We start from the raw sequence: 144,179 nt of genomic DNA, 5'->3' as shown, positions 1-144,179 counted from the left end.
ACCTTGTTGATGGGTTCTTGGAAACTGCGACTTTAGGCAAAACGACGTAGAACAAAACCAACTTTACCACAGGCTGATTGATATAAACACGAGTTAAGTTCCTATAGACCAGTTCACAAAATACCACCAAATTTCCAAATAAAGACCCAAAATGCTTCGGATAAAGATCGAAATGAATGCAAGCCATACATACATTTAAGAGAGATCAAGAAAAGCAAGTGAGATCACTCTCTTCTTACCTGCTTGTTCCAGGTCAGGGTGGCAGGTGGCCGGAGCCTTCCTTCAGGTGACGCAGGGTGCAGGGCGGAACCCACGCTGGACAGGGCGCCCCTCCATCACAGGGCCACCCACACCCACAGGCCCCCATATGGGGACAATGCAGACATGGCCACTCACCTCATCTGCACACCTTCGGGGTAGGGGGCGGAGATCAGAGGCCCCGGAGAAAACCCACGCAGATGTGGGGAGAACCTGCCGATGCCACGCAGACGGGGGCCCCGCCTGGGAATCCAACATTCTTTCTCATCAACATTATAACAAAATTATGTCATTCGAGGAGATGATGTAACAATGGCAGTACCCTGTATTGCCAACTCTGCATCTTGCTTTCAGTTTCCAAAAACAGGTACTAATGCAAATCTTTCATAAAGGCAAAGCAATGCAACACAAACATTCGAAAAGCAGTGGAAACTCGTATACAGAGACAGAGAGAGACAGAGAGAGAGAGAGGTACAGATATATTTTTTCTCAGCCATGGGCAATTCTGCCCCTCACTCAGGGGACATTTGGTAACAACTGGAGATATTTTGGGGCATCCCACTGGCAGTCAGAGATGCTACTAACCACCCTACCACCCTGCGCAGTCCCCATTATCTAACCCCAAACGTGCCTGGTGCTGAGTGGGAGACACCACAACCCATGTGGACGTGCAGTGAATGGTCAATACACACAAACGCATGCGCAAAGCACAGTGTCGGGTGCGGTTCCCTTTCCCGGAGTCCTTAGAGAAAGTGTGGCTGCCCTGAGCCCAAGTCTGTCTGCCGTGTGGTCACAGACCCGCCCCTTTGAAAGATACAGCTCCAGCTGGGTACCTCCTCTTGTGACGCCCTTCAAACATATGACTTTATCTTCCAAGGTCACAATCTCCCCAAGCCAAGCAACCCCCCATTTCTGTCCATGCTCCCCCACACGTCAAAGTTTCCAATACCCGCGTGATGGTTTTGGTAGGCAAATAACAGAAGCCACTTAAGAAGGTTAAGGAAAAAGTCAGGAGCAGGGGCAGTGGGACGACAGGGAGTTTGTTGGAGGGACGATCGTGTATCTCAGAGTCCGAGGGATGCCCCACTGCCCGGCCTTCGGAGGGAGGACAGGGTCAGGCCGTGGTCTCGAAGACAGGCCAGGTTTGCCTTCCTGATCATCGAATCCTCAAGGTCCAACACAGTGACTGGAACAGTATAGGCACTCCATAGTCACGTGTTGGAGGAAAAGAAGGAAGGAAAGAAAGAAGGGAGGAAGGAAGAGGAAAATAACATAAGAAGAGAATTTCCATAAAAAGGGAGTGAGGAGCAACAGCCAACTTCCAGGGACATCCTTTGTCCCTCTTCCGAGCCACTACTCCATGAAAAACAAGGACACGGTCAGCAAAATGAGCCCCCGGCACATGTGAGCAGCGCCAACTCCTACCCTTTAAAGGGCTCTGAGCTCGGAGTCTCTGACTTCTGCTTGCGGTGCTCAATTTCCTGCTGCCTCTTTAAGCTTACAGCATGTTTTGGGGTTTTGCAACATGCAAGTCTGTTATTAGAGATTCTGTTGAATTATTCAGGGCTAAATCAAGACGCGAAGACACCTTTTCTGAGACAGAAAATTGGCAAACACTCTCTAAGATGCCTTACAGCTAAAAAAAAAAAAAAAGAAACATCCCACAAATTCTTCTGCAGCTGTTGTGTTTACCATAAAATTGATCATGATAAAAAAAATGTTACCTGCGTGACAATGACACGTGCTCCTCGGGTCTTTTGTCTCCAGCGCCAGTATCGGCTTTCGACAGCCAAGTCCCACGGGAGACGTGCGTGATGTGCGACCCAGGCGGGGGCAGGGGCGCCGGGGGGAGGCGGTAATTCCATCCCCAGAGAGTCCTGACAATAAATGGAATAATGCACCATCAGCATTAAAAAGCAACATTTCAGGAAAGATTCCCTCCTCTCTGACTGGCATTATGGGTCCGGGGATATTGAAAACCATGGTGACTCGGGGGATGGTGTCAAAACACACTTGATACACCTCAGAAAGAGTCACGTCAGCGAGGCAGAAACAATCAATGATCGTCCTTTCCAAAAGGCTGACCCAGAAGCTGCAGGCTTCTGCAGGGTGCAGGGGAGAGTCCTGGAAAGCTCCGAATGCAGCCCTTGGTGGAAACCATGTGGCAATGTAAATGGTCCTAAAAGGGAAGGAAGGGAGGGAGGGAGGGAGAGTGGGGGGTGGGAAGGAAGGAGAAAAAACCTTTCTGGCAATGCTCAGTAGCCAAGGTTGTTCCAGACACCCACCCACTAAGTCAGAAGGTAGGAGAAGGAGACCAAGCAGAGAGCAGAGAGCCAGCAACACCCAAGGGCTACTGCCCCCCAGCACCGCCCTTGGCTGGTGAGTGTGTAGGTGTCGGGCGCTGAAGCCAACACTCCGATTGCTAATTGCTGGTGTAACTTAGTGTCAACGAGGAACCCACGTGTGCCTCCAGAACGGCATCCGCACGTCAGTCAAAGGGGTTGGTCCCCTTTCCATCACCGATCCCAAGTTTCTTACTATTTTTTCCGCAACGATGGGGTCCGAAATAGGAAATACCTGCCCTCCCCAGGTGGAAGTAGAAGTCGGATAGAAAGAATATTCCTGCCCATTAACTAACAAGGCTGTGATACAGACCAACCATTGAGGGGGAAAAGAGAGGTTTTCAGTCTATATCAGCAGAAGGTAAAGCATTTATTGGGTTTCCCCAGAATGAACACTTATTTTTTCCTATGTACTTACTAAGAAGTGAAACAGAGTCCGAAATAAAGTGCCAAGTTCAATCCTAAAAACCTAACGTGTCAGAGGGACGCTCTCCTTTCCTAAGCATCCCCCTTTGGATGAATGTCCTTCCAGGAGCCTTCAACCTCATTTCACATTTCACCTGTGTCGAGCAGCCTCCCCTCCCCCACCGTACAGGGCTGTGAGCCGTGTGTTTGAGTCCTGGGAACTGAGAACCCTGCCCACAGCCCATTCGCCAGCAGGTGCCCGCAGCCGTCAGGAGACCGGTGGGCTTCCCCGGCAGCTGAGCCAGAAGGCAAGGCTCTAAGACATGGCTGAGGTCTTCGTGGAGAAGAGTGAGATGCTATTTCTGAAATGGGTAGGATAACTTGCTGCTGTGGTCACGGCTCCTTTATCACCCCACCCCCAACACGCACATGCACACGCACATGCACCACGTTCAAGTTACTGGTGCCCCCGGATGGGCAGCACGGTGATGGTCAGAAACGCCGGTCAGCACGGGGGCGCTTCAGTAACTCAGACTGAGTCCGGGACTGTGCCCTCATCTGCCCTGGAAAACAGGGCTTCGTGCAGGAAGTCTCCAGGACTGAGGAGACACCTGCCCCGCGGCCGCCCATCTGGATTGGCTGCACCGGACCCCCAGAGTCGGTAAGCGACTCGGTGGTCACAACGCATCTCTAACATAAGGCTGGGGCTGGGCGGCCGGCCGGGCGCCAAGCTTTCCCCCCTCGGCGGTGGGGGCATCACGGAGGGCAGAGCTACACAGAGCGGGTGACACGGTGATCGTTTGAGAGTGGCTGTGTCTACTTTCCCTTTGAAGACTTTGCAAATAAGTATTGAGCTCTAAATTTTCACCCGTGGCTCTGTGGTCATGATACTATTTACGTTTAGTCCATCACTATTTCCTTGGGTTGCATGGCACAGAAAGTCTATTGTTATCAGCATAAATGGTATGACGTTTAGTTGTTGACGTGACAAGAATTTCAGAGGTAGGCGGGGGCCAGGGCCGGGACCCGGACGGACAGTGTCATCAGGGGTGGCCAGGCGCCTTGGCTCCTTGTTCCCATTCAGAGCCCGGCTTCTACCCTCGTGCTCACAGCAGCTCCAGGAGCTGCAGCGGCGCTTCAGGTGGGAAGGAAATGAAGGGGCCAGGGGTTCCAGAGGCAAAGGGGCTGCCTGTTCTTTTGAGAAAGGGCGCTGTCTCCAACGACTTCCACCCATGTCTGATTGGCCAGGGTTTTGTCACATGGCCACCTCCAGCGACAAGGGAAGCAGGAGAAGTGAGATTTCCTTTCTCTTTCTTTCTCTTTCTTTTTTTTTCTTTCTTTCTTTCTTTCTTTCTTTCTTTCTTTCTTTCTTTCTTTCTTTCTTTCTTTCTTTCTCTTTCTTTCTTTCTTTCTTTCTTTCTTTCTTTCTTTCCCTTCCTTCCTTCCTTCCTTCCTTCCTTCCTTCCTTCCTTCCTTCCTTCCTCTCTCTTTCTCTCTCTCTCTCTTTCTGGGACATGGCCACTCTGAACAGAAAAGGGGACTCTAACAGTGAAAAGGAAATGGGGGTGGCTATGAAGGAACTAGCATCGGCGACAATATTTTATTTTGATGATCTGCTTAGTCACTAATAGTCCCTATGGAAAGCTCTGTGAGTAACAGGACCACGCCTGTCTTACTCATCACTGCGTTCCTCGTGCCCTTCACAGGGTGTGGCAGGATGCACGCTGAAAGAGAGGAAGGACAGAAGGACAAAGGAAGGGAGGGAGAAAGACAGAGAGGGAAGAGGTGGGGGGGACAGGAGGGAGAAAAGGAAGGAAGGAAGTTAGGGGAGGAAGAGTAAGGAAAGAATAAAAGGTGACCACAAGAGGGAAAATGAACGACTCAGGTGAGTGAGCAAACCGCAGCTGTCCGGGACGTCCTGGGGGCACCGGCTCCGGGACCCCCGCTGACATTAATAATCGGACAGACGCTCAAGTCCCCTCTGTAAAACGGCACAGCGTTTGCAGGGGACTGTGCGCACCCTCCTATATACTTCAAATCATCTCCAGGCAACACACTATCTAATAAAATGTAAATGCTACGTGAACAGCAAGGTCCCGCGGCTGCGTGCGTCCTGGCCACTTTTCTGGGAAGACTGGAGGTCTCCCAGCTTACGGGGCCCCAGAGAGCTCCTGGGTCGGGGGGCTGTTGCCACGGCCCAGGCTCCCTTCTTCCCGCCGAGCTGGAGAGTGGGGGAGACTGGGCAGGCTCCAGGCCCCGCCCCAGGCACCCGAAGCTTAAACGACCTTTCCCCTCCCTCCAGGGTTTACAGGACGGTCGCCCTGCCCCAGTGGAGACATTCCCACAGACTGGGCCCCAGACTCGGCCCCTTCCCCTCCTTGGCATGTCCACAAAACCAAGGCCGGAACCTTACTTCCCTTCCCAGTTTCTGTAAATGTGGGCGACTTCTCCTTCGGGAACAGATGGTGAGAAGAAACGTGGGCGTCGCCGCCTATGGAACCTGAAAGTCTGCCTTCCCTGTGCCCCATGTCACCGACCCCCCACCCCTCCCCAAAGGGCAAAGGCCACTCCGAGCCAAATGCCAAACCGGCTTTTCATAAATAAACCCGTGGCCAAACTGCGGCTGTAAAACTTTGAAGACCACTCTGATTGAGACGTTTGGACTAATTACCAGGGGGCGGTGACGGCGGGGCCCTCCCCTAATGCTGTTTATTACATTCCCCCGTTCTCCGGGCTCCCTGGGGTTGGTTTCTGAAATAAAGATTTAATTTGAGGGTAAATCAGAACAACAAAAAATGTAGCTCATTGTAAACAATGGTGTCCCCGGCCCAGCTGAGCCCATCGGAATAAAAACAGAAGTCCTCTTTGCCCCTCCCCGTACTGTAAACACGTGAGAGGCTATTTATTGTGACTACATGTGTGTGGCCCGGCCTGAGTGCAACGGGGCGCATTTGCGTGACTGAGAGACATAAACAGCCAGCGCGGCTTCCATCATCCTCCCAGTTTTAAAGTTATAAAATCTAAATATTAATTTTAATAGAAAGGTTAGGAAACCAGACACGGCAACACCCAGCAGAGTCGTCAGGGGAACACACAGCTCACGCGGGGCGCCCGGCGCTCCGAGGGGACGCGGGAGGCAGGTGGGCTCCAGACGTGTTCCATGAAATATGACGTGTCATAAACAGAGGCTTAGGTCCCGTGGCTCCGCTCCGACCCCGAGTCCTGCCCGGCGTGCTGCTTTTTTTTTTTTTTGACTCAAGGCAGGACGTACACAGACAGGAAGAGCGAGAAGGGGGCAGCAGTGAATACTTGCTGCCTGTCAGAGAGTCCGTTTGGCCATCTTTGATGTGAGGTCTGGAAAAGGGACGGTGTGACTGTCATTGGCCCCGCACCCATGACCGCTGATCCCCACAGCAGGCTAAGAGGCTAAGACAGGCCCACTGCAGGGATGCAATGACTCTGGCTGCTGGAGGTCACTCAGCCCGGATTTGAGATAGAACCAGAAAGCACTCGTCCCCGGCTCCCCACCTGCAGGCTCCGATTCATGCGGTCCTCCCGCTTAGGACTAAGGACTAGCTCCTCCTCCTGTCCTCTCACCTCCGGCTGCAAAGGACACCAGCGGTGGCAGAAACCACCTATCTGAGGGTCACTGCCACGGTGGAGGAAATAGCCTGGCCCCAGGCCAGCGTCAGAAATCCTAGGTTCTGGCCTGCATGGTGCAGCTAAGTCTAAGCGGGCCCTTCCGCAAGGTGCCTTGCAATGTGTCCCACTGGGCTCACCCGCCTCACGGATTTGCCTGGCGGGCTGGCCCTCGAGGTACAGACTGCATGGTGTGCTGAGGACGAATTAGGACCATGGTCCTCGCCTGCAGGTGATTTTGCTCCCACGCCACCAAGCAGAGTGAGGGGGAACAGTATAAAACCTTTTCAGACTTAAAGTTTGCACAAAACCACCCCCGCCCTGTAAGTCAATCCGGTTAGAATTCCAAACATCTGTTTTCTGGGCTGTGTAGGGCTTCAAAGTCCCTTCGAAGAAAAAGCAGGGACCCGGGGCCTGCCCAGAGCAGGGACTTGGCCTGTCCTGGTTGGTGGAGCCTCACTGCCATGGTAGGGCCAGGCCCCGGGCCCGCTATGAGCGGAGCGGCCACCCTCTGTGCAGAGCCCGGCAGGTGCACGCAGAACGCACAGGCGTGGGACCCGGCCCAGGGCTGACCCTTGATAAATGTTTCCTGGCTGTAGAATGGGTGTGTCCAAATTCATCTGGAGACTGAATATTCTGTTTACCTAGAGAACATTATGTTTCGGAAAGTAGCTTGGAAAACCCTGGGCGATGTTATTTCCATCTTGGCAAGTGGCTGCTTTACCCGGCTTTCAAAGGACGGGCCCCGAAGAAGACCCAGAGGCGGGGCGTTGATCAGAAGGTTCTCGGTCACGGGTCCAACTCCCCCCACCCTTCCCTGGCATTATCAGGAACGGCGAGGCTAAGTTTTTACAGAGGCATCTGAGCTGGTAAGGAAATACCCACTCAAAGCCGTTGACCATATTTTTAACTTTGGAGCTAAAACAAAATGCATCCTTTTAAAATGCAGATTACTAAATAAATAAAAAATACAAGGACCGACCCACATGTTTGGAGAAGGGGTCCCCTATGTGCAGTTTGCTTTTAATCCAGGTTCTTTGGACTGATGTGTCAGTTTATGGACATTCCGTTTTCAAGTTCGGCTCCTCCTGGGGGTCTACTGCAGGTGAATGCAGGGGGACACCGTGTACTGACCACGTCGCATACCTGAGCCGTGGCCACCCTGAGGGACGTGCAAGTTATATGCGTGACCAGCTGCCCGCTAACTCCATCCATGACAGCACTCGCCTAAGCGCACCGCTTCAGAAGGACGCAGTCACTCGGAGCGGGTGAGGGCCAGCTAGAACTGGGAACAGCAGAAGAGGCTTCCAGAAGGAAGCGGAAACTCAGGTGACCTTGACCACTGCAGAGAAGCAGGGAAGATCTGGGATCATTGTCACAAATAGAAAAAGGGGGAGACAAAGCAAGGGTAGGGTAGGATCCCTGATTTTGGACAGACCAACTGTATTCCCCCGCTCCAGGCGAGGGGCAGGACTCTGAACCCCTCATGGGTCCCTCACCGGGTGCGGGCTGCTCCTTGAAGGGAGGGGCTCACTTCACAAACAAGGCAGCTCTGCAGCCGAGGACAGGTGTGCTGGCCAGGTAAAGGGGGTCTGGGGGGGTGGGAGGGGGTGGGTACCACTAGCATCTGTTACAAACAGCAAAGACAAAAATGTGTAAGGGAATATAAGATTTTCATGGAACGGAAAGAAGGCAGTCTGAGTATAGGAAAAGACCTGCAACATAGTATCGAGTCGGGCCCGTGTACAGGCTGAAAGGAAGGGTACGTGGACATTTCGGAAGCCTTTTGTTGGAGTCAAACATTCGCCCCAAGGTAGGGCCCTCGCCCCCACCGGGATCCTGATACAATATATTTTGAATGTGACCTATTCGGTGATTTGATTGCCTTTTCCCCTACATCTGATTTTATTGCTGCCATCCATCTACACTAACAGAACCTTTTTAGGGAGCTGAGGCTTCAAATAAAAAGCTACATGTGCAATTTGCTTTTCCCTCTCTGGCATCTGGCTGGCCTTGGGGTATGGTTTTGCCTCTGGAGCTCTTCTTGTGGATGAACGAAATGACAGCCCCCGGGGACACAGAGATGACGACCAATATGGGATATGATGAGGTCCGATATTTGCAGGCCTCGAGAGGAAATGAGTCATTTGAATAATATAAGCAATAACTCAGCCGAATATGACTAGAAAGTTAAAAATAAGGTATGTTTACAAGTGAATAAACTTCCTGGTCACGCTGCTTCTCTCCAGAGAGATGGGAAGGGAACACACGAAGGGCCTTGGCAGCCCCCACATTTTGGTCCGTTTTCCAATACCCCATGAGGGGTGTTGGTCCTGGCGGCCCCTCATGGCCTGCAGGCGTGAACCTGCGAGTTCTGTGTGTATTACACGACTGCCTCATCTTTGGGGTCCTTTGCTATTGCTTTCCTGCAGGTCCCGAAAGTAAAGCATAGGATTCACTCTTTCTTGAGAAAAAAGGCTTCATTTATATTCATTATCATTTAATTCTCCTCTCCCAGCCCTTCCCCTGGCTTCCTATTTCCTTCCAGCAATACCTTACTCAGCAGGCCCTGATAATTGATGAACACACATTGGTAGAAGTATTTTGAACTTGGGCGTTAATGTCTTATAATGGCTAAACATCTCTTCTACCCAGAAGATGCTGGTAAGTTATCAAGGGCCCTTTGGTCCTGAACCTCACCGCTGTGGACTTTATGGGAGACGATATTGGAGAAAACACTTGCGACACTGGAACTGTACCCTCACAGACACCCAGCTCCTGTGAGCAGATAAAACACATACATATTCTAATGCGAAAATCTCTGGAAAAGACCAGGGCCAAATCTCACCCTGGCAGCACTTTAAAATTTCTCAATACCAAGAACAGTACTGCACAAGTTCAAGCAGAAAACTCATGATTTCTTTGGAGGAACACAATCAGGCTTCTGCTGAACTCCTTGGAAACTTTGAAAGTTTGAAGACAACATTACAAATTCTGCAGATGCTGGGGAAGGAAAGGGAACAATATCCTAATATTTCTCTACCCACCGAAGATTTTCCGCTTCATGGAAAACAGCAGGAGGACACTCTTAGGTCCAGGAGAGTTCAGAAAACAAGCCACCGCCGTGCTTTTCTCAAGAACACTCTTTGGGGGTGTACTGAAGGCAGCCATGGAACACGTCAAAATAAAGACGGACCAGATATCAGGAGACAGTTCACGGCAGAAAGGGGCCGGCAGACCTCTCTGTGCGGCAGCGTCGGGCATAACACACAAACATCTGGATTTCTCTGGCGAGTGCCACCTCCCACACCACTCTCGTCTGAACTTAACACGCTCATGGACTTCCAAGAACCCGGTGGTCTTGGTGCCTCCTCTCATAATGTCACAAGGCTAAAACCTAAAATAAAATCAATCCTTCTTTACAGAGCTTTCTGGAGATATAATCCACTTGCCATACAAGTCACCCTTTAAAGTGTGCGACTTAGTGAGTGGCTGGTAGTGTATTCACAGGTCTGTGCAACCGTCACCGCGGTCAAGTTCAGAATACTTCCACCTCCCCCAAAGCAGCCCTGCACCCTTTACTTCCCAACCCCAGAGTCCCTCCCTCCACCCCCCATCCTCAGCAACTGCTAGTCTGCTTTCTATGTGTTTAAATCCCTCTATTCTGGACTTTTCATAGGAATGCAATCACAGAATATGCAGCTTTTGATGCTTGGCTTCTTCCACTTAGCATAATGTTTTCAAGGTTTACCCGTATTTTAACACGAATCCACACTTCATTCCTTTTTTGTGGCTGAATAATATTCCATTGTGTGGATATGCCATTTTGTTTATCCATCAGCTGGCGACCGTTTGGGTTGTTTCTACCTAAAATGATACTAAATCTTGAAGAATTAGTGCCAGTTATCATGGAAACTGCTATACTTGAAGGCAATAGGTCCCTTTGGCAAACGCTTTTAGGCAAAATTAATTACATATACATAAAAATTTTTTAAATCTTTTATTTATTTTTAGAGAGAGGGGAAAGGAAGGAGAAAGAGTGGGAGAGAAACATCAGTGTGTGGTTGCCTCTCATGTGTCCCCTACTGGGGACCTGGCCTGCAACCCAGGCATGTGCCCTGACTAGGAATCGAACCTGCGACCCTTTGCTTCACAGGCCTGTGCTCAATCCACAGAGCTACACCAGCCAGGGCCATACAATTCTTAAAAATATAAAAAGATGCAAAAGATCACTGTGGTGGTCTTGGGATTCAAGGTATCACCTATTTTCTGTTTTTATGTATCTTCAACACACATAAAAAGGAGGTACACTATGTTAAAGTTTACGAGTGAAAACTTCTCATATATACAGACAGTCCTGCTATAGCCTATTTTTCAAAAACAGAAGAGTTTCTCCCAGTGTAATTGATCTGTTAGGGAACAATTTGACCATCATCTGAATGATGCTCATGTATCTCTTTTTCAAGAAACACCAGTGAACACAGAAACCTGCCCCCTGCTGGGAGCCCCGTGGAAATGCACCAAACACACGCATGCAGACAGCTCAGATGCCCGCCAGCTACGGGTCCACCTTGTGTCGTGAGGGCCACCCACATGGCGTGTGGACTGTCCGTCAGGTTTCATGTGACCCTCCGTCCACGGAGCCATAGAAACCCATGAGCTACAGTCCTTCCCGCACCAGGTCTATGAGCAGCTCCAGGCCTTCTGGGAGGTCCAGGCCACCCTCACTGCCGTGTTCATGAATTTCTTCACCACTTAAGACGTGTGCCACCGTGCCACCGTGGTTACTAGCTTCTCATGGTGGTTAATTTCTTTAGAACACGTTACGGATGTTCCTGAGTGTTGTGTCCCTACCCCGACTGCCCCACCAGGCCTGTGGCAAGAGCTCACCTGCTGGATCAGAGCAGGTCTGACGGTTTCTTCACGGCCTCAGGGAGACGCCCGGAAGTCAGCAATGGGTGGGGGGGTGGGGGGGGGGCGACTCACTTTCCACCGTATTGTCTTATGTAATGTGTTTTCAAAAAAGAAAAATATTCGAGAAATAAAGTAACGTGAAGCCAATGCTATAACAAAAGAACCCAGATCTGAAACTTCTGATTTGCGTGGAAATCGAGCTCTGAGGAGCCTTTGCAGCACAACGGGACAGGGGAGCAGAAGGGGTCCACCGTGCACACTGCAAACTAGCATTCACAAGGTTCTCGGTCAAGGGCCCTTCCTGTGAGATAAGACGGTGCAAAGGGCTTCGTAGGGCACTTGGCACCTAGACAATGCTCAACAGAAGCTAAACGCAGGCGTGAGAATGGAATAGGTGAGCAGATGCATGGGTGCGCATGATATTTAGGGCAAAGGCTCCTTACAAAGACCCCCCCCTCGGTGGTCTCGATGCAGACCTTAGGTGAACGCCAGCACTTCAGCCCCAACAAGCAAAGGCAGAGCTGAGAGCTGACCGGGAGGGCCCGGGAAGACCTCAGGCCCTCTCTCCCGTGGGGGCACCCGGGCCTGCTCATCACCGCGGCCGTCTCCCGGGCTGAGAAACAGTTTCTCGGTTGCGCCATTTTGCAGCACTTTGTCTAAAGCTCTTCACTGTCATAAACGCGTCCAACTGCCTGCCGGTGCGGAATAATAAACAATTATTATGTGAGTGACTGATTTGCTTTGAAAAAACACGAAAGGCCTTCGCACCCGGAGTGTCCTGCCCCACATGATGCGCAGGGAAGAAATGAGCATCAGTAATCATTGTCAACGGGCTCTTGTAACGAAGAATTGAATCATTTATCTGGGCAGCACGTGCAAATTATCATCATCCTCGACGCCACGGGAAGGCCTAACGGCAATTTATGTTATAAAAATAATAAGATAGGAGGGTTTAATAGAAATCACTTCTTGTTGTTCTACTTCGTGAACACCAGGCTCAGGCACCAGCCGGAACCGCCGGCCCCACAGATTCGTACTGTGCAGCTGCTTCCAGTGGACTTCCTTATTGCTGTCCTTACTCTTACCTCCTCTCACCAGATCAGGGGCCGAGAGCTTGCTTGTTGTATCGACGGGATGGCCTCTCCTTATCCGCTTCAAGGAGACTCACCTTTACGACTGACGAAGATAATGCCAGGGGGCAAGGGAGTCCTCCGCTCGGAGTGGTTATAAATGTGCTGCCTCCTTTGAAAATATTATCAGGCTGAGAGTTGCTACTTATCCATCATGTCTTCTCTGCACGAGTTTTTGCTTGTCATAATTTTGGGTTTTGTTTTTTTTTTTTTTTTTTTTTGCTAACCTAGGCTGATTTTAACTTTGAAGGTTCAACAGTCCTTGGAGTGTGCCAGTTCTTTGATTCGCCTTGACCTTGAGGATGGGTAGGCTCCCATGGATACGTGGGTAGGTTTGAGGGTGCTTCCGTGTGCGGAGCGAGTTCCCTGTGTCCTTTGTGGTGTGCCTTCCAGGCCTCAAACCCTGGAGGCAGCGTCCATTCTGTGCAGAGGACAAAATGTGGTCGTGTTCACTGCTTAGTGAGAGTGATCTCAGAATGACTGTGCCAGGGCAGTTCCCAGAATAGGCTCAGTCCTATCAGACTCCAAGTACACGTGCATGGACTAACAGGGTCATAGAGTGGGGTAAACTGCATTGACTGAACTTGGAGGCTGGAGTCCGCCCTGCGACCCTGTGAGGGACACCAGCTGGTAATGACCAGCACCTCCCCGTCTTGACGGCCATCGCATCGCAGTGCATCTTAAAATCAGACCCCGTGAGCCCTCCAAATCTGACTCTTCTAGTTCCTTTATTTTTGCTTGTCAGTTTTGGAATCAGCGCATATACGTCTATGCAGACGCTTGCTGGGATGTTGAGTGGGATTGGGTGAGGTCTGTCAGTCAATTTGGGGAGCGATGGTGCGTTATCAACATTTGCCTCTGCTGCCCCTGCGGACAGAGCGCCTCTGTTTCTTTGGCTCTTCTTTGATATCACTCGTCAGCATTATGCACTTCTGCTATTTGAGCCCATACATATTTTGTTGGATTTACATCTCTGACTTCAGTTTTGAGAGTTGTCGTAAATGGCGCTGTCTTCGAATGTTTTATTTACGGTTGTTTGTTCATTGCTGGCGTAGAGAGGTACGACTGATGTCCATATAATGGTCTTTTATTCTGCTGCTTTGCTATAAACTCATGTTCCAGAAAAGGGGCTTTTTTCTGTGTATTCCCTATAGTTTTTTTAATGTAGAAAATCATATTTTCTGTGAATAGGGAAAGCTCTATTTTCCTTTCCAGTGGGAGTGTCTTTTATTTCCTTTTCTAGATTTACTGAATTTGCTAGGACTTCTAGTACGATGTGGAATAGGAGAGAACAGGAGTAGACATCCCCGATGGGTCCCTGATCCCTCACGGGGAAAACATCCAATGTGACGTTGGCTGTAGCTGGTCTTTATCAAGTTCCCTTCTTCCAGTTTTCTGAAAACACCGATCATGAGTGGTGTCTAGACACCACTGTCTGAATATAGACTGTGTGAATAAAGTCGAGGCAATATGGACTTTGTCTAGATATGTATACTAGAGAAATGAAAACTTCATTTGTACAAACACTGTACGCGCCTGCCTATAGCAGCATTATTCGTAGCTGCTGACAACTTAAAAAAGCGCCAACACGCGTCAGTGGGGGAAGGGATAAACTCACGGTGGTGTGTCCATTTGATGGGACACTATTCGGGGACAGAAGGCAGCCAGTTGCTGACCCACACAGCGTGGCTGAATCTCAAATGCATTTTGTTCGGCAGAAGAATTGTGTCGCAGGTTCTAGCACTGTGTAAGTTCACCTGCACAGCATCCTGGATGAGGCGAACCTGTGGGAACACAGCATCTCAGTGGTTGTCTGGGCTCAGGAGCAGGCGTGAGGCTGAGGGACAAGGGAGGAGCAGGAAGCAGGATGGAATTCTTTCAGGTAATGGACTTACTCTGTACTGTGTGCAGAAGGTACGAGAATTCATGCATGTGTCAAAACTCATACGAAAAGAGTGAATTGTACTATATGTAAATTTAAAACACTAATACTTTTTATTTTTATATTTTTTCCATTATCATTTATCCCCTCACACCCCTTTTTCTCTTCTAATCACCCCCCATCCCTGCAATCACCCCACTGTTGTGCATACGCCCTTTTTCTTTTCTGCTCAATTCCCCCACCACTTACCCTCCCTCCAAGGCTGACAACAAATTATTGTTACAATAAAGTGGAAAAAAGCTGCATCAAACTAAACAAAAGAGACCCTTTGGAGGCCAAATGAAACTCGTCTGCAGGCTGAATCCTGCCTGAGCCTCCAGTGGTCAGACCCAGACTCACACAGACAGTCTGTTCGGGACAGAAGGCCCGGAGACCTCACTCGACCTGATTTCTGCAGAGGAGGCCCAGAGAAGGGCAGGCAGCGGTCCCAGCCACTCAGCCAGTCCACGCGATCCCAGCGTGGAGGCCCACTGCCTTGCTCCTGCTCCCGCATGGGCCAGGTTGTGTGCGGAGAGGTGCACCTACGGGAAGGACATCCTGAAGTATAACCTGACTCTCCAACACAGATTTTTGAGAAAAAAGAGCAGGCACAAGAAATCAACCGCCTGAGAAAAGGGGCAAAGTCCATCAGGATCAGCACGTACGAGAAGTATATTAAAAATGAAGACCTCGACCCGCAATTCTAGTGAAAGTGTGGGGACAAGAAACAGAACGATGTAACCGTTGAAATAATTCTGTCAAAAGAATTAGCGGCGTTATGGGGAGGGCTGTGGGCGCTGCAGGGCCCCCGGCCACCCGGCCTCCGTGCAGGGCCGCTATTGATCCCGCAGCAATCTCGCCCATGATAAATGAGAATGTGCTTAGGAGAGGGTTCCGTCACGAGAGCCCTCCGATCAATCAGCTTGTCAACGGGCAGGCGGAATTCAATTTTTATTCCTAGTAAACTCTTATTTGGTGGCGGACCATCGTTTCTCTGGGAATTGCTTCACAGGGGCCGAAGGGCAAGCGTGAGAACATGGAGGAAGATAATCTTTTCAAAGCATGTGAAAAGGGAGGATTTGGGGGTTCTGGCGGGGAGCGAGGCAGTGCGGGGAGGGGCCGTGGCCAGCGCAGTGCGTCCTCTGTGCCCACAAGGACCAGTTAGAGCCGGCTGTGCGTGTCCTGCATGGAATGCATCTTCTTCCCCGTCGTCTGGCCCCAGCTCCCTGGATGGAAACCCACGTAGGGCGGGACCCCGGGCTTTGTAGAGGAAACTCGAAGAGCCCATGCGGCGGTGAAAGGGGCTTCTAAGGAGATCTTTCATTCAATTAGTTTAAGCCACCTGAAATTGCCGCTTGAGTGGGTTAAAAAAAAAAAAAGTCAAATATCAGCAATTTTATATGGTTAAACCAAAACACTCCTCTCCTTTACGTTCCTTTGCTATAATATTAGGAATTTGGGGTCACCTTCTATTCTAATAACCTTTTTAAAGTCACCCCCCAAAATTAACATCAGGGCTAAGGCTAGGGTACAGGAGGCAAACACAAGGCCCGCGGGCCGAATCCGGCCTCCACCTCGTTTTATCCGGCCGGGCACCTTGTTTCTACCCAGTGGCAGCGCCGAGCTCTCGCTTCACTGTTAAAGAGCAGTTACATGTACACAGTCCTAAAGTTATATTTGGCCCTTTGAAGGCCACCTTGAGGCTGATGGGGCCCCTGGTGATAATGAGTTTGACAGCCCAGAAGGCCTAGGATTCTCGACTTCCAGACCAAAGGGCTTTCCACCCGCTCTCCCCCTCCAGAGGGACGTTTGCCTGTCAGTGCTTCTCTGTGGAGCATCTAGCCCATGCCAGGCCCTGGCAGTGAGGCAGGGAACACCCACGTTGGTTTCACTACATCATTCTCACGGTCTGGAGGGCAGTGGAAACACAACAAGGGCACACAGTGCCACGAAGTCAATGTTCAAGGGGACTGTGCGAGGAGCAGAGCACAGAGGACCAGTGATGGGGAGAAGCAAAAGCATCCTTGTGTAGGTTGCTCCTGAATTCAGACCTGAGGGAGGGGAGGGGGTGAGAAGGCAGAGGTGAGGTGAGAGAGGGAGGCCAGCGTTGCCTAGAGAGATCATTCCAGAGAAAGGTGTCTGTGCATGGATGCAGGGGAGGGACACAGAGGTGGGCTCGCAGGCCCAGGAGGCGCAAGTGAGGGGCAGTGTCATACGACGTGGCTGCCGAGGAAGGCAGTCGAGACCACGCAGGGCCCTTGTCACGCCCACAGGTCCTGTCTCTGTGAACTGAAAAGTGTGGGCAAGGACCCTCCTGAGCTTTCTATCCCCTTCAGACCCATAAAACCAGAAAAGTGGGGGCAGGGGGGTGGTGAGTAACTTTCTGCGACTCCCAGGCCTCCGTAAGAGAGGATCCGGCCCAGAGAGTCTATCAGGAGGGTTTCTCACATCTTCCTGCTTCAGAACAATCAAACCCCAACCATCCAGAGGCAGCTGCTCCACAGGCTGGTGGACCCGACACTAACCCAAGAAGTTGACCGAGTTTTCTTCACCATGTGGAGGTGGAAGGCGCTGGAAAATAAATGTTGATGCTGAACCAACAAAGAGGCTATGTCTTCCTTCAGATCACAAGAGAAGAGGCTTAGATGGGATTCCTGGCACTGGGGGAACAGCCAATGGAACCCCACCATCATGGACTTGCAGAAGGAGCTGCTGACACCAACCACGGGCACTCGCGTGACTTCCTGGGGCCCCACGGCCAGGGCAGGGGAGCCCCATCGATGGGCACGCGGCTGACTTGCCTGAGGAGGAGGCCCCTGGACTGCAGCCCCGGGAAGGGATCTTTCTGACACAGGTTAAAATTCACACTGGCCTGTCCAAAGGCCCTGTAATATTTTCATCCAGCCAATGGTACCGTATGTGCACATGGGGGCTTCTGTTACTCGTCCTGTGAGCTATACTACGATGTCTCTTTTCTGAGTTTCTGTTCTTTCCAATGAAGCAAAACCTCATATCCTCCCAGCCTAAGAAAAGCAAAGAATCACATCTATCCTGGTTGGGTCTCTTTCTAGAAAGGGTGATGAAGAAATGACCTGCTTTATTGGGTGACACGATGATTTTTAGAATCACCTGTTTTGTGGGAGCTTTTCTGGCTAAAACACTCACTCACATGACGGGTTTCACCATGCAGAGACCTGCAATTTCACCCTCATGCTTGGCCGTCCTGTGTTGGCGCGTCTGCAACCCGGCAGTTCACGAATGTTTATGGCGGCTTCATCGCATGGACATGCTCTCTTACTCCACCCCCAGTCCCTGCCCGCTCCCCCTCCCCCTCCCCAGAGTACGGTCAGTGGGGCTGAGAGTCCCAAGCTTCTAATCATAGATTGGTCTTTCTGGTGACCAGCCTCTCTCCTGAAGCCACCCATGGGCCACCAAAAGGCATCTCACTCATCACAACAACAGACACTCGGCCCTTTCTCCAGGAAATTCGAAGGGACCTATAAGGCTCCGAGTCAGGCACTGCAGCCAAACACCAAAGATTAGAATCCATATCTTACATCGCAACAGCTGAATGGTGAAATGCTCTCTGAAAATCCATCCAGGCTCCCAATTACATTGGCTTCAGGGAAGAGATCACCCTGTGACGGCTTGAAGTGTGTGAGTTAGGAGTGTGAGAGGTCAGAGAGGCAGCTGTTACCCAGCGCCAGCGGAATTCTCCATGAGGAGCTACCTGGAGATGGGTCCAATAATTGTGTGTCCGTTGCTTTTAGAAAACACCTTGTAGAATTCAGTGGCATGCATGAAGTGCATGCATACAGTGGCATACCTGAAATGCATGCACACAGTGGCATACATGAAATGCATACATGCAGTGGCATGCATGAAATGCATACACACAGTGGCATGTATGTATGAAATACCACCCAAAGTATCCAGAGCCCCTGCAGATAAACAAGAGACTCTCAACTATGCAGGTGCCTCGAATAAATGACTCCACGCCTCACAGAGAGTTCTGTCCCTCCACCCACGACTCCAGGAGCCCTCCCCACTTCTGCTCTTCCCTCAAGCAAAAAAAAAAAAAAAAGAGCGGAGGCGAAGCATGAACAGCACAAAGACTAAAACGACGCAGGAAACCCTGGACAAACGAAGGGCTTGGGGGAAACAGTGCATCCTGCCGCTTCGGCTCTGAAGGAAATGGGAGAAGTATTTCATTCCAGGGCCTTGTTTTAACATGAAAAATGACCCGTGCTCTTTTTCCATTAAACTATTAGTGCACCCCAGCATCGTGGGTCTTAATAACATTTCCTTAAATAGCCGTGAAAGCCTAGTGGCTTTGTTTCTTCCAGGAAAAAAATAAATAAAAAGAGGATAATATAACACACTGGACAAAGGGATCAAGCTAATTAAAATTGTAAATGCCAATGATGATATCTGACATTTCTTTTCAACGATAACCAATTATTGTAAGCGCTCCCCCAATAGGTATTAAATCTCTCTCTCCAAACCTCATTCATTCGCATTTGGAGTAACTAACACACATCATTTGTCCTGGCCCCTTCCATTAGTCTGTGCATAAATATATATTCGGGTTGAGGTATGGCTTATGTTTTGTCTAATTAGAGGGTCACATTCCATGTTGAAAGCCATATTAAGTTACATTTAGGAAAGCAGGAATATTATATGTTAAAAACCCCAATAAAGCTGCGCAGTTGGTATATTTTTTGGTATATTTTCGTTGCAGGGTGTGTAATATCTCCCTCCTTCCCAAACTCTGTCTAGGGGGCACCGGAATGAACAACTTTAGGAAACGTTTTCTTTCTGTTGCAACTTGAGGCTGAAACAGAGAGCCTGGTGAACGGAGTAAAAATGGGTGTGAGAAATCAGTAGCCATTGGGATTGGAAATCGGAGCCCAGGGAAGAAATGGCTGTGTCTGAAGGAGGTGAGAGGCACCCCTTGGGGCACGTGGGCCCTGGAGGAGTTTACCGAAAATCTGGGCCCGGGAGAGCAGCCGGCAGCACATGCAGGGCGGAGGCAAAGGAACCAGCCAGAAGCTGTGGCCAGAGTACCGGCGGCAAGGGCTTTGCAACAGAAGCGGGGAGCAAGCGTCCCTCCACGACCTTTTGACTGGGACGTACAGTCAGCAGGTAGACAAAGGTTCCCCTTGGGTGAGGGAAATACAAACTGCATCCTGGATTGTGTGAAAACACCTAATAAATCAGGGGGTGGCCATTCCACTGAGCAGAACCATTTCCCTCTTTGTCATCAAATGGTACTTGAAGAAGGGAAGGAGACAAGGGGGCGGGCTTGTGAGTCCAGATTTAACTATAATCTAGAGATAAATGGTTTATTCATACAGGAACCTTGTGTGAAAGAGTCACTGGTTAAGTCCATCGGGTTGATGAGGGAATCCAGGCTTCGAGAAGTCTATGAAATCCACCCAAGAAAATACGGTTCGTAAATGGCAGGGAGGGGTTTCGGGCAGGTCCCTGCCCACCCTGACACTCATTTCCTGTCAACCCCTGCATGATGATGGCGCTGCAGCCACAGGCTTCTTTCTGTGCCCAGATGTGCCCCGGCCCTTCGCTCTGTAGGGGCTTTTCACTGATGTCCCCTCTGCCGGAAAGGAGGGGTCGTTTCATGCATCTGACTCCACATCAGAGTCCTTCTCCGTCACGCCTTGCTAAAGTAATGTCCCCAACCCTTGGCCCCCCCATCCGGCCACACTGTACCTGCCTCCTGGTCAACCCCCTTCCCAGTACTTCTCTCTGAACTCTCTTCTTCATGTCTGTGCTTGCTGGTGCAGAGATGCACAGCCTGACCAGAATGCACATCAGCGAGTGTCCCCAAGACCTGAGAAAGGGCCTGGCACACTGTGGGGACTCCCTTGTCAATTGTTCAGTCAGTGGGTGAAGGAAGGAGTGAGTGAGGTTTCCAGCTTGGGTCTCCGAATCTGAAACCCCAGCTTCGCCTGCTCAAGCACCAGCTTCGCCTGCTCAAGCAGGCCTCTCCTCAGAATTCAGGGGCCTTGGAACAGGGGTGTACTCAGGTGACCACTGTGACAGCGTTCTGGGAGGTGGGTGAGCACTGTTAGTGCTCTTTCCTTGCCCAGAATTCTGTGAGTACCAAGCAGTCACAAGGGTCCACTCTGAAAATTCAGGGAAATGCAGGGAAATTGGCACTTAGGAAACATGCTACTTAAAAAACAAATCCCTTTAGGGAAAAAAAAAAAGTAAAGCGAAATAAGAAAGGCCTGAATTTTGTCTCCATTCAGGTCAGGCAAATAACGGCTAATAACATTTGTCTCAATTTGCCGGGTAATTGCCATGGGCCAGATGCAACTCTGAGACCTTTGTGTGCGCGGCACGAGAGTATCACAGCACGAGGAAGCTGCCGCCATCAGCAACGGAAGCTCGAAGACATTACGCAGCGCGCCCGAGGTCCCGGTTTCTGAGCCACTCGCTGAGACTCCGGTACAGGTGTATTGCCTTTGGCGACTACGACGGTCACAACTCCAAGTATTGAAGCTACTGCAGACGCGTTCCGGTGAGGAGGGGAGAACAAAGAGGAGTAGCAAGAGCAGATACCCCAAGAAGAAGACTGTCGTGGACAACCTTCCAGGCTAACCAGGGTCCTGTTGGCACGAGTACTACCGCGTTCTGGACCACACCCCTCAGCCGTGTCTCAACCCCCGGTGTGGAAGTTGTCCACACACTCAAACAAGAGACCAGAAGCAACCGTGAGATTATCTGGTTAGCTCCTTCTTAACTGACTGCCTCCCACATGGTGGATCCCAACCCAGCTTTCCTGGCCATCAACCAACCAACCAATCATTTTGCTTCGGGCCATTAAAATGACTCTTCAGTGGCTCCTAAAAATGAAGTGGCAGTCCCCAGGTTGAATGGATTTCTAGATCTCTGTCTGAACAGGGTTGATGTTTATTGTGTTCTCCCCACGTGCGTCTGGAGGGATGGTTTTCCCAGAAGCCCACGGAACCTGGCACGATGGCCAGTCCTCACACTATCCCTGTGCCTTTGACGGTCCCCTGAAAAAGGCATATTCATCTCATTCATTCTCTACCCCATACCCCTGTGGCCCTACCAGGTGCAGGAACATCACTCATAAGAAATATTAACATTAGTGGTTTATCACGGAGCTTGCAAAACAGAAAAGCAATAAAAGCGTAGGCATGCTCACTCAATTACCACTGAAACAGATATCGCAAGAATTCTTCAGTGTCACAAATCTAATTTTGTATGATATTTCTATGTATTTTCACTGCTAATTTTTCTTCCCTCCAGTATTAGTGAATTAATATGCTTTAAATGCCCCTCTAGCTACCCTGGGGAAAAAAAATACTACTTATTTAGTTGAGCTACCCAAATCCATTAGACAAACTTCCTTTACAGCAAAGCATTGATGAATGAAATGTCTCATGCTAATGTAAGAATAATCAATTTAGAATGCTTATGACAATTAACAAAGCTGGAGATATGCCTTGAAGGCTCTATGCTTTGTCAGCCCTGATTTGGATTAAACTTGCACTAATGGGATCATTTTTCTTCCAAAAGGTATTCTTTTTAGGCAGACCTATCAATTAATATGAATTATGCATGTATAAAAGTACTAATGTCATTAATTAGACAAATTAATTTTTATGATGCAGTGGATAGACTCACGCTAGATTATATGTGATAACTTCCCCCACGGCGCCCGGCGATTGGAAACAAATGAATAGTTTGTATTCGCGTGTTTTCCTCAGACTCAATGGGGATTAATCAGGCCGGTCTGCGGGCGGGAGATGGTTGAGATGCCGAATATTCCTGATGGTCTTTCCAGCCAGTGAGGTCCCTTCCAAGACCGCAGAGCCCAGAGGTCAACAGGAAGAAGCTGCAGAATCACGCTGCATAGGATCACGGGGGAAGTTCAAGTTATCTAAACTATTTTTTTCCTTGGTAAGTTTTTATTGATTTTTTTCTTCCCCAATTTACATGCTGTTGTCCAAGTGGGCTGAGAAACAAATAAAACTCAGGAGAGAAAGAATGAGGAAAAGGGCGTTTTCCTGCTGTTGCATTGGCAGATATAACTCATTAACCCTGGTCGAATTTCACTGGCATAGTATTTACCTTCCGACCAACATCCAGCATTAGCTGCATTCATTCTCAAATCCCTGGAAATGTTGATGGTTCTCTAAGCCTCGCGTGTTCCCTAAGTGATGACGATGAGGACCGTGTGTGGTCCAGGATTTGGAACATTAACCGTCACCTTCCCCATTCATCTTGCCACAGGCTCCTGATGACACAAAAGTGACCACTGCTAAGAGAGCAAAGCTGACATTCTTTCACTGCGTTTCACCATTTTAGTCTTTGTTTTATAGGACCTTGAAACGTGGACCTGTTTTGTGGTTCGGAACTGAGATGATGGATGACTGAACCCCGCCGTGTCCCAGCAGGGCAAGGCTGGCGGGAATAAAGCAAGCGGCTGTGACCCCGGGGATGTCTCAGGATTGGTCAACCAGAGGCCAACCACGAGTCTCCTCCAAAGTTCCTCGGAGCATGGAAAATCTCCAATAAGTGTGGATGGACAGAATGTGTAAAAACATTCATTTACCTGAGGTCCTAACACCGATTCTAAAAACAGGAGACCACCGCGGGGGTGCAGAGGACACTGTCTCTCCATTTTCCGTCACAACGGTGACAGGGGTGGAAGGAAGAGCAAGGCCTTTGAGGGCAGAGAGGACCAAAAAAGTACATTTTGTGTGTGTCCATTTATTATTTATTTATTTATATTTATTTTTAAAGATTTTATTTATTTATCTTTAGAGGGGAAGAGAAGGAGAGAGGGAGAGAAATATCCATGTATGGTTGCCTCTCGTGTGTCCCCTGCTGGGAACTGGCCTGCAACCCAGGCATGTGCCCTGACTGGGAATCGAACCACAAACCACGGGGTTTGCAGGCCCGTGTGCAATCCACTGCCAGGGCCAGCCAGGGCCATTTTTTTTTTTAATTCAAAACTGTGCTTCATCCACAGGATCACCCACGTGGCAGCGGTCGTTCGCTCTCCAGCGATGTGAAGTATCTCACTGTAGGGGGAAGAACAGCTCACTTCCCATCTCACTGTGGGTGGATGTTCAGGTTATTTCCGGCTTCGGCTGTGAGGGGCGCTCTGCAGGCCCCTGACACCCCCCGTGTGTGTGTGCACGCACCCCTGTGAGGCGCACGCCTGGCACTGAAACTTCTAAATCACAAACGCACATGCCGCTTCAGCAGAGACGACCCCACGGTTTCTAAAAGTGGTTGTGCCGACACACACACGAATCCCGAAGCAGGAAAACACGCTCTCCTCCATGTGTCCAGCACATGGAGTATTTTTAGGTTTTTAGACAATTTTACCCGCTGAAAACCATGGGTGTTTTCCAGGAGCCCTTCTCTCCCCGGAGGCTCCAAACCCCCATTTCGTCTCCCGGGTGCCAGGAGACTGTCAGCAGCTCTGCCTGGGTCTTTGCCTCCCGGGCTGCTGCCTGTGACTGTCAAATGTCCCCACTGAAAGTGTCACATGGAACACGGAGCTGGTCCCCTGCACTTTCCTCTCCTGGACTTGGCTCTCTCGTAGCCTGGCTACTCTGCAAATTCTAAATGCCAAGGTTTACCTCCCTAAGCAAAAACGTTTGCTCGGGTTCTTCACGTGGCTGCTATTTTCTGCCTCCTGTTGCCTGTGAAGCAGCAGGTGCCTCGATTAGAAAGGTGCCCGGACTTGCAGGGACACCCCCAGGCATTCACCTTTTCCCCGGCACCACGGTCCTTGAGACCCCGGGAGCTTCACTGGCCCTCCAGGGTCTCCAGATGGACTTCCAGAACCTTCGTCCACCTCTGCTGGCTGCTTTCAGGGCACGGGGTAGTATGATACAAAGTGAGCTCAAGAGAAAGTTGGTTATCATAATAACCCCCTGTCATAAAAGCCTGTAATCTTATCGCAAGTATTACAAACACAAATTACAACAGAGATCAGACGGGTCATATGAATTTGGAAAGGATGCTAGTTAAGAGCTACCAAAGCACACACCACACACCCTGTCTGAACGTGGAAGTGCTGGGTGCTTTTGCTCTTTGGATTTAACTAGCAGAAGCCAGAATGTAGAGATTTACGTATCATATTATGAGCTTTCAATATTGTCAACTTAAAAAACACTTTTTTTGACCTGGTCCTGGAAAGGTATCTCCAGACTATAGGTACCCATAAACTGATAGTTAACAATCTCCTTTCATTTTAATTTCATTTTTGAAAATCTGTTACTTACTAGACCACATCTCCATTTTAATTCATTCAAAGACTATTTTGAAATACGATTTATAAAAATCGGTGCTAGGGCTAACAAGAGACTTAGGATTCACAGTTGTTTTTTTTTTAACCCCTTGAAACTCACCAATAAGTCATGACAAATAAACATAATTCTGGGAAAAACTGGGAAGTACTCTGCCTGCAGCACAGGCAACCCATGCAATGGAGAAAGTATGGGGAGACCCCTTTCAGCCACGTGTGCCGTGAAGTCGCTGGGACTGAAGGCCATTTGGGACCATTTTGATGGCACATCAGAGAGGAGTGAATTGGGCAACGGTGCAAGTTGGGAGGGAGCGGGCTGCTTGGGAGAGTGAGGGAGGAAGGGCAGGCCGGGACAGGGACAAACAAAGCTGGATGTGGCCTCGCAGGCCAGCGTAAGTCGGCCAAGGCCTGACTCCTCAAAGGAGCCGCCCGAGTCTGGACCGGAGGAAGCCGCCAGAGCTGGGTCCGTTTCCCAGCTTCGTAAACAAGCTCCTGTGGACGCGATTACAGCTAATATATGGGAGGATCAGACAGGGAGGAGCAGATGTTGCCGCTGAAGGCAGACACAGAAAACACAACCGTGCAGCATAAAAACCGGAGTTTATGTGGAGCAGCTGGCCGCGCGGCGTCCTCCTCTAATTTTTTTTTTGTTAATTTACAAGGTGTGGCATCTGGCCTTCTATTGTCAAACCTCGGTTTCATTTGCCGCTAATTTTCTCTTGATACAAAGGGGCTCTTGGCGATGCTGCTGAGGGACCTAAGTAAAAATCTCCCCTGAGAAAGAGGGTCCCACACATCAGAAGAAGGGTCCCCTGGAGAGCCCGTCAGGGCCACACGGTCTGAATTTCATTTGTCTACACTCCAAATCCGCGCTTCGTGAGTCTCAGAGCTGCTGAGAAAGCCAAGGTCGCTTCTGCCCGTGTCCACGTGATGCTGGCCAGGCGGGCGGATGGATTTTCCCCTCCGAGGCGCCCACCGGAGAGGTGCTATATTGGAACCTAAGCAGGAAGTCGCAAGGAGTTAAGAAAATCTATGTCATTAACGGGAGGAGGATCTGACTTGAATATGCCCTCAACTCACTGTAAATGAGCCTGTTGGATCGGGCCTTCCTTGATCAGTAGTTTTCGGGCCACCGCGGTGAATCCGCGGTTACTGAACCCAACATTGGAGATTCGGGAGGCGGTCGCCAAGGGTCACGGCTCCTGCTCTCCCGTGTCGATTTTGGTTTTACGGTACCTCGTTTTTAAAGCAGGTTCCAGTGGGAAACCCACTCAACTTTCTTTAGTCCCGGCTCGTGCCAGGTTTCGGCAACCAGCTCGCGCGGCAGTGAAGTAGTTGGGTTCGAGCATAAGGCTAAGTAGCTACATTGAAGTGGCTTCGGTTCCAGTTTCCTACCAAGCTGTGTCAATGGAGAACATTGTTTTAACTTCTCCGAAGCTCATTTTTTCCATCCACGCCAGGGAATACAATTACCAGGACTGCTGATCTAATTGGAACAATGTACAGGAAGGAGGCGCTTGGCATGGGGGCCTGGGACACAGTGAGTTTTACAAAATACCTACTATTTTTAATCCTCTTCTCCTCTATGTATCAGCTCTGACTGAGTTTAGCTGTGAGCTTGCTTACGGACCTTATTTGTCAAGTTCACTCTTCTTTGAATAAAATTTTTCTCTTCTCAGCCCCCTCCTGCAGCTTCCGAACTCACAGTGTTGCCCTGCCAGACAAGCTCTCCTTGAATCTTGCCCCCCCCCCCCCCCGAGTTCATCACCACGTCCCGTGGCTCACACGGAGCAGGTGTGTCACGCACGGGTGCCCTCGATCACAACTCCCCGTCTTGAAACTATGAGTGTATGTGCGCGTCCGCCTCTCTCCTGACATGAAGCTCCTCTGTCCATCCGCCCCTTGCTATGGAACTCCCTGCCTCCTGAGCTGTGTCCAGGGCGAGGTCAAGGCCTGGTGGTGCTGTGACGCAGGCGTGGAGGGGAACAGGGACCTCTCCGTGAAGGGGGAAAGGCCACTAGCTACTCCTCGCACTCCGGGCAGAGTCTGAGCTGCTCACCACCAACCCCGTCCATCCCCTTAGCTACAACTCCTCAGTAGCCTTCCAAATTCGGGACAGGGGCTGGCGCGGGCTGAACCTGCCACGGGTCCCCACCCCACCAGTGCGCGGCCTCCGGTGTGGGGCCTCCACAGCTGCCCGCAGTGTGAAGGAGCTGGACCTCCTGACTAGGAATACGCCTTCTCCACAAAGAAAATACTTTCCCAATCAATTAGAAGCTTCTGTGACCCACAGCAATTTGGGAAATTAGCATATGCTCCTCATTCCTCCCACAGACTACATTTTATTATTAGATTAATGTGCAAAAAGCCCCTATTTTGTCCCAGCAAATATTTACTTTGGAGAAGTTTGCTGGTTTTATCGTGGATTTGTCTTGTACCGTCAACAAATTACTGCAGTGTGCATAATGAAGTTTGGACGTAAAGAAAATATACACAGGGCTAGGTTTGCTGGGAAGCCTTTTTTTTCCCTTTCTTTTCTTTTAGGGAGGGGATCAGTGAAGAATTAACATCCGGTCCTGGCTATATCTTCAACCCTGTTGCATAAATCATGCAGAAATTTTCATTTTTATTTTCAGCATGTGGTCCGCTTTAGGAGTGTGGCCCCGAGTTCCAGTTCGGGACTAAGTTCTGTAGCACAGAGCACGGCTCCTCTGCGCAGCCAGGGGAGAGGCCAGAGGGAGCGGCTGGCCAGTGGCTGGGAGCACCCTGTGACTCTACTCAGAAGTATGTTTCCACACACGCGGTGAGGTCGATTCTCCATTATGGGAGAAAAACTTAAAGCACCAAAGTGCGGCACTTGCTTAGTTCTCATGTTGAGCCCTCCAGGTGGCCTGGGGGAAGAGGAAACGTCCCCCGTCCCTACTACCTGGACATTTGCGACTTCCTTGCCCCCTGCATGTTTCCACCCCGACATGGGCATGTGACAACTGTCCACTTGTCCGCCCCTCACGGCAGCCTCCTTCCGGGGGTACAGTGGCTCATGTGCTTTCTATCCTGCCTCTGGCGCCCCCCCCCATGCAAACCTAGTTCACCTGCCCTTCCCATGAAGGCGCCGACCCTTCACCAGGCCTCCCAGAGCTCGTACACCAATCCCACTGTCTCTCGATGTCCACCACCCTGGTCCTTTCCTCTTTCAGACTCCAGAACGCCTCCTCCTCCTTCCCGCTGTGAAGCTCTTGCCCGCGCTGTGCCTACTGCCCACAGCGCCTTTCTGTCCACGCCCCTGGACCGGGGGCATTCACCCCCCATCAGACCGGGTCAGACTCAGCTTCGTGGCACTTCACCCCACTCACCCATGTGGAATTTTCCGTGTGCACTGCCTTCCTTTCCTTGGTGTGTGTGCCTCTGCCCCCACAGCCAGAGCCCAGCAAGGACGGGGACTTCACGGCCCCCTCCTTCTCATCACTGCGTCACCAGAGCAAAGCACAGCACCTGCCACGTAGTCACAGCTGGAGGGACCCGTGTGGGAGAGCACACATGACCCCCCCGAGGCGAAGCTGTGGAATAAAAGCAGGCTGCCTTCATTTAAAAGCCAACTTATACACAGAAAAAGAACAAACAACCGTGGTTTCTAACACCAATGTTCTTCCAAGGCAATTCTAGGACAGAGTGGTGGGTTCTGGTCGGGGGGCTACCCATTGCTTTGGGCAGCTCGGAGCTGGAGACTCGATAGAAACCCGTGAACGGGAAGGCTCCGTTCTCTAGAACCTTCTGTGTGACAATCACAATGGCAAGGGTTTAGGACTGCCGGGTTCCGAGCAGAGCTCCTGAGGTGCATCTGGAGGAAGCCGGGCTGTGGTGCTCACTTGCCCAGTGAGGTGTCCTTAGGGATGCACAGTGACACCAACATCCTAGCTCTCATCGCTGGGGCACAAGAGATTGGCTGTGACCACATAACTCCTTTGGGCTAAAAAAACAGAAGCGTGCCGTGTGTGGCGGAAGCTTAAAGAGCCGGAGCATGATTCTTCCACTGTCTAGCACGGAGGCTCATGTGAACTGGACTTCCGTCCGCCTGGTCCCTGAGTTGGAGTTTCCCCGAGAACCTGCGCTGATTAAACGTAAGCTGTGACTGCACTGAGCCTCTGGGACTTGGAGACCTAGAGGACGCCGAGTGGCCACCCTCTCAGTCCTGCTCTCATGACTGCTGAGGGAAGAAGCAGAAGAGTGAGGCTGTGAGAATGGGCGCCGAGTGGAGGGTGGAGCACCCACCTGAAGGAGCTGTGCAGAGTGGACCCAGGAAAGAGCTCACACTCGAAACCGAGGAAGCGGGGTGAGAACTTGGCCTCCATGCAGCGGCATGGAGTGGGCCAAGGGCAGGGCTGGAGGGAGCTTCATCCACGGCTAAAAAATGAAACACAAGGATCACCAAAACATACACACACACAAGGGCACACACCCACTTCCTGATGCCCTGCTATCCCTCTGTCTCCTGTGCACTGGCCACAGCAGTCACACGAGTGCCCAGCCTGTCTCTGCAGAGTGAGCTTCCCGAAACACCTCTCCAACCTCAAACCCTTAACTCTCTCCTTCCTGCTCCTCCCTCCGCCTCACATGCTCAGTTATGAAATAAATACCCTGATTTTTGAAGGAAGGAAACTACTTTATTAAGAGTGACGGGTGTTTAAAAACATCCCTGACTGGCCACTTGCTACATTTTCCAAGTTTTCTCTAATGAACGCTTTCATAGTCCAAAACCAAAACCAAACGAACATCACCCGCTTAAAAATACACATAAGCTGACTTGTCTGATATTCAGCGGCCATGGTCACCTTAGGACATAAAACCAGCGATGGCAACAACAAAAACCACGTGATAGCTAAGAAGAGCCAAACTCTTGCCCGTAATACCTGTCGGGATTAAGGACATGTCCACCAAGAGAAAACCAGGGGACAAGTTTACGATAGTTTTTAACGGTGCTGAGTTAGTCAATATTTTGTTCATTTCTCTCCACTCTCTCCCATGCATCCACTGAATGGAAGCTGTTAATATTGGGGAAGAATAAAGGCTGAAAATACTAGGCCAATCCAACCCCCACTACAGAGCGGATCATTTTTAGGTATTTCTTCAGCTCACAGGGCTTGGATCAGACTGATGTAATAACAGTTGCCTGGGGGGACCTTTCATTGTCTGCGAATTGTATCGGGCACACAGACCCGGCTGCCTATTCGCGAGAACACCATTCTGTATTTTGAAACTGATACGTCCAGAAACTTGGCTGCAGGACACTGATCAAATGAGGATTTCTCTCTACCCAGCAGTGTCCATGGTCTGCTGTGTTCTCCTCCCTGCATGCACCTGCACCCTCCGTCTTGCCCGTTAACCGCATCAGCATCAGTTCATAAGTAAGGTGAGGACGTTTCGTGATTTACAGGTGAGAAGCCTGGGGTGGGAGGGGTTTAATGGTGCATCCAAATGAGAGGGACAAGTGACGACGATGGAGACTGAGGCCCAAGGTCAGCAGTGACCCTGCTGCTCTCATCACGATCTCAGGGACGCACACTGGGCCCCAGTCAGACACTCTGCTCGGCTCGTCCCTTTCATACCCACAGTCACCACAAGGAGAAATGCTCTTCTCCAAGGCAGCATGGGTAAACTGAGGCTGGTGTGGGTTGGAGAAGTGCAGTCTCCGATACCCAGCAAGCGAATCTCAAGAGCAGACCCATCCAACTTTGAGGTCCATGCTGTTCCCATTGCCCAGGCTCCCACTGGGGAGCCCACGCATGTTGGCTGTGGGTGCTGATGTGGTACAGGTGAGCTGCAGGAATTTTCATACCCTCCCGATCGCTCCCACAGATTAAACCCCAAGGACCAAAAAAACAAAAACACAAAAAACAGTGTCACTTATTAAGGTGACATAGGAAAGGATCAAAGATGCAGGACTCCTCCTTAGCCAGCAATTATTTTGCCTCGGTTTTATTTAACTTGTTTATTTCAAGGAAATCTCCTGTTTTGTGTACAAGGAAAGGCTAGAAAAGAGAAACTTTGGGTCAATTTGGAAGGAAAAAATGGTAAATGGATGTCATAGATATGGTGTTTGGGGTGGGTGTTGCCCTCCAGGCGTGGAAAATATAAAGAAAGCTGATGTAATTAGAAAAAAAGATGAAATATTACCATTTGTGTCAACATGGACAGAGCTTGAGGGTGTTATGCTAAGTGAAATAAGTCAAATGAGAAAAGACAAATAGCATATGATTTCACTCATCCTGGCACATGAAACAAACAGAAAAGCGAAACAAAACAAACCCAGACATGGGCAACGGACTGGGGGGTGCCAGGGGAGAGGGGGTGGGGAGGGCAACATAGGCGAGGGGTCCAACACGCGACGCCAGGCGGGAGCCAGACCCAGCGGTGAGCGCGCAGCAGCGCGCAAAGACGCGGATCACAGTGCCGCGCACCCGGAACGCACACGATGCTATGAGCCGCTGCTATCTCGGTAAAATAATCAACCAAGTTACACATCAGCGGCGGCCAGCGCACCGCATGTGGAGGCGGTAGTCCCGCGGGATGGGGAGGGGAGAGGGTCCCGCGGAGGGGCAAGGGCTACCAGACCGAGGCCCGGCGTTTGGGTTGATTCTAGAACCCTGTGCACTGGATAGACCGGATGTTTATGAACAATCCTGTGGACCACAGACTTTATTGAGAAAAAGTAACTCTCGTGAACCAAATCGCAAGTACCTGAGAACACCTCTTCATCAAGAACTCTATCCTGCTTTTGACCTAACACACGCGATTGGTGCTGTGTCCATTTAGTCGGACGGATGCTTCGCTCTCACAGTCTCTATGGCCCTGTTCTCATGCCACATAGGACTAAAGACCATGGAGGAACAGAGAGGCCAGGCTGCCTTCAGAGTTTCATTAGTTGCCTTTAAAAAAAACCCCCCAAAACAGCAGTCTGAACCTCAAACTACCCTAAGGTTTATTTAACTTAATGTCGGTCTAGAATATACCTATTTTGTCAATCACTTTCTTTACAACATTTATCAAAACCAGAATCATAAAATCTGTCTCTTAAACACATATAAAGACATACAGTAATAAGTACAAAGAAATCAAAATTACGCATCTATTTTCATAGCCATGCCAATATCTCTGTGTTTTCTCACACCATTTATTCTCTCTCCTCCCACCCCTTTTCTCACTCCCCCCTCCCCCACCTCAAATTTTGTGGTCTCCTTATGGTTTTGAAAAGAAGACTACAAATTTGTTTCAAGTTCCTGGGCCACAAAATAATTGAAACAGTAACCATTTAAAATTCACATTTGCAAGGCGAACATCTGGATGCATTCAAAACAGGGAGAAATTCTGAAATGAGAACGTTATGAATAGCGAGCATACTGCAAGACATGAATCAGTGGACAGCCGGGCCCCAGCTTCTCCCTGGGAATACTAATGTTTGAAAGGAAAATGCGCGGGACTGCAGCCCACGCTACTCCCCGGGAAGGAAACGCGATTCACAGCATCACCTCTCGGAGGTAAACTTTTCTCCCTTTGTTTCAAATACTGCTGACGTCTGCACTCTCGGCTCCCTCCTACCTGGCTTAGTGTTGCTGAGGAAAGATCGTCAGCTCCAGAGGAGTTTTTTTCTTCACCAGCAAGGTGGGATTTTCACACTTGGGCTTTGCAGTGTAGCAAGTCTCAGTCCCCAGTTTATTTTTGCAATAATTAATAAACTATCACAGGTCCTGGCTTCCCTGCCCAGAGAATGGCACGCTGCCACCTTCCAGGGGGCTGCTGTAGGGAACAGAGTTGTCATGTGAGGACCCGGCTTGGGAAGGAGAACGTGAGAAAGTTCTTGTGTCCAGAGTGAGTGCTTCCTCAGTGACAGGTCCCTGGAAGGTGACTCCAGTGGACTTTCATGTGTGTGGCAGGGACAGAGACCAGCATTTATAAGGCCTGGTGGTGACACATTCACACAAAATGGGTCTCTTTTTCTAGGAGACAAATACTCCTATTACTTTTCTTTTAGATGTAAGGAAAAGGAGCTCACTCGGTTGCAATGAATCTGGCAGATGTGTCTCCAATTCACTAGAAGGGACAGAGGATTCACTGTTGGGAGAAGGGTCATTCGTACATTCCGCAGACAGGTAGGGAGTGCCCACCGGGTTCCAGGCACTACTGTCGGCGATGGTGACGTGGCTGTGAGCCAGACAGACATGCCCTACAGAGAGGTGACAAGATGCAAAGGCAGGTTGGGGAGAGATCTTTGTCATCCTAGGACCCAGTCACGTCGTGAACACCCAAAGCTGAGAACCAGGCTCAAACTCTCTGCACCCTGCCTCCCTCCCTCACCGCCCCCACCATCATCCTCTTCAGCAACAAACAAAACGGGGAAGTTGTCCTGAACGCTCCCTGTGGACCAGACATCACACTCATTGCTCTGTGCACTTGACCCCTGGGCACCTCTGGGCAGCTCGTGGGTTGGGTGGCTCTGTTATCTCCACCTACAAGCAAGGCTGCTGAGGGAGAGATGGGCGAACAACAGCTTTGCCCAGAGCATGCAGCCCATCAGCGGGAAGCCCAGGATGAGGACGCAGGCAGCTGGGCTCCTGAGTCCACAGCCAAGCTGCCGTTTGTCTTGTTCCATGTCCCCAGTGCTCAAGGCCCATGAATTTCCGGGGACTCCTGCACTTCCAAGTCTCTGCACGGTGCTCCATGCTGTTCCCTTCCCCAGGCCCCGGAAAACACTGCCTATCAGGATAACAGAAAAATTGCCGACTGGACCCAGGGTCGAGGATGCATATGGGGCTGCAGATGCCCAGGGTCCTCTGGTCACCCCACCTTAGTCTGCGACACAGACCTTCAAACGGCCCCACACCCTTTCCCGCGCGGCATCTAAGGAATGACCAGATCCTGAGTCTGAAGGCGACCTTAAAAGTGAGAGAAGGTTGTGCCGCAAACTTGGAAGGACAAAAGGAAATACGCAGCGTTCCATCTGAGTTAACTTAAATATTTGTTTGGTCCACGGTGCCTGGGAACCCACAGTGCCAGGCCAAGCAGCTTTCAAGTTTAAAGAGAGAAGACAGACAACGACGAGAACAGGGCCTCTGCCATCTTGGATTTAACATGCCATTCCCCGTGTTTTCAAAATCATCATTTCGTTTGACATCCAAACACCTGGGAAGTAGGAAGGATGGCAACAATCATCATCGCCCCTGGATGCGCGGGGGAAACTGAGGAAGGAGGCAGGGAAAGTGAAGCGCCAAAGACACTCAGGTAGGTAGGTTCCTGACGCGTGTTTCATCCAGACGGTGGCTCAGCGACGTGTCCGAGGGAACAGGGCCCTTCTGCAGCCAGGCTTCCACAGCACCTTGCGCCTGGGCTGCAGGCGGCGCTGGAGCCACGAGGTCCCAGGGGCGCTTCTTCCGCGCTTTCCGCAGTAGGGCTGGGAAGCCCGGAGTCACGCATCCTGGCAACAGCGTGCACCGTGCGTGCACCACTGCACCGCCCTGCGCCTGAAGGCACCGCGCAAGTTTTGGCAGCTCGGGCAGCCGGACTTTTATCATTTGTGCACGTTAATGTACTTGGCAATCACACAGAAGGGCTTTTAAATCTAATGGCTGAGACAATAACATAGCAGAATTACATGAGCATTTTCCAAATGACGGGGCTGTGACCCTTTTAGGTACGTCATGCCGCCGTGTCCCGGGGACGTGCTGCCGTTGCCGCGCGTGACACCCCAATCCACTCCAGCACTGCACGCACCTGTGTGTGAGCGAGTGTGCATGCACAAATTTCCCTGGCCAAAATTGGGGTGAGAGGGGCCACCTGCAACACAGGTACTCAGGTTAACCAGGACTAAACTTCACACTGTGAATCAAACCAGAAACGCCTTGTAGGGTCTTCCTTTGCACCCCCATTCTCTTCTCGGAGGGCTCCAAAACCTCTCTCACTCTGCATTTCCAGCTATCAAAGTAATTTCCTAGACCGAAAATTTACTTAGATTTTAGGCAACTGAGTTTGTAAAGCAAATCAAGAGTTTATCAAATTTGAGTGTTAGAAGATTGTTTTTATCTTTTTAATGAAAGTACAGACTGTCTATCACACAGAGAATTAATGATATACTTGCAGGTTCTCCGTATTTATAAGGGCATTTTTTTCTTCAGCGACTTGCAGACTGCATTTCCAGGTGATGCCATCTTTGGTGCCCTTATCACTGTCAATAATTCCATTTGGCAGGCGGCATCTAATCCTTTTCATGTGCTAATGATTAATCAGACAAGCCTATTTACTAATGTAGCAGAATGCATTAGAAACATAAGGTAATGGCGGACAGAACGTCAATTCAGATATAAATGAACCACATTTACATCGGACGCCTATTGACTTGTGCCACAGAACGAAGCAGAAAATGCAATTTCCTTGTACACCATTAAAATGAATGGACATGGAATTTCAAACTCCATCTTCAAACATAACTTTATTGACTTGGCCATGAGCCTCAAGGGAGTGGCCGGCGAAGTTTAAAATATACAAACAACGTGCTAATTCATCGGGCCGTGAGGGAGGCATTGTCTTACCCACTGAGCGCGTGGAATTCCCTGACATGAGAACCTGCCATTACAAGGAGAGTTACAGAGTGCAGTGTGAACAGGAACGAGGGGCGTGGTGGGGTTTTTCTGGGTGTAGCTCCACTCTGATCTGCTTTTGTCCCAAAGCCTGCATCTGTGCAAGGCCCGAGGGCACTGGTCTGCTTCTTAGTGACCAAAAGTTCAAAATCAGAGAGACAGGGAGAGAGCAGGAAGACAGTGGGAGTGGGGAGGAGGGAGAGAAGGGGGAGAGGCAGGGGCTGCTGGGAGTGAGGGTTAGGGTTATCATGACTCAGGCCAGATCACAGGGGCACACGGCTCAAGGGTCTGCTCTGGTCTCTCATTGGCTGAAAGGGAATGTCAGAAGATACTCAGAGAAGGACCAGAAGCATCTTTCTAATGGCTAGAGGGTGAGTGGATTCAAGCTATTTAGTATCAAGAACAGCCACATCTCTGAAGTGATTTTTATTTTTCCACCTTACATCTCAAGATTGAGCATGAAATAAGACTTCTTGTCTAGCGGCTTCTCCAAGGATGTAGGGATGGGACAAACAGGAGGAAAAGGAAGCCGCCTGAAGAATCCTAAGGTCCAGCCTATCACTTGTAGCAATGACAGCTCAGAACCAGTCACATAAGCAACCCCTGCCTTTGAATGAGAGACTTAGGTCAGTGTTGCAGTTCTGAAAAGTCCGTCTTGGGAGGGCCCAGGCTCGAGGTGGAAGAGTATTTTAAGGGAAGCTTTAACCCACCTGCCTTTACCTTTCCTTTGGATTTCTCTTCAGACTGAACAGCAAGGGGCTGATGAAATGCCACAGGTGCCCAGAGAAGTGTGTTGCAAAGCATAGTTCCCAAGTGTCCATCGAGAGAGAGGTTTGCTGGTAAAGAACTTCACGATCAAGCCCTGGCTGGTGTAGCTCAGTGGATTGAGTGCGAGCTGTGACCCAAAGTATCACTGGTTTGATTCCCAGTCAGGGCATATGCCTGGGTCGCGGGCCAGGTCCCCAGTGGAGGTCATGTGAGAGGCAACCACACATTGATGTTTCTCTCCCTTTCTCCTTCCCCTCCCCACTCTCTAAAAATAAATAAGTAAAATATTTTTTAAAAAAGAAATTCACGGTCAAATATGTTTAGGAGCTTCGACACCGGCTTCTCTCCCCGGCCCCTTAGAAATTCACGAGGCACCTTCCTACATTAAAGGCACTGAGAAGACCTGCAGTAAAAAAGAACATCTTTCCCAATTTTGTTCCACCGGCCTCTCCTGCTTAAATAAGCACAGGAGCATTTCCTAGGGTTATCATGACTCAGAGCACACACTTCTCTGGGCACCTGTGGCTTCGCATACGCATGGATTTCGTGTTCTGTGGAGCACAGGTTTGGAAATAGTGAGAATGATGAAAATACTGAAACAATGGAATGAAACCTATCAAGCCAAGGAAATCTACTTTTTATCCTGAAGGACAAGGGGGAGCCCCTTTCAATGCTATTGTGTCTGTTGTGTTCCAAGAAGGAAGAGGTGCTGTTCCTAGGACGCCATTGCTTCCTTTGGTCTCAGGACGGGGGGCTCCCCCCATATCTGAACCCACAGCTCTCTTCCCTGGCACCTGTCTCCACTGGACGTACTTCTCACTGAGGGGCACATGCCAGAACGGGCGCAGACTCAGGTGTCCCCTGCCCCCCTTGGCACACCCGCTGACCCACTCAGAAGGACCTTGCGCTGGTGCCGCAGCGGATACCAAGGGGAAACATTAAGAGCAGCTTCGTCTGTGCCCTAAGAAGAAAATAAAAGCTCTTCCAGTTTATTCTCAACCTCTACTTCATCAGGAAACTGTCCGAAAGATAAACTGGAGCGAAGTTGACTTCTGTTAATGACGCAGCCATTTTGAAAGTGCGGCTTTAATCAAGGGGAAAATTTTCCAGAATCTGACAACCTTTTCCATTTTCCCTCTGATATAGACTCCATTAAAAAAAAAAAAGAAATAAAGAAAGAAAAAAAAAACACACAACCCCCTGTCTAATGCTGTTTCTTAGGTGGTGTTCAATAAAAATCAGTCTATAATGCAATGCGCTCTCTTCATGTGATGTTTAGCTATGAGATCGATCTCCGCGCACACCCCGGAGTTCTGAAAGTAGGATTATTGGATTTTGTGGCTTTCTCAGATGTCGAAGATCTTTAAACAGTGTCTTGCAAAGTTGCTACACCCCGCCTGCCTGCGAAACACTTATGAACTCATCAGAGAAGGTGGACTCCATGGTAATTAGACGTGGTGGACGGAGGGGGGCCGGCCGCCGGCTTCTTCTCACCATCGAGTTAAGTGCTGGGACCACGTGCACTTTCGTACCTTGCAAAGGAAAACAGGCTCGTCCGTCTCCGGGTCGATAGGGCCTTAAGAGCAAGATTGCTGACACAGGGTGGCATTCAGGAGCCAGAATAGCAGGGGGCACAAAAGACGTGACCGCTCTCAAGACTCCTCGAGGAAATGTTAATGGCTTTGGAGTTCAGCTAAACCGAGTGAGGGGAGCAGAGCAAGAGGTCGGCCTCATGAACTGTGGGTCGAATTTAAGCAAAACAAGGTCATACGGACACGATATACTTCCTCTGACTTCAGAAGTGCCACAGGGGGCTGCTGTGGTAAAGACCCTGTTGTGGCCCAAAGGGACTCTCCTCTTGTCACTGCTCCGAAGGCCTGGTGTTGGGTGTCAGGACCATCCGGAAGTGGGCAGGACATTTCTGCAGAGGAAAAGAGGGGTTCTTCAAACACACCCCCCCAGAAACAGGTGCCCCCTGGAAACACAGTTCTCGCTGCAGACGTCAAACGCCGGCTCTCCTCTTCGGGTTTGCAGCCAAGGAATCACAAACACGTCGGCCTATTCATAAATGCATCTGAATGAGCACCGATGATGGGTTTTTCCCATTTCAAGTTTTTCCTCCCGTGATTTATTTCAAGGATCACCACTTCTCTTCCCGCGTTTACATTCAAATGCTGGATAAATCACATGCGACATGGCACAAAGTCACGTGGCCTCAGTCCCCACACAGCTGTGCGTAGCCCAGGTTTGTGGGCTGCTGCCGTGGCTCTGGGCCGGCTGCTCCCGCTCACGCCCGGATGCTGAGGGCTGTCTGCGTAACTCCACGACGAGACGCCACTCCACACCTGTGAGAGCAGCCCTAACTCACAGGTGCTGGGGCGTGGGCGGGGGAGGGGCCACAGAGACTCTCCTTCATTGCTGGTGGGGGCTGTAAAATATTTCAGCCACTCAGGAGGACAGTCAGTGGCCTCTTACAAAACTAAACGTTGTCACCATAAGACCCGGCAATGGTGCTCCTCGGTCTCTACCCAAAGGAGCTGGAGACCCGGGCCCGCACGAACACCTGCGCACAGAGGTGTACGGGAGCTCTGTTCGTAGCTGCTGCAATGTGGAAGCAACTGACACGTCCTTCAGTGGGCAAATGGACTAACCGCAGCACATCCGGACCAGGGAATGTTAGTCAGAGCTAACAATAAATGGGCTGCCCAGTTACAAAAAGATATGGAGGAACCTTACATACATATCCCTAAGTGAGAGTCGCCGATCTGAAAAGGCTACATGCTGTGTGATTCCAATGACGTGACTTTCTGGAAAAGGCAAAACTGTGGAGGCAGTTTAAAAAAATCCATTGCTGCCGGGGGGGGGGGCAGGTGGGGTGCGTGTGGGGGTGGGGGGACGAGCAGGCAGAGCACAGGGGACTTCTATGGCGGTGAACATACTCTGCGTGGTACTAGAATAATAGATGTACATCAATACGCGTTGGTTCAAACCACAGAATGTACGACAGCCTGAGGGGGCCTCGTGTGAACTGTGGACTCCGGTGATAGGACACAGGAGCATCGTGGTACCAGATGCACCGCTCTGGGCGATGTTGCCATTGGGGGAGGCATGGGTGGGGGTAGGGGGCATTGGGGAATCTCTGCACTTATTTCCTTAATTTTGGTATAAGCCTAAAACCACTCTAAAATATATATAGTATATTTTTAAATGCCAAAAAAAACCCCCCAAACAAACCCACCACTCCCTTTGGGTGCCCAGGGCCCACGCACCCTCCACCTCAGATGCATCCAGTGTCCCGAGCCAGAGAACCGGGGGGCAGCCGCACGAGATGGGCTGGGTGAGGTCTGAGTTCAGTCCTGGGGCCAGCGCGCCCAGAGGAAGGGCAGCTGCTCTGTGCTGGGCTGGGCAGAGCGGTGGTCGGGCCCCCTGCAGATATGGAGGAAGCCCCCACCCCCGCTCATCTTCCAAGTGCAGACCACCGACAAAACCTTCTCAGAGGTGCTCTGGCGGAGGCTGAGGATGGATGGAGGGGAGAAGGAAATGCCCTGTCACACGGAGGATGGAGGGGCAGAGGGACAGCAGCTACGATGAGGGCTCTGCATGCCCCGCCCCCAGAGACAGACAGGTGCACTTCACCTCCGAGTGCAGTGATTGTCTGCACGTGACTTTGCACACACCGAGACCACTTGTTTCTCAGCAAGAGCAAAGACCAAGGCTGCTCCACCTCACGGTGCCAAAAACAGTAGCACAGTTAGGACTGATGATCCCAGGATCAAGACTCATTTATCCCTTAAGAACTGTTTGACCCCAGGAAAATCCTTTTTTATTACCAAATCTCAGTTTGCTCATCTGGTAAATGAAGATAATCTCTCTTTCCCGCTGGTCTCACAAGATTGGGAATTTTATAAGAGGTCACAGATGGATAAATGTTTTATAAACTATAACGCAGTACCCCATTCCCAAGGAGGAGCTATAAAAAATTATAAATTTGCACAAAGAGAAAGCACAGAGAGGAAGGGAGCAGATCCAAGCGTGACTAGAAAGGACCCATTGTAGCTCAGCTCCCCCACCCTGATCCCAGAGGGGGCCTGGTCCCCCAGCCTCCTCTCCATTCAACAGGAGTCCAGCTCTGAGTTGGGGGACTGGGGGGGGAAGGGCGGGGCCTCCCACAAAGCCCGGCAGAGTTTACTTCCTAGAAGGAAACGTGAAAACAAGGTTAAGTCTGCTGCCTGGCGTTCAGCCTGAGCTCGGTGCTCCGTAAATGCCTGAATTTCCTGAGCACACCTCGGCACAGGGCTGTCCACGTGAGCTCTCAGACGGCCGACATTGGAAGTGCCAACTGGGTTGTTGAGCGCAGAGCCCTGGGTCTGCTCCAGGGTGTGGAAGGAGCCTGGAGGGGTCGGCGGCCCAGGAGTCAGCATTTGAAGTGACCAGGCGCACTGAGATGAAGAAATGTAAAACGTGAGGCCAGTGTAGTGACAATAATGATGGCCGCCACCGTCGGAATGCAAACCAGCTTCACTCCTTTTCACGTGTGAGACGCCAGGCGAAGTGCCTTGCGTGCGCCGATGCATTAATGCCCACGATTGCACGGTGACGTAAGCACTGTGACTATCTCCCATTTGCAGACAGAAAAACAGAGATCCTGGGAGGAAGTGACTTCCCAGAGGTCACACGGGAATAAGTACCGAGGCTGAAGTTCCCACCCAGGCCCTGGGCTCTCCGGGGTACACACACCCAGTCACACCTACGGGCTACATACAAAAGAAAGAACACAAGTGCACGGAGACCCTGTGTGGGGGCTGCGTGCAGCCCCAGGCTATGCTGGGGTGCAATCAACAGCTCCCAGAGTGAAGGGCCCTCCCCGGGGCCCACAGTCCCCTGAGCCAGACAAGCCCCTGTCTCTCCTTCCATTATGTTCTGCTGCTTGGGATGCATTTATGATGTTTAATTTATATCCCCTGATCATGAAGTGATTGCATCACTAAAAAGGCTGTGATGTTGATTTATTCCATAGTTGCCTGTGTCTGTTAATTAGAGAAATATCATTTGGCTTCCTACAGCAGGAAAACAATAAATTATCGAGGAGAAGGGAGAGGCGCCCATCCGCCAAACCTATGTCAGTTCCTCCTCCTGAATCTTATTTATGATCCTAACCGATTGTATTCCATTCACACCAACCTTTGGGGAGAAATGGTAACTTGTGTTGAGAAGGAAATAGAAAAGACATGTGGGGAGATGAATGCAGACTTAATCTTTCTCTGCTCGGTGCCCATAATCACTCATACGCAGCTCCGTGATGCAGGAGTAAAGTCGGCTCATGTGCGGGCGCTCCCTCAGACACCCCCCAACAACCCCTGACACAGGCACCCCTGTCTCCCAGGCAGGACTGGCCCCAGCAGCTTGCAAGAGGAAGGGGGTTGACTTTAAGGAACAGCGACTTTGCGTTTTCCATGCAGTGGCCTCTGTGCCTGAGAAGGGGCTGCCTTTTCCTCCATCAACTACTGTTGATCTCATTGCTGCCCAGAGGGCAGGACTAAGGAAAATTCTTGTGCTCATTCATTCAGTTGTTCACTCACTCACCAGACATTAACAAGCATGGACTCCGCCACAGGCCCGGTGATAGGCGGGGCCTAGACGGCCATCGGAGGAATGGTCACAACCCCAGACCTCACAGAACTTACTCTCCTCCCATACGGAAGGTGACTTGAATCGGATAGGAAATTGCAAGCATGCCGAACTCGGTAAAGGAAAAAGTGAGGGATCGCGAGAGGACTCCTTCCGCAAATGATAAATCTGAGCTCAGTGTTAAAGGTGAGTGGGTTTTGTTGAGACAGAGGGAAGAGCATTCCAGCAATGAAGGAACAGTGTGTGCAAAATCCGGGAGGGAGCAGACCAAACGCAGAGGCGTGGAAAGGGCCCCGTGTGGAAAGGGCCTCACGGTGGACAGCGAGGGGCCAGCAGGCCGCAGTGGGAGGTGGGCGGGAGCCTGCAGTGAGGCCACACCGCATTCTCAGGCCGGGACACAGAGGTGGCTTTTATCACAGGAGCAGCGAGAGAAGCCACCGCACGGGTTTATGCGGGGGCAGGGGGTGGTGTGGTCAGGTTTGCATTTTGAAAAGGTCACTGTTTTAAACCGTGTCGGGGCTTCGAGTTCCCTGCGATGAAAGGGGCTGCAGAAGTCGGTTTAGGTCGGCAGTCCGCGCGTGGGGCGAGGCACTGGGAAAGGGAGTGGCTGCGGCCCAACCCGGCTACAGCCCAGTGGGTGGGGAGGAGTCTCCCGTCCGCCCCGCCCTCCGGCCCCGCCCCTTCTATTTGTGGCCATCAGCATCCCTGCAGGGAAGCCTTTGCCTTGAAACCGGCAGAAGGTGGGACTGGGAGAGGGAGGGGGCAGACGGAGGGGTGACAGTCCCTGCCCCGCCCCTGGCCCAGGGTAAGAGACCGGGTCCTGGGAGCAGCGACAGCCGGAAGGTGACCTGCTCCTTCTTATCCTTCCCGCACACGTGGCGTCCCTGACCACTCTCGTTAGGGGGCCTCCATAGGCCCTGTGTCCACTGTGAAATGGCCAAACGTATTTAGTCACCTCTCTGCTAGTTGTGCGTGTCTCTCCTTTGTTCCTCTGTTTTAAAAATATAACACTTTTCATTTTTGAGAGAGGGGAGAAGGGAGGGAGAAAGAGGGGGAAAGAAACATCAGTGTGAGAGAGAAACATGGCTGCCTTCAGTACACGCCCCAGTTGGGGACCGAACCTGCAACCCAGGCCTATGTCCTTACCGGGAATTGAACCAGCGATCTCGTTAGTGGGACGACATTCAACCAACTGAGCCACACCGGCCAGGCCTTTGTTTCTTTCTTTATCTGTATAACATAGCATGGTCCCTGCCACACAGTAGGTGCTCAGAAAGCATTTGTGCAATGAATGAATGGCAGATAAATGAGTTAGGATGTCGGCAGCATCGGGAGAACATGCTAATGAAGGCTAGAGAAGAACAGAAAGTTAGGGTGAGGAAGACACACAGTGAGGGTGAGTTTTATTCTGGGTGACCAGGGAAGCCCTTTTTAATGACATCTGCGACCAGAGGAAGTGAGGAAGAAGCCACAGAGCCATCTGGGGAGGAAGCATCCTGGGCAGAACGAAGGGCAAGTCCAATGATGACGAAGAATCGTCAGGATTCATGAGGGAGTCACAGTGGAGAGTCCCCCCACCTCTTTTTGGCCTAAGGACTTGGACGATTGGGATTGTTATTCCCCAGGGTTAAGACCCTCAGTGTGGACACAAGGGGGACCACTTCAAGCCTCCTCACGGATTATTAAGATTTCTAGAAAGAGGAGCCAGGGAGAGAGAGAGAAAATGGTCCATGTGAAGTGGGACCACTGAGCACCAGCTGGGTGCTCTCACAGGACAGGGGAGCCCCCGCTGCTGGGAGTGCTGGGGGGGCTGGGAAATGTGCAAGAACAAGATTAGAGGACAGCCACAGCCATTGAGGAATGGGCCCCTTTTGTAGCCACCAAGTAGGACACGGCAGTACCTTGGAGGCTTGGGGCTAAGGAGAGAAGACTTGGTCCTTGAGGGCTTCTGAGTTGTGGAGGTGCCACTCGCTGCCCCTTTCTGAAAAGTGCCGACACAGGGTGGGAGGCGTGAGAAACAGCACGTGACAGATGAAGACGCTTTGGTCCGCTTGGAAAGCCCTCCCGGATGGAGATGGAAGGCTCCGTCCCTAAATGACACACCCTTAACTACACACCCCTCCCATGACCCACCCCCTCGCTGTCCACTGAGGTCCCACTGGGCACCTTCTGACCCTCTGGACTCACTCTGCTCCCTCCCGCCCTTTGCACCTGCTGTTCCCTCTTCCTGGAATACTTTTCCCTGCGCCTTCACCGAGGGAACACATCCTCAGTATCATACCACATCTTCCGACGTCTCCATTTTTTTTCAATTTAAAAAACAATATAACACAATTTTGTAAAATAATCAGATGTAGAAGGCGCTACAAAACGTCAGCAAAAAAACTTCTCATGTCAGTCTATAATAGGATGCAGTATTTTTGGTGTCTCCACAGGGACTGGACAACAAGCACTGATCCCCTGGTGCGCAGAGCACCTGGCGCCGAAGCAGGGGGCGGAGAGTTCTCCTGAGGCTGTGCCTGGACCTGAACTTCACTGGCTGAGGCTTTGAGACGCTGGGGTCTGCAGCCCCGTGTCAGCCTGGCTTCTGAGAAGGCTGTTCTGTTGGAAGCCCAAGGATGTGTTTTAGGTTAAGGAAGGCCCCACTTCTGACGCAAGCAACGGGGAAGGGAAGCCTCAGAAAGGGTCCCCCAAATGTGTGCGTCTGTACGTGTGCAGTTAGCGACAGATGCCCGACGCGCTTCGATTTCTGTTCAGTTTTGCAACTGCCTCTCCGTTTCATTCCGCCACAGAAACTTGGCCTTGGAAAGGAAGACGTAGGCAACTTTGTAATGCGTTTGGGATGTTCTAGCTATTTCCATTCCTCAAACAAACTTTTACGCTTTTACACACAGAAATTTCTCTGGCAGAAAGAGGACTCCTCTTAGCATTTGTCGTGGGCTAACCTGTATTCCTGGAACACTCACAGGGTGAAGCCCTAAGTCCCAGCCCCTTGGAATAGGAGTATACACAGAACAAAGGTCTTTACAGAGGTGATTAAGTTAAAACGAGGACATCCTGGGGAGGCCCTAACCCGATATGGCCGGTGTCCTGGAGAGTGGAGGAGAGGAGGACACAGACACAACAGCGGGAAGATGATGTAGAGATGCAGGAGAAAAGGCACCCCCGAGCCCCAGACAGAGGCCCTGGAGGAAACCAACCCTGCCGACACCTTGCTCTTGGACTTCAGCCTCCAGCGCTGCAGGCAGAGGAATCCGTGCTGTTTCAGCTACAGTGGTGCTTTGTTGGAGTGTTCCCTGGCAAACAGCTGCAGCCACTGCCCATCCCTGCGTGGACACGGAGCCCGAGCCTCTCCGACTGAGACCAGCAATCGGAAAGTCACTGCACCCAGGTGCATGGGGGTGAAGCCATCCCCAAGGTTCTGCCGGCTGGTTTTACACAATGCGGTGAAGTTCTTGGTACCCTCTGAATGCGTACCACAGGCTGCAACCCACCCTGCCTCTAAGGACCTCTTCCTCCAGAACCCTTGATATGGGTCCTTTCCTTTCTCCTCCTCTTTTGAATGCTCATGAAACATGCCTTGCTGTGGTTCTCAACCAGAGATGCACATAAAAATTATCTTGTTAAATCGTACTCAGCAAGCACTCCTGTGCTGGGTTGCTCTCCGATCTCTAGTGGGGACAGACACATATATTCAATAAAAAGGTGACGATATAACCAGAGGGACCGAAGAGAGGCACGCATCTCACCTGTGTGGCACGCAGCCCGGTCTTAACGGCCACCTCAGTGCCCTTCACTCCTCGGTGTCCGTGCTGGGTGTTCTGCATGCAGTAGGGGGTTAATGCTTGTGGTTGTAGAATCACTGCTGAAACACCTAAGATACTGAACTCTGCAATGGTCTGAAGCTGGAAGAGTTTTCTCTGGCTTCTGATAGAGCTTTTGGTATCCGGTCATTTTATAAAATTGCGCTGTGTTGCTTTTCTCCCTTGAACACATCGGAAGCCTGGAGCGTGTGGTGGAGCGTTGCTCGGGTGACTCCTGACAAACCCCACCTCCCGGCACTCACACTGCTGTGAGGCCCCTTCCCAGGAAAACCCTGGCGTGGCTGCGAGACCAGCTTCGGTGCCTGGCCAGTGACAAGTGTGGTGTGAGCACACAAGTGAGCCACACACAGTTTCTAGTTTGTGCTCGGTTTGTGCTCGGTTTGTGCTCCACTGTCTCCAGCTTGAAATTCTGAGCTTCTGATCAAGGAGCCCAGCCTTCTCCGTGTGCCCCAGGCCCCCCACTGGGGTACAGCAGGGTCCCAGTGTGGCAGCATGAGGGCGCTCCCGCCCTGTGCTTTCCCTGTGGAGCACCGTGAGACTGCGGGTGTGCTCGAGTGCCATCAGCACCAGGGGTTTTGGGGACGCGCAGGAGACGCCAGGGGCCGGGAGGCTGTGGACAAAACAGAAAGAACCAGCAGAGCCCTGAGCACACCCTGCATGGTGGTCTTCTCTTCTCTGGACAGCTGCCCAGGGGTCAGGCAGGGAAAGCCGTGCGCCTGCCTGTGGCGGTCAGGTTAGAACAGACAGTCACAGGACCAGAGAGCTGGTGTCCCGGCCACCAGGGCCATGTCACAGATCGGCAGAATGCTGTGGTCCCTGGGCCTTGCTCTTGCTGCTGCTGAGCCTGCTAATGCACAGAAAATCCTTACGTCGTCACTCATTCGCTCACCCAGTGTTTTGTGAACTCTTAGGGAATGCCAGGAGCCATGCTGGTCTTAAGGCAGAAGCAAAAATAAGGAAGTTTCATCCCTTCCTTCAGGAAGCTCTCAGTGAATGACCCCCCAAAGTATGATACGTCCAGAGCGTAACACAAGGAAGAAAGTGCTGGGACCTCAGAGTCAGCCTGAAGACCACCGACAGGCTCCGGACTGCCCCCCACAGCAAGTGACAGTGGGTAGTTGGGGCTTGATAGTGAATCTCAGTCCCTTCATTTACCCTGCAAGCATCTCTGCTCCTGGCGCATCTCATAAAATGAGGCTGGTGTGAGCCCGTGGCCCCCGGCCACCTGCTGACCTGCGGCAGCCCTTCCCACGCCCCTCAGCTGAGCAAACAGGCCTGCAGACCCTGCAGAGGGGACACGGCATGAGATGGGAACAGAGTGCAAACTCCCACACAGTTGGGGAGGCTTCACGACGCCCAGGCACAGCCTGACCAGCGCGGCGGCGCTCAACCTCACCAGCCTTGGACCGACGGAACCAGGAACAAGTTCAGCTCCTTGTAGAAAAGGCAAGAAAGAAGGAAAAAATACGAAGCAGAACAAAAGCAAACACTGGGTTCTGAAAGCAGCATGCATAGACGCTGTGGCCAGAGACTTCGTGAAGGCGCAGTACCTCCCCACTCCCTAAGCTTTCATAAACACTTCCCATTTCATAAAAGTTACAGTTTTACACATGATTTCTAAGCTGCCAGAATTTTACAGTGTGCTCAGCCCCGCCTGTTCCGACATGTTTTATAAACATAGCAAGCTGTAGCTGCCGCCCCAGATGTTCTCACAACTTATTTTTTTTTCATAATTTAAAATCTGTTCGACTTGGTATGCATGTGTGTGTGTGTGTGTGTTTGCTCCACTCGCATTTCAACTGTAAAAAAAAAAAAAGGGAAAACCGAAATATTATTCCTGGGGCGCTACCCTGTTACACCTAATTTCTTCCCAAGTTCACACTGCACTGCGGTGTCTCCAGGAACCTTAAAAAAGGCAGCAGTGGAGGAGACAGTGAGGAGAGACGTCAAGGACCGGCAAATAAACAGCTGGCTCCCAACATATGGATTTTCATCTATATTTTCCAGGTGCCACCATCTCCCATCCGTATCTGCCAGCCCCGCCGCACACGGCGTAATTCAGCTGTAATTGATAATGTAAGGGCAGATGGAGGGGACTGTCAGCTCCTCCGGGGATCTCTGGGGACGCGGCGGAAATCAAAGCAGATGGCCCAATTGCCTTTGCGTCGCGTGTTGCTGCAAGTTCCTCTGTCTGTAGGATAATGGATCATTACGGCCTGCTGTGTGCAAACACCAATATGCTTTTAAATCTGGTCCTCCAGCTTATGAAAAAGCACTATATTTCATATTAATTTGTGAAGCCGCACTTAACAAGGTCCACTGCTGCTAATTTACGGTTTGGAAAGGGGGTGGGGAGACATTCATAGGGAGAGCACCCCTCCCCCACGCCGGCTCGCTCCTAGCCACCCCCCCAGCCCCAGCCGCCTCCCATCCAGCCGCCAGTGCCGGTCAGCGAGGGGAACAAATATCCAGATCCCCCGGGCTGGTGTTTAATTGAAGAATTGGATTCCAGCGGTCAGAAGCTTGCTGAGCAAGCCCCTGCAGAAGGTGGGTTTTAACCCCCAGCCATGGCCCGGATGATGTGAAGGGCAGAGTCTGAGAACCATTCCTTGCATACACCCTCTCTTGCCTCCATCCTCCTCCTTCTCCAGCCAGGAAAATTGACAAGAGGCACAGGGAACTCCGAGTCCTCGCCAGCCACACCCCCACTTTAGCCCAGGGGTCTGTGGGGAGGGGTCCAGGGCAAAATCGGAAAGGTGGTCACTGGGACACAGGCAACCACTCGGAAGACATTTCCCTGTCGTCTCTTTAAGGTCAACTATTTTGACCCCCTACTGTGTGCCGGACAATATCCTGAGTCCAGACGAGGCCAAGGAAAATACAAACCGCCCCCGCGGCCAGCAGCTTGTGGCTGCAGAGAGCTCAACTGAAAACCAGCTTTAGCTTTTGTCTCCACTTCTTACCGCTTTTTTTTTCTTACTGTTGTTAGAGAAGTTTTAGGTGCCCGGCGAAATTGAGTGGAAGGCAAGGAGATTCCCACATACTCCCTGCGCCCAGAGGCACCGCCCCCAGAGGCACCACCTCCACCCGAACCCACACCCCCACCAGAGTGGTGCATTTGCTACAACTGGTGAAGCTACATCCACGTGTCTTCATCAGCCTCCGTTTGCACCAGGGTTCCCTCTGGGTGCTGTACACGCTGTGGGGTGCACAAATGGGTGATGACTTTATATATTTTCGGATGAGGGCACAAGAGAGGTCCAGGTCCTCCAGTCGGGGTTCTGGGGGACAAGGGGTGGGGGGTCTCAGTCTGCAATTTAGGGTGATGACTTCTCTGCGAGAAAAGATGAATGCTGAACTATGGCACCTTTTGCCAAATGTGGGACAATTCCAGGCTGCCTTAGTCAAGGATCTCCTGGGGATGAGGAAGAAGCGTGAGGTCCACGTACCCCGAGCTGGTCCCGCAGCTTTTGTGGCCCACGCTCGGGGGCGGCCCCTGTGCAGGCCGGGCTGGAGGGCTCCCTCTGATACACACGAGACCACCCGGGGCGCTTCCTGAGAGTTAGTGCCCACAAATGAGGGTGTGGAGGGACACTGCCCACATCCTGCCGGAGAGAACAGGTACGCGGGCCAGCAGAAGGGTCACACTTCCTTCTGAAAGGGTCCCTCACTGTCCTCACCCATTAAATGGGGTGTCATAGTGGCCCCCATGAATGTTGTGTAGGTGAACTAGAACACACAAACGCAAGTTCTAAAACACCACCGGCATGAAAGGTCTCCATTATCATGGGTGAGGCAGTAGGGTGGTGTTTCAAAGACCATGGGCGGTAGGGTGGAGCCAATTTGGTCCAAAGCCACTTGAGTGCCTCTGGTTTTTATCTGGAAAATGTGGATGGTTACTTTTTACAGAGGAGCTGGGAGGACAAGGTGGGATACAAGGGCAAAGTGCTGAACACCACACCTGGCAAACCGTACGTGCACGGCGAATAACAATAGCAATAACAACAACAGAATAGTAATAGTAATGCACACAGAGCAAATGTCCACGCTTCAAGTACGGCCTCAAGTACTCAGTGTGCTTCACCCCACTCATTCCTCATGACTACCCTGAGGTCCGTGTTATTGTCCACACTTCACAAAGTAGAAAGCCGAAGCTTCAAGAAATAAAAGAATTTGCCCAGATGTGGGCTGGGTGGGTGGATCCCAGTGCTGAACTCAGAAGCAAGATGCTGCAGGGAGAACAGCCAATTGTTGTCAACACCGCCAGGGCTGGGGGCGGCTCCCGAGTTGCCAGCCCGCCCCCTGTGCCTGTGCACTCTCCCTTAGCTGCATCTGCTGTGGAGCCACTTTATTCCCCCCTGTGCTTGAACAGCCCTGATGATGGGGACCTCACTACCTGCGATATCTCATCAGCAGTAATGCTCTATAGCCCTGACATGCTGTAAATGACTCTAGGGGTTTGTGTCCTTGGGGATGGTCAGGACAAGTTAAAAGTGAGGGACAGTCACAGAATGGAAGAGACGACTACTACTACTGCTACTACTACTAATAATAATAAACGACTAAATGAAATGCTGGATCCTGGATTGAATCCTGGAAGAGAAAAATAACACTGGGAAAAGACTGGCAAGATTGGAGCAAGGCCTGCCATGCAGTTAATACTCTTTCACCTGTGCCAACTTCCCAATTTTGATGGCTTCACTGTGGTTCTGTAAAATGTTAGCGTTAAGGGAAGCTAGGTGAGGGAGATAGGGAACCTTCCCTTTTGCACCTTTTTTGTAAATCTGAACTGAGTTCAAGTGCAAAGTTAAAAAGAAAATGTCCAAGAGACAAAGGACATTTAAATAAACACTGAGAAAAAGTAAGGAGATATTTTTCTCTCTAGAAGGAGAAGAGAGAGATACCCGAGAGTCCCCGGAGCTGCTGCACCCGCAGGGGACAAAGCCCCAGAGGCCACCAGCTGCCCTGTCCTGGTGCCCAGCCGCTCTCTGTCTGCACTTGGCCCAGACTCAGCTCCTCGACCCCTAACTCGTCCACCTCCCGCCTCGGCAAACCTCAGCAAAAGTACCCCCAAATGAATCAACAGTGCCTGGGGCTACCGCCAGAGCAGGGCCATGTCTCAGTCACCGCAGGTTCAGCACGGTACCTCCTGCCTCTCCATAAAAGCCTGTTCATGACTACCTGGGTGCAGGGGTGGAGAGCTGGTCACCGATGTGTCATTAGCTAGGCCTCTGGGCCTAACAAGGTCGATGCTTAAGGTAGACTTTGAAAAAATAGCTCCATTACAACATCCTATAGATCATACACATAGGACGTACTTTCAACCAAATACAAAATTGCACCTATAATTTGCTACGAAGTTGACTTATGTGGAATTTTAGGGGCTAAACCCTTTTGTAGTATGCCACACGCACACGTCATGACGCCGTGAAAATGACAGTGTCCGTAAGGAGTGCTGTGGCAGCCCTCCGGGGAAAACGAGGGAGCACGGGTTTGTTTATTCTCCAGTTTCCCCCTCCGGTGCTGTTCTTTGGGAACTCAGACCGGATGCTACTCCTCCCTTGCTCAAATCTGCCCCTTTCCGCACCATACCTTTATTTGCTGGTGTCTGGCTCTCCCACCTGGACGCAAATTCTATCAGAGTGAGGACCCCATGGCTTTGTTCGGTGTGTACCCCAAGAATCAAGGATAGTTTCTAGCACAGAATAGCTGCTGAATAAATACTGATCAAGTAGAGGGCCATTTTTTTCACTCATAAGCTGTCCCTGACGGGTCATGAGGTCCTGTCGCAAATCTGGGCTGTGTCCCCAGCACCCCAGGGACGTGCTTAGAGCCTGGACGCCAGCTTGGAGCTGCGGACCCCCACAGGCTGTGGCTTCTCTCTCATGTCATCACGTCAGACCACCATGGCTACGTCCTGCTAACTCCCAGTACCACCCCTGGCATGGGATAGCCAGTCAGGTGGGTGCTGGCCCCAGCCTGACCCTGGACCCCTTCTCTCCCCCTTACTGCATGTCGAGATGTGCCTCTGAGGTCTGAGCAAGCTGAGCCAGCTCCCGTTCTGGCTACCACATGGAGAGTGAGTGTTCTGCCCTCTCTCACGGGCTTTGCGGCCCCGGCCCCATTTCCATGAGCGTGCTGGAACCGCCCGGGACGCGGCACACCACACTGCCTCGTCTCCCTGGAGAAGAAGGCCCCCTATTCTCGACTCTGCCTCCTGCGTGCAGTTCAAGGGCTCAGTGGGATTTATTAAGGCAATTTATCACAGATGAATAGGTGTCTAAGCAATGAGTATAACAGGCAGGGGCTCCTTTTTTTTTTTTTCTTTTTTAAGTCAGATTTCAGCAGTCATTTCCTTAATGGGCACTGATTCAGCCCTTTTTGAATCGTAGGTCGGGGCACTCTTTGAAGACTCAATAGATAGAAGAAATGTCAGACCTGCCACTGAATGAAAAACAGGGTTCTAGAATGAGAGGGGTGTGTCCACCCCCCACCCCCCGTCCGGGCCCCAGGCCCCCAGCCTCTGATGAAGGAGCTGTGCCAGACCTTCCAGAAACAGGAAGGACCCACTGGCCCTTGACCGGGGTTGGGGCAGCACCAGAAGGCTGCGACCCAATTACCCACCCACTGCCCCCCCATCTTAGTTGTTAATCAGCACTGACCTAAAAACTGCCATCACTGAAGAAGTCCCAGTATAGCGATTCACAGTCCTCACTCCATGTTCCCATTCAGAGATGGGTGCCTTCCACCCATGGGCGGGGAAACTGAGATGCGGGGATGAGAAATGGCTTGCCCAGTTGTGAAGGGGGGCCTCTGTCCTTCTGAGAGTGGCTTAGTCTGTTTGGGCTGCTATAACAAAACACTCCAGACTGGGTCGCTTCTGAACGACAGCTATGTGTTTCTCATCCTCAACTCTGAAGGTGTGGTGCCCCCCTGGGTCACGCCCCCCAATAAATGTAACCTGTAGGTTAGGTATAGTCCACATGCCTTTCACCTGGACACATCTGTATCACCACTGAGTCACCGTGTGTCACCCTGGTGTCTGTGCCTCCTCACAGAGCCACTGACAGGCCCAATGGCGACTTTGCCCATTCTCAGTGTTCACGTAGTTTGTCCCCAGCAAACCTCCATGCTAGATGCCTCTGCTGCATCCCACTGCTTCTGAAGGGCCTGTCTGTTTAGGAGCTTAAGAGCCATTGATTGCTCCTGAATTTCTGCCAGGGCTCATGTGAGGGGGGATGGTGGGAGGGTAGTCCCCCGAGTTCACAGACATGCTCAGAAAAGTCCCCTGTCCTCCATCCACACTGACGGAGTGAGTGAGAAAAACCAAGGGTGTGCCCAGGAGAGCCAACAGCAGAAAACCGGCCGTGGCTCCCACACGAAGCGACGAGACATTTCTGCCGGCTGCTCATTTTCTAAAGTAAATTCTAGAAGGGAACCGGGGAAGGAGGTGGGGGTGGGGAACCGAGTGGATGAAATCAGGATCGGAGTCAAGATAAACTGTTCATGGTTAATAGGGTCGCCACCCAAGCAGCAGGCAGACCTGGAATTTTCCACCCTCACTCCTTGTGCGGCTTCCCCCACATGTGCTTCCGTCCACCCCTCGAGGACCTGGTGCCCGGCGCAGGGGAAAGGGAGCAGCGTCAGCTGCCGCTGGGAAAACGGCACATCTCGGCTTCAGGAGAGACGGTGGCAGCAGCAGCAGCCACGAACGACATTCTGCTGTGCATTGGGAGATGCCCCCACCCCCTGCCAACAGCACTGCCAACAAGTACTGAGGGTTAATGGTCAGCTCTCCATGAAGAGCTCTGAGTATTACCCTACATCGTTAAATATCCACGACTATCTCTGAGATAAACCCGGTTCTTACTCTTCTTTCAGAGACGAGGAAACTAGAATCCAAGGGGACTGTGGCCTGGCCTCCTTGCACAGCTCACAGGAGAAAGGGCTGGGCCGGACTGAAGTGCGTTAGCCCCAAAGCCCTGCCACCTACTTTTAAAATGCTTTAAAATACTTTTAATTTGACTTGATTTATTTTGTGCCACACAGGTTAGAAACCCCTTTCCGATGTGTGCTGTCCCGGGTCAAAGAGAATACACAATAGAGGTGGCTCAGGCCTCTCCGCAGAACGGATCTGGAGGACTCAGGACCAGAGCGAGGGGCACGTGAATTGGCTCCAAGACCCCAAACGCAACCACCGAGGAAGGTGGAGAGAATGGTCGAGAGTGTAAAGATGCCACGGCCTGGGTTCCTTCTGCTGAATGTCCATCCGTTGGGGGAAAAACTTCACCCCTGGGCTTCCCAAGGGACAGAGGGGGAGGAAGGGGAGTACAGGGTCCGTAGGTAGGCCCCCCTGAACCTGAGTCCTCTGCCCAGCCCAGTACTTGACAGCCCCCCACAGCCACAGAGCTGCCAGCAGGGACAGCCACGGACAGCACAGCCTCACAGCCTCCAAGCTCTGCCGCCTGCGGGCCCGCCCCCCACCCCCACCCTGCAGAGAGAGTGCCAACCACCTCTCGTGCACATATTGTGTTTCTCCATGGAAATGAAGGGATTTCGCCCGAATACGGTCACGGCTGCAAAAGCGTTCTTTTTCGAAGCTCCATTTATGACCAGGCTATGTAAGCCCTAGAGCTGCAATGGAATCCTTGTGGGGAAAACTCAATTAAACCCTCTACAGAATGCATGGTCAACGGGAAGGAGAAAGAACAAGAGAAGGGTGGCGGGGGTGGGGGCAGGGATAGACATTTCTTTTGAATAATAAAGAGCCAGATTTAAATTTAGACTGTACAGTAACAGCCCTAATTCCTGGAAACCCAGATGGGGAACTAAATACCAGTACATTAATATATTGGGAGGAATTTATTTTCACAGAGTTTGGGGGTGTAATATGGTTTTTGGCAATCGGCACAGCGTTGGCCGGCTGTTAGCTGCCTTTTCATGGAAAACGTACCTCCACCTCGAGTCAGAGGTTAAGTTATTCTCTGGCCAAAGAAGCAATCCATCATGCTTTGTTATGGGGCGGGTCTCACAATGGGCGGCATTTGGCAAAGACGGATAACTTCCTAGGACCGCATTGGGTGGCGCTGTGAATGGATCCGTCATCCCGAGACTGGCTGGGGTGGTCGGCCACCACTTGGGGTCCCGAGCAAAATTCTGCCTGCTGCTGGAAGGTGGGGGGACCAGTGGGGGTGGCAGCTGAATCCACACCTGAGTAACCACCTCGGAACGAATAACCACCAAACGTTTATTTAAGCATCTCCTAGGTGTCAGACTGCTGAGTGGAAATGTTGGCTCTACCACTTATAAACTCCCTGGTCGTGGGTGGGTGACAGCCTCTAGCTCAGTTTCCTTATCTCATAAAAACGAAAATAATAATTACATCTGCCTTCCAGGGCCGCGATGCACACAGAACACTTGGGATGTGGCAGGCACACGGCAGATGCTGCTGTGTCAGTGGTGAGTAAGGTACCTGTCCTGAGCAGGGCCCACTTCTGCTGCAGCGCCGGAGTCTTCTAGGGCACGATGCTGAAGGAGCACCCACTTTCAGGGTGGCAGTGCATAAGTGCCCCCGTGAATATCCGTCCCTGGATGCCCACTGGCTTTGCTCTAGTCCCTGACCAGAGCTCAGGTTCACAGGGGCAGAAACGAACCTCAGGGCAAGGAAGTACTAACTGGACTCCACCCAGCACAGCGCATGCAGAACCTGGGCTCACCATCCGCTTGTCTCACTGCCGGGCTATCAGTCCCCCCCACCGCCCCCCCACCCATCACACGGCCTGAAAAAGTAGTTTGGAAATGAACGGTCAGCTTCCCAATTGTGCTCGGGGTCACAGGCAAAAAAGCAATCGGATCAGATGGCAATGCCGGCCTGCTGCACGGATGACTCATTCTCTGGAACCGAGAGGACAGACAGAGGAGGCAGCCCAACGGGTGAGGGACCGCTGCGGAGACTCCTTCAAGGCCCAGGGTAGGTGCTAAATAATGCAAAACTGCTTACCCTTGAGAAGTGGTGGAGTAATGAGAACTACATCACTCTAGTCAAAGGGAAAAAAAAGAGAGAAGAGGTACATGATTCTCTAGCAAAACCTTCCTTATCAGCTCTGTTGGGGGAAGGAAAAAAACAAGGCAAATAAATGACAAAAGCAAAGGACCCATCAATCACTCGCTGGTTGGCCTGCCAGGCCCTGCCATGGGCAGGCAGAGCACCAGCCACCCTTCGGCTCACGGGGCCCAGGCCGGCCGGGCCGGCGCCCCAGGCCCGAGACAGAGGCGTGAGTGTGGAGCACACCAGAGCCTCGGGTCCCCTTGCAGCTCTGCCGCTTACTTTCTGCGGCTTTGGCTGTACGTGGCTGAAGCCCTCGGGACCTCCAAATCTCCCGCACAAGGCGCCGCACACAGAGTCTTGGAATTCCTTCCCAGCTCAAACTCTCCAATCCCCAGGGGCACTGGTTTGCATGAGCAAGAAGAATGTTCTAGAATGGAATATCCTCTCACTTCATACCTCTATTTTTTAAAAAACTTTCTAGAGTCTTTATATCTGGTGACTCATCATAGCTTTTTTTTTCTGTGTGTGGATAACTAGTAAATATGCAGACAGATTTTGAAGAACTGTAATGAGAAACTTTATCCTTTCAACCTGCTTTTCTGGGTGTTTTGGTTAATATTAGTGAGGCTGACTATGTAGGATGCTCCCATACTCTCTAAAGTTGTGTTGCATGTATCACTGTTCTTGTTGTTACAACCCCCACTTGGCAAATGGAGAACCGAGGCGAGGAGGGTGTAATGGATTCATCTGTTTGTCCCCCCACCCACCTATCCCACACGGCAAACACTACTGTTGCTCTTCTCGGCATCGGATTCGGTGCGAGGGGCCCGAGATTCGGGGGCAGAGCAAGCACAGACCGTGCTCCGACGGGGCCGGGCGGTGGCATCACTGAGCAAATAAACGTTGGCAGAAGCGAGTCCAGCTCCCAAGTGAGCCGCTCATAAGCCCTCTGACCTTGAGCAGTTTCTTTTAACCTCTCGGGACCTCCAGTTACCGTTCTATAAAATGGGGATAATATTATCTACCCGTTGGGGAACAAGTGAGGATTAGACAGGCCCTTGGCACAACATCTGGGACACAAGCAACATAAATAACTACTTTTATTATGAGCTTCAAGAACATTCCGAGTAGGTGGCTGGGCTGAGTGTGAAGAATGGCTATTTTTGTTTGGTTATGTTTTGCTTCTTTCTGCAAAGGGGCAGAGCTCCCATGGTGCTGCTGAACCATGGGGTGGCCAAGAGATGGGGGGCAGAGTGTCTCCCCGATTCTCCACAGTGCCACTGGGGAGCTGTGTAGACCGGCCTCCAGTTCCAAGCCTGGCAATGAACCTGAGGAGTACATACCAATGCACATTAAAAAAAGAAAAAAAGGTCCATTTCCTTCCTGAGTCAAAGGAAATACTATTGCCCTTGATGTTGCAGCCCCAATAACTTCAGCAGCACCCACGGTGGTTCACACACCCCGTCTAACAGGCAGCCCTTCCCCTGCCCCACCCCCCACTGTGCCACACCCCGGGTTTGCCCAACTGGACCCGGAACCCCCAGGCCCGGTGCCTGAAAAAACAGCCCAACCCCCATGGGCTGGCCTCCAGGCAGACCAGGGAACCAGCGGGGGGCCATCTGGAAAAGTCATCGTGGAGGAAACCCAGGACACGAGGTGCCCTGTCACCAGAGTGAGGGGGACACTCACCAGAAGGGGCGGCGTTGACCCCTCCTGCAGCACGAGCGCTGTCTGCACGCAGCTCGGCACAGAAGGTTTTGCCATTTGGACGGTAATAAACCCGCTGCCGAAGCCCGTGGCCTCCTGGGTGCTGCATCAACCGCACCGTCCGTCCCGCCTGTGCGCTGGCCCGTCAGAGCCTGGCGCACCTGCAGCCGCCGTTCGGGGGGACCTCAGGTGCTGCCCACGTGTGCTAATGAAAAGGGCTCTGGGGCCGCCTTGGGGGGCGGGGGGAGGTGATGCATCGAAGGCAGAGGGTCTGGGAACTCCCACAGCGCTGACGCCCAGGCTGCGGACCAGCCCAGCGAAGAGAACCTCTGGGGAGCAGAACCGACATCACTTCTTATTTTTTAATTATTTTATTAATTCAGCCAACTGATTCCAGTGTGCAGCCAAGTCTAAGGACTAGGACTCCCGCCCCTCTGGGACTCCAGAGGGCGCCCTTTCCTTCCCTTCCCCCCCCTCCTGCCCACCTCCCTCTCTCCTTCCTTCCCGAGTTACCAAAGCCTCATGTCTGCAGTTAAAGCTCGGGCTCCACGTTCAGCCCATTTTCACTTCCAACTCTGGCTTTGCGGCCGCTTGCTCTGTGTGTGAATCAACGCAAATTATTTGTCCTTGCTGAGGTTCCGCTTTCACATTCTATATCATGGGGGCAAAAAAAAGGGGGGGGCACTTGCCCCTGAGAGTCCTCAGAGCCCCCGTGAGGATTAAACATAGAGGTGCATTGCCTAACACAGTACTGAGCAATTAGTATGCACTCAACAAGCTGCATTATTTCTGTTCTGATTGTTAGTGTAGTTCTCCAAGAGCCACACTAGATGCTGGGAGGACACCAGGAGCGACTCGGCAGGCTGGCTGTTGTCACGCTGCGGGCTCCCCTCCTGCTCGGTCCCTCGGTGGAGGGTGGCCCTGCGTCCCTGGCCAGGGCAGGGTGGGCCGAGATTTCTCTTAGCAGGAAGAGCTACCGTACATCGAGCACCCACACTGTGTCAGGCATGGTTCCACCACGCGGCACATAATACAGGGGACCTGCTGGAGAAGTACAGGCCTGAGTACCGTTCCATCAGAGCTTCTGGCCAGCCAGAGATGATGCCGCCGGTGTTTGCAGACGAGGAATCTGAGACTCAGGGTGGTTATATGTCACCCGGGGTCGCCAGGGTGGGCAAGCCTAAGCCTCAAAGTGCCACGTTGCTCTGCCCCCTGCCTGAATGTGAGGTGTGCCCGTGAGGGGGTTTCGAGGTCTGGCCAGGACACAGAGAAGCCATCCCTCCGAGCTGGAGGGCTTCAGGGGAGAGGTACAACCAGACAGGGGAGGCTTGGGGGTAAGAAACCGAGGGACCAGCCGTGGAGGAGGATGCGCGTGACAAACGGGGGAGAAGTCGGAGGGGTCTGTATGAATTCAGACGTGGAGGGCCACCTAGGGAGCCATCTGGTGAGGAGTGGGCCACGAGTCCCACGTGAAGAGTCCAGGGGAGAGCGGAATGTTCCCAATTCACGGACACCCTGGCAAAGTCCAGCGCTCCTGGGGTACCTCCATTTCTGCACCTGTGCCCTGGCGTTATACCCCCAGCACAGATTGCTGAAAATTAAAAAGCAAAACATTTTAAAGAGTTCACATCTGTCAAAGGGGCCTTCACTTCACAACGGGGCCCTACCACCAGTCCGCACTGCACCCGGCCCGGCACGGCGGCGGTGGGGCAGCGGCGCATGGATTCCGTGGGAAGAAGCATCACAGGGCTCCAGCCTAGTTACTGGCGCTCAGACCTCAGGTTTCACGTCCGTTCAGGTTCCAATCAAGGCTCCGTCCACTGCGTGTGGTGGTGCAATCTCTCCGGGCCTCAGCTTCCTCATCCGTGAAACGGGTCCAACCTCGTAGCTTCCTCCTTATGGGCGTGGTGAGGATAAAGCCCTCCGGTGAGTGCCTGGTAACACGTAGAACGGAACCTTGCATCCCGGTGCGGCTGTTAGCCATCCCCGTTGTTGAGACAACCGTTCTACACGCAGCAGATGCTCCCTCTCAGCCCGCGCCTGGCTGCTCTTAGACTTGCTACTGGAGCCAAGTTCACTGTCGCTCTTCCGCCAGAGTGAGTTACGTGTTATTAGTTTTGCAGGGTATTTGTTTTCCGATATTTTTACTAAGTAGGACAGGTACATCAATGAGGTCTGCTGCTTTATTGGTTGCTAATTGCTGGGGCATAATTGTTGCAGCGTTACCTGGCATCTCTGTAATTCGCTGCAGCCAATCAAGGTGGCCCACGCTCTGATTGCCACGCAGGGAATTCTCGGTCACCAGCACACCAACTCTTAGGAGTCCTCCGTTCACGAGAACTCATTCCAGCGCTTGTACAAGAACAGGCTCTTCTGACAGAGGCAAGAAAGACACGTCGGGAAGTAGGTTTTAAAATAATTGAGTCAGCGTCTATGACTATATAAGATAAACATTATATACTTATAGCACGTGCATATTCTTTGAAGGTAGTTTGTAAGATCTGCCCCAAGATCTTTGCAGATTCAACTCAACTCAACTCAACCCCTCGCGGCCCATTTCACTGTATTCTGGGTTTTCTGGAACTTATGACCCATCTGTGTTCCTCACCACAAACCTGGGAATCAAAATATTGAACCCACTGGAGTCACGGCAAACAGCCATGGCCTTGGGAACACACTGTGTGCTGTGACGGACGTCCAGTGAGCAGCAGTAAGTCCGTGACTTCAGTCGGATGACGTCACTGCTCTGCACCACTGTCCCGAGAGTAAAATCCACACTGTGACTTTGGCCCCCAAGGCCCTACTGACCTCCAGCTCCGTCTGCTCCCACCTGCCCCTCCCCCGCACCTCGCTACAGCCCTCCCCTCCCCCCTCCCGCCCCCACATGAGACATTCCTGGCTCAGCGACCTTGCCCTGGCTGGGCTCTTCCTACTCTTCCCTCGACCCCTCCAATGAACGTGGAGCAAAGTCGCCCCCCGGCCCCCGGGATGAAAGTCACCCGTTGGCACCTTCTGCTGCCTTCAGCTGCATCATGCATTAAACTGGTTTTGAGGGGCCTCTATGAAAACCTACTATTTCCCACAGGATACTCACAGACTGAAAACCAACAAACAGCAAAAACAATGTGTTCTGAGTTCCCAAGAATCAAACAGCTTTCGGAGTAACTTCCTTGAAAATGCAAAGTATCAGTCACTGTACCAGCCAAATGGCAGAGAAAGCGCCCAGGCTCCCAGGGGTACAGACCAGCAATAGTGGAGTTGACCGAAAAATCAGACTCTGCTTCTTTCATGGATGTGGATCTCGACAAACCCTTTGTCATGCCCCGTGGGCCCCTTCCTTCACCCCCGCCAGCCTGCCGGGTCACGTGTCTGGGACTCACGGGCTGCTCTGGAGTTTGGGGAGAGCTTCAGGTGGCGGTTTTGTCAAAGATAAATGGCCGGGCCCAGCACGAAGCGCTGAGCCAGAAGGAAGCCTGGGCTGCGGCTCCGTGAACCCGAGCCTCTTGGGAGGAGAGGCGGGCTGCTGATGGCACGCACCTTGTCATGGAGCGAGACCGTGCAGACTTCAGGCCTCGCCCGAAGGCAGCCAAAGCAGCAGCTTCCAATCTGTCTGCAGCAAGTCGGACGCTGGGAACTCCAACGTACAGGTAGGTTCTCTCTGAGGATGGGGGTCATGAGCCGCCCTGTCCAGTAGGACTTTGGGTGGTGGGAGGCCCCAAGTGTCTTATTCACGACCTGGACACCCGACAGCAGGGAAGCTGGTACCCGGAGGACCTGTCCCCTCACCCCTGTGTTCCCAGGGCCCGGCCAGGCCCCGGAAATGTTTGTCCAACAGAGGATGAAGCGAGGTTTAAAAAGGGAGCGGATGAAATACTACATGGGTATGTAAATAATCTTGGAGCTCACACAGTGATGTAAGTCAACAGCTTACGCTGCACTGCTGAGTGAAAAATTATAACATCACAATGTATGTTCCATAGGAGACCAATTTTATTTTATCTTATATGTAACTTTGATAGTACATATATACCAACATGTTAATAGAAGTTACCTCTTTTTTGCCATCGTAGGCAATTTTTATCTTTGTTTTATATTTGCTTTTATCTTTTCATTTTTGGGCGTTGTGCACTTCTTATTTTTATAACAAGTAAGAAAATAAAAAATAAGACACAGCACTTTGCTCTACTGTGTCCCCACGGTGCTCAGCCACCTCACCATGACAAGCCCATGAGATCTGCTGATACAATGCCCCTGACATACAAGAGTCTCAAGGTCAGGGCCACTCAGTGAGGGGAAGCCAGCGCCCAAATGGCGGCACGCTGCCACCCCTCCCTTCCTAACAGAGGCACAGGGCGGCACTGCCCGCTCTGTAACTGCCACAGTAAGGCGAGTCCCGGTCACTCTGGGTGCCACGGTGCCCGGCTCCACCTGCCTCGCTGCCCCACCTCTGCACAGGGCAGCCCCAAAAGCCCTCCTGTTGGGACCCCACAGTCGGCTTCTCCAGCTACCCCCTGAAAGGAGTCTTGGTCGACACGCTGAGCCAGGCGACAGGATCCAAAGCTGTGCGGGCTGACGGCCGCTGTGGCCAAGGCGACGCCAGGTGTGGCCTGTCCGCTCAGAGAGGCTCTCTTTGCTAGAAGCCTCGGTCACTCCCGGTATTAGGGTGCACGCCCTCCCCAGTGACTCAGTGATGGCAAAGATGGGGTAAAAGATGCAAAATATTTCTTGTGTTATTATTTTGATGATCCCAAAGCTACCAACAATATGATGCTTGTTGCTTTTATATAACGGTTGAAAACACAGCCGGAGGTCTGTGTATGTGATCTCATTTTACAGAAGAACAACCCACACGTGAGAGAGTGTGAAAACTGGCGACACTCAATGAATCCAGGATTCCAGTTATTATTTTTATGACAAAACCCATTTCCAGGTTTTGATCATGTATTATAGTTACGTAAGATGGTAACATTGTGGGGAGCTGGGTGACTGGTACGTGGGAATTTTCTGTGCTAGTCTTGCAACTTCTTGTTGGTCTATAATTCTTTAAAAAAAACCAAAACTTTAAAGCATAGCAGGAGAAGATTCTCCATCCAGAGCCTTCACCTCACAGCTTCTATAAAAATGCAAGAGACTTTATCTGACAAAAGTGATCTTTTGCTCGAAAAAGCAGGAGATCTGATTAGTGTGCCGGAGAGAAGACTACAGCTGTCCCCCTGCCCATCTGCACCGCTGTCTCTGCGGGAAATGCAGACGATCTCTCTTCTGTGGAAGTTAAAATAAAAGCCGGTCAATCCGCGCCTGGGCATCTTACGGCAGGTAATAAGAAGCGGGGGCCCAGGTAAGTTGTTGCGTATTTTCCTCTCACTTCCCGGGGACCCGAGTGGCAGGCTGAGGCTTCAGTGTCAGATCTGTCAGCGAGCTGTCCCGGGTGTGCTCATGGCTTTAGCACTACAATAAAACGAAGGCCGGCGGGCTCATCCGTCACAGGGAGGCAGCTGGGAGCACGGTCGTATACCAGAGGCTGCTGTATCCGTTTGTTCAGAACGTTTAAAAATCTATGCCCCGGCTCTTCTCCCCAAAGTCCTTATTTCACCCAATAAAATAAATCTAAAGTGCATAAATGTGTATTAAACATATCTAAGCAAACACTTGCAGTTAAATAATGTTCACCCAGACGCGCCTACGATTTTTTTTACCGTTAGACATGTTTCCTGTTCTCCCAAGTAAATATTTCACTGCAAATGCTCCCCAAGCAGCTGTTATCTCGATATTTTCGCAATAGAATATTCCGTGCTCTCTACGTATAAATACTGTAAATAACCAGACATTTTCCCGAAGAGACCGCTGATTTCTCTCCATAATGCCGGCGCGGAGAGCAGGCGCCGTGCTTAGCAGGGCCTGAGCCCCGGAGTCCACTTCACGGCTCCCAGGGATTCTGTGGGGCCTGGAAAGAACTGAGTCCCTAAGAATCTGTAAGTGTGTTTCCTTCAAGGGCGCCGTGGGATGAGGGGAAAGACTCACGTGGGGAGACCACATGGTCCTCATACCCGAAGCCTGTTTTTTCCACTCGTGTGACGTCCGCCAAGTTATTTGTGGCCCCACCTGTAAGATGGGAACCACTACAGTACCTGCTGCTTCTGTGTGCAGGGAGGCCAGCCCTCTGACAGTATTTGGTCCTCCTGCTTTGCTTACGCCGAGCTTGTGAAGGGGAAGGCCAGCTAGGTGGTAGGTAGCCCAGGTCGCCGCTGTGGCCGTAATGACCCCTGCCAAGGATGGCCCTCATTCGCAAAGGCCCTGCGTCCCCTCTCAGGGGAATTTAACCTGCAGAGCCGCTTTAGGTTCTGGCCGTGGAGTTAACTACAGAAGCGGTTCTCGCACCTGAGGGTGCATCGCAGTCACCTGGGGAAGGGGCAGGTGCCTGTCCCGACATACACCTCCGGACTTCACTCCTAGAGTCACGGAGGCGGCAGATCTGATTCCGCACACCTGAGACTTTGCTTTGGAAACAAGTGCGCAGGCGTTGTGGACGCTGCCGGTCTGGGGACCCCATTTTGAGAACCACTCCTCTGAAATTGGGGGCTGCAAACTTTCTCTCCACGAGCCCCCTTGGTAAACACGGTAGGCCACAGATCATGCAGACTGCATTCCAATACAACTTTTTTCATGGACACTGAAGTTTGCATTCTATATAATTTTTATACGTCATGAAACATGACACTTTTTCTGTCTTTTTTTTTTTTCCAACTGCTTGAAAACGCAAAAACCATTCTTCACTGGCAGGCCACAGGAAAGTGGGTGGTGGCCCCCGGCTGCCCTCGGCCACGGTCTGCCCACCTGGACACCGGAGAAACGCAGAGGCCTCCGCCCCCAGTGGTATAAAAACGTCTCCATTTTTTTTTCTCCATCTGTTTCCATGTCGAATGAGCCCGTTCCCTGCGACGCGCGCCCCGCCGACTCTCCCCCAGCGGCCACCTCAGCTGAGTCAACACGGCCCAGGCCACCGAGGCCCGAAGCTCTGCCTGCCTCTCCCCCACCACCCAGCCTGCCTGTCTCAGCTCCACTGTGGCTCTTTTTATAGCTTTGCACAAATTTGTCTCTGTGGCAAATTTACAGCGCGCACTGCCTGTCTGAACTATTTAAAGGCACAATATTCTCGACTGTGCCATAAAGCTTCCCCATTCTGTGTGTTTTATTTCTCTGTTTGAGGACCTTTTATGAAATCAGCAGCTAGGCGGAAGGAAGTCATTTGCATACTTGGCTCCATACACCTGGAATTCCTTAATTTTAGGGATTAACAAAATGAGTCTAATAAAAAGTGGACGCCCTTGTTAATCATGTCTGTAAAGTCCCTTCATTACCTATGACTTGCGCCCAATCCGAGCGCCCATTTCAGGAAATGCGCCTAGTGCGGGTCAGTTATTACAACTTTATGAACTGATCGGGGATTTTACGTGACACAGTTTGTGTTTTCAGCGTCCCTCAAAGTTACAAGGACTGTTTTCGTCCCGGGTCCCCCTCTTCCGAGGACACCTCTTGAGGTCGTCTCAGTCCAAAGGTGGTGAGTGTGAAAATCGGCCCCGCTTCGTCTCGGCCCCGACTGTGAGAGAGGAAGCTCCGTGTCGCGTTGCTATGCAACAGGCCCTGCTGGTGTCCTTGCCCCTGTGAAGGACAGCTGTGTCCCGTCTCCAGGCCTGTTCCGCCCTCAGTGCCCAGAGCCATCGGATGCCTGGGAGATCTTCTAAGTCCTACTTATTCTCTCCCTGTAGGACCAAGGAGACAGGCTTCCATTAGCCTGCCCTCAGGGAGACTCTGGAAAGGTCAGGTCCACAACGCGGTCGCCGCAGCGGCCTGCTGAGAAGGGCGGGAGAATGCCATCGGTACTGGCTGCCCCAGTGTTTCCACTTAGGCAGGTCCACGCAGGATTCTGTGCAGAGTGGGTGAACCATAAATTGGTCCTGCAAAAGTAGACAGTTCCCGTCATTGGAAATGAAAAACAAAATAAACAAAACAAACAAAAATCCTCTCTGAAAGTTCCACCGATTTCTGTTTTGTTTTGGGTTTGGGTTCCCCCCGCCCAAATACAACTAGTATGTCACCAGCCTGAAGAACAGAGAGAGCCCAGAGCCACCCGAAGTCAGCAGTTGCAATCAGGATAATTCCGAAACGGCATCGTGCCTCCTGGAATGCTGTTTACAGGAAATGAGCAATTTATTTTATTATCCGAATTTTAAACCCTTTTAATATGCCTCCCAAGAAGACGTCTGATTTAGAAAATTGCAAAAAAAAAAAAAAAAGAACTTAGGAGAGGACAAGGGATATTAAAAAAAAAAAAAAGGTCACCACCATAAAAGCCAGATTTAAAAAAATAAGACAAACTTCAGATGGAGCTTACACAAAAAGTACTGAGTCCATCCACATAAATCACCTTTACCTCGCTGACTGGAAGGGACCAACGTTCTACAGAAAAACTGTGAAATGATAAAGTTGAAATATAGGACTATATATTCAGTGGAAGTAAGATGTCCACGGCACGCGTGTGTCTGTGTGTGCATGGCAGGGCACACACGTGTGTCCACAGACGCCCCACTGTTTCTGGGAGAGCCCCAGAAAACGGCCGACTGTGGTGGAAAGGGCCCGGGGAGGGGATTTCTCTGCCCATCACGCTCTGCTCTGACCCGTGCACTTACTCTAATGGGACGCACACCGGAGTTCACGCAGGAGGTGAAATTTTAAGTCATCTTTGTGTTTTTCTCTATATTTATCCATATTTTTGACAAGCAAATATTTTAAAGAACCCTCATTTTCAGGGCCTTGAGTAGTTCCCCAAGTGAACATGGAGGCAGAGGGGGCTGGGGGGGGGAGAGAGACAGGCCGGCAGTGGTGAGCACAAGAGATGGTTTGTTCTTACATGGTTACTGATTAATTATCGAGTTGTTTTCTACACCAACAACTGCAGCCCTCCTTTTCCCTACCCGCGTGAGTTTTATACTTGTGCCTAATTTTTATTCTTAGATAAATCAGGTCTTCGTGCATGCACTTCATACACAAGCATGTAAAGAACACATTCAGAGAGGCACCAGTTACCAGCTGCCCCCAGGCACCCAGGTCTCTTGGTCCTAACCCTTCAGGACCGACTATGTAGCTCGGGGGCTCTCTGTCCCTCCTGCACTAGGACAGGACAGCGCTCCACGGAGGCGGAGGAAATAGATACATCAGTAGGAAGACTCGCTGTGGCCTCGTGGCCTCTCTTGCTGACCCTGGATGCCACCTTCCCCCACGTTAAGAACAGAGACTAAGGGCGAGAAGGATGAATGGGGATGGTTTCGTCCTTGGGGACCAGGAGGAGGTGCTGGAGCCGAGACGTGCCACGGCTTGTCCCAGACAACCTGGCCGGTGTACGAGGACTCGCACTCAGCCTTGGGAAGCCTAGGGGGCAGGCAGCTCAGTCCAACTCACCCACCACAGGGGCAACAGAAGGGAAGACAAGGTGTCCTGGGGGTGCCCCTGCTCCACCCATAGCCAGGGCTTTGGGGACGAGTCATCCTGGAAAATGCAGTGGAGGGATGAACTGGGGGTTAAGTCAGCGCATTCTGATTAAGGGGATGGGAAGTGGCATGGATGGAATGTCCACGTGAGCCAGGTGCTTTGCCTCCATTCCCTCCATTCCCTCCAACAAGTGACGCATCACCATTCCTAGTTTACAAAGGGTTGCAGGGCATGCTTGAGAGCACACATCTCCTGGCTGAGTGAGTTGGAAACCCGAACCGGCCTGGGTCCAGAGCCCAGACTTGAGATCTCTACATCCACCTGCCTTTCCAAAAAACACAGCAGAGCGAGGCAACTTGGATGACTTCAAACGTCTACTAAGTGAACACACGGACTTCGGAAGTTTGCTGCCCACCGACCGTGCTGATGAGAAGAGAAATAGAGGGAGACACTCTCTGCCCATTAGAGAAAGAGGAAAAAAGGGAAGTTGTATTTACTGAGCATTTAATCTACATTAAGTAATAGTGTGAGTACCTAACACATGTGGGCTCACTGGACTTCAATTAGATGGCCAGTTGATATCGGTTTAGGAAACAGCCAAAGAATGGCCAGCACTTCCCACGCTAAAGACACAGGAACTCGCAGACGTAAAGGGAAGGGGGAAAGTTTCCCGGATTACTTCCTCCAACACAGCTACAGTTTTAACTTGGGAGGTTCCTGGCCTGGGAAAGATGATAATAAGCGTGTATATTTGAGCTTCAGATTGGGTGCCGAGCTGATTCTCTGCTTCAGCGCCATCTAGAGGCTGTCTTTGGACACGCCATGCCGACGAATCGTAAACCTTCAATAACCATTCTTTTGGCTAAGTACCCAGGCGCCCTGGGACTGCTGGATCACACGGCCGTTCTATTGTCAATTTTGGGAGGAAACTCCATACTGTTTCCCACAGCGATCGTACCATTTTGCATTCCCACTGACAGTGTGCGAGGATGCTGATTTCTCCACATTCGCCAATAGTGGTGGTTTTGTTTTTCGATGTTAGCCATGCTGACAGGTGTGAGGTGACATTTCCCTGTGGCTTTGACTCATGCCCCCCTGGCGAGGATTTTTTCATACCCATGTTGGCCATTTGTATGTCTTTTTTTGGAGAAATGTTTTTATTTTTCCAAATCCTTACTCCATCTCTTAAATCTAGGTATTAGGGTTTTTGTTTGGTTGGTTGGTTTGGTTTGGGTTTTTTTGTTGTTGTTGTTGAGTTGTAGAAGTTCCTTACATTTTTTTGGAGGTTGACCTCTTATCAGATATAAGGTTTGCAAATATTTTCTCCCATTCTGTTGATGGGTTTTCTTTGCCGTGCGAAAGGTTTTTAACTGCAACCCCACCTTGGGCAGTTATCCAAGAGAATGGAAATCAGGATCTCAAAGAGGGATTAGCAGCTTCAAGTTCACGGCAACACTGTTCACAACAGCCAGCATGTGGGCACAACCTACATGTCCTCAACGGAGGAACGAATGAAGGAAAGGAGATAGATACATACACTCACACACGCAACGGACCACCACACACTCTTTAATAAGAAGGCAATTCTGCAATCCACAACAACAGGAATGAACCATAGGGATATTACGCCAAGAGAAATAAGCCTGCCACAGAGAAACGAATAACTGCATAATTCCACTTACATGAGGCATCTAAAATAGTTGAACTCATGGGCCCCAAGAGAGGAGTGACAAGGGTGGGGGAGGAGAGAGAAAGGGGGGGCTGCTAACCGAGGCACTCGCCCCAGTCGAGCAGAATGAGGAAGCTGCAGAGGCCACACAGCGTCCCACCTGCAGTCGACGGCACTGCACCCTTAGCAGTCAGTTAACAGGGAGGGTCTTATGTCCAAGTGTTCTGACCACCCCAAAATTAAGTTTAAGGGGAAAAGAAAGGCGAAGTTGACTTTTGGCCCTGCAGTGCTTCCTGAGCTAAAGAAAGTATTTTATTAACTGGAAATCATCACCATCGTCATCATCACACAGCACCTACTCACAGTAGAACACACAGTAGGTCGGACCCTGCACTGAGAGCTTTGTATCTTTCATGTCACTCAAGGTTCTCAACATCCCTGTGACCGATCACTTTCATTGACTCCTTTTCGCAGATTACAATACCGAGGCTCGAAGTGACTCGGGAACTCCCCCAAAGTGGAGGAGCCACTGTGTGGTGGGGCCGGATTCAAACCCCAAGTCTGAGTTTCTACCCACTCTGCTCCATCCCCCGTCTGACAAGGAGAGCCGAGAAGAACCTGGGCTAAACACGTGGCTGCTGCTTTTATATCCTGTTTATAATTTCATGAGATGCAGTTTGTGGCTTTGAAGGTTAAGAAATTCAAAAAAATTTTACTCCTCTCTCCCCACAATCCCGCTCACTCCAACTCTCACAGGGAAGCCGGTTTCTATACCCAGACCCCCTACCTCCCCTTCTTCCTCAGCAGACGGCGACAAGCCACAGTCCTGTCCCATCCGCTTGATGCCAGAGAAAGACTGGTGTGACAGCACGTCACCATTATGGAACGTCAAGTGCAGGCTCGTCCCTCAGACTCCAGTGCCCCACCCTGAGGGTGACACAAGGGCACCCTGTGGTCACTGCAGGTGCCAGTCGCTTTTCCACCAAACCCATCTCCTCTTCCCCTCGACCCACAGACTGCCTCACTGGGCTCACGCATGGTGACTGTGCCTCAAGACTGAGTTCTGGAAAGGAGGGGAGAAGGGACACGGCCACCTCCAGGACACGTATGCCCCTCTCGGGGGCCCCACCTCACCCCACAGGGCTCTCTCTCTCGCTGCTCTGCCAGTCTGAAGCCCACACTCAGGGTGGCTTTGAAGACCACCTGCTGCAGACGGCACTGTCACCAGATAGAAGGAGACAGGACCCCAGACCAGTTTACAGAGAAGAGTTCTCCACTGACCGAGAATGCCACTTTCAAACTTCACGGGAATGACAAATGCACTCTTAACATACAAAGCACCAATGTTTGGTGGTGGCTGTTTATCACAGCTATTCTTACTCTAACGGATGGCAGTTATGGCTTGATGTCATCGATCGTCTCAGTTGGGAACACAGTTAGTTCCAGTGACAGAACACTGCTCCTCATCGCTGGGAGTACGTGTGCAGTGGCCTAGGGCTGAGATGTGGCTCAGCATGGTGGCCGGGACTTCCCTTTTAGGCACCCCACAAGGAGAAGGACTGTCACCTTGAAGAAGATGCACCCGGCAGAACGATGGTGCAATGTGCCGACAGCCAGGCAGGTGGTGCAACTGGGAACAGAGCCGGGAGTCTGGCTGGGCAGGTTGTTTGCGCTTACTTTCCAAAAGGAAAGGGTCTGAGTTTGCATTGGAAACAAATATCCCTCAGGACAGTCACCAGTCTAGCTCAACAGATGCCCCCTCCGCTGAGGACCTGAAACCGTAACCGCCACACTCTCGTGGGCAGATGCCCCTGCGTTGGCCCACAGGCACCGGGACGAGCAGAATCGCCGCATCTGGACTGCTGGGGGCTGCCCGTGAAGGCCATGTTCACAGACGACCAGAGCAGACAGTGGCAGCCTTGTGGTATGGTGTGGGGTGGCCCTGTCCCAACACCGACTTCGAATCTCGAGGCCGGTGTCCACAGTCACAGGGACGGGAGATGCGTTATCACCCCCTCTCCTGCCAATTCCCAGGACGAGTCTGAAAAACAGAGACTGCAGGGCTGCGCTTGAGCCCAGGGAAGTCGTGGCCGTTTGGCCCCGTGGCCTCGTAGGCCATCTGGTGCTCATGGTCAGTGTTGCCGCGTGAGGTCAGGTCCTGAGTGACCTTCCAGAACTGGCGGCATGAACCTGGGGGGCTTCTTCTCCTCTGTTTCTATTACCCCTGAAACAGGAATAACAACGTCCAACAGAATAATGCACTAGTATGTGTCACGGTCAGTTCAACCCTGCCCTGTGCCTGACTTGGTGTTGCCTGCTCTCTGTACAATCACGATCAAGCCACGCTCTGATAGCCCCTAAAAATAGAAGACGAGTCCCCCGATCCCACGGAGGGGGCTCGGTGACCTGCCTGTCATGTGACTGGTATGTGAGCAAGCCCGGGCTACTAGGTCTACGACCGTGACACCTAGACTGTTTCAAAACCTTACTGATGACAGACGCCAGTGGAACTTGAAAGATGGGCTTGAGAAAGGCTTTGGGATGACGTGCAGGAGTTTCTCCCTGTTTGTTTATTTTAACCTTTGCCTACCAGTAAAGAAACAGGTGCCTCTGGTCTACGAGAAACACCAAAAAAGACAAGTCTGCATCAAAATAGAGAGGGGGACATCGGCCCCTGGGAGGCCGCCACCTGGAAACCAGAGAAAGCAACGTCCCTGTCTCCCTGCCTTTCCTGTCACCCCCCGCCAGGGGGCTGAAGACACGGCCGAGGACTGTTCCCAGAACTTCCATCAAAAGATTCCTGTCTCACAATCCCACTTAGAGGTTTGCCGTTTTTTATTCCCCTTCTTCCTTGGCCAATAAATGATGTTGGAACGTAGCTATTTCACACGTCATCTGTGTCTGTCTCCCTCGAAGGATAATTTGGGGAGGAGCTGGGTCTCTGGGGAAGATTCCAGGAGTCCCCGAGGAACCCTGCTATGGGTTTGGTGTTGGTCCCCCCCTTTTGGGGGTGTGTGGCAGGCGTGCAGATGGGCCGCTGCGGGACGTACAAAAGCCTGTCCTCGAAGCTCGCTGCTCTGTGGCCGGGCTGAGTTTGACCCGACCTGGCACACGCGTGGACACCACCTGGACAGACGTTCGAGTTCAGTAAGGTTGTATCAGCGCTCCGGACACAAGATGGGGACCAGGTTTTCGGTGCGCAGACTTCTTGTATTTTACATGAAAAGGGGTCCCCATGACATTGGAGACACATGTAGAAATTACAGAAATGTGTGGTTTTCCCGAACAAAGGAAACTGTAGACAAGCTGGTTGGTTTTCATTCCGCGATAACTCAATTAAACTAGAAATGCTCGTCCCTTTCTTTTCTCCAGATAGAAACATCGGGTTATGTTTAATAATGGGGGGCGAAACCCAGTTAACGAGTCTGTAGCCCACTCGCTCCTCAGGGATCCACGTACCAAATTACATTCCCTCTTGCGCTACTTAATTTAGGGATTGATTGAATGCAGTCAGGTAGGAAGTGCGGCTTTTTCTTTTTCTGCATGTGAATCTGAGTTATAAAAACCACTGACAAAGGGAAAATTACTGCAGAGATCATACCTGGTCACTGTATCTATTTAAAGAATGTACATTTTTTGTAAAACCCAGGCAAAGCCTTAAAATGATGCTTGCGCCTTGACCTGGCATTTTAACTTCTGGAAAACCACACAAGGAAATCATCAGGAATGTGGAAGAAGCTCTCGGAAGCCCTTAACTGCTGGGCGAAGAAGCCCAGGGTTACCCCCTTGGGGGTGGGAGGTCATGGCCATGCTAGCTGTCACAGCCAGGAGTGACGACCAGACTTAGGAAGGCAGTGACCCAGACAGGGCCAGCAGGATAATACTCAGCGGAGCCCAGCCCAAGCCGCTGACGCAGAGTCACGGCCACACACCGTCCAAATAGCCCACTGCGTCGGTCTCTGCAGGTCACCTCGACACCACAGACACTGTCACCTGTGTAGCTAACGACCCCGTCGACCAGCGGATGTACGTTGGAAGGCATCAAGGGAACTACCCAAGACACAGCAAGTGCCATGGAAAAGTACACGGGTTTTCTGGGGCCACCATAACGAAGCACCACAGAACGGGGAGGCTTAAATGATGGAAATGTGTTCTCTCCCAGTTCTGGGGGCTGCACGTCCAAGATCAAGGTGCGGGCAGGGCGGGCTCCTTCTGTGTTCCTTGGGGAAAGCATCTGTTCTCGGTCTCTCTCCTTGGCTTGCACATGGTCGTCTCCTCTCTCTGTCTCTTTACACTGTCTTTCCCCTGTGCATGTCTGCCCTGGTGTCCAAATTCGCAGTCACGTGGGACCTGGGCCCACCCTCACTTCCTCATAAACTAGCTCAGTTTTGTGAAGGCCCAGTCTCCCAGAACCTCGCACCTGGGGTCCCGGCGCTTAGGACTCCCGTGCATCACCCTGGAAGGACGTAATTCCTTCCCCAACTGCAAGCACAGGTGACCGTGAAGACATCTGTGTGCTGAATGCCTCCCAGCTGCAAAGGTGTGGAGGCCAAGGGCGCCCAGAAATCAGACCTTCCGTCTCTGCTGCCGGACCCCGCGTCTCCGCTCCACAGGCCCTGGGCGCTGGGAGCCGTGGCGTTGCAATCACAGGGGCAGGTTGATTTCTCCGGCCGTGGCGGAGACTGCTTCTCAGGTCCGCCTCTGGCGGCCAACACCGACCGGGCTCAGCCAGCAAAGCCCGTGCGGAGCGGTCCGTCTCCCCCCTCACAGCCAGGTGGGACCCTGATGCCACCGTGCCTGCCGAGGCTGTTCTGCCTCTCACGCACAGAACACCACTGAGGCCAAACGTTGGGTGCCCAAGGCCCACCCAGCCGCCAGGGACGAGGTGCCGGCCCCGACAAACACACAGGCGGACGAAGGACAGCCTGCTTGCTTGTCTTCTCCACGGAGCCCTGCGAGGGAGAGAGGCGGGCCTGGGCCGCCGAGGAGTCTGTTTAACGATGGAACAGTGGAGTCAGGGCCTGCAGAGCAATTCGAATATTTTTACCCCCGGCAGGGACCACCAGTTCTGATCACTGTATCCGTTCAGCCGCCACACCTTCCTCCTGATGCAAGTGAGCAGGGGAACCGGCATGGACCTCCTGTGGTTTGTAAAACGGTCAGTTGTCTCGTGACCATGCCACCCACCACGCACTGACTGTGGGTCCCCCAAACATGAGAGAGGAAAAGGCTGGGGGTGCTGAACGGCAGCCGATTGCTTCGTGCTCCAAGGCCCCAGCTCCCTGAGGCCACACCCTTCACCAGGAAAACTACGCCCCAGAATTCCCCCACTTAGGCCCTAAACTGGACAAAGAGGGTGCTGAGGACCCCGAGGCCATCCGCACAGCACCCACTGAGGGTGAGGCAGGAGAGCCAGGCTGCGCCGGGGGGAGAAGGGCACAGAGGAGTGAACGTGAGGATCCGTCCGCCAAAAACAAAGCCGCTTCCTCCTACGCTCCCCCTTCTCATCAGATCAGTTCCGTGGGTTTGGCTGGGCCCCGGGGCCACCCGGGCCAGAGAGGAAGGGAGCACTCACTGAGCCGCTGCTGGGGGCCACAGGGGCAGAGGGGGCCTGTGGCCAGACCCTTACGATCACGTGACCCAAGGGGACAACCCCTGAAACCATGGGATGGTCGCTGGATGCATCTGTCCTCCCAGGTCGGGCAGGACCCAGGCCCTGGGCAGCCGAGTGTGTGGGGAGCGGTTTGGGCCTATTCCTACGTTTCTCTCCTCTCCTTTCTCTCTCCTACATCTTTTTGTTTTTTAATTCTTGCCTTTTCTCTGTCCGCCAGCCTCCGTGTATCTCCAACGGTACCAGTTTCCTCTGTCACCTGGCACAAACCTCACCCTTTGCATTTTTTGAAATAAATATTTTCTCCCACATCGAAGAATGACCACTGTTCTTCCGGGCGCTCAGGCAAAGCCTGGCTTCCTCTCGTTCTCCTCTTGGTGTTCTCGTCCCTCTGGCATCCATTCCTGGGCGTTAAAAACACATCGGACCCCGAGGACATGTTTCCTGCCCACCCCTCCCCTCCGCCCTGCCCACCCTGGGCTGGCTGGCCTCCCTGCTCCCCTGCCTGTGCCCGCACTACCCACACTGTCTGTTCTCCGGGCCAGGGCGCAGCCAGAGACACTCACAGTCCTCCTGAAGGTCTCCTACTTCCCGGAGGATCGGTCTTCCATCACCTCCGGGACCTGACATCCTGCCTGTCCTGCGGCGAAAGGATTTTGTTCATTCAGGCCCATAGTTCACGGTAGTGAGCGGAGAAACGAGGGAGCGGCTGCATCTTCCCGACGGAGGCTGGGCTTGGCGGGGGAGGCCCACAGTTAGACAAGGGCAGGACTTCTGTTCCCAGAAGACGGAGCAGCGGTCAAAGCAGGGGGCACCGGGTCCCTGTCTCCCCCTCTGCATGAATATTGAACCCCTAAGTAACCACGGTCATCATGGCAACTTACATATACATCATGTGTTGTAAGATCCCCTGAGGAAGGTAATCAACATGCTCTGTGCCTCCTCACCCGTGTGTCCCTGTCACTTGTGCCAGCGACTCTGCCCGGCTCTCACTCTCTCCGAGGTCTGGAGTGGAGGGCTCAGTGGGGCCCAAGGCTGGCGTCGCCCTTATTTTGCCTGACACACTCCCGTGAGCACCCACCTCCCCCGGCCCCCACCTTCTCTGTTTTCATGGAAAACCCTCCAGCTCGAGGACCCCCTGTGCTTCTCGGCATTGTCAGCAGAAGCGGATGGATGTCTCTTCAAGAACAAGCAAGTATACTGTCCCGGGCTTTGCTGAACTAACTGATGAGATAAAAACTGGTTCTTGTCTCCACACTTCCAAAGACGAATCATCCAAGCCGATGGGATGGTGAAGATGTGAGGGGCAGGGGGCGGCATTAGAACAGGTTTGGGGAGGAAAGATCCCGTGTGAAAATTAAACTGAGTCCAAGCAGTGTTCTGAACGAGCAGACGGCACAGGCCTGGAAAAAGGCAGCCAAAACCCCACGCGCCCGGCACGTCCGGTCCACGGGGCATGTCCGGTCCACGGGGCACCTCCTGTCCACGGGGCACCTCCTCGGACACCTGTGGCTCTCACGCCCCCGCCCTGTGAACAGGAACAGGGAGGCGGCTCCCCTCCCACGTAGGGGCCCTGAGGGCAGCTTTGCAGGTGCTCCGGTGCATTCTGGGCCATAGTCTGAAAGCTGACTTTGCCTTCAAAATACCTGAACAAAATCACGAACACAGCTCATTTCTGAGGCTTTACTATCAGTCTTAGTTTTCCCCCCGTTAGCAGTTCTGAGCTTGGTAGGCGCAGCCCCGCTGGGGGGTGCGTTTCATTTGGCCGAGTCTCTTTGCGTTTTTCTGTCTTTAAAGGCTGTGACTGGATCGCTGGAGCGTCTCCCGGTCTGTGGCACCTGCGCACCAAGGAAAGAGGGTGCGCACACTCGTGGAAATGCGCGATGACCGCGTGGGCCCGGCCCTCTGGGCCCGTCCCCGCGGCAGGCCCCCTTTGCTGATGAACACACGCAGTGAGGTGCTGAAGCCCCGGGAAGGAAGTCCTCAGCCGGCTCCGCCAGCCAGCCTGCTGCCTTCAGGGGGCGCCACAGGCTTTCCCTGTCACCGACACCCATTAAGGGGGAAACCAGGACCAGCTCCAGGCATTGCCAGGGGCCAGGGTGCTGCAGACCCTCAGAGGCACAGACGCGGCCCTGTGAGGGGTCTAAGCTGTTGGTAGCTCCTGTCCCTCTCTGACCGGGGACACCTGCCCCACCCTCTCTGTGCCACAGGTGGGGACACCAAGGCCGGAACTGAACGTAAGCAAGATGTGGCCATGCTCTGCATGTGAGGGGCATTGTTCATGGTTCCAGCAGGGTTTCTGTACCCATGCCTTATCTCACCTCCCTGAGTTTTACGCTGAACTTTGTCCGTTTATAAATTCACACTACGGCTTGGCACTGGGGAGAAGGGGGTTGGGATAATCAAACCTACAGCATCTTACACACAGACACTGAAAAATAAAGACCATTAGCAAAAAGCATAATTAAATTAAAATGCCGGCTTGCCAAAGAAGCTCCGTAAATGGGAAATATATCAGACTGCGATAATACAAATGGGCTATTGCTCAAGGTGTGGGAATGTCAACAGAATACACTCTGCTAATTTGCCGACGTTTTTGTGCCCAAGGTAGAGCAAGAGCTTACAAACAAATCGCCCCAGTAACACACACAACCACGTAGGCTGTGCAGAACTGTTTAACCGCTTTGGGACCATGAATCGGAAGGTACCTACCGAGGGGCTGGGAGACCCAGAAAAATCACGCTAAACCATGCTTCTCCTTTTGGGCGAGTGGGCCAGCCTCTAAATCCCAACAGAAATGTTGATTAGTCGCCGCATCTCCTTTTTTCGGCCCGCCCAACCTGATTTAGTTTGAGTTCACGTTCGCCCGTTATGCTTAGCAGACCCAGTTAACTAACGCTAGCCACGTATTCTCTGAAAGCCATCTCATAAGGAGGCCACGGTTCTTTGCAGAATATTGAAAATGACTTTTGGCATGCAAGTTCGTTTCGTTAATGCCTCTTTTAGTGCACAAATAACCTTTGAAAACCTGCTTCTAGGTGTTTATGTGTCAGGACAGCATCAAAAATTATTCAGTTGCCAAGTCACATGTCAACACTTCCCAGTAGAAAGCCTTGGAGAACCGCGATTCTCACTACTCTGCTGCCCTCTAGTGGGCAGCTGGAGAATCCCGGCCTGCATGTCAATATTTATTTCAGTAAATCATAAGCAACAAGAAAACAGGGACCCGACTGAAATGCCGTGGGGGGGAACACTTAACAAAGGTGAGGTTGTCAAATATTTTCTAAGAGCTTACCCACTTTTAAACAGTGGCCTGTGGCTACCGCCGTGCCTTGGGGGTAAAAGATGGCACCCAGAGTTCAAGTGGTGGGTTAGAGAGAGACTCTGCCCCCAGGAAGTTTGGAAGTGGCTCGGTCCCTCCCTGCCAGTCACAGGGGCAGAGCAGAACGCCAGAGACAGAGAGGACATTCATCCATCCACATGCTCCCCACACTGGATGATCTCAAGCAGCAGAGCAGAAATATTCAAATTCTCAGTCGAATTAAAGAAAAATCACTACATAAGTAACGGCAGAGCTGGTCTGCGGTTATGACGGTCTCAGATAACTGACAACCCAATTCATTCTCAGAATCCTCGGAAGCCCCAAGGAGAGAAGGAACGTGCTAGGAGCCCGCAGCTAAGAGCTGGCAAAGCCGAGCCGGAACCGAGGTCTCGTGATTCAGGCCCAGGCCCCGCCCCTTACTCCGCCCCCCCTCACCGGGCACCTCCCACAACATGCACTTTCTCTTCACTATCACAGCCGAAGGTCTCCAGCACGTTTTCATAATCACCGGCCGTGGGTATAATGAGAGCCAAATTATGGAAATGTGTGAATTCAGTACTTTTTAGAAACAGATTGGAATGGACCCACGTTTATCCCTGTAACGAAATCCCTCTTACTTGCAGCCCGTGCCTAGAAGAGACCCAGGCGGGGATACAGCTGTGAGCCACCGTCCGTGTTGGGAATGCAGATCCCAGTCCGTAAACACGGACGGGAGAGAAATGTACGTTTACTTTTTTTAAACGATTTCTACACAGACTCTCATTGCACCAAGCGGTGTGAGCTTCTTTTCTGGTGAAGTGGAGCTGCTCTGTCCTCCCGATGAACTTGGTGGGGGCGGGCGTGGGTGGATGGCGGGGAGAAGGGCCTCAGTGGAGGGAAGGGGTGGGACGCAGCTGTCACCCTCGGTGCCGTCCTTTATGCTCGATGGCCCCCACCCAGAGCCCCCTGTGCCTGTCTGGTGCTCCGTTCTCAGCCCCAAGGCCGGCTGGTGCCGTCAACAACCCGAGCTGAACCCACAGGGCCCCAGGGAGCACCCTGCTGCCTCCCCCCCCCCCCACTCTGATGTGCCTGCCCAGACATCTCACGCAGTCCAGTCCACTCTGGAAACTTCGGCCTCTTTAGCCTCTACCTGGAGAGGGGCGTGGTTCTCCTCTGCTTTCAGATTTCCTAAGGTTCGAGTTGCAGCCACACCCACCCCCGATGCCTGCCCACCCCAGGACCTGACTGATGTGGTGGAGAGCAAGGCCTCACCAGCACCCGACTCACCTCCTTCGTCGGCCTAATCAGTGCCTGTTGAGTGGCTCCCCTCTGCCAGGCCGACTGTAGGTACTGATGGGGCCCTGGTGATGAAGGTGAACCAGGTGCTGCCTCCCCGCCCCCCTCACAGCCTAGAGACAGTGTCCCCGCCAAAGGAGGAAAATGTACATAAAATGTACTCCACTTGGAGACGAGTGGAGAAAGGGAAGCGGGTGGAGATGGGCAGCCAGTCTGTTCCAAATAAGAGCTTCTCCTTCGGCTGCTTCTGGACGAAAGAAAACACGAAGCAAGACCAGAGCGGATCTGTGATGGTCGCATCACATGACCGAGACACACGCCTGCACTGTTGTGAGTCGTGAAGACTTGGGGTCATTTGTTACTGCAGCAAACTGGGCCTCATGGACAAATACTCTCAGGTGTCCAGTGCACGCTCTTGCCTCACTGGGGGCCCAGGAATAACACGCCTGGAATTCAGCAACACAGAGTCTGGAAAGGCATTGGGATAAATCCTGGCTGAGATCCCAGGGAGTCCCAGCGCTGCATGATTCTGGGACACATGTCCGTGTACACACACACACGTGTGCATAGACACACGTGTGCTGTTTATGTCTTTAACTATTCCCTCCATTCCTAGAACACACGTCTTTTTGAAATGATGCATTCCTGAGAGTGTTCTCGCAAGATGGCGGTGGGATCCGGACTCTGTGTGCCCTGCGGAAGGACGCTGCGGTGACCGGGTCTGCCTCTGCCACCTGCCGACAGGACACGCCGGCCATGCCACACTCCCAGAGGCCTCGCTTTCTCAAAACGAGATTGAGGGTGCTTTTTAAATGGTTCTGCAACCCCACACGTCTGAATCACTGTTCAGAAGGAGGAGAATGGATTCGGAATTTGGATGCGCAGAAAGTATAGCACAAAATAAGATGTTCAAAGCCTCCTCCTTAAATGACACCCACCTGGATGAGCCATTGTAAAAGAGATACCCCGAGAGGCAGGTCAGGAGGCACTGAAAGCCTCCACGCTCCCCGTTTACGCATCCACACCAGCCCTCCTCTGTGCCTACAGTCACGGGAATCTGCTTGTCGTCTTCTTCATGAACTCACCAGCTTTAATTTGGAGGCTCTGGGAAACTCGCAACCTCAGGGCGACACCCGAAACTCCTGCCCCGCCCCCCGAACTCGAACTTGTTAAATGGCAGTGCAACGTCACAGCACCAAGAGCAGCCTGGAGCAAATAGCATCTGGTCCCCAGAGTCAGTCAACTTCACTTATCGGGCACGCAAGTGTTCTCTTCTGACTAAGGAGACGGATGGACACCTTCGCCCCACCCAGCAGGCGTGGAAAGGGTGGCTCTGCCCCAAGTGGGAAGACTGTGCACCCGATTCTCAGCTGGAAAGGGGAGAACAGAGGAGGCCTCCGGTCCCGCCCCTGGGTTACAGGCATTCCCACTGACATCTTTCGGCTTCCCAAGCATGGCCTCTGGGGGTGACGGGGTGGCTGGGTGTGCTGGGGGCCATCCCCGAGAACCAGCTGTTTCTCGGGGCTGCTGGAAAGAAGTTTCAATCCGAGTCGGAGGGAAACCGGTCTGTGAGAGGCGGGGGCCTAGGCACGGCCTGGCGGACCACAGAAAGATCTCGGAGGTGAAACAGAACACAAAAGGGTATAAGGGAACCCTTTCTTTGGGGGCACGGTTTATATGAAACCTTAAACTCAGTTGGTGCCAGATTTTTCTCAAGGCGTCTACCACCCCCATTATTTCAGAAAGCATAGCACACCCCGGCCTTACTCAAGCCTCTGGTGCCACCTCCCCAGGACAGTGAGTGACACGGAGAAGGAGAGAGCAGCGGGACCGATTCTGAGCCACGAACAAGGCCGTCAGCACCAGCATCCAGGAACACACCCCCCCTCCCAGTCCACCTGCGTGCCAAGAACATTAGCTCATTACTGAGTGTCACTGAGCTCCGCGGGGACAGGCAGTCTGAGCCCCAGGAAGTCCTCGGTGACAAATTCAACTGTGCTTGGCACGAGGCCAGAGCGTCGTTCGCCTGCCATTTCTCTGGGCTGCTGCCAAGTCCCCGTATGATGCGGGAGTCACTGCGTACGCACTCTGGGCACTGCCCACGAAAACCCAGAGGCCCTGCAGAGCAGGTGGCAAGGACATGGAGGCGTGGCCTGGGAGGAAGGGAGGGAGGGGAGAGGGAAAAGTTTCTGTACCTGGGCCTCCCCCACCCTGCTCACAGTCGGTGTCATTACCAACTCCCAGGAGGCATTCCGGATAACTCCCTATTATCCCTCCGGATTTTCAGCCTCCCCCACGGGTTTTCTTAGTTCTCCGCACACCCACACTAAGGAGCCTTCGACTGTCGGCACCAAAAGAAACTGCAGCTGCCACCCGCAAGGCAGACTCGGCCCCTCGGAGGTGGTTGGCTTGGTCTGTCCTTTTGTTCGCCTCCTTTTTCATGAAATGATTCGAGGCTCTTCAAGCTTCTTGCTTCCCCCCGGTTCGCCCCAGCTCTCACCAGGCCCACCTGCCCTCCCGGTTCCTCACCCAAGGCGCCTGAGTGGGCCACCGAGACCGCCCGCTGCCACCTTCCTTCGCAAATGGGGAAGTCAAACTAATGAGGGAAAAAGAAAGAATCACAGAGTACGGCCCTGGAAACCTCTGCTCACTGGTGACAACCAGTACTTACTTCGCCATCTTGGAAAAGAGGTCCTGCCCTGGCTGGTGTAGCCCAGTGGATTGAGTGCAGGCCTGAGAAGCAAAGGGTTGCTGCTTCAATTCCCAGTCAGAGCACATGCCTGGGTTGCAGGACAGGTCCCCAGTAGGGGGCGCATGAGAGGCAACCACACACATGTTTCTCTCCCACTCTTTCTCCTTCCCTTCCCGCCTCTCTAAAAAACAAATAAATAAAATGTTTTTTTAAAAAAAAGAAAGAAAAGGAGGTCCTAGTCCCCCTGTCAGTACAAGGGATGCTCTAGTTTACGCTTTTGTCAGATATCGACAGAGAGAAACAGGGTTGGGGACAGAGACACACGAAGGAGGAATCCCTTTGTTGAAATGACTCCAATAAAAGAGGGGCTGGTGGCCTGGCTGGAGGGGTGCAGGGTGCAGAGTGTCTCAGGGCCACCCACCTGAAGTCTCGCTCTCACAAGGCCAGGGGCTCACCTGGGAGTTCCTCCTAAAAGATCCTGCAAGCTAATGATCCCCAAAGGGTCCTTTTAGGTTTTTTTTGAGTGCACTGAGCTGAGTTCCGAAAGAGCCCAACCCTGAACCCGAAGGAGCGGTGCCATAATGTTGCAATTTACCACAGGAGGGCGGACCGCGTGCCAGAGGGGGAGGGGATCCGCACCTAGAAGCCCCGCCTCCAACCATATGCTGGAGCCTGGCGAGGAGGCCAGGGCACCCCAGTGGGGCTACCTTTTCCCCATATCAGATTTTACAGCCCAGCCTGAAGAATCACTTTATTTCAAGAAACAGATACTCACTCAAGCTGGCTTAGGCAGTCAGGAATTTATGGGAAGGGTGCAGGAAAACCTTGTGAAACCCAGAGGAGATGCAGCTGGTCCTCCTGGGAACTGGAAAGCCGCTGACCAGCTCTTCCTCTGGCCGCCTCCTGTTGGGGACGGTGGGGCCTCTTCTTTCTGCTTCTCTTTGCAAGCCGACTCCATTCTCTCTGCCGACTCTTCTTTTTGGAGATGTTTTTCCTGCGCCATCAAACCTTTGCAAGTTTTACCCAGATGTTCCTGCTTCTGATTCTAACTCCATGTAGCCTTATAGTTCCCAGGCCATAGGGTCTGCCTGCGTGTTTCCCGCCATTCATATATTTGAGAGACTGGTGGGCTCAGTTCATGTCAGGGGACCACCCGGTCCCATCAACTTTGGTGATGGTGCAAAGCCAGTGGAACACAGAAAGTCACTCAGACCTCAGCCGGGACAAGGAGAAGCATTCTGAAAAGAGGGACGACAAGGCCGAGCGAGCCCTTGTCCCTGTCCCTCCCGCTCACGGGGCGGGAGTCCCGAGGACACCCCTGTGGCATGGGAACTAGGACAGGTTTTGGGGGCAACGGTTCCAGCCGTTTTCCACAGTAACCTCGCAGATGCATCCTGTCCAGGATGTCTCCCCTCACTGCCTGTCCTGCGGGGGCCAGTGCCCTCGGGTGAAGCCGCTCAGGTCAGCCGGAGGGAGTCCGAGGTGGCCGTGGGGGGTGCCTGGGAGAAAGACCCATCCCGAATCTCCAAGTGAGGGCTACATGGATAGAAGGTCCCTTCCTGTGGGAGCAAAGGGCCACCGCCATAGGCCCCTAGTGCCCCTTCCTCCTTCCCTTCCCCAAATGTCTATCATGTTATAAGTCACACACCTATCTAGCAGATCATCCAGGTTACAAAAGGATTTTACACCTTAGCATCCTTGCTTCCCTTAGCCCGGGCTGACTCTGGGCTTTGCTGGTGGAGGCAGCCGCCTTCCAGGTACAAGCTGAAAATAGCCCAGGAGACCCCCTGCCCCTGACCACCTTCCTGTGTGCCTGCGGAGGTGCCAGAGGTCGGCCTTCTACCGCACTTCACCAGGACTGTCCCAGCACCTCGGGGGTGGGGGGCGACAGTTCGTGAATGGAATGTCATAGGACATGAAACACAATCTCACAGGAAATCAGTGACATGAGTGATGACCTATAAAGTCACAATTCTATTTGTCCACTGACCATGTCAACACTGCTGTCAAAATAGAAATGCAAGGCAAAGAACTCATGATGTGTTCTGTCTCAATCATGAAACAACATAAATCTCTAATAGTAAAGGGTGGGGCATTATAAGGGGACGTGTATCACTTCTTTACACATTCCGCTGATGAATATTTAGGTTGTTTCCTTATCTTGACTATTGTAAATAAAGCTGCAATGAACATGGAGTGCAGATACCTCTTCAATATCCTGTTTTGATTCCCTTTGGATATCTACTCCAGATGTGGGATGGCTGGATCATAAGGTAATTCGATTTTTAATTTTTTGAGAAACCTCTATGCTGTTTTCCGCAGTGGCTGCACCAATTTGCACCCCCAACTGCAGTGCACAAGGGCTCCCTCTTTCCTGCGTCCTCGCCAGCACTGGTCTCTTGCCTTCCTGGTGACAGCCATTCTAACAGGTGGTAGACAACACCTCACTGTGGCTTGGATTTGCATTTCCCCGAGGAGTCGTGAAGTCCAGCATCCTGTCCAACAGTTACGAGACTGTTGGCCCTCTGGATGTCTTCTCTGGACGAACGTCTATTCGGTTCCTCCGCCCACTTTTAATCAGATTATTTGCTTTTTACGATTGACTTGGGTGGGTCCTTTCTACAGTTTGGATGTTAAGCCCTTTGCAGCTTTCCGATCTGCAAATAGCTCTCCCATTAGGTAGGCTGCCTTTTCATTGTGGTGGCTTCCTTTTCTGTGCAGAGGCTTCTCCGTTTGACATAGTCCCACTTGGTTTTGCTGTTGTTGTTTATTTATGGTTTTCTTTTCCTTGCTTTTATTGCCTTTTGGTGTCCAATCCAAAATGTCATTACTCAACAGATGTTATGGAGCTTACCCCCCTCTATTTTCAAGGAGTACAATGGTTTCAGATCTTAATTTTTTTTAAACTATGTTGAGGTGATTTTGTAGATGATGTAGGGTAGGAGCACAGTTTCACCTTCTTCCATGCACTGGTCCAGTTCTCCCAGCACCACGCTCACTGGAGAGACTGTCCTCCCCCCACTGTGCATTCCTGGCTCCTTTGTCGGAATCCATTGCTCAGACGTGTATGGGCTTATTTGGGGGTTTTTCCGTTCTGTTGACCTGTGTGTCTGTTTTTATGCTAAAATCATGCTGTTTTGATTCTTACAGCTTTGTAATATAGTTTGAAATCAGGGCGTACAATGCCTCCAGCTCTGTTCTTCTTTCTTAATATTGCTTTGGCTTTTGGATGTCTTTTGTGGTTCCATACAATTTTAGGATTTTTTTTTTCCATTTCTGTGAAAAATGCCATGGACATTTTGATAGGGATTTAATTGGATTTGTAGATCACTTTGGGTGGCATGGACATTTTAACAGTGCAAATTCTTCCAACCCATGAATGTGAAAGATCTTTCCATTTATTTGTGCCTCCTTCAATTTCTTTCACCAACATCTTTTAGTTTTAAGTGTTTTATCCTTTTTGGTGCTATTGTAAATGCAATTATTTTTTCTTAATTTCTCTTTCTGTTGATTTATTGTTAGTGTATACAAATGCAATAAATTTTTGTATATTTAATCGTATCCTACAACTGCACTGAAATTGTTTATTAGTTCTACCGGTTGTTTCATAGAGTCTTTAAGGTTTTCTATATGCAATCACACGTCTTTTGTTTCTTGTTTTCCAATTCACTTAGTTTTTACTTCTTTCTCTTGCCCACTCTCTCTGGCTAGGACTCCCAGTACCACGTGGAATAACAGTGGTGGGCGTGGGCATCCTTGTCTTGTTCCTGATCTCAGAGGAAAAGCTTTCAGCCTTTCAGTATCAGATATGAAGCTTCGGGCTTCTCATATGCAGCCTCTATTAGAGGTTCCCTCCATCCGGTTTGCTGAGAGTTTCTTTCACGAGTGGATGCTGAATTTTGTCAACTGCGTTTCTTGAATTTATTGTGAGGTGTTTCCTAAGCACTGATTTGTGGATGTTGAGCCGTCCTTGCATCCCTCAAACAAATCCCACTTGATCAAGGTGCAGCGTCCCTTTAATGCACTGTTGAGTTGGGTTTGCCAAGACTTTGTCGAGTATTTTGCATCAGGGATAGTGGCCTGTAATTTTCTTTTCTTGTACTGTCCTCGTCTGACTTTGGTGCCAGAGGAATGCTGGCCTTATAAAACGAGTTTGGAAGTGTTTCCTCGTCTTCTATTTTTGGGGAGAGGTGGAAAAGAATTGGTATGAGTTTTTCTTTAAATGTTTGGCAGAAATCACCAGTACAGCCATCCGGGTCTACATGTTTCTTTGCTTGGGAGAGTTTTGATTACTGAGTCAATCTCCTTACTAGTCATTGAATTGCTCATATTTCCTATTTTTTATTTAAATTATTTGTTTTCATGCCAATTCTTTGAAATCCGGTGTGTATTACTGACTCATTAGCATGTCTCATTTTTTGACTGACCACACTTCAAATGCTCAATGGCCACGAGTGGCCGATGGCTCCCATGGAGCCCAGGACAGCTTTAAATTGATGAGCAACTTTGCTGTGGGTTCAGTGGTGCCTCCGGAAACTTAGTTGGCAGATGTGATGGCCGAACATTTGTGCCCACCCCACAACATTTATATCAAACCTCTCGTCCCCAATGGTGGGATTCTGGGGTGGGCCCTTGGGGGGTAATTAGGGCATACAGGCGGAGCCCTGATGAATGAGACGAGACTCCTTATAAAAAGAAGCCAAAGAGCTAGTTACCCCTCTTTCTGGTAAGTGGGAGCACAGCAAGAAGATAACCATCTGCAAACCAGGACGAGAACTCTCACCAGACCTGAGCAAGGCAGGCCCTCATCTCGGGCTTCTAGCCCACAGCACTGTGAGAGCTTAGCACCTGCTGCAGATGAGCCACCCGGTCCGTGGTGCGTGGCCACAGCAGTGCAGACCGAGCAAGACAGTGGCTGCATCCCTCCAGGCCCTGCAAGGAGTGGCGGGCCAGGCTGACCGGCCGGATGTGACCGGCCATGTATTTTCACGGAGCGTGGCCTGCGAGGTCGAAGTGCATTTTATATTTTTCACTGATTAGGAAAAAAATTTTTTAAAAGACTACCATTTCATGCCACATGAAAATGTTATAAAATTCTGAGTTTAATGTCTGTAATAAATAAAGTTTTACTAGAATGTAGCCATGCCCATTTATGTCTGTATTTTCTGTGGCTGCGGCAGAGTCAGGGAATCGTCTATGACCTGGAAAGCCTCAAATATTTACCATCTGGCCTTTTACAGAGAGAGTTTGCCAATCCTCCGGATTAGGGTTGCCAGGAAAGAAATACAGGATGTCCAGGTAAATGTTTATCACAGATAAATAACTTTAAGTTTGCATCAAATGTTGCATGGAACACAGTTATACTAAAAATATGTTTCTGTTCACCTACAATTCCAAGTGGACTCAATCATCCTGTATTTTTATCTGGGGATCTGGTGACCCTGCCTGGACTAGAATGTGGTTGTCTGCCCACAGTAAAGCGCCCTCCAGATCTCACTGACAGAGAAGAGCAAGAGACGCAGATGGACAGATCCTTCAAGGGGACCCCCGGCCCTCTCAAAGCAGCAGCGAACATTCTAGACCCCATTACTCTGACTGTGAACTCCGTTCAAAGGCTCTTAGAAGGACAAAGACTGTTCACATAGTTACTGGAAAACGGTTTAAATTTTTATTGTATAAATGTTTTAAGAGACACAATCAATCAGGCCTGCATTGAAAAATCCCCCATAAGAAGCATTCTTGCTTTTATATTAAGATATTTAGGCATCCATTCTTGGTACATGCTTCCAAGTGCATATGCTTATACCTTATTATGGGCTTTCAATGCTTCTTATGGTCCATTTTGTACTTTTACAATAGACATCAGCATCCGGGGACAAAAAACCTGATTTATAACATTTACACAGGGAATAACAGGATGCACTTAAAAGAGCTTGACTCTCACATATCCCCCAGGAATAAATGTAACCGAAATCCGGGGTCTGCAAAAATCAGCTTTGGCTTCCTCCCCACCTGGCGGGGGACAGCCCTACACTTTACCTGGAGAGGCCGAGAGGAACACTCCCTTCAGCAGAACGTGAGTCGGCTTGCGTGAGACACAGGTGAGTTCCCCATTACCGCCTGGGCCCTGGGCCTTAAATATTTGATGCTCTCCTCCTCATCTCTGTTTGTGTAATTTGTCAACGCCTAACGGGTCCTCTGCCAGCTATACATTAAAACTATTTTCAAAATATGTCATTGTCAGCCCTTGGCACACTCATTACTTATTAAGATAAGAGGCCGGATGAAGCAAGCAGGAGGTGGCTGGCTTACTTAAACACACTTGACTTAACTGCAGGGAATCCAGTGATCTAGAAGGTCATGGATGGAGAAGCTTGGAGGGTCCTATCGCCATCTCACTGGGCAGGTGGAGGAACGGAGGCCCAGGGCAGGGAAGGGACTCGGACAGGGCCGCACGGAACTTCTGTGGCGGAGCTATAATACAGTGTGAGTTTCCGAAGCTCTCAGCCCTTCCCATCCTGCCCCTCGGAATGGCACTCTCCTGCATGCACAGATTTGGAACAAAGGCCCTGCTCCCAGGTGTCACCTCTTTGAACAGCGGAATCGTCCACGGGGACATCAGAGCCAGTGTGTTCCAAGTATGGAATATATATCGCTAATGCTACTCAAAGTGATTTCGGATGTCCTATCAAGTTTTTAGAGTTAAATATTATGTTTATTTGGATGCATTCCAAACCTTCATTAAAGTCATGATCTGGGGCCTAAGCGTTGAACCCCTGAATGTGCATGCGGGTCAAACTGAGTCATCAATAGGAATTTGATTCAAAATCCTTTAGATATAGCTATCATACAACTCACGTTGACAATTACATGTACACTTATCTTTTTTTTATTATTGCTTTTCATAGTCAACTTCGGTAACTCGAAGGGAGAAATTAGCATTCCGAAACCAAAATTAAAACCCACAACTCAGGATGGCACATGGGCTTACAGACAGAGCAAGAATAATAAGGTGATATTTGAAGGACTAGCATTTAGGGCAACCCTAAGACATCATACTTAATTAAATCTTATTAGTATCCATTTTAGTAATCATTAAAAATTAATATTGAAATGGTTATGTTATAATTCAGTTATAATATACTATAATAACTAAGCAATGTAGCCTACACACAAACCCAGAAAGATTTAGGACATAAATTATTCCCCTGGTTGGTTGGAACATCGTCTTGGAAACCGAAAGGTTGCAGGTTCAATTCCCAGTCAGGTCCCTGGTCAAAGTGTGTGCGAGAGGCAGCCAACTGATGTTTCTCCCTCTCATCGATGTTTCTCTCACTGCCCCTCTCCCTCCCTACCCCTCTCTCTAAACTCAATAAGCATGTCCTTGGGTGAGGATTAAAAACAAAAAGAATCTAAATTGTTAAAATGGCTTCCCTGCCTCGGCCTCTGCTTGAGTCCCCGTCTGTGGCCCCAGCAGCTACATCATCCCACTCATTTCCCATGACGCTCGTGGAAAATCCAAACCACAGTGTTCACGTCGCTCTGGCTTCCGGTGCTCGCCATCCCTGAGACAGCTGTGTTTGTACGGGACGGTCGCGGGTCCGCTCGAGTCAAGTCAATGAAATGAAGCTCTAATGGTGGAAAGTGCAGGCACCATCAGGGGTGGGAAGAGGGATCCGGGTCTAGCAGTCCTGCCGCGCAGGCCTGAACTCTCTCCCTGTCCGGCCGGCCACCACAAGGCCAAACGACCGCCTCTCTGGGAGTTGTGCTTTGGCCAGGTGGGTGGTACCTGGTAGAGGCACCTTCAGAATTCCAATGTCTTCTTTGTAGAGACCTCAAGACCAAGGGAAGGTGAGAATTTTAGTTGTTTTGTGGAAGCTTATGGCGATAATGAATGATTTAAAGTTATATGGGAACAATGTCACTGGACCCTGGAGAACAGGCTGGTATACATTAACTAACCAATTAATTAATAATTAAAGGACACACTAGTAAGCGTTTGACACTTAGGTATTCATGTAACAAATTTTTGTCCCATGCCCTCCTTGTGCCCTTAGGCTGGGTGTGCAGTGGGGGACTGGTTACAGAAGCACAGAGCGGACAAGCCAGCCGTGGTGAGCTGCCCACACACGGCTGAGTCACACATCGTGTGTGTGTGTGTGTGTGTGTGTGTGTGTGTGTGTGTGTGTGGAAGTAGCGCTAACACCATAAAGAGGTGGTAAATGTTTAATGCGATTCGGAATACTCAGTCTTCACAGTGATTTTCCCAGGCAGTTGGGCTGAGTTGCCCTCGCTGGGCTGCAGGTTCTCATGGGATCCTACAGAGGCAAACACAGCGCCATCCGCAGGGACCGTCGGCTTCCTGGCCGCCTTCCCAGCAGCAAAGCCATCGACTGTCCCCGCCTGTGGAGCTCAGCAAGCAGAAGGCCAGAGGGAGCCCAGAAGGTGAAGAACCTGGACTGGGCCCGTGTAAATCACAACACGGCTCGGGCCCTCAGCCGAGGTACTTAGGAGATTTCCTACCAAGTGTCCCAAAGCCGGGGGACCTCCCGGAGGTCGGATCGGGACTGGGGCCTGTCTGCCCATCTCTACAACGTGGGGCCATATCACGGTGTGGCCTGGTCAGAGAGGTCAGGAGCCCATCTCTGGCCTCTCCTGCACCTCAGCTCCGCACGGGCGCTCGTGGGAGACAGGTTCACTGCCTGGCTGGGGCTGCAGGGGAGCCCCTCAAAGAGCAAAGCAGATGCTGAGGCCAAAAGGGCGTGGGGTGCCTGCTTTGGCTGGCTGCTGGGGTCAGGGCGTGGCGGGCTGCGGGCCGTGGTGGGCTCGAGGCGGCCGGGAGCAGGGGCAGTGTTCAACATTTAAGAATATGGCCCCAATATAAAAGCAGGTTCCCAGCTTCTCTTGAAAAGGTTCTAGGTCTCCCCACCTGGCAGTTAGCTGGACACAGAGTACCCTGTAAATGAGGCAGACACCATCTCCCCCTGTGGCTGTCGTGTTTCCTTAGCCCTGCAGGCCTCTGAATTTGGGACTCTTCATGTAAAGAAAATGGCAGGGAGAGAAAAGGAATAAAAAGAGACAAGGGAGGAGAGTGGAGAGAAGGGAATGCGAAAGGAGGAAAGCAGGAGGAACAGAGGAGGACACCCAGGGAAGGCGGGGGACACAGGCTTTCCTGTGGCCCGAGGGCCAGCCCCCCGCAGGTGCACTGTGCCAGTCCCCCTGGCACCCGGGAGAAATCCCGCAGGGAGACCAGGACAGGAAAGGAGGAATCAGACCCTTTCTCTGGGGCTGGAGCGATGCTGTGGACGGTATCCACGGTGTCACTGAAGCACCCGGTCAAAGACTGGGCAGCCGTGAACTGTCCCTGTGGCCCTGGGATCAGAGCCCACCTAAAACACACACCTCCCAGTACCTTTGTCTGTCCCCACCAGACGGGCACTTTCTGCCTGTCAGACCTCAATTTGCTTATGAGTCCGTGACCCCGATTCCATTCAGCTCCCTCAGTTCCAAAGACCTTCACCTGGGTCTGTCCCTTTGTCATACGCTGGCCTGCTGTGACCACGGACAGAAAATCCGATCTGCTCCCATGAGGGTAAAAATCAGATCAGCAGCGTGCAATAGTGCACCTCCAGAGTCCGTGCGGGATGCCACCCCGGTCACACCAACACTGCCCCTTCCTGAGAGGTGGCCTGCGGTGCGTCATGGCCACAGCGGTTCCGTCCATGTAGTAACAACGGCTCGGGAGGCCTGCATCCTCCAAACCCAGGTTCCCGGGACGTCCCCGGCAGACTGAAGGTTTCAGGAATGAGTGGAGAGGACAGGCGATTTGGATTGTGGGACGTACAGGCATGACAAGGTGATGCTATCGGACAAGCCGAGAGTGAAGACAGAGAATAAATCCTGCGTCCAGATCGGCACCAGGCTTCCCCTGACTCTGTCTCGATGCAATGATGGATTGGAGAGAAGAGATGCAAACCAAATGCACAACCTACCTTTCAAGAGGGAAGCCCTCTTGTTACCCTCTCAGTTTTACAGTCTGCCAGTTTCAACAGCGACAAGTTCTTGTGCTACCCTAAGAAGGGCGATTTGGATAGACACGGCGACTATTCTTCAGTAGTTTGGGGCTGCCTGCCAGAAATCGGGGTTGGTGGCTGGACCCTGCGCTCTGATGGGGGTGCTGACTGTGCTAATCTGCATGTAATAGGCAGGGTGAGGTTTAAGAAAAATAGCTCGGCTTGCAGTCGAGTCAGTTTCGGACAGATCATTATAAAATTCCATTATCACCACTACAAGTTGGACTATTTGTCATCACGGAAGAGATGACAAGCTCAGAAATACTACATTTGTTATTATCAGATGATAAATGATATTCCATTAAAGCCGCAATACATCATCGGCAAAGCCGCAAAGAAGATATCAAACCTATCAGGACTTGACTTATAATTTAATTTTCAAAAGCTGTCAACTAAAATTCCAAAGGCTAAGCATTTTCATTTTTAAAGTTCATCTTATTTATTTTGCTCATCTGTTAGTCTAATTTCAGTGATATGGCAAAAATAACTGATTATGTACGACGTATAATTCTCTTCTTTTGATTAGGTCATATATCAGGTGTCACTTAGGTATTAAAAATTAAATGACAGATAATAAAACAAGAGAGTCCCATAAAACACACCTTATTTTGATTTACTCATGGCTGAAGTATAACTGTAAAGGACAGGTCAATATTTGTGGAAGACACACACAGCATTTACCCATCCCCGAGCTCACACCCGTGCCAACTACAGGGAAGCGGAACATGCTTTTCTATTTGGTGCTTATGAAATCTTTTCACAGAAGAACAATGCCTCTTAAGCTCAATTCTATAAATCATAATCACATATTCCTTTCATACGTGCAAGTTTTTACGTTTCCCCCGATATTATCATCATTACTCACATTAAGCATTCAGATGCTGGCTGGGACAGTGACAACTGGTATCTGTGTCCATTGGAGCAAGCACAGAGAGGCACCCTTTCCATTACGTGTGTCTTATTCTCCATCACAGACTTGCAGACATATCAGTAAGGGTTTGTGGACAGCCTGACGCTAACTCTATGCATGGAATAGGCGGATTTGAGAGCCGGGGGGCAACTTCTAAACTAGGGGCTCAGAGAAGAGAAGGAACTTGCCCAAAGCCACATAGCAAGTTAAAGGGATGGGAGGAGAAGCCACCATCCTCAGTTCTAACTTCTTCGACATCACACTACACTGATTGACAGTGTCTTACGAGAAATATGATTCTCGGCGCTGAGTATTTGGCCAGGAGTCTAGCTTATAGTTGGTGCTTCCTGAAGTTGTGTTGATAGAATGGACGTACAATGGACAAATGGGTGGGTGAGGGGTGGATGGATGCGCGGTTGGATGTGTGGATGGATGGAGAAGTAGATAAGTAATTTCCTAGTTCTCTAACCCTTCGTTGGGGAGCCTGGTTTACGTAAATAAAACCTCAGGAGGCCAACTCATGGCCAGCCTTTTGCGAATGTGCAGTGGAAGATGCTGACCGGCATCTCTCCACTCTTCCGGAGCACTCCCGGGTATCGAACCCGGCGAGGGGGTCTGCCTGCGTAACACTGAGTGGGTCACAGTCATATGTGTTCAGGGGACACAGCGAAGCAGAGGTACTTGTGCTCGGGGCACTTCCCACGACCTGCAGCTGGTGACACAGGAGCCTGTCCAAACCGGCAAAGCTGCAGTCACGCCTCAGCGGCCCCTCGAGCCTTTGGGGACATCATGCTCAGTGGGGCATGTCATGCCTCTGTGAGACACAACACGGCACAGGAAGAATGAGAAAAGGAAGGGTAATGGGGTGAATGTTCAAAGAAATAAACAACTGCAAGTCAAAGGGTTTCCTTTTCTTCTTTTGTAAAATCGTGGTAAAATACACATAAATTTACCATGTGAGCCATTTGTGAGGGTACAATTCAATGGCATCGATTATATTTGTAATAACTTTCATCGCTATCTAGTCCCCCAATTTTTCACCCCCCTAAACAAATTTTGTACCAATCACTCCCCATTTCCCCCTGCCCCCACCCCCATAACCTCTAATCTACTTTCTGGCCCTAAGAAATCACCTGCTGTAGACGTTTCATGTGAGTGGAATCCTGTGATATTTGTGCTCTTGTGCAAAGGACAGCCTTGCTAAACTATAAAATGACCTGTATCTGCTGCAAATATATAAATCAATGTGTGAATGTGTAATCAAAAGTAAACGTTCCAAGCTCGCCTTGCCCCGCCTCCCTCCACACACCTGCACCCTCCAGAGGTGACCGCTGACAACGGTCCAGGGCATGTTCCTCCCCGAGCGTCCCTAGGTGTGGGCGCTGGCACTTTGTGACGGCTCCTGAAAACACTTCTGGACTCAGACCCCTCGGACGTGTGGCATTGGGAAAGTTATTTGAGCTCCCTGAGCCTCAGTGTCTGCATTTGCAAAACGGCCTCGCTAACCACACCCTGGTCGTGAGCACAAAGGGAGACATGGGTTTTAGAAGTGCTTAGCCCGGCACTGAATAAGCAGTAATAACTCATCAAATGGTAGCTATGGACTATGTGGGCCTTTGGTTTTTGAAAGCAGAAAGGTGACATTATTCATGCCATTCTGCAATGTGCTTTTTAAAAGCTCATTCCTCATTAGTGCACACGCCCTCCTTACCCCCTTTCTTAACCACCGCACACTACGACAGGACTGTAGTCTGTCCTCAAACCATGTCCCTCTGATATTGCCATTTTAGACTCAGGCAGGTCAAACCCATCCCGGGATTCCAGGAACATGACAACACGGGGAAGATGAGCCATTGAGTGAACTCCGACCGTGTTCCAGGCACGTGTTGAGGCCCGGTCCTTCCGACCCTGTTCTGCCTCTGATGGGAATGGTCCCCAGGGTGGACGGTCTCATCTGCGTGGATGGGGCCAACACCGGGCAGGGGGCGTGGGCAGCTGAGGGACCCCCCCCATCCCACAGCAGATCCCTGGGCCATGGACCAGCCCCTAATGGGACCTGCCAGGCTTGGTTTGTTCATTTCCTCCTGTCAGTGAAGGAGAGAGAATAGAGGGAAGATAACCTAGTGAATGGGGACTTGGAGATAATCCCTTTCTTTCTCTAACTCTAACTTAACTTTTGAGTTTCAGGGGTGAAGCTGAGAAGCAGGGTCTTTGGGTTTTTTTATTTTTTGTTGTTGTTGTTTGTTTTTATTTAGTTATTTTTCAAGTACGGTTTTCTGTTTATTTCTCCCATCCCAGCCCATCCCTCCCCCATGCACCCCACCTCCCTCCCATTTCCACCCCCCTTAGTTATTGTCCCTGTGTCCTTTATACTTGTTCCTCCAAATCCCTCCCATTTTTTCCCCTTAAATTCCCTCCCCTCTTCCCTCTGGTCACTGTCCCCCTGTTTTCTATTTCAGTGTATTTGTTTTTATTTTGCTTGCTTGTCTGTTTTGTTGTTTAGCTTCCTGTTAAAGGTGAGATCATATGGTATTTGTCTTTCAACCCCTGGCTTATTTCACTCAGCATAATGCTTTCCAGTTCCATCCACGTTGTTGCAAAGGGTAGTAGCTCCTTCTTTCTCTCTGCTGCATAGAATTTCATTATGTATATGTACCACAATTTTTTGATCCATTCATTTACTGACAGGTACCTAGGTTGCTTCCAACTCTTGGCTATTGCAAATTGTGCTGCTATGAACATTGTGGTGCATAGGTTCTTTGAGATTGGTGTTTTGGGGTTCTTAGGATATAATCCTAGCAGTGGAATTGCTGGATCAAAAGGCAGGTCAATTTTTATTTTTCTGAGAAAATTCCATACTGTTTTCCATAGCGGTTGTACCAGTCTGCAATCCCACCAACAGTGAACTAAGGTCCCCTTTTCCCCGCACCCTCTCCAACATTTGTTGTTGGTTGCTTGTTCATGATAGCCATCCTGACTGGTGTAAAGTGGTATCTCATTGTGGTTTTAATTTGCATCTCTCTGACAGCTAGCGATATTGAGCATTTCTTCATGTGTCTCTGTTTTGAAATGAGTAGGATTTCACCTAGAAGGGAAAAAACAAACAAAAACAGAAAACTGGAAGTATGGATTAAAGGCAAATAACGCTTCAGAGCCTTCTGCTGCCTTGTCTAGTGTGGAACGAGAGGAGGGCCTCTGATCGAAGGAAAGTTCAGGTTAGGGTTTCCGATGCTCAAGGCCAGAAGCTGTTCATCTTCAATGCAAAAAAACTGGAGCGGAGACAGCCCCCAGCCCCCAGCGTCCCGTGGAGACGGGGCCTCGTTCCCTGTCTGGTCGGCGGGACACAAAGCCCACCCCCAGGAGATCCCGGTGATTCGGACCCAGCTCCTGCGCTGCTGCCCCAGAGGGAGCAGGCTGGCGGGCTGTCCCGTAGCTGGGCACTGTCCCAACTCTAGTGACGAACGGTTTCACGTTCCAGGACTGAACTGCCCCTACTCAAGTAATTCACCAGTCAATTAAAAAAATATGGAAAAGTCAAGTCAATTAGCCTCTTCCTTTTCAAACGGTACTGAGTACCTATTGGTATCTAAACTCCAGCTCCAAACATATAATCCACTTGCATCAGCCAGCTTTATATTTCAAGTGTATAGGCTTTGGCTACTCTTAATGGAAGTCCAGTGAACGAAGACACCCTCGTTACGCAGCGACATTTTTCTGAAGTGGCCGAGGTCCCAGGAAGTAGAATTTTCCCAGATGCCTCTTGCAACCAGTTGACTTTTTTATTGCCTGGAATTCCATCTATATCCTCTTATGTTTTAAAAAGTCTTCCCAGTCTTCCCGGTTATATTTAAGTCCCATTAACTCCACGAGATCTTCCCCTTCCACTCCAAACCACTGATTTCTTCTTTTGATTAATTCTGGGCAACACTGTTCGGGGAATTTACCCTTTTCCTCATTGGTACTGTGTCATTGGACTGTAAGTGCCTTGGGAATAACAACCACTGATCACTTTCCTTCTATATCCATTACATGTGGTAGCATCAACCTGAATGTGTAGACTGAACTCGGTCAATATTTGCAGGTTGTAATCCAGAGTCGGTAATAAGAGGGGGAAAAGAATCCCCACTTGGGAGAAGAAAGACAATGCCCACTTCGCTTTTATCCCCAACAATGAAACCCCTGGGCAAATGCTTTGTTTTGAGATGGTAAATCTTAAACCAGGTCACGGGATTTCAAGAAAAGATATCCCTTATTTGGTGCTTGGCTGGTTTTGTTTCAGTTCTTGCAAACCGTGACTTGAAGTGAGCTAGGTTAGTAAATATCTGTGAGCTCAGCCACGACCTCAAAGTGGAGCCTCTTGGGAAGAGCAAATGTAGATGCTGGTAAACTTCTGGCGAGAAAGCTGAGCAGGGAGAGAACTGGTCCACATGAAGTAGTCTTACCAAATGCAGTTGGAGTTATTCATGAAAGAAAAGGTTTCGACAGGGAGAGCCATCGGGAAATAGAATGAACTGCCTCTTGCATCATAAACACCTCACTACAAAGGACATTTAAACAGTGAGTAGACTTCCCTCCTTATGTCGTTTTAAAGTGATTTCAAGACCAGGGGAAGGACAGAACCAAGGCACCAGAAACATGTTTAGGATCCAATATAAAACTTTTACCTGACCTCTGGCAAGGACAGGCGTGCACAAAATGCACACTTCAGCCCTGTTCTGTGAGGGCCGGGAATGGGTAACTGCTCCCTACTTTCCGGTTCCCCTGAATCACGGCAGACCCCTGACAGGTGTGTCCCGGCTCTGAGACCCTTCAAAAAGCATGTGATATACCACTTCTACCAGGATGTCACAATGTCATACAGTTATGACCTTGAGAAAGTCCCTTCCCATCCCTGAGCCCTGGTTTGCAACTCTGGGAACTGCGGACACTGAGTTCAGTGGGCGAGGCCCTCCCCAATGGGGCATTTCGAGATTTCACTGACGCGTAGGCATCAGACCTGGAGGGTAGCTTAAAAGTACTTCGGCTCAAACACTTCAACTCAAGGACTCCTTCAATGAGAACCACACATTTTTCATCCGATCTGTTATTACCATCGGAATACAGGTTAGGGTTTTTGCTGGAAAATGGCTTCAAAGGAATACCATGTGTCCAAGTGAGCATTTGAGAGGAAGAATGAGAGAGACAGGTCTGGGGTCTCCGACCAGGGACAGGGCTCCGTGAGGAACAGGGGACCCAGAGTGGGGGGCTCACAGAGGGGACATTGCCCAGGCAGTCCCAGAGAGAGCCCGATCCCTCCAAACATGCCCGAGAGGAAGTAGGCTGTTTCTGGGCCGCCTCCCACCCGTGATGCACGGCCTTCTCTGATGACCGTCTCTCCTCTGATGTCCACTCTGGCATCAGTTTCCCTAGCTGGACTCTCGATGAACCGCACACTCTGGGCTCCCCTCCCACCCACGGCAACGGGGCCGTCAGGGGCCACCAGCCCCTGCAGACCCCTAAAGTCCTCCTTAGGGACAACACTCTATGGACGAGGGGGTGGGGGGAGCTGCCGGAGGGCGGACCCTCCCTTTCCTGGCCCCTGCAAACACCTCACTGAGCTCTCTCGGGCGGGCGGTCCCCAGTGGGATGGAGCCTGTTTTCCCCCAGCAGTCCTCCCCCATTAGCACGCCCTGGCCCGGCACTTCCCCTCCCTGTCACGTGCCCCCTGAACACCCTCTAAACTACTTATTTGTACCTGAACCTTTGCCTAGGGGGACACTGTTGGAAGGACCACAGGCTGAGACATCTACTGAATGCAATGTCTACCGTTTGGGGCCCGATGGGTACAGCCCCACTGCTGTGCCCCCTTTTCGGGCCTCGGGAGGGTAAACAATGGCGGGGCCCAAGCGGAAGTCGCCGGGAGAACCGGGGCCCTGAGCACCGCGCTCACCGCCCACCCCCACCCGGGGCATTCATCTCTGTCTTCTTTTTCAAATTTGATTTTAAATATTTACAGCATCATACATCTTCCCCACCAGATATTACTAATGAACTGTTATTGTCTGCAAAACCGACCGGATGAGTGATGGCCAACTTAAAAAGAGCATCAATGTTTTATTCGTAAAATAGAAGCTGGAAACAGAAAATGCTCGCGCGGTTTTAGGCCCCTTGTCATCGTCATTATGGGTCCTCCGGTGGCGAAGAGGCGCTCTGGCAGTTAGTGACATCACAGAGCTGGTGGTTCCACACACACCAGGAAACATGTTATAAACATGTACACGCTCGTGTCTGTTTAACTCCTAAGTGGCGCAAATTTCAGGAACACACACATTTCCAACCTGTGAATGTCGATAAAGAGGCACGTTAGGGGCTTCGTCAGACAGAGAGAACACGCCACACACTGGCCCGTCCCGCCTGAGGGGAGGCTGTGCGTCTCTCCCGCAGAGCAGTCGGTACACAGCCGGTAAGGCTGTGTGACCTGGGTACGCCAGACACCCTCTCTGAGTCTCCGTTTCTTTATCTTTTAGGTGGGGACAAGAAGACCTACCTATCTGCAACTCTGGTATTAGTGGCTATTTATTGCCCAGCACGACATAAAGGAACAATCTCTACTGGCCAACTCTTTGGTTATAAATGAACCTGCATTCTTAAGTGTTTTACTTTTGCCAAATGAATTTCCCCATTGCAGGTGTTCCAACCTAGGTGAGATCATGGCATTCCAGTGTGAAAGCGCTTACATCATGGACCGGACCGGCAACAGGCTCCTTGCAGGATGCCCTGGGTCCCACGCCTACCGCACCCCCCCCCCTTGCAGCAGCAGCCTGCACACCCCCTGGAGATGCCACTCCGCTGACTGGGACTCCAAAGACAAGGACAACGCTGGAGAACTGGAGCCTTGGGACAACCCTGGACTAAAGGCTGGTGCCTGGGGCTCCCTCCCAGAACTGCCACTGGGGGCTGTGTGCCCCTGGGGTCATGTACATGGCCTGGAGTCCCTACGAGTGTGAGCCTGGGGTCTAGCAGAATTGGGTTTGAACGTGGCTTTGCTATTTTCCTAACTACGTGTCTTGGGAAAGTGGCTGACCCACCCACTTTGACTTCCCAGGCCGAGTGTGGGTCGGAAAAGCCCACCCCAGCGAGATGAAAAACTGAAAAAGCGACGGGCACTTTGAAGGGAGACCATCAAGAGGACAAGGTTTAAGGAAGGGAGCCCAGCCCTTCCCATGATCGCCCTGTCGTCACTGGGTCCCCACGGAGCCTCAGGACTCACTACCCCATTGTACTCTTCTCACAGAGCTTTGGTCAAGTCCGCTCTCACTGGGAACCAATGAGGCTCGCAGGGCACTGCGCTTCACCAGCATGATCCTGAGTGTTCCACGTGCAGCTGGTGAGCAAGCTACCAATGCCCTTCTCTCCTGGCAGGAAAGATGAGTCCATCTCTCCTTCAAAAGTTCTTTCATTCCACACCACACGACCTGACACACTCCTTTTCCCAGAAGCATTGCTGCTCGGCCGAAACCTATGGCCCACCTTCTCCCTTCTCAGGGAACTGGGGAAATTAACTTCACTTTCTAAAGGCATGGATTCCAGAAGAGAGAGTTATGGAGGTGGTGGCTGGCGTGTTTCCCTGCCCACAGGTGCACTGCGCCTCTGGGAGGTGGTCATTGTGCCGCTAGAACTCAACAAGGGGCTAGGAAGGTAAAGATTCTCACTCAGCAACCTCACCCAGACACTCTCGTAACTAGACACAGATTTTGCCACAGCCCCTTCGGGTTTTAACTCTCATGAGCCCCTGATTATAAATCATCAAGGAAATTCTAAGTGGGTGGCCACTCATGGACAGTTAATTGAGCCATTTTTCCCCGGGATGTCAGCTTTTCCTATTTCTATTCTGAACACTGACTCATACTGTTAATTTAAACTGTGTATGTAACTGGAGATTTCATTACCTTTGGCTTTTTTTTTTTGTCCTGGCATATTTAATTTCAGAACAGAAAGAGGAAGGTAAAAAATACGCCTACTCAAGTCCTTCACTGCACAAGTTTCCAGTGTTCCTCTGGGGGAATCTCCCTGGGGCCACTTTCCACCTGGCAGCTCCGGGGATGAAGGTGGGGTGAGCCTGCCCACGGTTCCGGCCCAGGAGCCAGAACTCGGACTCTGCACCCGCCCGCGCGCTGGTCAGTCCTGAGATGGGAGAATGAAGCTGGGAGATGGCTAAGGCGCCTTCCAGTGGGGACATTCCAGGAAAGTCGCCCTGTGTGCACCCTCTCCTGAGTGTGGTCTGCACAATACTATTGCACTCCTCCACCGGCTCACGCAACCAGCACTCTCCTAGCTCTTTTCCTGGTGCCGTGGACCAGCCAGATGCTGGAAGGGCTGCAAATTGAAGCGTTTACGAGAATGATTCCGGTGGACGAAGGCAGAGGTCTGAATCCTGGCTCCCCGTTATGTATTAGTTACGGGGACTTGCATAAGTCCCTTCCCCCGACTGTGCCACCATTCTCTGTCTGTAAAATGTGGAGCAGCCGACCTCGCAGACCTACTGTAAATACTGATGAGTCATCCCGGCATAGCGCTCGGAACCATGCCTGGTCTGCGATCTGTGGTAAGCTGTTTCTGTGGTTCTTGTTCTCATCCAAGCAAGCACAGACCAACGCCATCACTGTCTTTATAGTGTCCAGTCTTAGACACAGGCGGTAATCACATGCTCAAACGAAGAGAAAACTGCAGTTACAACGAGGCTTGTACACACTTATGTTGCTACGAGAGCCTGTAATAAGTGTGTTTGACCCAGTCAGGGAAGGCTCCCCAAAGTCTGAGCTTAGATCGAAAGAGTAACCAGGAGCGGCTCCCCAACAGAGGAGAGAGCGCTCCAGGGACAGAGACCCACGGGTTCAAAGGCCTGTGGGGGGAGAGGGCAGGCAGAACGGCCTGGTGCTGCCTCGGGCTGTCACCTGGGCAGAGGCTGTGCGTCCCTGCCTGGTTAAAGGTAGATGTGGACACATGACTGTTCTTGCCAATGGAGTGTGACACGGGAGAGCGTGCTGTCTCCCGATCAGTGCGTCCCCACCTGCCACTGCTGATACACCCCCTGGACACACAGTATGAGAAGTCACCGAACCTTCCTGCTTTTAGGTGTGGAGCTTTGGGGGGTGGTTGTTGATGCAGCGTGATCTGTCGCATCCTGACTGATACGGGGGGGTCAGGGGAACTGACAACGTGAAGGGAGCCTGGGCTGAGGCGAGGCAGGGAGTGTGCAGGGGTCACCCAGGTGGGAGCTTTGTGGGCCAAGTTAAGGGGGTCTGATATCATCCTAAGAGCAAGGGGAGATCACTGAAGGATCTCGGAGGGAGACAGCTGACTCCACATGGAGAAGAGAAGAGAGAAGCCCAGTCAGAGGGAGCTGGATGGGCGTCCATCACACAGGCCAGGCAGGAGATCAGGATAGTCTGGCCAGGGTGGTGGTGGCAGAGATGGGACGGAGCAGACACCTTGTATTTAAGATCTGTATAGAAGGTTCAGACTGATGCAATTTCACCAATGAACCGCCTATGTGTGCTGAGAGGAGGGGCGCTGCCCAGGCAACTGGCTTGTCCCCACGGATGGGTGACTGGGCCACTGACTGAGAAAGGTCCTAATGAAGGAGGAGCCAAAACCAGGGTTTTTGGTAGCAAAAAAACTTCTAGTTCCCAGGAATGGAGTTCTTAGCAGAGGGCTTATGCTGAAATTCATTTACCAGCAAGAAAAAACTCAATCCTATCTGAAAGAGAAGATATTTTTTAAATAATTCCAAGTATTTCAGCATCGATACAAAGAAAGAATTTGCTTCAAAAAAATTGTCCTGATTTCACCCAAGGAAAAAAGTCTAGAAAAACAACAACTCTGTGTCATTTTTGTACAACTGGGAGTTTTCTTCCCTACGATGCATTATAATAAAGGTATCGGACTTTTTATACTAAGATATCTGCCTCTCCTGTTGGACTTTGTGGGAGTCGTAGAAGCAACAGAATCACGGGGCCTGGGTTTGGGTTCCCCTCTCCCACTCACTAGTGGGTGGTTTGGGGCAAGTTATTGGGCCCCACCAATTCTCTCCTCCGTACAGTCACGGCATTAGCAGCCAGACGGCAGGTGATGGTGAGAATTCGAGGTGATAATATATGTGAACAACTTGGTGTGGTCCTTGGGACACAGTCGGTCTTCATGCAGTGTTAACATCTTACTAGAGGGGTTGTCTAACCAGGATATTTACAGGCGTTTGTTAGGGACGTTTGGGCCTCGGATAAGCCCATTCTGTACTCTTTCCCTGTGGAGATCCTGTTCAAAACACTCTGTCAGAAACAATAGCTAGTTGGATTCTAGGCTCTGCTTCGACCCCTGCATGCAGAGTTCAAGACTGGATCAGGCAATGGTGCTCACGCCAGAGAACTGAGAGCTCCAGCTTCCTATGTTCCCTTGCATCTGTGGCGGCTGCAGAAGAAAGGACCGAAAAGAGAAAGATGTCCGCCAGTCCTGACGTGGGGGCTCTCTCCTCCCAGACGTGTCTGCTTCTTGCAGACAGGCCACGCACGAGGGAGACAGCATTTCTGCCCCCTCCAGCTTCCCAGAGTGACTGCCCAGCCGTAACATGTGGGCCCGTGACATGGCCGAACAAGACCCGATGTCAGATCTACTATAATTGTGACGCACCGTTGTGCAAAGATGCTATTTCATGATCCCTGTGATGACCTTAATAGCATATGAAAACACCAGAAATTCCTATTGGTGAAAAAATTACAGGTGCCATTAGTACTATTGCAGTTTATTAGGCCCATTAATAATTGTAGAGTTCAGGTGGAAGCAGCCAAGATATTACTTTGTCCCACGCAAGCTCATGCCCCTCTCCCTCGAGCTTCTACCCACACCTCCCCCCGCATCTCACCCCCCACCAGGGATAAGGATCTCTGACTGTACAGACAAACCCAGCAGGCCACGGTGCATTGTTGTAGTATATGTCATTTATTAGGCACTTACTGTATGTGCACTACACAAAGCTAAGGGCCGTAAAAGTCGCCATTATGGCCACAACAAACCTGTTAGTTGAACCCCGTTATTGCTCTCATTTTCCAGACGAGGGAACTGGACCAGACAGGGCACGTGGTCTGCCCTGGATGGAGAGAGATGGAGCTGGGACGAGCAGCCCTGTCTGTCTCACTCCAGAGCCTGGTGCCACCGGGGCCTTGGCCACAGCCTTGATTCCGGCCATTCATCCCAAGGACAGATCCAGGCCTGACCACTTTCGGGACAGATCCCTGTACATGATATGCAGGTGGCAGAGTCCTGCCCATCAACTTGGCGAGGTACAGAATGTCCTGGAAATGTTCAAATGTTATTGAGACCTTAAAACGTATGTAAGAATGTTTCAGGGGAAACAAAAACCTCGTAAGAGCATTGCTTTCTCCTTGCCAACATCGGAGTTAGCCCTCAGCTACTTTTAGCTACTCAATGCCAACAAAAATAAAAGCCCAAGGAACCTCAGCAGCAGAAAGCTACCTCTCCAGTTGTGTCCCTCCAGGCTAATGGCAGGGAAATCTTTAAACCAGCGCTTTTGAGGGCTTCCATTTTGATTGACTATTTCAAAAAAATCAGAATTCTGTAAACTTTCAACGGTCGATTTTTCTGGTAGCAAGTAAATAGATCAGTGGCTTTTTAAATTAATTTTCTTTCTTTCTTTTTATTGTTTTGTTCTGTTTGAAATCTAACAGCGATTTCACATCCCCGAGAAATCTGAAGTTTTTCTCCTGGCTCCAATCTGACATCTTACCAATTTTTGAGTCTGGCTGGGCTTATCCCAGATACAACTACAGATTGTTCACTGTCAGAGAAAAGATTTTTGCCCCTAGAATTACACACGCTTGTCTCTCGGAGGGTGCCCAGAGGAGCGATGATCAATAAGGAAGGGCCGGGCGCTCCTGCATATAACTGTCGGCATTGCCCTTTCTCCCCAGCTCCCTGCCCGATTTCTTTGGAAGTTAAAAAAGGAAGGAAACTTATCAGTTCTCATTATGCTTGGAGTGGGTTTAAGCAGGATCATAAAAAAACATACTGATGAACTGATACTGAATTCCCAAAGCCGTGTGGATTCTGCTTCTGTTCTCGGGTTATTATTAAGAGTGCGTGCGGTTTAATTTCCTACAAAGTCTGGAAGCGTAATTGTTCCCATCATTGGGTCCTAGTCACCATCCTCGCATTGCCTTAGCTGAGCAGGTCAGGTCCTGTCACTCCTGTAAGGATAGTAAGGTTTTGGGCAAAGCTAACAGAACTGTCAAAACGCTTTTTGTTTATCGTAAGATGTAAGGAAGATGATGTTTACTACTCTGGGTAATTTACAAGTGGGCCCTTGTAGATGGGCACAGGATTGGGCAGTCAGATGTGTGGACCAGATTTAGGGATGTAATATAGGTATGTCCTGTAGCATAGCATGTATGACCCATGCATGGTACGTCCTGGTAATTAATTGTGCTTCCCTCTTTGGTGCAGGTCAGGAATATTTGCCAGAGGTGAGCCAGTGTGAGCTGGTCTGTCCCAGGGAAGACTGATGTCAGGCTGGTTCCAATAACTCCCTGGGTGCCCCCCTGCAAGGAGTCGTCCAGCCCCACTTAGGACTTGATGGTGGGACTCCACAGTTGACCCCTATAGTGGAAAACACAAAGATTCCCCTCAGGACCCCTTCTTAGAATTTCCATCGTGGCTTCCACAGCACCTGGCACATAATAGGTGCCCCAAATACTCACTCAATTAAAGAAGGTGAGCGTGGGGAAAACATTGGGAACCTGACCTGATGACGGCCCCGATGACGTGTGAGATAAACACTATCCCCCTCATCATCACGTGTGGGACAAATTCACTGTTGGATTCTGGGAGAACCTCATCCGTCTTCAATTAAATGGAAAGAATAAACACACTACATATTCTCATTTCTCAGAAAACCAAGAGTCCCCCCTCAAAAAAAAAAAAAAAAGCTCTCCCTGATGCTGTTTACCCAGAATTCCACTGGCATTGCATTTGACAAGGCCCTGGAATAACAGCACAGCTTCCGGAGACCTGACCATGGAATTCACCGAGACACACAGACATCAGGGCCCTGTCCCGCTACGATAGTAGGGAAGTAACCTCAACCAACTTGCCTCTCTCTCTTCCCCCAGAGAAGGTCCCGGGGCTGGGTGGGAGTAAGCAGTTTCTTAGCACGGGCAGCATGGAAGGGGGCAAGGGAAGGCAGGCCCTGGTCCCCCCAGTTTTCCACTGGCGCCTACACCCTCTGAGACACCGCCTCCCGTCCTCCCTCTGGCTTTGGTTGCACTTGGATCTCCAATTTCCCTTGGGCCCTTGGCCCCCTGGGTTGGGCGGCTCTCCAGTTACTTCTGAAACATGTTTGATACCGTGGGAGTTATTGTGTTTCTCCCACCACATTGGGGTACCATCCTCTCTGCAAGCCTGCTTCAGGTCCCTCCTGTAGTTATGTGGATCCTCACCTCTGCATCCTCTCTGCCTTGACCTTGAACTCCAAGCCCAGTCCATCAAATTTTAACTACTCAGCTCTGGAGGCAATGACTCGTCAAGATGCTTCTCCCCAACATCTTGTCCATGCATTGCCTTCCTCCTACCCTTAGGCTTAGTCCTTTAGAACATAAAAACCTGGAAAAGACTTTTTTCCCTCTGAGTTCCACACTTTCACCCCTTCCCCGCTGCCACCTCCTTCGGGGCACAGAGAACCTGGCTTCTTAAATGAGGTCAGTTCATGTGTACTGGCGCAGAGGCTGGGGCAGGAGTTGGCAGGCAGGAGGTGGGGAGATAGCGGGAAACAATGATAGAGTCTCCATGTAAGTATGGCTTCGCTAACCCTTTCCATCCTTGTACACTACCCCCTTGCGATGCGACTTTGCCGCTCCCCCATGAAGAGGTGGGGTCTATTTCTATCCCCCTTTAAATCTGATCTGACCAGCCGCCCCAGACTAGGCCTCAAAAGTCCTGCATCTTTCCCTTTCATCCTCTTGAAATGCAGGACCTTCCTGGAAGATCCAGGCTAGCTTTCCCGGAGGTGAGAGAACCGATGAAGAGAGATGCTCGGCCCCGACTGCCTGAGATGGAGTGAGGCTAACTGGGACGATTCAGCCCGGGCGAGCAGCTGAATTACGGACACACAGGCGCGATCTCAGGCAAGACCAGCACAAAAGCTTACCCCTGAGCCCAGCCCAGATTGCTGGCCCAAGATATCATAAATAAATAAAATAGTCGTTACTCTAAACCGCTCATTTACGGAACATTTTTTATGAGGCAATAGATAATTGATACAGACATAAAACACCAGGAAAAGTTAGGTAATGTCTCAGTGTCTTCTTGTATGCATGCCTTGGGCTTCCTTTCCAGGTATTTCAGCATCTCCCAGGGTCCACGCCTCTGGGCCACTTGTCAGGAAATTTTGTAACATTTAGAACTGGAGCTCTCCCAAGGTGACTTGGAAAAAGGCGAGGGCGGAGAGGACAGGGGCAGGTTCCTGGGATTAGCACTAGTCTTTGGCCAGCTGGAGGGAATGGTGACCCCCTCAGTGAGAATTCGCTACATCTTTCATATATGTATGCCCGTAGTATTGAGACACCAAAATAATCTACTCCATCCTCAAATTTAAAGCCAATTTAGTGGGGAAAAATTAGAATGTCAAAGAGCTAAGCCATTTTTCCTTCAAAACCAGAGTTACATCTTCCTAGTTAATGCTCAGCACCGAGAGCACGTCTCAAAGGGTCTAACATCCTATACGCTGTGTCTCCTCTCTCTTTGGCACATGGCTGTCACTCCCAGATTAAGGGCTATCAGCTGGACGCATCTATGATATGTTCATGGAAATATCCCAATAACATGTTTTCTGTGTAACTTCTATTGATCAAGGAAACACCTGTGTGATCTGTTTGTTCCTTCTGGGCTTGCTCGGTGATATTGATCAAGCAGATTCCTTTGTGAAAAGCTCCATCGATCCGTTTCCCGACAAGCTGTTCCAGCTGTCGCCGGTGGTACTTGCAGTTGGATGACTGGGGGTCACCCATTTTGCCTCTGTGAAGTGAGGCTGCGTGGAAGACGGAGGAACCCAGGCTACGTTCTCCGTGCTGGGGAAACACCCAGGGGTGCAGCTCACGGCTCCCCCTCCACGGGTAAGAAACAGCCGCCGAGCAGTGGTGCATCTGCTCTGGAAAACCCACCTGAAACCCGTGAGGCTAGGGACCGGTCTGGTCGCCTTTAGAAGCCCCAAGCAGACACACTGTTAGCAGAGTCACTCCGCGGCGCCCTCCTGCAGGACGGCAGCTGCCAGAAACTCACAAAGAGAACCCGAAGTCTGGACGGAACATGGTGCACACGCTTCGTCATGGGAAGCGCAATGGGCCCAGCCCTTTCCGTCAGAGGAACACTGGACCACACGTCCTGGACGTGTGGCAACTCCCCGTTCTTTATGTCTGAAATGAGTTAATAGCTTGCAAACCCGAAAAAGAACAAGCAGTCCTTCAATGCCGCCTTTTACAAGAGCTAAGCAATTCTCCGCAGTTGGGTGCAGGGGAGAAGGGGGGTGTGGGGGCTGGTATAAGAGTCTGCCGTGGGTTAGAGGGGCTTCTCCCCCCAAAATGGCCTCAGAAGTGTTCGGTGGCTGCCTCACAGCAGGGATACCTGTTAGCCTATCTGAGAAGGAGCCATCTCTGGGTTACTTGGGACAGAAATTAGTAGAGCTAGCTGTCCCTGGTGTCCATTTGCTATGACCATTAATTCAGTCCATGCGTTAAAATAGTTTAAGTTGCTCAGCTAATAAGAATGGGTTAGGCCCCCTCCGCCCATCATAAAAAAGCGAGCGCCTCGTGTGTGCCCCGCTCTGAACCTTTGCCTTAAGGATTGAGATAGCAGGTGTACAAGTAGTCAGTCACCTGTAATAAACACACTAACGCTGCTTGCTAATAGGCTCTCACAATGGGCACCTGCTGTTAGGGAGTCCCACCTTTATGCACAATACAATTTTCTGTTATTATTATTTTTAAAGACTTTATGTATTTATTTTTAGAAAGAGGGGAAGGGAAGGAGAAAGAGAGGGAAACATCAGTATGTAGTTGCCTCTCCACTGCCCCCTACTGGGGGCCCGACCTGGCCCACAACCCAGGCATGATGTACCCTGACTGGGAATCGAACCGGTGACCCTTTGGTTCGCAGGCCAGCGCTTAATCCACTGAGCCACACCAGCCAGGGCCAATATTCCTATTATTAAGGCAACACCTCTGTGCTGTCTCGAAAGAGGGGGCAAATGTGTGATCTAGAATGCCTAACCTAAATCAGGACTAGACAACAACAGACTGAGCATCTGTGTTAAAACTAAAAATGCTACAAAAGGGGATTATTTTATTGTTGTGATCCAGTGATGAAAAAACTAAATAAATCCAGGGGCTCTGAGTTAATGGTTGCGTTTTGATCAAAGGCTTGCTGATTGCCACAACATAGGAGGCCGTGGGAACGCTTACTCCTCACCCAACAGGCAGAAAGAAAAAATCTGACCACCCTGGCTGGCGTAGCTCAGCGGATTGAGTGCCGGCTGCGAACCAAGGTGTCGCTGCTTCGATTCCCAGTCAGGGCACATGCCTGGGTTGCGGGCCAAGTCCCCACTTGGGGGCGCACAAGAGGCAACCATACATTGATGTTTCTCTCCTTCCCTTCTTCTCTAAATAAAAATTTTTTTAAATTTAAAAATTGACCAAAATGGTGTTCTACATATCTGTAAAGTTTTCTCTGACATCAATCATACTGAACATAAGCCTGTACTACAGTGATTTTTGACCTTTTTCATCTCATGGCCCACATGAACTAATTACTAAAATTCTACAGCACAGCCAAAAATACACTGTTTTTTTTTTTTTTGCAACAACCGCAAGAAAACAATAGATATGATTTTGATCCCTTCACACTGAAGGGCCATTGTTTTCTTGGACAATCTCAGGGAAAAGAGGGCAGTGTCCCTGACTACACAGTCAGGCACTGCATGTTTTAGAAATTCTTGCGGCGCCCTGGTTGAAAACCGTGCTCTGCTAAAGAAGCACCAAAGGCAGGAAGACCAGAAGCCAAATGTCACTTCCCACTGAAACCTCACATGCAGGGAAGCCACCTTTGTTTTCACAAAAGGACGGTGATCATAGAAAAATGAGATTGTTAACAGTGCTTTAAATTTCTAAAGACTACAACGCATTTTCATGACCATTATTCATGATTAGGCTGCCTTCTATCTCCAGTGATGCCACTGAAGAGGTCTCTGTTGTGTACTGGAGAAATCTGTGACTGGCAGTCATTTACCCCGAGTTATACAGAAGCTCCCAGGAGGCTCGACTCACCCCTGGGTCCTGGGTGCTCCCGGCCTAATTGTTTTTTATTTCTAAAAAGCAAAACAATAACTCAAATTCAGGAGGCAGCCAAAGAGAAACAGGTTAAACGTTTGCAGTGATATTGTTCAGCTGGTATCATCTTAACCGTTAGTGGGTTCGGTGGCAGATGACTCACGGGGGAGGTGGGGAGAGGGGGGATTCCATTGAGGAAAAGCATAAAGGTCAAGTCAACAGAACCCGAGACTAGCAGGTCCAGCATCCGTCCTGTCACGGGGCCAGACCCGGGACTCTCTCCCCTACCTGCACGGACCCAGCTCTCCAGAAGGGTGACCGACCGGGGACAGCACAACACACGTGTGAGCAGCTCCCGAAAAGTTCGGTGATGTGTTTTCTAAGAAGAACAAGAGTATTTTCTGCTTGTTGACTTGTGTTATCTATTTTTTAAATCTTCTTGTCAGAAGTAATCTTTTATCAAATTGCAGAACTCACATGTGTTCCCCACAACCACTGAAACCAGCGGAAGAGTATCGCTCTGTATGAAAAAATATTAATCATCTACCTCTGTTCCCCACAAAAGTAAAATGTACCAGCTGTTTCTCCAGTCATGTCCTTCTACATTTGGAAACGAACATTGTTCTGAAGGATTGGGGGTTGTCATTGTCATCTGGTGCTTTCTCACATGACAGTACGTTAGTGACCGTCCTCTGGGTCCTTAGTTAGAGACTTAACTGTCTATTCGAGGAAACACTTAATATTCTACCATAGAATTATATCAGAATTTACTTAATCTTTCATTTATCGATGGACATCCATGTGTTCTCTGTTGTGTTTTGCTTTTGCTTCAGCAAATAACGCTGTGATAAATGCCCTCATTCATAAAAGTTCCCCAGGGTTATTATTTCATTAGACTAGATTCCCATAACAGAGATTTCTGGGACCCGAACCATATATATTTTAAATTTAAGGCATGTTGTCACATTAGAAAAGTAAAATCCAGAAGAATTAAAGGTTTAATTTTATTTTATTTTTCCTTTTTACTGAACAGAGACTTACAATTTAAATATAAAATCATAAAACCTTAGCCTCGCGGAAGAGTTGTCATACTCTACTTGAGGCCTCTGGTTACATCTTAAGTAAATGCGAATCCACATCAAAAACGGGATGAAAATTCGGCCTTTGGACTATGGGTAAACCAGACTTGCGGGACGTTCAGCGAGAAGGAGGCGGCCCCAACCCACTGGGCAGCCTGCTCCGTGACCCAGCTGAACAGCACGGTCCAATCCAGTAACGTCGGCCTGGGTCTCCAGAATAATGTTTCTCAAGCCCATTTTGATTTATTCTTAGCCAAATCCTGCCTCAGTCCTCTAAATCGGCCAAAGACCTTCGGTGGTCCCCCAGACCGGCACTCCCAAGGGGCACTGTTTGAGGAACACTGGCCTAATTTGGTGGCTTCGTGATTTTCAGTGAGATTCCCAAACTCAGGGGAGAGCTCAGTTCCAGCTGACAGAGGAAAGTTTAAGAGGCCCTGTGGGGGGTTGAGAAATGAGGAAAAATGCAAGCAAGCAGAGGCGAAAGAACTGGGAAAAAATGTTTGATGAAAAATGCATTCCGTTTTTGTAACGGACTGACCAGTGCGAATTCCCGATCTCCCCACAAAACCTGCGGAATGATCTTCTTAATGAGGGAGGAGAGGAGACCGGCCTAAAGCAAAGCGGTGCTCAGTCTGGTCTCAGGGGGGGAGGGGGCTGCCCAAGGGAGACTTGGTCACATTTGGCCAGTGGGAGGCGCTGCTCAAAGGTCAGATTAAAAATAAAATCACCTCCCCCAGTCTTACATCCCTAAACCTCTCAATCGATCGTGGTTTACAAAGCATCTAAAGAAAGGGAAATTTTGACCAGCTGATCAAAGCCGCACTCAGAATGAGACCACTGATTGAATATCGACCTTGGCAGGCACTGTAATTGCATCTCATTGGCAAATCATTACTAGTTTCTCTTAGCGATAGAAAGCCCAGATCGAAATTACAGAGGCACGCACTTCTCTGGACCAAGGGAAAAGCTGGCAGGCAAAAAAAAAAAAATCTCTCTGGCCTTTCGAGACGTGGCAAACACAGGGGGAAGAGACAAGGTTTCTCTCACTGGGAAGATTAGGGCTTGGCTCAGCAAGTCCCCCCCCCCCCCCCCCCAACACTGAGGGAGGTGGCAGCTGCCGGTTGTCCTTCCAAGTCCTCGAACTTAAAGTTACAAGTGCAGTCACACTTCCTGCACCACGCCTTCCGTGACGTCCCTTCCTTGCCTACTCCCCCCCTCACCTCCACTCTCTTGTCCCGGTCCAATCAGCGCAGTGGTTAGGCGCGTGGGCTCACACTGTGAGAAGTATTTCACGGGCATCATCACTTCTAACCCTCACAACAATCCCATGAAGTAGTGTTCATATCTGCACTGTAGAGATAAAGAACTTAAGACTTAGAACTAGGAAAAAATTAAAATAAGCTAAAAATAAACATACGGAGAAGTTCTAATATTCCGTGTTCCCCAGTAGGTAAGGATGCGTTTTCTGGGAAGCACGTGCCAAACTCTGCAGTCTGCTGCTTCGTGGGGGAACCAGCAAACTTGCCCCAAAGGGCCAGACAGCAAGTATTTCAGGCTCCGGGAGCCAGATGGTCCCTAGTGTCTCAACTGATCAACTCCGCCCTGGCAGTATCAAAGCAGCCTTGGGGAACAGTATGTGAATGAATGGGCGTGGTTACATTCTAATAAAACTTTATTTGCAAAATCAGGTGAAAGACCAGAGTGGGCTTGTGGTTGTAGTTCGCTGCCCCCTGTTCTGGACTGTGAACTCCTCGAGGTTGGTGAACAACGCCCCATGGGCACTAGAGAAACAAACAGCAAGTCCCCGGTACCGTGATCTGATTCCAGCATCCAGGTTAACATTGCCCTTCGCACTCCGCCCCCCCCACCCAGAGATGGTTGCTCGGCAACAGCTTGGGTACCTCCAGTGGTAGGAAGCCTATACCTGCACAGGTCACACATCTTCATCACAGGGCATGTGGGGGCTTGGGGGTATTTTTATAATTAGATTCCTGGTTGTTGGACTAATGGAACACTACGTTGATAAGTTTGAAAATACTGAAATCTTGACGTGGTGAATACCTTCTGTCCCAGAAGATTGGAAAGTTTTTTCTACTGAGCAGTATTGTACATGGTCTTCAAAATACAGCCACACCAACCAGTGGATACAGGAACCTCAACTTCAAAATAGCTCCTCATCCAGCTGGGTCAGTAAGACTGATCTGATTTGCACTGTCCCAGTATAAAAGCACCTATGAACTGTGTATGCACTGCATGTAAAATGTACGTGACTATTTTTCCTATTGTTTTTGTAGAATAGAAGTAATCACGGGCAGCTGAAAACTCATCTTGAACTTCCCTAGAAGGTGACGTTTCCTAGAACGACACCCATCCATCTTTCCTGTGAGTCGGGTGTTCACTCAGCGCACATTTATCAGCGTCTGCGTTGTGCGTGGCCCTGAGGAAGAAGTAAATATGCACATTATTCAGGTCCCACCCGCCGCACGTTGGAAGTGCGTGTGACAGACAAGGCACAGGTCTCTTGGTCCCCTACCAGTCAGAGCCCGTCTGAGAACATCTGCTGAAATGAAAACGCCAGGGGGACTCTCAGAAATGTTACCAATGTAGAGGTATTTCATGTAGATTTCAAAATATAAGAGGTGAGATGGGTATATTTTTATTTCGGCCAATGTAAGAACTATTATTTGCATGTATGTATTGGTTTATAACCTTCTAAATGCCTCCAACACTCTTTAGTTTGACGTACCCTCCTTCTGGGAAGCAGGCATGAGAAGCTGATCTACCGCCATTTTACAGGTCAGGAAACTGCAGGCCGGAGAGGGTGGCTGAGGTCCCGCGGGCTAACGGCGCTGCTGGGACAGGACCGTGTCTCCTGATCCCGAGCGCCTCTCCTCATAATGTGTACGGACTAGTGAATGTACCCAGATCCCAAACGTGTGACCTTGGGCCCCGGTCAAGGCTGCCAAGCGCAGAAGCCCTCTCAAACTCGCTCCAATCAAGAAGTGGATCCTACGTAAGGAAGCCACTTGGAACGCACAGGCCGCAGTGCGGTGTCCTGTGTCCTGGGAATTCGGAAATTCCAACAGAAGCGTGTCCTTCCATCCCTCAGGTTGGTCTCTCTCATCTCTGCTTCCTGGTGTCCTCTCTCCCTCACCCACTCACCCCTACTTGCAAGTGGCCCGACCTGGGTACCAGCCATTGGCCCTGTGTCTACATGCCCCATTGCCCACGGCAGAGATAACCAGGCCGCTGGTCGCGCTGTCCACACCAGGAGCTGGGCACAAGGCTCCCCCTGCACGTTCTTACTAGGCTCTGGCAGGCCCGGCCCACTGAACTTTTCTCATGAGTTGATTGTGGGAAGTGAATGCGATGTTCCATGGAAGGCACTCAGAACACTGCCTGGCACATAGTAAAACGATGATAAGCAATAGTTACTCCTGGGAAGTTTCACCAAATATCCATTTTACTTGCTTGAGTTCAACCATTCACACTCAGAAAAGGGAAAGAGAGAACGAGGAAACATTTCAATGCGGCAGCCCCTCGGCCCAGTACTCTGCCCACAGAACGTTGCCCGGACTGAGTGTGAGTTCAAAGGCAGGCTCTGCCTCCCCTTTCAGGGTCTCGGTCCCTTTAGGTCTCGAAGTCGAAGCATTTCACCATGTTGCCTGGGACTCCGATGTTTAAAGATTGGTGTCTTTTGGTACAATATGGCTGACTTCTTGCTCTGCAGCTCACCCGCCTGGCCCCACGTGGAAGGAGAAAGGGCTGCCTCTAATGAGACCCCTTCCACAGACGACGCGTAGCTCCCCCTCCTTCCCTCTGACTCCGTGGGGGACGCACTCCTGCTCCCCCAGAGCACACTTGCCAGACGAAACTAGCAGCATGGAAGCCATCGGCCCAGCACAGGTTGGGGCCATCCTTGTACAAGACGCCTATCAGATCGTTTGCCCAGATGGTCTTCTCTCCGAATGCTCTCTCCCTGGTATTTATTTCCCTCACCCCCATGGATTCCCTGGCCCCTTTGCCATGATGATTTCCAAACCGCTCTGGTGGGCCAGACCACCTTATGAAGCCTGGACAAATCAGCACCAACAATGTCAACGTCCACATGTGGAAAAGTGAGCCAGGCCCACTACCTGCCGTCTTCTCTCTGCTGCATCACAGATTCCCACACGGGGCATCAAAACAAAGCTTGCTGCCCAGAGGAAAAACACAAACACGTCTGTGCCTCCGTCCTGCCTGCCCGTGGGCCGCAGCGAGCCGGCAGCGTGCTCTTTGGAGAGACACCAGCGAGTTCTTTTCCTGAACCAAAGCAGCAGCTGCGGCAGGTGGGGAGACGCCCTGTTGGGGTGGCAGCTGTTGCAAACTAATGTGGTTAAACCGCAGTGCAGTGAGTGAAGCCAGCCAGGGCGGCAGAGAACAGGAACCAGCAAACCTGTGGAGATGGAGCGAGTCGTGAATACATCCCACCTGAAGACCCTCACGAAAGCCAGCTGTCGTTACTGCCCTCGGGACCCCCGAGTGGCCTTCCTGTCTTCCCACCGCGATCTGTCTCCACGCCCGGTCATCGAGGCTGGTCTAAGACATTCCACAATGCCACAGGGCTTCGTTTTGGGACGTTCAAACAAAGTCTCTGAATGGAAAGCTTTGTAAAATGCTAATTACAGTGCAATCGTCATTATTACTTTGAGTGTAATTTTACCCTCCTCTTGGTCCCTAACATACTCTGCAAATGAATAGCCTGTGAGCAAGTATTGATCTTTGAGGGACTGGAATCATGGATATACATTAGACACGTACCATATAACGTGTAGACATATATTAGGTATGCTGTTTATGTACATTTGAACAATTTTCAAATTACTTTATGAAAAGTTAATAATGGGAGACTTGAATTCTTTGAGTGGAGACAACTGAAATGTTCGCCTTCTTGAGGGCTGGATACACACCCGCTGACCATCCCAATGGCCCCGAGAACCACCCACCCCAAGACGCGGTGCATGACGCGTGTCTCCCGGCACCTTGGGACAGCTTTCAGCCTGGACTGTTTTAGCTGCCACGAGGCTTCAGTTACATCGGTACAGTGAGAGCAACTTGCCACTAGAATAGGCCTCTATTCCTCCACTTGTCACAACTTGGATAATTAGGAATATGTAATATATTTTAGAGCAAAAAAAAAAACCATTTTAAGTTAATAGCATAGTGAATGTATAAACAAATATGCTAACTGCAAAGAACCTCAGCCTGTTCCCGAGGTCAGTTCTTGAAGTGTTGTGGTATGTGCTTATGAAATTTGATAAGCACATTAAATAGTCAATATATAAAGTGTGATGACTGGCATTTTGCAATAGTACTAGTTGATGGAAAAGTCAGTTTACTCTCAAGTGCTTTATACACAGGGCTCAGCCTCATCCTTGAAAGCGGCTGCCCAGGGCACGCGCATCACCATGTCACAGGCGAGGAAACCACGGTACAGGGGAGACCAGAAACTTGTTCCTGACCATCAATGACAAGTGTTTAAAGCCTTCGACTCAACAATGCCACCTCTGGGACTTTCCCCTCCTGATATATTTCCAAATATGAAACATTATTGATGTGTAAGACCATGAACTTCAGTGCTGTTTGTCACAGACAAAGATCTTGTCAGTTTATCTATTTCTCCTTGTGAGTTTTGGTAGGTGTGTTTTTTTTTTTCAACAAATTTGTCTGTTTTACCAAGGTTAGCAGAAGAGTTGTCCATAATCCTGGTATCTTTTTCCGTGGTGCATTTTAGATAAATGCTCATATTTCTTTTATGACTATTGAAATAGCATTGACATTGCCTTTGTTGAAATAACTTTAATAATTCATATTCTTAGGAAGCTGTCCACTTAATCTGCTTTGAAGTTGGCCTAAGGCTGCACAAAATACTCCTTCTTGTCCTTCTAAACTCTTAACAGTTACAGTTACACTTCTGTTCTAGTCCAAATGTTTTGCCCCTCTCTCTCTCATTTCTTCTCCACTCGACTTTCCGGGAGGACGGGGTCACTTGGCCACTCTGAAGGAGAAGCTTTTAGCTTATTAATTGCACTTCATTTTCTAATTGGTTGAATTCAGCTTTCGTCATCATTAATTATCTCCTACTTTTATTGGGATTCTTTTGATATTATCTTTAGTTTCCTAAGTTAATCATTTAATTCATTTCGATTTTTAAAACCTTTCTTGGTTAATAACAAATATCCACAAGGAGCTACGTAATTTTCTAAACGATTTGCAAACTTGAGTGAGTTTCTCTAAGAACTCCATACTCCAGAATTTGTGAATGTTTTCTTTGTGTCTGTCTGATGCTTCAGTTGTAAGAATGTGCATTTGCTACAGATCAAAGTTTTCTGTGTATTTAACAAATGAGTTAATAGTGTCCATCTCTCAATTAGCATTCTTTTTACTTTTCCTTCACTAAAGACTCGATTCTCTTCACTTCCTAGAAGCTTCTTTTAGAGACTACTTCTTGGGAGGTCTAAAATGCAGAGCATCCGGACACAGAGCCAGCCGCTCCGTATTTGCAAAGCCCCCGCGGTCCCCTTTCTCAGAAAGAGAACTGTCTGACGGTTGTGCTGGCTGCAGGCAGTGATCTGCCAGGGAAGTCATTCTGATTAAGTGTCCGAGGCACGAAGAAGTTGCTGAAATACACTGAGTTTTCTGGAGTAGAATTTAATCTCCACAAAATACAAACAGCAAGTCAGCAAAAGAAATAGACTCTTCTCCTCTGTGTTTCCAAGGAATGAGATTTCCGCAGAAGGCAATGCGGCCAATAAACAGTGAGCAGACAACACCTCGCCTAGATGCATTCGTGCGACAGGCTTTGCGGACGCCCCCCTTTCCACCATGGTCTCCGCTGTGCCCTGGTGTCAGTCTGATTCATACCAGGACCCGTGTAGAACTTCAGAGCTGATGGTTCTGCTTCCAACTCTGCCCCTTCCCAGGATGTGGCCCCATGACCTGTATCCCTGAAGCATTGCTCTGTGCACAGCTTCCCTTCAAACTTCCCCACAGAATGACACCAAAACTTCTCAGACACTCAAGTTCCTCTTTCCTAACTTTTGGCCCAGTCATTTCCGTTAACCCTAGCGTCTCCCCAGCCCAATAAACTCACAGACGGCCTATACATTTTTTTACTTTCTCATCTCTCAGCATGGTCAAGGTGAAAATCTTTTGCTTTCTGGAAAGAAAATTGGCAGTGAAATAAACCTTGCCATACTCAGGGCCACGGTTCGGTGATAATTTGGGCTCTCCTAGACCCTGCAGTGAATGCATTACATGGACTTTTGTCTTTAATCTTCACGACATTTTAGTAGGATCGGCACTGGTATTATCACCGGCCAGTTAACACGGAAGGACTTGGATGCTTAGAGCAGCCAAGTCTAAGTCTGAAATGCACCACGTGCCCTTGGTGAAGAACCGCATGGCACTCTCTCCGAACCGCCCCGCCGCATTTGAGAGATCCCTGGCAGCCTGGACCAGCCAGCACATACAGCAGGCGTCCATAATCATCTGTAAGTGAAGGGATAAATGGCTGAATGGCTGAGACATAGGGGAAATGCATGATGCAATGCTTTGGAAATTATAAATCACTATGCAGATGCTATTTCTCACTCACAGAATCCCCAATATTGAACTGTCTTTCTATCTGCTTTGTATTAACACGTGCTCAGTTAACACTGATTTACTTCTTATCAACCTTTCTCCCCCCAAGCCCAGGCGGAACCTAACCTCCCTTAGGTGAACCCCACGTCCAATTGGCAAACAGTGAGAAATTAGCCAAATTGAAATTAGCCTTCTATTGTGCACATGATTGGGAAGTCAGAAGTTTAAAACAAAAGGCTGTGGGGGTGTTCACGTGTGCACGCACGTGTGTGCATGTGCGTGATGTGTGCGCGTGCATCTGCCCCTCATTTTCAAACACTGAGTCTTGCTAAGTGTGTGGCGGGGATCAGTCTCAGGAGTCACCTTCTGACCTTGCGCAGTCACACCCCCACACAAACACCAGATGGCAGTGTTGCGCAACTTTCAGGCTGGCTGCTCGCGGAGGCGCGGGGTCTGCTGCTTAGGGACACAAGGGGAGGAGGCCTGGACGCGGGAGGGCAAAGGCGGGGTAATCGGGACAACCGGAATAAACAAGAATTTAAGAAAGAAGTAACAGTCATTTATACATGTAAACGCAAACACCATAAGGGCTGGATAAATCTTAGCGGTCCACTGCAGAGAAGCCATCATTTGAGGAATATTCAGCACGTTCTACAGATGCAACCGGGACTCAAAGACTGGAGTGAGTGCGCGCAGGAGGGGCAGTGGGACCCGCAGCCTTCTCCGGCCCAGACGGCAACACTCGGAAAGTCCTGGTCTGCCTCCTTTGTCACAACCGCTGTGAGCCAGAAGCAGAGGGCAGTCAGCCCCAATCAGTCCTGTCTGATGCATGGACACGGCTTCATATTTGCAAGCCACGTGGTCAGAGGGGCCAAACTCCTACCATGCGTCCCCAACGCCCGGCAGAATCTGCTCCCCGCCTGCTTGTGCAGCCTCATCAGGAAGAGCTCAACTTTCTTGCAGTTCCAGCCGCGGGCTCTCTTGACACCAGGCGCTGTGCTCCCTCAAGACTCAAGGGCTCTGCTTATAATGCTTTCATGGGCCCTTAGCTCCCACTACAGATCCCAGCGCACAGGTCCCGGCCCTATGAGAGGTCAGGCCTCTTCTTTTCTCATAGCACCCTTTACTTTTACTTCGTAGGCTTATCACAACACGCAATTCGTCTTATTGTTTGACTAACGCCTCTGCAGTCAACTTCAACTGAGGCGTATACTCCATCAGGGTAGAGAACATAGCTCTTTTGCATATCACTGCTTCCCTATTACCGAGCATGGGGCTTGGCACATAGAAGGTCCTCAATAAATATGTGTTAAATGGACCAATAAATAAATAAATAAGTAAACTGGTGTACAAATACGTGGGTTTATTTTATCTTCTCCTGCTCTAAACAGACTTCAACGCACAAAGGAATACGTAAAAGGTGGGGTGGAAGTATAGGGGAGGCACCCCAGGTAGCCGGGAGTGTGATGGTCACTATGTCCCCAGAATCCTGGGAAGAACGTGGCAGACTAAGAGACTGGCAGAGATGCACGGTGACCTTGGCCCCAATTGCCCTTGTGGCAGCAAAGACTTCTGTCTAATTACCATGTGTTATTAGCACGTGCGGGGTCTGTCTGCAGGAAAGAAAGGCAGTCAGGGTGCAAATACATGAGAGATCCTGGCCTTTCTCGAAATAAACTATTTGAAATGTACGAGAGGAGACTCCCAGAAAACCGGGAATTATCTTCTGGAGGGCAGGCCCCTTGTAGTACAGGCTTTCCCTGCGAGGTGGGTGCTCTAGAAACCCATCGGTGAATCAGCTGGCACTGTTGTGAGAGGCTGCGTTCAGCTGCAGTGAATTTTTTAAAAAAACTCTTCCGACGTGTTTGCCCATTTCACGGAGGGTGATTTGTGAACACACCTGCCCATACCACACTGAGTGTTCAGCAGGTTTTAACCAAAAATGGTGAGACCCCCGTACCCCGCCCTCCCTATTCACCCAATCTCACCCCAAGTGGTTTGTTTGTTTGTTTCCCTGGATAACAAAAGTCCTCAAAGGGAAATGTTTTGCGGATGTGGAAGAGGTGAGACACAAAATGGCAGAAGCACTAAAAGGCATCAAAATCAACAAGTTCCCAAAACTGTTTTTCAGCAATGGAAAAAAAACAGCTCGAAAGGCGAGGTGATTCAAATGGAGAGTGCTTTGGTGACCGAAGTTTAAACGTGGAAGAATAAATACACAATATTTCATAAATAAACTCCCAGGTTTTGGGGGGTCCCCCTCGTATTATGTGAGATTATAGACAGATGAAAATTGGGCTAAATTTGTCTTTCTGAGGCATCTTCCCAAAGCAGGAAAAAAAAATGGCTATTTCCCTTTCTTCCACAAGGTGGGGCAATTGGAACGAACTCCAGCGCAAAGGGGGCTGCTCTCCTGAACGCCTTCTCCATGGTTGTGCAGCTTGGTTCAGCGAGACCAGAAAAATGGAGCCAGGTTTGAACTTGGGCCTGGGACAGGCAGGAGTCAGGCACGCCAGGAGAGCCTAAGGCACACGTCCACTCTGTGGCGAGGTCAAGGGACACTGTCCGGCGTCCAGAGCCCTCCCATTCCAGCCCCAGGGAGACGCACGGGGTCCCCTGCTCAGGAGCAGTGGCTGCAGCTTCGAGCCGATCTACCACTAGGAGAGAGTTCCTCACATGAGGAGGAAATTCCAGATGAGCCGTAATGACGCCTACTTGGAACTAAATTACTTTAGCATGATCAATCACCATGAGACAGTGCTGCCTCTTAACATCTTAGCTGGCTGCTTAGAGCCCGCCATGGTCTCACTCAGTGGGATATTCCACACTGCATTCGATCAGGCCGCACGTGAAATAGTTATGACCCTAGAACACTAGGCTCTTCTTTTTCTGCCCATGACCTGTTTGCACGTGGCCCTTCCTGCCTCTCCCCGGCTACAGGACCGCCGCCAGGCCATTGTGAGTTCATCCCTGGGAAGAACTAGGGACAAATGGCCTCCGCAGCTATGGATTCAACGAGCACTCCGCAGAAAGAGAGCTCAGATGTGCGGGGTATTTTTGTCAACGCCGCCTCATTGGGTTCTCCCGACGGCGCTGTAGGCTAGTGCTGTGTTTCAACCATCCCTGTGTCACACACCTGTGCGGCAGGTAAATACTGCAGGTGAGCATGAGCGTGGTCCTCGGACTCCATTCTCGTCCTCCACGGATGCGAGTGTTGAAAAGAGAGGACGCGGGGAAAGGACGTATCAGAAGGGAGCCAGCATGCGCTTGTATGAGGGCCAAACGCACACTGTATGAGCTAGGAAACCCAGCAATCGGGCTAAAAGGACAGAGAAAATGAGCGGGCTCACATACTGGAATGGTCCGGAAGCCCTAGTAGCTCAAAGGATGTCACCGTGGGCCCCGTCCTCAGGCCTTGGCTCATCGGCCAGCTTCCCTTCACACCTTTCTAGTCTGCCTCCTGTGACAGCCACGCAGCCTGACCGGCTCCAGTTCTCCCAGGGCCCCACTGACCCTCAGTGCCCAGGGGAAACGGTGTCTCTCTTGCAAGCCCCTCATCTGCGATTCGCCCTCTTATTGGGTCGTGGGCCCATCTCTAAACCAACCTCGGCTAGGAGGAAGGGCGTGGTTACTGGCTAATCTGGTCAGAATCCCTACCCTGAACTGGGAATGGCATCAATCTCCCCCAAACTCTCATTTTTCAGAATGTGTGAGTGGGGGCATCATCCAAAAAAAAAAAAGCCAGGAGGAGGAAATAGATTCTGGGAAATCACGAAGTACATCCACCTTTTACTGGAGTTTAATTAGTTATCAAACATGGCCTCTTTGAATAAATTAAAATTTGTGAGGGTCCTTAGGTCCATCTTGATTGCTGTACCATTATAAGAAAAGCTACTGTATAATTCCCCAAGGAAGGCCTTAGGCATTTGCTTTAGAAAACTTACAAACCAGATTTATAGATCCAATGCCTACAAAGCAGGGGATTGCTCCACAGTGTGATAGAGTTCAGACTTTGAGAGCTGGCGAGTATTAAAAAACTACAGGTCAGGGAAAATGCAAGAACAGAAAACTTGCTGGGTTGGAATGTTCTAGATCCTTTATATAACTATCTACAAGGAGAAACGGGACCTAATTGAACCTCAGAGCACATTCTGGCTACCCAATCATGTATTTCTCCAAGCCACAGTTTCCTCATAGGTGGTAAGACCTACCTATTTCAGCATTTTGTGAGAATGGAAGGTGTAGTATAAATAAAAGTCATTTCCCCCCTTTCTCTACCCTGCTTTACTGAGGTATAATTGACAAAAGGATTGTAAGATAAAGTGTACAATGTACTGATTTGAGACATATACATGATGCAGTGATTCCCTCCTTTGAGTTAGTGAACACATCCTTCACCTCACATATTCACCTAACTTTTTATGAGAACAACTTTGTTAATAGAAGTGCTACACCAATGTAAGAATTACATTTCTGAAAATTTTACTTCTCCGTAGCTTTAAGTAGTCACGTCAGCAGAAAACAGGTTCTATACCGACCTTCCCAAAGTGGGCGGGTGCAGTCACACACAACTTATTTGCAGGGACCTCCCCTTAGCTCTGCTCCATTGAGCCCCACCCTCTCAGGCCACCAGCTGCCCCCCCTCACACAGGGCACAGGACATTTTTGTACACAGTGACTAGCACGCCTGGGTACATACACTTGTTTGCAGGATTGGCTAGTTAGCCCCACTTTCACAGCAGACTACTAAGAACTATCCAATAAAAATCTAAAATGTTGCTGCCACGCTTTAGAAAAGAGCTAGAAGCTCAGAACTGCAATGCTGGTCATTGCTTAATGGAGCTGAATTGGAAAGAATACCGTTATGATATAATCCTGTCCTGACTCCTCTTGGACACCATTGCAATGGTCCCGTAGAGGCTACCAAGACCAGCTCTGCCTGAGAGATGGGAAGCACAGAGGGTTAGAAACATCTTCTCGGGTGTGGCTGGGTGGGCAACATGGTCCAAAGGTTCTAGTTCTTAGAAATGATGGCCAACTACTCACTCTAAAAGTCGGACGTAAACAAAGGAATTACAGAAGGAGCAAGAGTTAAAAGAAACATAGCCCCTCGTGTGTGGGCACATTTTCTCTCACTTTAACCTCTCGATGGTAATCGCTACTGCAAGACTCTCACATTTTTCTAATGTGAAAATAATTCACTCTGGTTATTTTCTTAGTATCTGAAGTTTTATAAGCAATTATTCTTGCAAACCCATAATGCTTCTGAACTTTAAAGAAAGAACAATGAAAAAAAGTTTCCCCTTTCTCTTTCCAGGCATGAAAATCTTCAATGAACTGTATCAGAGTGAGGATGTCATTCTTATCACCTTGGCACTGCTAAATGGGTGCTGTCACCAGTTTGTGGGACAGCGATGTGAAATGGTGTTTGGGGTACAGATATGGTCCCCATCTCCAAGTCGACCTCAACGTAGCTCAAACTAGAGTGTCTCCAAATTTATCATCACGTACCCAATTCCCAGTCCTCAGAAATAGCCTTATTTGAAATATGGAAGTTTCAGGAATCCCTCACCCAAACCTCTCTTTCTTTAACATCCCTTTATTACTCAATCGTCTCATGAATGCTCTTTACACAGAATAACCTAAAGTGATCTGTTAGCTATGTTTTTAATACATGTTATATAACTCCCAAGAAGTATGTTGAAATGGTCTTGTATGTAGAGGTCGTGCTTTAACTCTTGATATTTTTGAAAGCACAACTTAACATGTTCATTTATAATAATTACAGCGGATTCTTCACCTGTGAAAGGTGTTAAAATAAAAATTCATTGAAGAAGAGTTATAGCTTATGCTTATGTGGCGTGTATCCTGCCCACGCACTGGTCTAGGCACATCACAGGTATCGCCCACTCGGCCTCTCCGTAACCCAGGAGGTGGCTCCACGGTCACCTGCCATTGTGCAGATGACATCAGACGTGAAGAAACCTACCTGCCCCAGGTCACCCAGAGGGTAAATGCTACAGCTGAGGTTTTTAACCTGGCACTCTGGCTCCATATTCTGGACTCTAAACCAGTCCAAAATATTCTTAGGGTATTAAGCATTTGTGATTTAAAAAGTGGAGAAATGACATCACACCAAAATCTGTTCAGGGACCTAATTATCAGCTTATGTCAAGTTCAAGCCAATATCCTCATGGTTTTGAATGGTGCTGATTTGGTATGAATGGAGGAACTCGTATCGGTGTATAAGCCGACTTTGAAAGTGAGATCTTAAATATGCATGATCTGCTTAACTGATCAGCAACCTTGTTCAATTCTCTGTATCCTGTCTAATATGCCCACGACTGGGCGGACCAGTGAGACAGGAGTTACCAAGCAAGAACAAACAGGACAACCTGAGCCGTCTTTCGACACAGATCAAGGTGACATTTAGAGCTATCGCCATCTTCACTTAGAAACACAGGGCTCAAAAAGGTCCGAAGGCTGGAGACCAAGGTCACTCACAGGAAGCCGAGAGTTGCCCGTCTTCCAGTTCCAAACCCGCTCTGCTGTGTTGTTAAGGGCAATGGTCCGCCAGAGACAGTCGTCGATGTTTCTTTTCTGTAAAGATGCCACTTTGCCTCCTATGAAGGAAGCTGGGAAAGGCAAATGTGGTCGGAGACACAGAAGGGGCCATCCCGACAATGGTGACCGCGTACGTACCACAGCTCGGGGCCCTGATCTGAACACGCCTTACATCATTTAATCCTGACAACCACCCCCTCTGGGAGGTGTGATTACTGTCTCCACTTTGCAAATGAGGAAGTGGAGACATGTAGGAATTACACCCCAAATTATTTAGCAAGTGGCAGAGTATGTATTTAAAACAGATAAACCGGCTTCTGAGTCTAGTCACTTCCCAAGGGTGCTAAGCTTAGTGTCCCATCTGATTATATCTCTTACAAACAAAAAAAAGAGAAAAGATTTTACCTAGAGTTTTGAGCTGTCCCTCACAATAATGCTAGGGCTAGCCCACTGGTTCCTGACTCCATTTGGTGGTTCTCAAATACCTGTCTCGGCAGCGTTGACCTCAGAGGTTTAAAGTCATTCTGGAGGTTTCGAAGATAAGCCCTTGTCTTTCTGGGCAGCCCTGCCTGCTACCTGTTCTGTCGGTTTGGGAAACCGTGTGCTTGATGGCAGTCGGCAGCCCCGAGTGGGGACTCCGAAGGCCTCACACCACCTTCATCTCTCACACTCAGGAAGAGGGCCTCCCCGGCAACCAGGATGGAGCGGGAGTAGGAGAGAGCAGTACAAGGGAGACGTGTTGAAAGTGACTCTAATGTATGCAGATCCAGAAATATACAATGAGGAAGAAAAAAATTAAATCAATGATAGTCAGCCGATGCTACCCATGCAAGCAACTGACAAACCTTAAAATACAACTTGGCCCAGCCCGGGTGGGTCAAATCAAACACCTGGGTGCTGCAGGAGTTCCCACTGAACCACTGAACTTGAGCGGAGCACAGCTGTTCCCTTTGTCCCAGGTCCTAGGGACGCAGTTCACTGCACCGAGTGTAATTTAAAACACACTGTGCAACCCTACTCAGCGTATACAATTTCGTATACTATACATTGCCGACTATACTATACATTGCCATCCGTGTTGTTGTTTGTAAGTGGATGTAGCTAGGGAGGGCTTTTTTCGCACCGGTCTGGTAACAGGTGCAGGGTCAGGCTCAGGAGATGCAGTCGTACCACTACAAGCCATGAGCTAGTCGGCGCACCATTTGGGTCAGGGCCTCACAGCTCACGGCAGACCGTGTAGCGCACATTCACCCCGACTCTGTGGTTTGCAGGGGCTCAGCCTGTGATATAAGATCAATCGGTGGTTAACTGAGGGTTACATATACCACCAAGCAAGTAGGCTGCGGATGGATACCTACCTATCTGCGGCATTTTGAAGGGTGATGCTGATGGTGTGAGATCTCTGCCTTGCTAGTTACTGGTCACCTAATTGCCAGGGAAGTTGCAATTCTGCAACAAAACTTAGAAATAAGACTCTCTGGGTTTTCACCTGTGAGGTTAGCCTTTGGCCGGGCTCATGATGGGCTCTTTTAAATGGGGCAATGGCAAGATGATTCAGAGGTGCGTGAAGCATCTCCCCCACTTCTCTCAGGAGCAAACCCAGCTGCCTACCTCACTTGTACCCGAGTCACAGAGCAGCCGGGAAGGCCAGCCAGAGCTCTGAGGGAAACAAGGCGGGACTGCGGAGGGCCCAGTGGCACCAGTCCGAGCCTGAGCAGGTACCTCAGGAGGGTCCCGGCCAGGCCCCAGGGCAGGCAGCTACTGCTCAGTCTGTGACTGTCCTGGCCCCCTGTCTCCAACCTGTCAAAGGGGAGGTGGGAGGCCTCGCCCTCTCCTGCTCTACAGCAGCTCTTGCTGCAACAGAGTCTTAGGGACGGGCCCCGTGGCTTCATTACAAGATGCCCCTCGTACACTCCAGCCTTCAACGTGAAATCGGCTCCGCCACGGGCGGAAGGGCAGTCCATTGTCTCGATATTTGCACTTGGCTAAACCACACCCACAGGCCCAAGGAGCCTTATGTATTTATTATCTTTCCAGAAATGAATACATGTCCACTCAGAGAGTTGAAGGCAAAAATGTTGTAAAAGCAGTAAAGTACACATAGTTCTCTTTTAAAAGAAGGGGGGGGCCTTCGGCCTGCAGAACCATGCGCCCTCCTGCCCCGGAAGACTAGTGATTCTAACTCAGAGGTGTTTCCCACCCCCAGTTCCAAATCTGCATCACTAAACCGCAAATAAGTAAAGAGTAGCAATTATCAGTGAGCTGAGTATTTCTTAATGATTTTCTGTCCTAGACCCAAAGCAAATAAGCCAAATGCTTACTCAAAGCTGGGGGAGTGGGGAGGAGAGTAAAGATGGGACTTGGTTTTGCAATTTCTTTTTTCTTTCTATAGTCTTTCCTCTTCCACTGAAAGTGTCTATAAAATTTTTAAAGGAAAGTAGGTTGCTAAAATGTACTTAATTTGCCATGATAGATTGAGTCCATGCTTCAGTGACTATAATTGAATCTGTGACCTATTTCTTTAGTAAAGTAGAAATAGTCTCCAGGGTTTTTGTCACTACCATCTTTTAATGAAATTCCAAAAGACTGTCAAAATGTCTACACTTTTTCTGCTGCTTGTTAATGTTACTACTTTACGCAATTTGTTACTTTTTAATTAATCTTAATGAGTGTGTACACGCTCTACACCTGGCTGCCGGAAATGCTAGACATTGCTTCTTGGCTGTCCTGAGGCAAAGAGGAAGGGGCATGACAGGAAGGGCAGGGTGGCCAGGGACGATCTGGGCGCATTTTGGTTCCACTTCTAAAAAAATCTCCCCGGGCAGCCGTTTAGAGTCTGCCCTGAGAAGCGGGGTGCACGGAGCACGGGCTGCAAGGCTGGCTGCCCCCTGGCCCGCTCCCCTCCCTGGTACCACCATCCAGTGTACTGGCTTTGCTGGGGGCCTGCAGATCGGGGAGCCGGCAGCCTGGGGGTGGGTGGTATTTCATTGACAAATGGAAGGGAAGATAGGCTGGCCTGCTTTTCGGCGGCGGTGTGGGAGGGTGTGGCAGGGCCAGAGGGTTCACGCGAGTCTTCCATTCACCAGGAGAACGGGAAACCCTGGCTGCCCTGCGCTGTGACTCCGCTGGCGGTGTCACGCTGTGGGTGGGCGATTCGCCGTGGTAGCCCCCTGTGAGCCCCAGGCTCCGGGTGAATTCTGAGGTCACTCGCTCTCCTGCAGGGTCTGTGGTGGGCGTGAGCAGCGTGCTTTTGGGCCTTCCTCTCAGAGAAAAGCTTTGTGCGGGCTCCCAAACACGGTGCCAGCCCGAGACATCAGCGGCGTCGGACCTACCGAGTCAGAAATACGGAGCCGCAACGGGAAGGGCCCAGCAGGCTGTGTTTTATAAACCCTCCAGAAGATTCTGCCTCCCACGCTTGCAAACCACGGGGCTAGAGAAAGAAGGTGGGTGGGTGGAACGTAGTGGTGGGGGCAGGTGGTGGAAAAATGAGGCACATTAGCTGCGAATCGGGAACCCCTGTGGGTGTTCTTGTTTCCCAAACACACTCAGGGTGTCTCCAGCTCAACGCCTCCAGCTGGGATGCCTCATCCAGCTCCTCTCCCGCTTTTACCTCTTCCCGGTCTCTCCTTCTCCAAGTCTCAGCTGCTTCCCAAGGTGACCCGGTGCGTGCCTGACCCTACCAGGCTCCTGACTCTTCCCGAAGCACATAATCTGTCTGCTCACCTGAACCCCCAGGCCGTGCCCCCTCCTGCAGTAGCCCCGTTGAACCCTGTGCCTGGGGTGGGGGTGGGGGGGCGGATGTTCTGCCCGGTCGCTGCGGTATCCCCATCATGCCTCTGATGACGCATGGAACGGAGGAGACGCTAAAATGACTTTTGAAGCATAGGGACGTTTACTCAGCAGAAAATGTAGTCAAATAACCAGCTGATCCATATCAGTGTGGTAAGCCCTTCGAACCTCCCCTTTGTCCAGTCATCAAGGCAGACCTACCTTCCTGGGCCGACAGATGGACCTCACGGCAGAAGTGTTCTAGAGACATGCTAACAGTTCCATTTGGCACATCTTCACTGTGTGTGTTTGTGGCTTTGAGATAAACAAAATGCTGTCCCCCGTATTTAAAAAACCCCGGACCCCACTGGGGGGGTGGAAACAGCTCCCAGGCAGATCAGAGCTTTTCAGCGCGCCCCCTGGTGGGAGGAGGGCAGAGCTGCTGGAGTTAGAGGAAGGTCATTAGGAAAGAGGTGTGAGGGAAGCCAAAGACCAGGGAAGACAAGACAGGCACGGGGCGCATGGATGGGTGTTCCAGCAGAGAAGAGCTGCAAAGGCAGGGAGGTATGAGGCAGTGCCCTGGCGAGGGGCTGGGGGCGCACAAATTTCAGGTACACGGGCAGCAATGAAGTATACATTGCTAATTAGAGACTGGCCGAAGGGCAAGGTTGCCTCACCGACCAGGGACCAGGGGGCCAGACCCTACAGGGCTCTGCCCTCCGTGCTGAGGAAATCGGGGTTCATTCTAGGGATGGAGGACTGCCCGGAGAGGGCTAGTGGTTGGATCTGCACCTTAAATAGACCCCTCTGGCTGCCGTGATGAGGAGGACTTCAAAGGCAGGAGGCTGAATGAGGTAGAGACAGGACTAGGCAGGCGTCCCGGGCACTGGCAGGTGTCCCCAGGGCGCACTGAGGGCAGGGAGCTCCCTCCGGTTTGGAGGAAGACGGGAGCCCAGCACGGTTCCGAGTGCCACGCAGCACACCTTCGTCTGCTAAAAACCGAGCGGCAGACAGGCCGGCGTGGGTGGGTCCGTCTGGAATAAGTGGCCACACCGCCCAGCTCATTTGGCGCGTAAGAATTCCCAGCCCACGCACTTGACCCTAACAGGCCATAACGGCTTGAATGAGTCAGTCACCGTCAAAGTCAGGCTCTCCACAAACCTCCGGACACACCGACTGGGAACCAGTGCTCTTCCCCCTCCCGTCTTGCCGTTTCCGTTTTTACCATTTCCTAGCACATTTCACTCGATCGACCCAATAATTCCCCTTTCTACATACTTTCTGAGAGCAAACGGAAAGGAGCAAATGCCGGAAAGGAGATTTGTTAACTGCTGGTGCCTCCTGCTGAGATTTAAACCACGTGTGATAATAATCATGGCAATGCTGCTGCCGCTGAGTCGCCTGAAGTCCTGAAGAGCAGTTCGTCCCCATAATCGGGCCCCTGAGGTCCTGGGTTTGTGGAGAGAAGACCGGGATCCTGAAGAAGCTTATCACTCAGTGGAAAACTCCCACTTAAAACACTTCCCATAGGATCTTGGGGTTTGAAAAACACTCATCACCTGCGTCCTCCTATTGACACATTTGCTATGATTTCGGCACTACTGGTGACAACTCCAGCATCTCAGGTTCGACATCTCCCTCAAGGTCACCCAGCTGCTAAGATGCCTGAATCTGAGCCTGGGACCCGGCCCCTTCTTCACCGCACCCGGGGACAGAACCCTGTGACGTGGGGCAGCTGGAAGAGGCAGACGGCCAGGGGGAGGGGAGAAGGCGCCGAGGAAAACGGTGCGGTGAGAAAGGGTGGGCTTTGGCAGCACGACCTGCCCCTTTGAGCGTCTCCACCACCAACTGGTCTGTCTCCTCGAAACGCTTTCCAGAGAGAAAGCAGGGATGAAGGGACAAAAACACTGACTTACGTTTCATCGGTGTGAACCCCTACCGTCTATGCAGACTCTAGGCCCAGCCTCACAAGTCCTGGACCACTCTTACTTGTGAAGTGTGCTCACGAAGTCACTTACTTCCCCTTGGACTCTCTGCAGACGACCCGGATTTAATGGCATCCTGTCACTCACTATGTATTCTCAGTCCTGCCTCAGTGACAATGCGAAGGCCTCAGTTACCCAGCAAATAACTCCATTGGAGTGACTGGCTTTCACAGGTGATTGAGGGGGTCATTATTACAGGCCTACGCCTTTGAAAAGTATAAACGTTTTGGCAAGCAGCACATTTATGGCACATCGTATGTATCTCTTTTAAACAATGAAGTCCTTTCCCTACCTCATTCCTGAGGCTGAGCAAAAATGCACCTCTTGATACACGGAGATGGGTCTGGAGGAGGGCAATGCTCCCATCCACCAGACACTGTTTTCTGTGCCCACTAAGTACTGTTTTCTACATCAGTCACAATGCCCCGTGCCATGCTGAGCCCACCGCCGACACTGAACACAGTGCTTGCTGATCACAGTGTCCTCGACCGCAAGGAGCAGCCAATAATGACCTGAAGATCCGGCCCGCTAGCTGCTCTTGTGGTCGCCTCGGGACTGCGTGGTGTAGCGGGACGTGAACACAGAGTAGGTTGAAGTCTGTATCTTTCTACGCTGACACGCTTTCTGCAACATGGCTACATGTAAACAAAGTGACATGGTCCAACTAATTGTTTAATTTTTTGAAAACCTCCCAAGATTGTTGTGGTTAACCCCACAGAACTGCAGACAGAGGGGGGAGAGAAGGGGGAGGAAAAGAAAGGGGGGAGGGGAGGGAAATAGCATCCAAAACTTGGCCCACAGACACAGCCCTATGTGTAAGTTTCCCTTTGTGGAGGAGATATTAAGAAATATCAAGAAATGGCCATAGAAAAGGAAAATAAACTGAAGATAGAACCTCGTTTCACTGAGTGTCAGCGAGTTTTGGAAATTGCACAAGCTCCGCAGTCCACCGCAGGGAAGGCAATGGGAACTTCCACCTTAGGAAGTTTTTACTTCAAGCCTTTTTTTTCCCCCCAAGCCCTTTGGAAATGAGAAGAGCTCTAGAAAGGACCGGTTTGACCATTCCAAGTCCACAGTCTGGGAACCCGTCAGGGCCACATGGTTAGACCTTCGTGTTTTTCACCCCAGGCACTGATGGAGCCCCTTAGTGACGTTCCGCATCCTCTCCTACTGAGATCTCATTACGCATGTGTCATTCGGGTAAACAACGAAACTCAACTGAATTAAATTCCTCCCTTTAAATTAGCCTTAATACAGAAAGGGAGGGGACAGGGATGATCATTATTACAGAAATCAAGTATTAATTCATGTTGTAAGTTCTAGAAAATAGGGAAGAAAATCAGGCGAATAAATTTGCAAACAATTAGAACTCAAACATGTATGTTTACGGAAAAAAGAGACAAAATGAAGCCAGTCCGTCTGTCTCATGGAATTTCTCTCTCCTGATAAGGGTGACGTGGGTGTGAGATGGAACCCCTAAGTGAAATTTCAGTCAAGCGCCGAATCACTAAAACGCAATGTGACGAGATACTGACTTGTAAAACTCACTTTTAGAAAATATATTGTGTTCAGCATCATTTTACTCCACTCTCATATCTAGGAGAAATTATATTAATAACCACAATTCCCATATTTACATAGGATTTCAGGGTTCCCATCTTGCTCAAGAATCCAGGTACCCTGCAAGACTCTCAGCCAGAATGTCGCCTTTTTTGAAAAACACAGGTTGAAACAAAAATGTTTGGGGGTTAAGTTCCCTTTCACTGGAAAATGCAACCCACACGAACAGCACAAATCCTTAGCTGTTAGATAATCAGATTTGAATAGGATTCATTATAGGGCTTGTTACTTGACATTATAAGTTCGATATGAAAGGTTATGTCTGGTTTTGAGCTTCGAGTATTCACATGTATGCTCCCCAATGCTAGCAGTATTAGCATTAGTACCAAAAATAGTAGCTACAGGAGGAAATGTTACTACGTATTCCTTTCATAGAAGTTCTGGGTTTGTTCCACAATCGTGTGAAACAATTGGAATGACGTCGTTATTTAAATTAAGTTCTCCTGAGTACCCAAGAAGAGAGAAAACTCTGACGGGAGCCCTAATCCTTTCTGATCTGGCGTACTTTTAAGTGTGTAATGCTCACACCTCATTATCTTCATAATCGACTGTGACTCCCAGATTAGAAGCTGACACTGGATTCTGAAGTTTTATAATCATCCACTCCATTCTCTTCCCCTCTGGCACCATCAGTCCAGAAAAAGCCCTAAATGGAGACATTTCTCAACTCCTCCCACGATCTCAAGCCTGGACTCTGCCTTTCTAGATTGAAGCTCCTCTGGATTGATGGAGCTCGGTTGTCTGTCTGGTTTTAGCAACCTCGGGTCCCTCAATTTGTATGTGGTCTGGCTTCCAAGCCCTATCCATTCCTGAATGATCACGGGCCACTGTGATGTTTGAGTCTCTACTGTGATGCAGCTGGCACCCAAGGATATTGGCTTTACTACCTTGGATCCTGCAAATTGCTGGCACGTACGAGCATTTTAAGAGTGACTATAGAGCATTTAAGAGTCACAAAAACCTTATGAAATAGATAATATTATTAGTATTGCCCATTTTTAAAAAAAGACTAAATGAAAGTTCCAAATAAAAGTACAAGTAAAAAAAGACCTTTCCAAAGGTGAGAGGGCATTCGTGTTACCCATTGTGAGGAAGTGCCGTGGGGAACAGCTGGCCGGGGCACACCAAGGGCACAGGCTCTCATCTGGGACTGTTCAAAATGAGGATGATTCCTGGTGTTTGTCTTCTACCAAACACCCTGAGGAAGGCAGCCTCCCTTCACGAGGGGGTGAGGCAACCATGCAGAGAGGAAGTTTGGAAGAGAAGCAGGGTCCCATGAAGAAGCCGCTGCGGCAATAAAGAAGCAGCCCAAGGTCTGTAAGGAATTCCCAGCACCTCTCTCAACAGAAGGACCTGGGAGATGTGTTTGAAGTAAAGGTCTTAATGCTCACCCGCTATTCCAAATGCTTCTTTTAAAAGGAGGGAGAACCCTGGCTGGTGTGGCTCAGTGGATTGAGTGCTGGCCTGTGAACCAAAGGGTCGCTGGTTCCATTCCTGGTCACAGTACAGGCCTGGGCTGCAGGCCAGGTTCCCAGTGGCAGGGGACGCATGAGAGGCAACCACACATTATGTTTCTCTCCCTCTCTTTCTCCCTCCTTTCCTCTCTCTGTAAAAATAGATAAATAAAATCTGTTTTTAAAAAAAAGGAAAAGAAAAAAGAGAATAAAGCCCTCCTGTATGCTATACGTTCACTGAATATGTAGGAGCGTAAGTGCGTTGATCCACCGGTCGCCGTGGCAGCCCCAATGGCAGTTAGCACGGACTTGTCATTGGAGCCTCTGTTCTGGGTCTGACGCCGCGTGTGTGCCACGCACGGCCAGGGCATCTCGGCAAACACATTTGCAAGGGGTTCTTACACGTAAGCCACTCACTACCTCCAGGGGCCTGATCCGCATCTCTAACCCAAATGCAGTATTTCTATCTTGGAAAATGGCCTCTGAAAGGACCTGGAAAAGCTTTATAGCCAGAAAGGGTCACCTTCTTTGAGGGGCGACAAGAGTGACCCAACACCCTCCCCCATGGCGCCGGAAGCTGAGACATTCGAAGGGAATGTGTGAATTCTGGGACCCAGAGTTGACTCAAGAAGTGCCTCATCTCAGGAGACAGACCCTAGGGTCTGCCCTGGGGTGTGAGGGTCTCTGGAGCCTTTGAAGCCACAGCTCTCGGAGACCGAGTTGGGCACCTTCTGGCCCAAACTGCTTCTCCTTCAAAGTTCCAGGCTGGCAGTTTCACGGTCTGAAGCCAGGTAACAATTACGCACGCGGTTGTGTTGTCTATTGACTGGTCCACCTCCACTGTCGGACTCTAAGGGGCTTTGGAATGTGCGAGAGACTCCTTTCTGGTACTTTCCCAGGGTGCTATGAGCGAATCGGCTACGCACGGACAAGGGAGTGCTCCGGAACGCCAGGGCATGCGTGATTACGTCCCTGCTGTGGCGATCTGACTGATCCCTGAAGGGGCCAGAGCTCTTCCAAAATGAGCCCACTACGAGGACAAGACCCTTGACGCTGCAACATGGGCTCCTCTTGGCCTTGAATGACCCCTGTTTTCTGTACTGTAGAAACCCGTAAGAATATGAGAAACAGCAGTCTCAACCTAAGCAACCTATACTGATTTTTCGGTCTTTACCATGGTTAAATTAGGTTGAAGCTCCAGCTCATAATGCTGGGTACTTTCTAAGTAGACACCGTCATAGGCTTTGGCTTCTTTATCAGGAACTCAAATCAGTAAGGAATAGACGGACTAGCCACTAAACAAATGAGCAAAGTCCTTAAACAGTGCTTCATAAACAAATCCCAGACAGCCAACTAACACTTCGGGAATGCACAGGATCTCATTCATAATCAGAAAAAGGCAAATAAAAAGTGCAATAAGAGTACATTGTAATTACACCCACTAGATTGGCTGAAATTTAAAAGTTTGGAAATATGAAGTATTGATGAAGACGTGGGATCTCTGAAACACTCATACTTCTGGTAGAAATGTCACTGGTAACACCAATTTGGAAAACAGCTGGGCATTATCCAATAAAAGTGAACAAATGCAAATATTATGACTCAGGGATCACATTCTAAAGTATGCGCTCTGGAGATAGAATTGCATTTGTGTACCAGTGAGAACACTCATGGAAACATCTCTTGGAAGAGCCCCAAATAGAAATTTCCCTAATGCCGGGCATTGATAAATGAATTTGTTTATATGAGAATCCTGTAGAGCCTGGAAAATGAACCAACTCCAGCTAAACTTGAATGTGGTTCATCTGTGGAATAGAAGGAGTTGTTCAGAGGGCACATAGTAGGTGTTTGGTCTGGGTGGCAGCCACATACAGGGTAGGGCAAAAGGAGATTTACAGTCATGAGTCCATGAAACACAGTTTATTCTTGTGTTGTTGTGCACTAATTATTGTATTATTTTCCTTATGAACAACTGCAAACCTGCACCTCTGTGTCATCCACTAGATTTCTACTTGTTATATGTACACGCACAGACACACCTGTTCCTCTACAGTAAGTCATTTTCACAGCAAACACATTTTAAAGGAAATCATCAGCATCCAACAGGGGCCTCCAGTAAAAAGTAACAAGTTTGGTTTTGCAACGACTTCACCCAAATGTTTGGAAGGCAATTCAAACCAACCCCAACAGCCACCTAGGAGTTCATTCTCCATTCATTGATTTCAAACTTTCTTAGAGCTGCCTGTCTGTCTGACCACTCTTTGGGGTAATGAGTTTCATAGAGACACACATAAAGAAAAGTTGTAGGGGGGCCCCAAGAAGAGCTGGGAGAGCCGGGGTTCGTTAAGGAGCGAAAAGGAAGAACGACATCCTTCTCCACAAGGGGGCAGGGCCTTGGGAGTGGAGGACCCTCATCAAACCGTGTGTTTCCTCTGATGAGCTCTTGTTCTGATCATTATTATCACTCCAGAGATGCTGATAATTATATTTAGACAGTTTTAAAAGCAAGATTGTATAACATTCTCCCCCATTTAGCACCAGCGTCGGAGCCGATGAATACTCAGCCAGGCGGTGTGTGGGGCTGCTGGCTTGTCCACAAAGTGTTCCCATCAACCGTGTAAGCGAGTTTTATAATGTATACATGAGAGTTGCGGGGGGAAACGCTCTTTCGGAAAGGACTGATTCTTGGTGCATAATCAGTTCCCATTGAATTTAAATGACTTTTGGTCCTACACCGATGCTGATAAAATACTTTCCGATGTACAGAATATTAACCAAATGTTTATATTAAACAACTCCTTTCAGGTGAAAATGTGCTCGGTGAAGCATAGCTCCCCAGAGCCAGTTGGTGAATATTAATGTTCTGCAGATCAGAAGGAGCTACAAGTCCTCCGATGTAAGAGGCCGAGGGGGAGATAAAAGAGCAAGGTTGGGGGACAGGCCCTGCCGGGCACATTGGGGCCAGTGCAGTCACATTGGCCAGGACCCTCACTGAGATGGAAATAGAGGCTGAAATACAGGCAGTGGGGGATGCCAGGAATCGGGGGTAGATGTGGGCCGGGGAGGAAGGGCGCCAGGCCCGAGTCTGCTTCCCGCCCCGAGGCAGACCTCGGCTGTCCTCAGGCCTTCCCGGGCCCCATCTGCAGAGACAGCTACAGGATGTACCCCACAATACCAGCCAACTGCCGGTTAATCACGGGCCCTGATTGGGACACGTGAAGGCTGCTTATCATAAGAAGCATTCAAACGTAGATTGTGCATTATAGTACGTCAAATCCGGCGAAGCACCCTGCCCATTTCCAACGACACTGTTTATCTGCAGCTTCCCAGGAAATCACGTGTTTTGTATAGGACGCATAAATACACAGCATCCAATACATACATCCATACACATATTTCAGAGGCAAAACAGCTTCTGATTTCAATAAACCCTCTGCGTATCTGTTGGTGGGGAAGAGACCAGCCTGGGGAAGGTGAGGTCCCGGGGCAATGCCCAGCTCTGGCTAGGCTGCGGTGGGATTTTGGTCAGCTGACTCCACACTGGACCTCTGTTTCCCTATCCATGAAAGGAGAGTATTAGCATTTCTGGTAATCAGTGTAGTGTGCTTTGAGAAGCTTGGAGGAACCACGCTCTCTAAGATAAGAAACTGGTTTTTAACCCAGGGTTAATGAGGCTTTTGAGTGTGATGCCTGTCTCAACTCCTTTGTTGGGGTGGTTATCGCCTAATTACATTCCTAGTAGCGACTTTTAAAATTAGCGAGGCTAAATATCCTCTGATATATTCCAGTTCTGAAGGAACAATAGAGGGACACGTCATTATTCCCATTATTTTCCAGATCACAGGGTTTGGGCCTGAAAAGTCTTTCTCAAGGACCCTTAGTAGCATAACCTTGAAGGTGACTCTTCCTCTAAATTACTCTACAACATCGACTTCCCCTCATTTTCAAACACTATTTCCGGGAAAACCGAGTATTGAATTTTCCCTAAAATCAAATTCAAATTTCTCCTGTGGGGTCTTCGATCTACTTGAAGAATCGTAAGCTAGCAGCTCCAGACTCCCCGGGGCGGGGGCTGCCTGTCACCCAGTGACCGTGGGCAGCAGACACATTGGACACCGGGGCCTGGAGGGGGTGAGCGACTGACTCAGAATCAACACAGCTGGCGACCACGCCAGCGTTATGACCCCCATTCAAATGTCTCCCCCACGATGTCCACTCCCCTTTCAACTCATTGTTGGTCCAGTATTTTTCAAGCGTCTGCCATGCCCTTGGCCTCTGCTCGGTACAGGGCGGACACAGAACCACCACCCACCAGTGTTAATTGACTGCCCACGGGAAAGTGATCATAGGAAGACAAATAAGCACAATATTTTTCTTCCTGCTCCTCGATCCCACAGTTCAGTTGAGAAGAAAAGCCAGAGACACGCCCAATAGGGAAATCACCAGGGAGGACAAGACGCCGCCATCAAGCCAGACAAAGTGGATTCCAAGCTTATGAGAGTCCACTGGTTCCCAACGTACGTCTCAAAGAACTTTAATCCACACAGTGGGCCCTACAGAATAGAGGAGTAAAGTTCCTAGGACCAAATAAGTTTGGGGGCGTGCCGCACACTAACCACACCCCGCTCTGGTAGGGTGATGAGACACAGTCACACGTAAGTGATCTGGGGGGCCTCCCCGGAAAGGAGCCCATTCAACCATGTCCAGTCTTTTGTTTCGCAGACTGACTTGGTCATAAGACCCTTTCAGGGCTTTCAGTGGCTGTGCCTTGCCCGCCGTGTCTCCGGGCAGCTAAACCCCAGCCACACTGCAGCTACTTGGACATCTGTGAGGCTCTGGCTATAAACGCCCAGCCTGGCGTGAGACCCGGGATATTTGCTGAGTGAATACACAGACTGCTGGGTGCTAGGAGTGAGCGCCGGCTCACTAAGTCACATTTGAGGACGACTTTCTCAAATGTTAATGTTTACAGGAATCCCCGCGGGGACAGTGTCAAAGGGCGTTTCTCACACAGGGCATGGGGCAGAGTCTGATATTCTGTTTTCTAACAAGCCCCCAGGTGAATCAAACGTTGCTGGACCCAGGATCACACTGGAGGGCCACAGGGAGGCGGGAGCTCACTCAAGCAAGGGGCAGACCATGAGGGGATGTGGCGCTTTCCACCACAGCCCAAGAACAAAGTGCTACAGGGACAGCAAAGTGGACACGATTGACACCACCTGGGTCGGGAGTCAGGGAGGAGTGTCTTGTGAGTGTCACTGGGAGGGGTTACTGAAGATGAGCTTTAAAGAGGAAGGAGCATCTTTGCACGCAGATGAAGGAAGGACACCTGGGTGGAGCGGAGAGCAGGAAGGACGCGGCAGAGGACGGCATGTTCAGGGAGCATCGTGGGGGGAACACACAGTAATGAGGGGTGCAGGCAGGCGTGGGGGGCACAGTAGGAATCAAGTCTGGAAGGGGATATTGTGCTGGACTGTGAAAGGCACTGAATTTTAAGAGTCTAAACACCTGATGGTGCGATTCCAGAACCGATCAGCTGGTGGGCGGCGAATCTCAGAGGGTCGGTGGGGCCTTCGTGCCACCCTTTCCTTAGACCAGGTGGCCCACCTGGCCCCGCCTACTCCTGAATCCAGCTCAGCTTTTCAATCGCAATGGTCCGTCAGCGAGGTTTTCCAATGCCCGTGATTGACACGGAATAATCGATACCTTTCACTGTTTTGGAGATGCTGTTTTTTTTAAAGTACTTAGCATTTCAAGGTTTGTTTTGTTTTGTTTTTTACAGGCATCTCCACAGACCTATGATGTCATACACTTCATTCGGCACTTACGGACAGACGGCTGCTGCTTACGGGCTTGCCTCCTGTTCTTTTTCCAACTCCAGTCTGGCTGCTCTGCAACCACTTCTCTCCGAAACTGGGAAACCAGGGCTATAGATAGAGGCAGGCAAATCGTTTAAGTCCAATAACGTGCTGACACCTGGCCGCGCACTTCAACACAGATGGCCCCGTGTGCCCCGTGTGTTTACTTCTGTGCAAACGTGTGCACACACATGCAGAAATAACAGCAAATATTGTGACGTCAGCACTAATGGTCCCACAGGGCCGCCTGGGAGTCAGCCTCATAAACAGGACACTCTTTGACATGTAAAAAAATCATTTGGAAGGTGATTTAAATCTGTAGGCTCAGGGGTCGGAGTTACTAGAATGTTGGAGAATTATAGGTATATACACCCTTCTACTGAGTAAAAGGGAGATCCGTGGAACACCATGGATTTCTGGTTTTATTTTCCCTCATACGGCAGTCAAACTAGTCATTATTGACCATACATAGCCGACAGTTTTCTTCTCCTTTCTCGTGTTCTTCCCCCTCTGTGTACGGGATGAGGGTTCGGACTTTGGCATTGTTCTTGGGGTCGAGTTCCAGCCCTGCCCATATCTAACTGTGGGACTTGGAGCTTGTTACTGACCAGGCAGAACTGGTCCTGCCTGTGCACGGCGGTGACAGTCCCCGTATTTACATCAGAGGACTGGAGTGAGGACCGGGTGAGATGGTGCAGGTGAGCACCGGGCACCGCATGCAAACCTAGACCACGGTGGGCAAGTCAGAGCCGCGGCTGCCTGGAGTGTGGGGTTCAAACCTGGGAGTTCTCTAACATGAGCTTTTCCAAAGTGGTCTGCACTCACTTAGTAACTACATAACACAGAACATACACCGTGTCCTTAAAACTGCATAAGGTCTAGACTATAGTCGGAAAATGAAGCAAACTTAAAGACCAGTAGTTTTCAGTGGAGCACCTAAGACCCACCGGGGGAGCTTCGAAACCCTGGATTCCCAAAGCCACGTCTCAATGCGTCGATTTCTGACATTGTCCAGTCATCAGAGAAAATTCCAAACCTCAGAGATCAGCAAAAGAATAACCACAGAGCCTTTCCATGCCGTGATGGTCCTTTGTACAATAAACCCGCCCCCAAAACTGGCTAACTCTTTAGGGTGATGTACCTTCGTCCAACCTACTACTTAGTAGGATATTTGACAACCCTGTACAAGCAGATATTCCTTGCTACAGCTGTGTCTCAAACCTTGATGTATAACAGAATTACCTAGAAAGGCAATAAAAAAATAGAAACCCAGGCTTATCAACGCGAAATAGGGTCTGGGATTCTGCTATTTCAGCAGGTCCCCAGCTGGTCGTGGCGCAGGTCAAGGTTGACAACCCCTATTGTGCCCAAAGTGCCGCGCGTTCTGGTCCAGTTACAACGCCAATACGCAACCCATCTTTCTCAGTAGAGATGCTAATAATTTGTCTAATTCCAAGACTGTAGGCTTTTTTTTAAACCTCCTAAGACATTAGCCAGTTTGGTATCTAATCTAGTAATCTTATTCCTGCCTATGTGTCAGTACCTGTATCTATTTGTTATTGCTAATTCTCTTTGAACTTATCCCACTGGTTCCTCGTTAAACGAATAAACTAAATCTTTGACGTTTCAATTTTCAAATTAAAAAAAAAGCATACTTTGACATCATGTGATACCAATATGCATCCAAAACTGAAACTCTCGGCTTTAGACAAAAGCTAAAATTCTTGGAGGCGACCAAAGAGAAACCACGGCTTCCTCCATACCCAGCGTGATCATCTGTTTTTCCTGTGAGTCACACCTCATAACAATAAAAATGAATATTTACTGAGTGTTTACTATAGCCAAGCACCATTGTAAGAGCCTTTCATGCATTGTGAACTCTTGTCCTCATTATTCGGCCCTAGAAGAGAGATGCTGTCTTCTTCGTTCCAGTCTCTGAGATGAGAGGAGTAAGGCTCGCGTGATCTGAATCTGCCTCTTGACTTGCAGCTTGTTCTTGAGGCACCAAAAGTTTAAGTACTTTTCTGTATCTGCCACAGAGCTGACATACAGCCCAGTATAGATTTACACTGAGGGAGTGCGAACAGCAGAGCTCCCGCTGTCCAGACCCCTCGTGGCTAAGCCCTGCCGCTCTCGGGAACAAAAGGGGGAGGGTCCATCCACAGGGTGGTTTGTCCTCATCTGGACATCCGAATTATTTATTAAAAATCAAGGCAAGCTAAAAATTCACATTCTTTGAGTTGCTTTTGTGGGCAAAGGCTGTATAACATGTCCTCTCGTTGCTGCCCCAGCCCCATACTGGGACTCACCTTCACAAGGACAGGTGTCTAACATCCCCATAAGAGTGTCTTAGGGGCGGATTACATTTGCACACCCAACAGAAATCTCGACTGGTGTCCAGGAAGAGACACACAGCGTCGTGTGGAAATGTCAAACCCTTGTCAGGAAGTTTGGTGGGTTCCCCAAGTGCAATAATAAAAATATAAAAATAAAAGAGAGAAATATTTTAAATTTCCTCCTAATTGAAACTCATATCCAACTCGACATTTGGGCAGGCCCATCAAAAAGCACTTGGTAGGAAGTCAGCTGTGCACTAAGTGTCTTCCATACCGTGAGCAAAGGTCTGAATTGTAAGTAATATTGGCAGGAACCAGCTATAAGTTAAGATGCAAATCCAAATCGAGTGTGCGGTGTTCTGGCTTCAAGCCTGGTAATTGAATTTCCAGTTTATTATCCTTAATGTTTTTTAATGTGAGTTTGCAATTCAAGACATAATGGAAAGCTGCTCTCCAAATCTTTCCCCTGAAGCACTTCCAGAAACAATTTCTTTTCTGCATCAAGAAATGGTTTTGGGTCAGGAGTGTACTTCGACTTTTTCAAACTCTAGAAAAGTCTATCCCAAGGAGGCAATGAACCAGGGGGCCACTGGAGGACCCCAAGGTGAAGACATTCAGGGATTCTGAAGTGTGTCTGGCACTGGAGCTTCATGTAAGATGGGAGCATAAAATACTGGGAGCTGGTTAATAAATACTGGGAGTCTCAACTGGGAATTCCAAGGGACATGGCAGTGACATTCTGGGCCATACATGGCAGGTGGGAAACATGTTTCAAATGAAGTTGCTGCTTCAACATACGTGGTTTATCCACCCCCCTGCCCCCCAACAGTCTGGGTTTTTTGTTGATAACAGCTAGACCTTATCAGGGACCCACTTTCACAGTGGTTTTCCTCTAACTTGCCCTGAATCAAGGGTGAGGTCTCAATTGCCTAGAACTGGTCTTCTTAATGAAGAAAGAGGTTTAAAGGTGCCAGCTATCTTATTGTGATAATAACAAAACAATAACTATAAACATAATGAGGTTTTACCATGTTCCGTTATATGCAGCTTTATGCATTATTTATTATAGAACGTCATTCTCGTAATAGGCTTAAAAAGTTGGTTATCGTCCTCCAGTTTCATACAGAGAAACGGCTTTAGGGAGCTCACTTTCCCCAAGGTCCTATGACTAGATGGGGAACTTAGCGAGGGAGCACATCCAAATCCACCTAGTTCTGAAGCACGGGTTCTTTATTACCCGTCTACACAGCAGCTGTATACTTCTTTTCTTCGAACATTACTTAAATATTCTTGTGTGTGAATGTGCACACGAGTGTGTGTGTGTATAAAGGAGTATGAAAAAGAAAGTAAAAATGTTCCATAAGCCCACTTCCTACACAGGTACACAGCATGAAGGTTTAAGTGCAGTAATAGGGTAAGAGGAAAATTAAAAGCTTTCCTCAAGCTCTGTCCCCCAAGGGAACCTCTTGTATATTTTCTTACACATCCTACCAGGAAACAGTGTTCTGTATTGACTTGTATCGAAATGTGTATTGAAATATGCATATTCCCACCTGCATTTTGTTTGTTTGTTTGTGTCCTTCCCCAAAATGCCCCCTTCCACTCATGGGATGATCCAACATATACTGACGTACCCTCGTTTGTTTGTTTTTTTCATGTATTATATCTTGGTGCTCTTTCCATAACAGTAAATATGTGTGTGATCACGTACTGTTCCATCAATTTATCTAACTAGCTCCCAAGTAGGTCCATTTAGATTATATCTTTTTTCTAATGAAAGTCTGTAGTACAGTAAGTATTCTTATGCTCACATTTTTGGACATAGTTTTGTGAGTATATCTATAGGGTAAAGACACGGCAGTCAGATTATTGAGGTCGAGGATCACGTGCCTTGTTTAAAATCTTGGCAGACATCGCCCAATTCCCCTCCAAAGAGGCCATATCAATCGACCCTCCCACCG

The sequence above is a fragment of the Artibeus jamaicensis genome, unplaced genomic scaffold (genome assembly GCF_021234435.1).
Source record: "Artibeus jamaicensis isolate MK-2021 breed Jamaican fruit bat unplaced genomic scaffold, CSHL_Jam_final contig_3152, whole genome shotgun sequence".
NCBI classification, from domain to species: domain Eukaryota; kingdom Metazoa; phylum Chordata; class Mammalia; order Chiroptera; family Phyllostomidae; genus Artibeus; species Artibeus jamaicensis.
This window is presented reverse-complemented; position numbering follows the sequence as displayed.